Genomic DNA, 144,179 nt, shown 5'->3' on the forward strand with positions numbered 1-144,179 from the left:
AATAGAGCTACACATGACCTGATAATATCCATAAGTGGTAACTTAATCAGTGGCACGCCTAGGAATTCTTTTTCATTGTGGGGGGGGGGTCGGATTTGTCGGGTATAAATAACACTAAATTTTATATTGTGGGCAACCACAATCCATCTTTTGTGTGCAGGTTCGACACTAAGCTTAATTACCATTAATAGAATGTTTTACTAATATTCCCACTGATGGTTTCTACCGATGTAACTGCAAATAATTATAACCGCAAACCAGTAACTATATATTTTGATGGTTGAACCCTCCTATAAAGAGCCTCATCTTGCTTGTTTTTAAGACAACAATTAACAATTTTAGTTTTCGTAAAAGGAACATGTTATTTTTATATCATTTTATGTCATATCCGATTATCGCATTTATGTACTCACGAAATACATTAATCTGGAAGTGAATGCACGATTCGGAAAACTATCCAACTCATTGGAAATCCAAAACACACATTATACTCAATTAAAAAGAATAAAATGCTTGATTTTAGTAACTTTATATAAAATATTGAAGTATATAATCATTATATGGTTTAAATATATGGAATTAGATAAAATGTCAATAATTATGGCTTTCATCCCTAATTTTCTAACTAATTATAAAATTGTTGCCGTTTCTCTCTTACTCGTTGATTTTTCTTAATCAAGGGGGTCTATGTTACATCGAACGCTTCCAATCAAATTCCCTCTTTGTATTTGATCCGATATATATATGTGTATTGTGTGTGTGTGTGTGTGTGAGAGGAGAGAGAGAGAGAGAGGTGTTTGGTCTGTGGGTATTATGTTTGCTTTTCATTGATTTCCTTGTTCTTTAAAGCACCCACATCCATAATATATACCTTGTGGCTTCTGCTACTAGACCAAACTCACAATTTCAATTATTTTCTAAAATATATGTTAACTTGTCATATAATCCTCTCTTGTTCTCAAGTGAGTGTGAACTGAGTAAAACACAATTATTAGGATTTTTATTTAATAGGATTATAGGTTGTATTTAACCAACTATTGTTTTTTTTTTCCCCAGTTTTATTATGATAATTTCAATTAGAAAAGTTAATCTATTATGCATCTTTATGTTGAGAAGTGAAAAACTATTTGGTGATATGTTGAAATTAGTATAGTAAGGTAAATAATAGATTTAAGATTGAACGAATAATAAATTCAAAGCGGGTTAGCGACACAACTTGTTGCCCGTTTTTTTTTTTGTATTGAATATCGATGTAAACACTAATTTCAAGTTTATTTTATTTAAGTTGCAGTAATAACCTATACGCTTGGTCCAAAATACTCAGTTACATAAAAATTTAAAGTAATATTAAGAAGACAAAGACATAAGTATATTCTAATTGTATATCTCTCTCAATAGTTTATTAAATAAATAAAAAATCGTACGCATCAATTATTTCAACCTTTTTTAAATAGCCAATGTATTTGACCTAAATTGAATCGTTAACCGAACAACTTTACCCTACGAGTGTAAACAACCCGAGCCACTCACGAGTTACTCAAGATAGAATCGCTAAACACTCAAAAAAGAGTTGAGCTTAATCGAACTCAAGTCTATATTAAAATTCATTTGATAAATGAGCTCGAGTTTCACATGTTATGAGCTTGATCAATAGGCTCTTTAGCTTAAAGACAATATTAATTGTATAAATATAATAGTTTTAGTTAAGATATTAATAAATTGTCTCATTTATAACTTGTATAATCATGACAGACATTTTTTTTTCTTGGAACTACCCTCAATACTCGAGTTACGTTCTCAATTCATTTAATTTTAACCGGTAACTGCACATCAGTTACTTTTTTTACTAATAGTTAGTAATTGTAGCATTCGATGCCTCGCATCTTGTTGTCTAAATTAGTCTTAATTAACTCTATAGGAAAAAGAGGAGTTTTTTACCAAAATAGAGGAGGAGGGAAAAATATTTACCATAATAGGTGATTTGAAAAGTATTTACCAAAATAGATTTTTCTTTACTAACTTATCTTTTCTTACTCTTACTTTTTTTAATAAAATAATTTCTATTAAAAGTTCTACGTAAGAAACATAGATAAAAAATGAATTAAAATATTTTTTTCTCAGTGAGACATGTCCAAAAACAATCTCCAGAAAACATTTTTTTTGCTCAGTGAGACATGTCCAAAAGGACCAAAATAGCTATGGTTTGAAGTTCTGATTGGAGATTGTTTCAGTCACAAACAAACTGTTGCTTATATTCATATAATTTTTTTTATTTAAACCGATATAAATAAAAACTATTTTTTGGTTTATTATTGTGTTTTTTAATTGCTTTATTATTGCTATTTTTCAATATGTTTTCTCATATAGAAGTGTTTAAAAGTTGAGTTGGACTTAATATCAATATTGGTACCTATATTGTTTAGTCCGAATTCGTTAGTTTTGCTATCGATATCGGTACAATACTTGCACCCATAAAGCTTACGATATAAAAAATCATAAAACAAATGCCGACACCGGTTCCAATAAAATCAATATAGTATCGAAGTTCAGTCAAAATTGGTTCGGCTCGTAATAGTACCAATAAAGTATCGGCACTCGTATAACTCATGATATAAAAAATACTTTAGCTTGAACAAAATTTTGAATTCAACGAAGTTTAAACCTAAATGCAGAGAAAAAAAATAAGCACAACTACATATTCTTTATTTTTATTTTACATTAGCGAATGTAAATTATTTTTTTACGCATATTACTTATTGCATAATATTAAAATGAAATTATAAAAGCAAACAGACAATAATAATATAAAAATTTTATTATAAAACATATGTTTGATCATAAAACAACTCTAAAATTTATATTTTTTCTAACATAAAAACAGTTGTATTATAAAAGTTATAAACATGTTGTACCTGTGATATATATGAAAAAGAAAAAAAAAGCTAGTAGAAAAACAATAAAATAAAATACAATGAAAAGGCAAAAAATTACGAACATAAGAGTTTTATAGTTTTATGTTAATAGTTTTTGATAAAAATAAAAAAATATGAATATAAGAAACAGTTTCCATTTTTTTAATATATTTGTTTTAAACGAAATGAAAATATAAAATAAACGTTTATTATTTTTAATTTTTATCTAGGCATTTTACATAGTGGTTTTAATAGAAATTATTATATTAGTAGTAAATAAGATTGGTAGTGAGAAAATATAAGTTAATAAAGGAAAACCTATTTTGGTAAATGTTTTTCAAATAACCCATTTTGATAAATAATTCCCCCCCCCCCCCCCCAATTTTGGTAAAAAAACTCGGAAAAAGAACTTTGGATAGTAATTAACTGGTTTGCGCAAGACAGGAACTAACAGTTTAATCTTCCAATTATGTAACTACTCTCAACTTTATTATTATCATCATCGGCAATTAATGATTTTATGAAGTTTTGATTTTGGGATTTTTTTAACAGAGAAAATTGCAAATAAGCACTTTTTACATGTAACAATAATAATATAAAACTATGACAAACTATCAGATAATATATCAAACCAGAAAACAAACTTCATAGTTCATATAATCTATGAAATAAAACTTAAAAATAAAAACAAAAGGAAAACATAAGTTTGACCAACATACCTCTAGAGGGTCAAACAGTATTTTTTAAGCACTGTCTGCAATATGAACTAATTATGTTGTAATAAAAGATACTACAGTATATGAAAAAAATAGTCATATACTTACTGCATCAACATGTATTAAAAGATACTACAGTATATGAAAAAAAATAGTCATATACTTACTGCATCAACATGTAACCAAATACAGTATTTTGCCTTACCATCTACGTATACTGCAGGTCCAAGCTAAGAAAATTGTATATGTATCTATATGTATGTACGTATCTATGTATGTGCCTTACTTGTTTGGTTCGTGCATTACTTGATGGTGTTGTGCATTCTGAGGACTTGTTGGATAAAGAATGGCTGCCCATATGAAAGCCACAGCAAGGCCCACTATGCTGCTAAAAGGCTGGAAAGGGTCACCCCCACTTATCCATAAAGGATAAGTTGTGGTATTATAAATCAAAAACCCGCCTTCTTTTAAGATGAAACTAGAAGCCATAATCCCTGCACGCAGACCGACGGGAAGGGAGAGCTTGCCTTGGCATCGCTGCCTAACACCTGCCAGCCCCACTGATAATAGCCAAATTCCTGGCATTGCCTTTAGTGACCTAGCATCAAAAACATAGCAACCATCACAAAACTTATATATATATATATATATATATATAGGATTGGGATCATGTGAGAACTATTTTGAAATTGAGAACTTTGATGATCATTTTGGACCACAAAAAACCCAAAAATAGAAAAAATCATAAAACAAAAAAAGGCAAAAATAAAAAGAGTAAGAATACCAAAATTCTTATTTATCATCCCGGTTTCGTAAAATAAAATAAAATAAAAAAACGTCTCTGTTTAGCTACATTATACATATATGTATAATATGTACATATATGTATATACACGTTTTTTTATACACATCTGTACAATTTAAGGTAAATGATAATGCACATATGTGTATATTACGTAACTAGAGATTAAATGAAATTATACATATGTGTATAATACGAAGTTTTTTTTTTATAAAACCGGAATGAAATATAAGAATTTTGGTTTTTTTACTTTTTTAAATTTTTTGTTTTAAAATTTTTTTAAGTATCTTTTTAGAGGTTTTTTTAGTGGTCTAAAATGGTTCTCAAAGTTCTCAATTTGCAAATGGTTCTCTTAGGATCCTTACGCTATATATATTTATACTAGTTTTTATCCCCCGTATTACGGGGGTTGTTTTATATTATTTGTTTGTAATATTTATTTATTTTTTGAATTTTTATTATATGAAAGTTAATAATATACTTATGGTTTAATGATAAAGTGTTTCATAAATAAACGAGATGTTATAAGCCGGTTTACAAGTTATATGGGTTTGATGAGACCCAATACCCGTTTATTTTTTTTACTATAATATTAATTTTTAATTATAAATAATATATATATATATATTAAATAAACAATATATTAATTTTTAGTATATCCCCTACTTTATATGGTTACACATAAAAGGAATATCGGGTTAAATTTAAAAGAAATAAAATCAAATCAAACGTATGTTTGTTAATCTTGAGTGTAGGAGTATATGTATGCCATTTGTCTTTGCTAGTGTTTGGTTTTATATATACAAATCAAATGTATATTTTTTTTAAATAATCAGATTAATTTTTAGTATATCTTCTACTTTATAGGATTTTTATATCAAATATTTGGTGAGATTAGTTTTTTATTTAATGAGATGTTATAACCCATTTAAGAAATATCTGGGTTTGATAAGACCCATACCCTTTAATTCGGGTCAAATGCATGAGAAGCCTTCATTTAAAAATCAAGCAAATCTGGTGACTCCAAAAAAAGGGGGAGCGACCATATCGCGACACATAGGATTTTTATGTTTTCGTTTATATATATTATAGATATAAAAAACATAGCGAAAGGAGTACTTACCACTGAGATAACGAAAATGCAAGCCCAGAAAGGATTATTCCTTGATTGTATCCAAGATCAAGTGCAATTTCTTCAGACAACCATGACCTGAAGAGCAATTCTTCAACCAGAGCAACAGCAAGCGCTTGACCAACAAATCTAATCACTTTCCCAAACAGCTTGAGCAAGGTAACAGCATCTCTAGAAGATGGAATGCTGGGCCATGATACGCACACAAAACCAAGTAACACATTTGTAAATTGTATCAACAAAACAAGCATCACCCCTCCAATCAACCCGTATACAAAGTTTCGGATCTGCAAGTCAACATAATATTACCTCTTCCATCCAATTCAATTCAACTAATAATAATAATAATACCTGTCTTGCTGAAGTCAACTCAAGTCCATATCTCTCAAGTGGATCTTCATAGCCTCTAATCCTTTTACCCCATAACACAACCAGTATCATTATAGAACCATAAAGACCAATTATGCAAGTAAGTTCCGCATATCTTGAGGACTTATGTGCTGTCCAGTTCTGTACAAGTGTTGGAAGCAAAGGAACCACAACTGGCGTCCACAGTACAAGCACCATACATGCAAACCCTATAATCCTACGCAGAATAACAGGATGGTAAGCAGATTGATACCAATCACAAACAGATATATCTGTATCCTAAAATAAAATAATAAACGCATAAATGCACAATAGAGCAGCATGATTGCGTATGTACTCAGTGCTCCATATCTATAAAATTAAATCTGACTTAATATTAATTACTATTTGACATATGCATTCATTGCTATGTTCCAGCTGATTAGCTTAATACAAACTAATATCTTGATAAAGCTGGAGAAGCACCATACACTTAGTTATTAGAGACAACGTCATAAAGTGGTTTGTTATTAATTACCCTAGATTTGTGGTGGATGTTGGTATCCATAAGAATAACAAACTGGGATTGCCTGTGAAATACGCAGCAGGAATTGTGGTAGGCCTTAATTAAGGCAATGGCTGTATTATTTTAGTAACAACCAGTCAAGCGTAGGCGTAGCCACTAAAATCCACCCATATCAATTAAGCAACTGGTCTGGAGAGGGTGCGATGAGAGCAAACCTTTCCTCTATCCAAGGATATTGCTACCACCGAGACCACTAGCTCCAAAAAATCTGATTTTCTTTTTTAGACATACATAATGATATTGTTTTAGTATTAATGTTATTCCCTTCACTATGAACGAAGGTCTGCAAACGAAGGTTAGGGGTGAGGAGAGTATTGTGCTTGATATATATGCAATTATTCGAGCCACAAATGGAGAGGAGCCTACATCTCAAAAGTAGGTCATTCGGAAAGACGGTTACCCATCAAAGGCTTCCATTTATGGCCGTTTCTTTTTATCTTTTAACATAAAACCAATCACGTTCTAACAAATTGTTTCTAGACCAACCAATTCTACTTTTGTCTCAATTCTACCTTACCAAAGTACCCAAAGCATGGATGATTCAGTTCGAATTATAAAACACAAGTTTGCATGTACTGAGGTAAAATCCTAAATCTAAGGACGCACAGTATCATCTTGACTTACACCCATTGATGCACATTTTCGCTAGCATCTAAATAGAAAGTAATAGAATACCCATGTATATACCTCTGAAACAGGGGTCGGTCAGCAAGGCGAAGAAAGGAGATGAGCTTTCCAGTCAAACTCATCGCACCACGCATTCCACCCCAAAGTAAAGCAACTTTACCCACCAACTTCAAAATCCCACCTTTTTGCCCCAAATCTGCCAGCAATGCAACCAGCCTAGCCAGCCACACAAGGGAAATGTTAAGCAACATAGTACACACATACTAAAATATGTTTATGAGCAAAGTTACATATGCAAACCTCTCTTGATCCACTGCACCATCTTCCTTGGTAGGCACTACAGGAGCAGCAACTAGCATGGCTTTCTCAGCAAGACTTGTGACTATACTGTCACCACTTTTGGGCATTTCCTCCTCAACCTTTTCAGACTCCTCATGAGTCTCTTTTGACATAGAGGAACTTTCAAGTCCATCACTATATGAATTCTTCATGCAAAATATAAGCTTTGTTCAGCATCAATGAAATTAATTGCATACACAATCATTCAATCATTTGTTGAAATGCAATTTGATAAAAAAAATCAATAACCTGAATTGATGATTTTGTTCATATATAGCACAATCACAATGAAACAGTAAAGGAATCACTCCAATCAAACTAATATTGAGATTAAAAAAATATCCTAGGAGATTATAAAGGCCAAGATGGCAAGACAAGCATGCCATACATAGATTGTGATAGAAGGTAATTGTTTAAACTTTAAAGAATAGTTTCTGGTATCATAGATAATACATTTATACCACACATGATGCAATTAGGGAGATGCGATTTGTTAAAGAGTAAGCACCTATTTTGTTACATGTAAATGAGGTTTAAGTAGAGCATGTTACATAAATACTAGCAAGAATTCATAGTAAAGTTCTATTTTGTCCCCACACCTTCTAACTTGTTCAATTTCACAATTTTTGTTTGCATTCAACCCATTTACACTCATTTGCCCCAGTTCTGAATAATATGAATATGTAGCCAAGTTCACGTTAAACGAAAATGCACATATGCAATTTGGAAAAGAATGATCAGTTAAGTCACATTAAAGTTTAACAGAAAGTGAACCCTTACTTGTTGATGAACCAATAAAGCAGATGCTCCTAAGGCGGCAGTAATTGCTCCAGCCATGACAGTGTCACCACTAAGACTGCTTGACACAGTATCCTCTCCTTCATTGTACAAGTTGTCGTTCTGGTTTACTTCATTAACAGCCATCCTATCTGCTTGTAGATGATATCCTACCTGAGAATCACTAATTTGATTGGTTACGGCTTCAGTATTTTGTATAGAATATGTTGCATCTATAATGTCAATTTTTCTCAGAGAAGCTAGGATAGAGCCTACAACAATGCCAACTGGAATCACTTCTTTCATGTATCTAGTGCTTTGAACAGCTGAAAAGATGGTGTCTAGTATATGTTGATCCTGCAGATTACTAAGCCCAACCAATTTCTCACCATCCCATGATAGTACATGCCGTTTGTCATGTACTACAGCCAATGAAATGGCATTTGCAACATCCTCTAGTTCTTTTTTCAGCATGACTGTCATGTTTGTTGTTTGTATTCTTCGGAAAAATTCAACTTCTAAAGATTTTAATATGTTCTTTTTGACAAACTGAAAGACCTGTACAGATGCAACATCGCCAATTTCATGTTTTTCTTTAGTTGGGTCACAATCACCTTCAGCATTTAATATTACATAAGTTGGTTCGACGATGTCACTGTTACACTCAACCTCAACATCAGATGGGAAATCATCAGCATAATTTGTACCATCTGCTGATTGCTCTAAGAGCTTCCATTGACCTTCTTCTTGAACATAGTCAAGATATAAAGCATCTGACTTAAGCAACTTATCATTTTTCATCTTTGAATAAAGATGACTTTGGATGTACTGGTCGTAAAAGGAGTTCCTATATGGAATTTTGGTTATGGAGTTCGGGATGTCTTCAGGATTCTTATAAGCTTCATCTTTTTTCTCAATGGAAATTGACATGGTTTGGTGATGATTACCCACTTCTTTAAGCTCAGATGACATACTACTTTTTCCATCACCTCCTTTTTGTTCGCTCTTAGAGATTGTAGATGTGTTGTTATCATCGACTGCTTTGTTCCCTTCCAACTGAGTAATTACATCTTCAATTACACTAAAAATGTTGTTAACTGCTACTTGGGTAGAATCATCCATTCCTGTTAGTGCATCCAATGCGTGGGAAACACTAAAAGATGGAGAATTAGGTTGTGCACTTGATTCTCCCCTTTTCTGATTTTCACCTGCCATCTCATTAGGGGGATTTGATATATCAGTAGAACGTTCTGATGCGTCCTTAGAAGTTTTTTCAGTATTTGGGGGGTTTGATATACCACCTGCCATCTCATTAGAAGTTTTTTCAGTACTTGGGGGGTTTGATATATCAGTAGAACGTTCTGATGCGTCCTTGTGTTGATTATCCTTCTCCACATTTGTCCCACCTTCAAGGCCCAAGTTGGCATTATCACTGTTATGTTCCTCAGACCTTTCCATCTTTCTAGAAGCGTCAGAAAGCATAACACTTGAATCAGAGTCATGAGGTTCAACAACTTTTTCTTTGGAGAAATCATCACTTCCCAGTTGATCATGGTTGCTTGTGGCCCCGAGATTGGACATTTCACCACCTTGATGACTTGTTGATTGCAACCTACTACCGTCCACAAAAGTATGACCTTGGGCGGGTTCATTCTTGGTACAAGGATGATTATTAGAATTTTCTTCTGTCAAATTAGTATTAAGATCCGAAGTATTTTTCTCTTTTTCTACATTTACAAGTGTTTCTTCTACCTTTGTGTTTAATGCTGCTGGTGTACCATTTAAGTTTTTCTTTTGGTTTTCCAGGATTGTAGTAACGGTGCTGGTGAGCTTTCCACGAACATCTTCAGGCACAGCATCTTGCAAAGCACTCACTAGGGTCTCTCCTTGACTAACTGCAGTCAGTACCTAACCAAAAAGCTATATTAGTTTCACATCTATTTTATTAATATCCTCAAATGCATTACCTTAAGTTTCTGTTCTTCTGATAGAGCTTCGGGCATCATCACGTCAAGCATTTTCATCACGACTTCTGTAGCATGTAGCACCTTTCCTCTTTCACTATCCACATCTCCTTCCTTTAAATCTACAAGGTTTGTTTGCGTTATCGTTCCATTGGTTGCATCGTTGTTGTCTCTGGCTTTAGTTGTTTGTAACTCAAGAAAAGAACTTGAATTAACGTATTCATCACTTTTTTTCAGCATCTTATTCCTAGGATATGAGGTGCTGCCACCCGACTGGTAAAAGTTTAGGAGATTATTGTTTCTGCACCTTGCATGAGATATCTGTTTTAAAGGACTAATGGTTACATCACTGTCCTCCAAAAGAGGATGTCGACCCTTCAGAAGTCCTAGCTCGACAGCTGTAAGCCACTGCATGTAAGATTAAATATTACTCATAGTTGTACTAACCTAACAGAGTATATTTGAGTACTTCTCACGTTGGAGGCTAAAAGGAAGTACAATTGTCTATTAGTAATTACCTCAACAACAAGTTGTCGACACCATGATACATCAGTAATACGTTGGTCATCTGATTGGAAAGTGCAGATAAGCAGGCTTGTAAATGGATTTTCTGCTATTAAGTCGTGTGGGATGGAAAAAGGCACTGCATTGTTCTGTCACAAACCATTAGAGTATGAAGCTGTCAAATTCTATTACACACTTACCATAGAATGATAACAGCTCCATGGGTCGTTCAATAGTGATGTATATCTTTAAAAAAAATATCTTAAACCAAAGCATGACCAGTTTGGGTCTCACATGCTAAGATAGGAAACATTCCACACTTCCGAAACATAGTTGCAAAGGGTGCATGCCAAATTTACACACTAAGTTCAATAATACTACGACTAGGCTTTTTCCCTTGTACTTTCCAAATAAGTTTGGAAATCAACAGCAGCTTAAATGCATATATTAGGTAGAATCAATTTCTATGGTTTTCAAAAGCAACCATTAAAAAGACATAATATAAAGGATGAAACCATGACTGTGGTATAAGAGTCTTTCTCCTAGACAAAGCATACATATTGCCTCACTTACACAAATGTTTTGTGAACTTGTGAAACATTAGCATGCAGAAAAGAAACATGCACAAGCATAGTTATTAAATGCGATAGGCGCACTTAAGGCGCGCATGCATCTTCTGGGCGCTAGGCGCAAAAAAAACGTGTGCCGAGAAAAAAAAGGCGCACTTGAATAAAAAAAATTCTCAACACTTTATTCAATCAATCAATCAATCATACCCAGTGAAGTCCCACCAATAGCAAAGCTATAGGTAGGGTCTGGGAAGGGTGGGATGTAGGCACACCGTACCTCTATCCAAAGGGATAAAGAGGTGGCTTCCAGAGAGACCCTCAGCTCTAGAGTACATATGTATGAAGCAATACAAAGGAAATCAAAGTTCTAACAGCAATAATAATAATAATAGTAATGATAATAATAATAATAATAATAATAATAATAATATATGGAAAGAATATACTAATACTATATATATGGGAAGGATAATACTAATAATAATACTATATATGTGACCAAAATAAGGTAAATAGAAGCCCTAAGGAATTCATTTCTCTCTAAAAATTCTTAACTTTAATTCTACTTCTCCATGAATTCCTATCCTCAACCATGTCCTCGGAGAGGTTTAAGTCTATCAAATCATGCTTAATCCTTTCATCCCACGTCAATTTAGGTCGTCCTCTACCCCTCCTCCCTTCTATAGTAATGTTTTCTACGGATCTAACAGGATTCGTCGGCTGTCTTCTCTTCACATGTCCAAACCATCTCAATCTCACTCTCTTATCTTGTCTGCTATGTTCGCCACCCCTAATCTCTCTCGAAACACAACGTTTCTTATTCGGTCTAACCTTGTGTGCCCACACATCCAACGTAGCATTCTCATTTCTGCTACCTCCATCTTCCGCGCTTGTGCCTTCTTGATGGCCCAGCAATCCGTTCCATATAACATTGCAGGTCTAACCGCAACCCTATAAAATTTTCCCTTTAGTTTAGTTGGGAAGCTCTTGTCGCACAATATACCTGTGGCTGCTTTCCATCTACACCATCCTACCTGAACTCGATGGGTCACATCACTGTCTAATTCCCCATTACTCTGAACAAATGATCCTAGATACTTGAACTTCGTTACCTGCGGAACCACCTGCTCTTCAATGGTGATCTGTACATCCTCATTGTCATTCCCCCCGCCAAAATCACAATGGAGGTACTCCGTCTTAGAGCGACTAATCCTTAAACCTTTTGTCTCTAAGGTTGATTCAAATGCCAAAAACATTTCAAAAGCATGTATCTACACTTTATCATTAAAACTCGTGTCGTGTGTGTGTTGATAAGAATTTTTATTAACACTAACAGAAGTAGGTAACAAAACACACATATTAACCACTAACAGTTTATCAAGAGGTGCTTAACACTCAAATTAAAAGCATGCATCAACATCAGTTTATAAAAATTAAAAAGCATGTATCATTGTTACAACTTCAATCAGAACAATGAAAACAATTAATCAAGTTCTTAACTTTAACAAACAGGCTCATAATTAAATTCATAAGTTTAACAAGCAGGTTAAAAAACAAAGCATCTTCATCATACATCTCCGTAATCTTAACAGAATTAGCAACCTAATTGAAAACAAAAATTGAAAAAATAAATAGATATTCCTAACGTCTTTTCTTCCGGTAGCCTTTGTAATCGTGTTTTGTTATGTGATACCAATAACCAGATGTCATTCATTATAAAGAACTACGAGAGAGATTAGAGATAATTGCGACTTTAGTCAAAGAAGTCGATGTATGGTCAACTTGCACTAAAATTGCGCCTGGGCGCCAAAGCGCTGCGCTTTTCATGACTATGTGCACAAGTAAAATGGTTGAGCTAGACCCCAAAAGGCTATGATAACATATTTTATTACCTGAATAAAGAGAAGTGGAATCTTTACATTGCCAACCACATCTGTTGTACCGGAGCTGGCATAAAATTCTTCAATTGAATCAAATTCATATGAAACCATAGATATTGCTTCCTCAAAATCTTTAAGTGACTTAGCTTGTAAAGCCTTTTCGACATCAAACCCTTTAGATCGACCCAGAAATAGTTCCTGCAAGCAAAACATACGTTATTCAAAAGCAGACCGATGAAAATCTTTCGTAAAGCTTCAGAAAGTTAAAAGTCCTTTTGATCACCTAATAAACTATTTGACCAAAATAAATAAACTAATGCTAGGTCTTACGCTTCCATGGGCACATTCCTATACTTTACTTTGTGAAAAACAATTGTCTCTTATAATAACTTAGGCATGTGAGTAAGTTTGAAATTACTTTGTTGGACTGCAGCATATCAATTAAGCCGCTTGTAAGACCATGATCCACATAAGGATGACAAGAAGCCCGTTGTAAATCAAAAGGATTGTCTAGGCATATGGCGGCTGTAAGAGGTGTTTCCTCTCCAACTTGTGCTATATACTTTGTCAACATATTTGCACCATAACCAAAGCCAACAGCCATGAAAGTTGTCCACGGTCTGGCCCTGTTGATAAACTGTACAGCCGTGCGGATATCATCGCTGTCAGCAGCAGTGAATAGCCTGCATTGCATTGCATTGCGTATATAACAAACATATCAGCTTACGGCAATCAATGAATATAATAGAATAGGATGGATATGGATTACCGTGGCGTGGTGATGGGGGAACGTGCGCAGCCGCGTGGATTGATGACAATGGGGAAACATCCGCGAGCTAGGAATTGAGAAACGTAGGACCTGACATTGTGATCCATACTCCCATCTGTAGTCCCAGGGACAATAAGAACGGTGGTGTCGAGTGCGTGTTCGGAGGTCAGGTCCTCCAAATTGGCAGGCCAATCGAGGGACACTACTCCGCCATCGTCGGTGTCCACGCATATTCTCTGATATAATAACATTTGTGATTGATCTCCCTCATCATCATTATCTACATGTTGAATGATTCGTCCAGAGGTAACAGCCTCATCGTCTGCTGCATTTGAATTTGAATAATAATAATTCAAAAGAATAGAGGCGCATCGCAGCTTGAGAAAAGTGTTGAACGGCGTGGGAGAGGTAAACAGAGTCCATTCGCCTTCTTCGATTACTTGACGACTGGATTTGAAATGGAATTTGGCGAGAGCAGTGGCGATGGTGATACCTAGGGCTTCTTGAGAGAAGAAGCCATTGCGTATTGTGCTTCTTATTCTTCTTCTTGTTCTTTTTGGTTGTTGGAAACTGTAACTGATGTTTAATTGATGAGGTGGTAGGCGTAGTAGTTGCAGTTGTAGTTGTAGTTGTAGTTGTAGTTGTGTGCTTACCACTGAATTACTGCTGCTATACAGCCTCAGACTCATTGTGAGTGTTGAGTTTGAGTTTGAATTTGAATTTGAATTTGAGTTCTCATGTTCGTTCGTACCGTACCAGAGACACACGAAGAAGATGAAGAACCAACGCCACTAGCGCCGACTCAGATGAATGAGGTCAAAAGTCAAACCTACACACAAGAGGTGTCCAAAATATCCGAACTAGACCCGACCCGAACCTGAATAAGGTTATTAGGGTCAGGATAAATAGGGTCAAAAAATGTTAATTGGGTTGACTCGACAAACCCGAATTATTAATAGGCTCGGGTTCGGGTTTCTTTTTGAAAAAAAATCGGGTTTCAGATTAACCCGAACTAGTTTAAGACCAAATGCCCACCCACCAAGCATTCTAGTAGTCACACGAGTTTTGACTTCTGATAGACTCAACAACTTAATCACATATATATTTTACACTTCCTTATATGATAGGGATAATAACCTCGTAAAGTTCTAAATATTGTTATGATTAACCACAAAGCGACACATGTTTACAGTTATTTTACTTTGTTAGAATAAATAGATTTTATGCATAATGTGTTACATCAATTTATATTTTATTACTTAACTAGTTTCTTCTACCCGGCGCGTTAGCAAAACCCCAAAGTTGAAACACGAGCGTTGGTAAAACCCGAGCGTTACGACGATGAGTCAGCACGAATTCAATCAATATCGGCTGCATTCGTTACGATATAGACATCATTGGTAAAATTGTATCGTTAAAACCAAAAAAATTAATTCGTCAAATTAACATATAAGAAAACAAAATATTTAAGACGATGTTTATTTCGTTGGCAAACTCGGACGGTGGTAAAACACAAACGTTGTGGTCCCGAGCAATGAGGCAGTAACTTGAGACGAATTCGGTCGGTTTTAACTACGTACATTACGTTACCGGAACTAAAAAACTTAAAAATATAAAAAATTGAGCTGAACCAACTATCAATTTTATTATTTATTTATTTGGTGGGGGGGGGGGGGGGTTCCGGTAAACTTGAGCATTGGTAAAACCCGAATGTTGTCGGTCATGGGCTTTAAATAAGGTAGCAAGTTTGCGTGAACGCGGACGGTTTTTTCAGGTTTATTATGGTACCGGAACTGAAAAAAATGACGTTTGATCAGTTCTCATTACGTTTAATATGGTAACTAAATTAAAAAAAAATTCATCAAACAATACGATGCAGCCAAGTGCGACATCAAATTTCTTCTTGTTTATATTATAGTAATAACTAGGTTTTCACCCGGCGTTGGTAAACATCAACGTTGAAACCCGGGTGTTGGTAATTACGGGGTGTTACATCAGTGATTGACGCGAATTCAGTTAGTATCGTTTACGTTCGTTATGATATAGACACCATTAACATATAAAAAATATATTCGTCAAATTAACATATAAAAAAATTTATGCGGTGGTAAAACCCAAGTGTTGTCGGTCCTAGGCATTAAGGCGGTGACCAGACACAACTTCGGTTGGTTTCGGCTAGGCTACGTTTGTCATGGTACAAGAGCTAAAAAGAGAAAAACAAATATATAAAAACTGAGTGGACCAATGGGGTGGTGTCGGTCGGTAAACTCAAACGTTGGTAAAACCGATCGATGTTGGTCTCGAGTTTTAAGATGTTGAGTCTATGCGAATTCTGTCGCTTTCCATCATGTTTGTTACTGTACTAAAACAGTATAAAAAAACAAATGCTATGGACAAGTATGGTGCCGCCAAGTGGCCCAATACCGGCTTAGCGGCACCAAACTTGTGTTTTATATGTATTAGATAATAATAATATGTTATATTAGTGAAATTTAAAACCATAGCTGAGAATTACACTTGTCAATTTGTCATACCTTGTTCATAGTTTCATAGTATAGGAAAGTGATTATAATACAAGAGAAACTGATGTTTATATGATATAACAATAACTATTTGATAATCTTGCTCAAAAATCAGCTAGCGGTGGTGAGTGTGATGATTACGATTGTAACAAAGGGTGACAGCAACATAGCTGGAAAAACTTGCCGTGTTGTATTAAACGAGGCGTCTTCGATGCAACCCGAATAACTTAGCTAGTAAACCCAAACAAGACACATTTAACTAAACAAAACATGTTCTTAAACACTAACACAAACATGCATGTTTAATAAACACGTTACATAACATACCATTCTTAACACGATTAAATATAACTAAATAATTAACACGAGACAACGCATTTGACAGCAACACGAATGGCATGGCACATCTAACATGATTCGCTCAATATGATTAAATAATAACAAGGCACAACTACCAATATTAACAAAGGGTGACAATAACACAAAAGTCATAACTTATTTAGTTACTATAAAAGTATGTCGTTCCGACAAACGAGCCATAAATATGTCGTGCCGATCTAATGGGTTAAGCAAATTGAACCTATTTATACAAGTTTTTTTATCATGTCATTACCGTGTAGACTCGTTTACAATGGCGGACCTGCATAACAAATAGGTGGTTTCCCGGAACCACCCGAGTTTCGAAATTATAATGTATGATATATAGAAAATATTAGAGGGAACCACCGTATAAATTAGAAAGGAACCACTTTATTAACAATATGAACGTTGGTCTAGTTGGTAAGTTGTTGGTTTTGTAGACCGAAGGTCATGGGTTCAACTCTGCAAACCAACGATTGTTTTAAACTTCTTATATCAATTATACACTATAATTGTTCTTGATGTTGTTAATTGTTAAGTTGTTTATTATTAAATTTTAGTTTTAATTTGTTAGTTTGTAATTGTTGATAAAGGAACGGATATACATAAAAAAAATATAGAATCTGATTACATGCTTCGGTTAGACTTACTAAAACATTATTGAATGGTTCGTTAGCTTTTCGTGGTCATTGACGGTGTCTTTTTTATTATTTTATTGTGTTTTTATTATGTAATGAATTTTTCCCGAACCATCGAACCGACCCAGATTTTTTTTATACCTGACTCTATGAAATTGAAGCATCTAAAAATTTATAGATGCACCAAATTCCTGAATCCGCCACTGCTCGTTTACCACCCGTTTTATTGATAAGTCCATAAAATGCATGATTCGCAACTTGAAGGGACCAAAATTGCATATAACCGAGAAGTTAACAACGCAGCAAAGACTCAAAAAGTGAAGATAAAAAAATCGTGGCTGTAGTCGTCGAGTGTAATAACATTCGCCATTGATAATAATAATATTATTATTATTCAAAGGTTCAAGAAGCTCAACAATGGCGATGGCTTCTTTGTCCTTCAACTCATTACCAATACAACCGCCATCTCAACACGCTCGCAAGCTCATCGACGCGCCGCCACCAACGTCTGTTAACTACGGCAGCGGCACGTTAAAGCCTATTGTCATTTCCGGCGATCTTCCGACGTTTGTGTCTGCTCCTGGTCGTCGCATCGTTGCAGGTTAGTTATGTTTACTGTTAACTGATATCGGTTAATTGTTTTTGTTTGTTAGTTATAGGTTTTGAAATTTGAATTTTGAATTTTACTTTGTTAACGCATTACTCGATTTGTATATTAATTGTTTGTTTTGTTTACTGAGTTGTTTTAAATTATAGTTTCAGATTGTGAAACTGAATATTAAATCAATCTGAATTAGCATATCGGTTATTAGGCTGTGTGTTGTGGTTTAACTAGTTAAAGCGCCGCGTCAATGCCATGTTGGTTCAACTAATATTTAAAATCAAAGAAAAAAAAGTAAGTAAATGTGTGTGTGTCTGTGTTTGCATATTATTGGAGTTTGTAGTGGACCCCACACGCCAACATTGGAATGGCGCGGGAATTATAATTGGAGTGTTGTGGTTTGGCTTCCGGGTGAGGTGGACAGATGGTGCCTCCCCCTTGAGACCGAACGGTCATAATTGTAGCATATTGATTATGATTTATGAACTAACACACTTACACGCATAATTTGATGAAATCCCTAACTTAAGAACCTGGGAGTATCCAGACCTTTGAATTCATAACTATCATACCATCCATCTTTAGTCTTTACCGTTTTTTTGGAAGTAGATTCTAGTTATGAGACACCAGGATATTTTATAGCTTATCTTGAGTTTTCCTAGGAGCTTATAGGCTTATAGCATCTCATTCCAAATTAATAGCATATGTTCTTGGTTACATCAATTGTTTCATAATTTAATCCTTTTCAACAATGTGTTTTGGCTTCGGTGGATTTTAAATATATAACTTTTATGGATTTCGAATTATTGGCTTGGCATATATGGAACTTTAGGCTCATTTTCTTAAGTCAGCTTCGCAATCTTAGGGAACACTATATAAGCAACTCTATGTAATTGTAAACCTTTGGACTAAAGTAGTTATCTAATAAAATACTCTCTATTTTGGTTGTGTGCTCACATCGATCGAGTGAGCTGCATTATATGCATGTCAAATATATTGATTTCATATTCCTTAAATTAAAATTTACATGAAACAATTGTTTTAGTTGGGGATTTGCACGGGGACCTAGCTAAAGCGAGATGTGCACTCGAGTTGGCTGGTGTGTTAAGTTCAGATGGTCGGGACGTGTGGACCGGTCAGGAGACGGTATGCCTTTGGTTTGAGCAAATATAGAGTATCATAATTAATGCATTATTTACAAGTTTACCCTTTGACCAGGTCTTGGTTCAACTTGGAGATATACTAGACAGGGGTGAAGATGAAATTGCTATATTATCTTTGTTGAGGTCACTGCAAAATCAGGCTAAAGAACAGGGTGGAGCTGTTTTCCAGGTGAGGTTACAAAAACTATACTTTTTGATCTCACACTTGAAAGGTCAAATGTAGACATTGACTTACAGGTCAGTCAGGTTGCTTTTCATGTTATAGAAGTTATTGTGTGGTTAACAAGTGAATGCACTGTTTGATGATATTAGGTGAATGGGAATCATGAAACTATGAATGTTGAAGGGGATTTTAGATATGTTGATTCCGGGGCGTTTTATGAATGCTCAGATTTCCTAGAATATTTAAACGAGTGTGAGCACGCCTGGGAAGATGCGTTTGCAAGTTGGTTTGAAGTATCTGAAAGCTGGAAACAAGAGCGGAAAGTGTCGCATAGTTCATGGGGACCATGGAATCTAGTAAAGGTATGCAATTCATGGAATATATTGTTAGTTATATAACTATGTTTGTGATGATCATGATGGCAATTCGGTAATACTGTATATCCGTCTTCGTCTCTAATAAAAGGTGATGGGATTTGATTGATTCATTTAAATATTAGGACAGCGACAAAAGGGAGTAATTGCAAGATCAGTACTTTTAAGACCGGGCGGTCCATTGGCAGCTGAGCTGGCACGACATCCTGTTGTTCTTAAAGTTGATGATTGGGTCTTCTGTCATGGCGGACTTCTTCCTCACCATGGTAAATATTTTATATTTTCTGGGTATTAATTTCTTTGTAGAGATAAATACTGAATAATGTTGCAGTTACCTATGGCATAGAGAGGATAAACAATGAAGTATCTAAATGGATGACTAATGTTAATGAAGATGATAACGAGCCACAAATACCTTTTATAGCAACTCGAGGATATGATAGTGTTGTTTGGAATCGTTTATATTCTAGAGACACTTCTGAGTTAGAAGATTACAGTATTCAACAGGCAAGTAAAATTTGTATCTTTAATGTCTTTGTAACCGGTTTTGTATTCCAGGCCGAAACAGGCCGGGTTGACCCTTATTTGTGCTAGTTATGGTTACAAGAACGGCATTATTACAATAGTTATCTTAATCTTTGAATAAAAAGCTTTCGCAGTTGGTATTTTATACAAAATATGCTTTAAAGTGTCTTTCAACCCATTTGACACGTTCTGTGTTTAGGGGTGTGCATGGGTCGGTTGGGTCCGTTGTGGGCTCAAATCGAACCAAAAACCGAGGGTTTTTTTTAAAACGGTTTGGTTTTGGCTCTTTAGTTTTCAGTTTTCACAACGGAATGGCTTCAGTTTCAGTTTTGCCATTTGAGTTTCAGATTTTTGGGTCGAAAAGAAGGCCCAAAAATATGAGTTTGGGTCTAAAATTTGATGTTAATTAATGTTTAATTGATTATTAAACATTTGGGCCAAAATTTTTGGGTTACACCATTTATTATTATTTTATAAGTTACTTATCATAAAAAAATATTAGTTCTAATCTATAATTTAATAACAAAAGTCCTTTTTTCGGTTTTTTGCGAGTTCAGTTTGGTTAACAAAAGTTGGGCCAGTCTGATTTTTTCAGTTTTCAGCACTTGCAAAAACTGAAACCGAACCAGAAATTCTTTTATGCAAAAACATAAAACCAAACGGTCGTTTTGGGTTGGGTTTGGCTATTTTGGTTTGGTTATGTCGGTTATTTTGGTTACGGGTTGGTTATTTTGGTTTAGAGATAATTGATCAAAGTTGTGGTTGTTTCACAGATTCAGTCTGTTCTTGACAGCACACTTCAAGTAGTTGGTGCAAAGGCGATGGTGGTGGGACACACCCCACAAACTACAGGAGTCAATTGGTAAGCAGTCATCATGATATAGTTATTTGCTAATTTTAGTAAAATTGATAATAACTTATAAGAGATTTACTTTGTAAGCCATATTTCAACATTAATATAAAGGATATATTGTTTGGTATGCACCATAATGATACCCTAGGGCTTCTATTTTCCTTTTTTTGTCACACACCATAATGATATTTTCTTTACATATATTATTAGTATTATTATTATTATTTTTATTATTATTATTATTATTATTATTATTACTATTATTAATGTTTATATTACCGTTTAACTTTGATTTCTTTGTATTGCTTCATACATATGTACTTTAGAGCCGAGGGTCTCTCTGGAAGCCACCTCTTTATCCCTTTGGATAGAGGTACGGTGTGCCTACATCCCACCCTCCCCAGACCCTACTTATAGCTTTGCTGTTGGTGGGATTACACTAGGTATGATTGACTGATTGACATTGTTTGGTATGCAGTAAATATAACTGTAGCATTTGGCGCGTTGACGTGGGGGGATGTCTAGTGGAGTTCTTGATTCAAGACCTGAGGTAAACCTCATTTTGTTTTATATAATGTTGTAAAATATTTACAATGATATCATATACCAGGTATTAGAAATAAGAGGCGATAAAACAAGGGTAATTAGGAGTGAATCGGATGCATTCAGTGAACTTCAAGCTGCTGATTATATTTAAATAACCATATAAGGTATAGTTCAATTCATACCTTTGTACTCACAATAAACTGCAATAGTTCAATAGACATGTTTGACCCTTGGTTTAAAAAAGCGTTAGGCGAGGTGAGGCGTTTTGGTTCAAAAATCCGAAGCGCTAAGCGCTAGGCGCGAAGCGAGAGCTTCACGTATGTGAGGCGTTCTTATTTAAAAATACTAAAAATTAATTATACATGACATATTTTACTTGAAAATCAATCATAAAGATAAAACATATTTGTAAAACTAAACATATTTTACTAGAAGGTTGATATTTGGAGAAGATAAACTTTGAATATGAAAATTAAAGAGTGGTTTGAATTAAATAGAGTGATAAATATATATAATGCGGTTGGGTAATGTTTTATAGATGAGCCCCAACGTTATTATTTTAAGCAGATGGTCCAAACAGCTACATTTTCAATCTAATTTGGACTGAATCACATGAGGCGCTGCCTCAAGCGCCTCACGCCTCGCCAGCTAAATGCGCGCCTCATGTATTTTAGCGCCTCACCTAAAATAAGGCGTTTTCAAAAACGCCTCGGGCGCCTCACTCCTCAGGCGCGCCTTTTTAAACCAAGGACTTTGACCACTAGTCAAATTACTAAAATACCCTTAATTACATGCTGTGTATCTTACAATTGGCTTGATTGGTGACTTATGATCAGGGACTTATGTTGAAGATGAAGGCCCAATATGGTTTTCGCCGGCAAAGGGAGGGCCCATGGGTCGATGGGCTGCCAAATAATATGGCATAAACTTGGGCATATCTTGTACTATACCATTATTTGCATGTCTATATTGGGGATTTGGGTGGTGTATGTATATAAACAAGGTATTGTGGAATAAAACTTGTTTGGTTGATGTACAGGCCAACATACATGATGTAAAAGCTGTTAAGCATTGGATTATAGGGGACAAAACTTACATTTGCTTCTCTCTTTGATACATACATTTTTTTTCTTCAAATGATTCACTTGTCATTTGCATAATGTAGAAACACATGAAGTGTGAATCTGAATGATCCTTTTTAAAAGATGAAATATGACCTTAGTTGTCTTATTTATTACATAAATAGATCAAAATAGCACATCTAGTTAGGGATGGCGTTATCTCGGGTGTAGGATAGGTTTTGATAATCTATGTTTCATACCTGATTGTAAAAGTTTACATATATGGTCACATATTTGTCAAGTAATAGAGTTTCCTCGCATGTATCAACTATCAAGGGATCGTTGTTTATAAACTTACATGGTTAGGAATCAATTGCTGGGATACCCGTTACTCAAATGCGCTAACAAACTCACTCAAGAGGAAGACTTGAAAATATTGTATGAAATACTCAAGTAGAAATGTCACAAACTCCATAATTTTAATTTTTAACAATTAGAGTTTTATAGCAATTAGATATATCCATTTTCAAACTCATGACATTTATACCTTTCTATTGAAAGTCTGAAACTTGCATTAGGATGAGAGAGTTTGGAGTAAAAGAAGAAATAGACGGTGAAATCATCATATTACAAATTGTATTTGATAAAATGGTTAAATATTAAAGTTTAAGCATTTTGAACTTGAAATTTATATTAACACTTTAGCTTGGATAAATATGATATTATGTAAAGTATTATTTATATACAAGAAATTGCCCCTATATTAATTACAAAATCGTTAGATGCTGGTAAATGAATTTGGGACTGGTTTCAAGTAATCAAGCACGCAACATCTATTACCACCTTCATCTCAAAACGCAAAAACTTTTATCGTTAACACTTGTACCTAAAACATCGATTTTACTACTGTTCTCTATATGATCATACAACAAACTTAAAAGGCTTCAAACTACAACAACTGAAGCATGTTGGAGACTTTGCAAAAGCTTGGGCTTTCCAATACAGAAGACTTGGAGGTGGGCGAGAAGGAGGTTTTTCACATGATACTGCATGTTGGAGACTTTGGAAAGCGAGAATTGAGAAATGATGTATTTTTTGTTTAAAAACCGATGTAAATGTAAAAGTATAGCGTGATCGAACTGATATAATTTTAAGTTAACTCAGTGTGTTATTCGGTGGTCACTGCCTGCGGGTTGTGGAGGGAGTGCTGCGACGGTTGTCGCTTTGTTTATAGAAGTTTACAGTTAAAAGTAAAAAAGAAAAAGTAAAGTTGTGTATGGCTTCTAAGAGGGGTAACTTATTAAAACTTATACATAGTTATACACAACACAATCACATTGGCATCATCTATATACAGATCTTCACACCCACCATATATACCCAGTCTCGTAATCTCCGCACCTCACTTATAAATTCAAAGTGACAGCCACTGAATGCATGCTTCTCTCTTCTCAATAACAATCATAATCAGACCTGTTTCCACATTCAATCGTCTTTCAGCAATGGCGTCTTCATCTCTAGTGCTTCCATCACTCTCACTGACTCATCATCAACAGGTATCACTAAAAAGCTCGTCGTCCGTTTGTTTCGGCGGTTATAAAAATGGATTCAGACGGATTCACGTGGAGAAAGCTAGGGTTTCGATGATGAGTGTATCAGCTGGATCGGCTACTGCCATTGATGATGCGTTGTTTGTTGATTACAAGCCTACTACTGCCTTCCTGTTCCCCGGTCAGGTCAGGTTTATCAATTGAATGAAATTGATTAGTTGATTGATTGATTGGAAGTTAATTGCTGAATCGATCTGTGATATTTACTCTTCTGGATTGTTAATTGATCATTTGGAAGCGAATTGATTACTTGTTTTATATTGTACTAGTATTAATTCATATTAGGTTAGTTTTAGTTAGTGATCCCGTCTTAGTACGAGCTCATCGGCTCGAGTTCGGCACATTTAGCTTATAGAGAGCTTGAACTCGGTTCGTTTTGACTCGTGAGTAGTTTTCAAGCTCTAGCTCAGCTTGTTTATTTTTGATATATATTTTTTAATTATAAATTATATATAACATAATATATATTATTTAGTTATTTTTATCATAATTTTATATATAATAATTATTATTAAATAAATGTATATAATAAAGTAATTATTATATAGATTTTAGGCTCGTGTAGGCTCGCGGGTGAAGTGCTCAATAAGTGAAGCTCGTGCTTGGGATCGTTTATTGAACAAGCTTATTTTTATGCTCGACCTTGTTTAAGCTTGGCTCAGTTTGAGCTTTTTTGCGAGCCGGTCTAGAGTAACATTCTAGAGGCTTGGTTCGTTTACACCCCTATAGTTGAATGAAGTTGTTGAACGATCTGGGAAAATTGCTGTTTTGATTCGTGGTGAATGCTGTCAAGGGTTAGATACCGGATGAACTTGCGAATTTGATTCAATTTGTTTAGTTCATTGCTCAATTGGAAACAAATTGAAGAAAATTAGTTATTAGTTAACAAAATGATTTTGGCTCAAATTCATTTTTTTTGGGCCAAACTTTTCAAGCTCAAATGGCAAACCAAAAAAAACCGAAACCGAACCGAATACAAACCGAAGTCTGAAACAAAAAAAAAGAAGGAAAAACTGAAGCTAAACAGTTTTCAAAAATTCAAAACTGAAGTTTCGTTTTTTGGTTCAGTTTTAGCCCAAAGCTTAACCAATGCACACCCCTAGTGAAACTTACTGTTCTAATTGATTTGTTGTGAATGCTATTAAATAACAGATGAACTTCTGATATTGAATTAATGTGTGAATCTTTCTATCGAATCAGATGCTTTTGCTCAATTTCAAAATCATTTTGTTTCAGGGCGCACAAGCTGTTGGAATGGGGCAGGAGGCTCTCAAGGTACCAGCTGCTGCAGAGTTGTACAATAAGGCTAATGAAATTTTAGGGTGAGACTCAATAGTTTCTTCATTTATAATAATATAAATGCTTAGAGTTTAGATCAGCTTAAGTGCTATCATTTGATAACTCATGTTAATGAATGAATAAGTTAACATAAAGTTATACTTTCTTGAAGGTTTGACATCTTAGATGTATGCATTAACGGGCCAAAAGAGAAGTTGGATTCCACTGTTTTAAGTCAGGCAAGTTTCTCATTTTTTTCGTGTAGTTATTAAGCCAAACGTTCAATAAATCAAGAATCATAACAGCAAATCAATTAACTAATTAACCAAATAAAAGTTTACTTATTGGCTTATCGTTTTATAACTTTGCAGCCAGCTATATATGTTACTAGTTTAGCTGCAGTAGAGATACTACGTGCTCGTGAAGGTGGTCAACAGATCATTGACTCTGTTGATGTTACATGTGGATTAAGTTTAGGGGAATACACAGCTCTTGCATTTGCTGGAGCTTTTAGGTGAGTCAGTTAAACTGAATTCTGATATTATTGTTACTAAGCAATATCCTATTGACAAATGACAATGTTTATCTTTAGTTTTGAGGATGGTCTCAAGCTGGTCAAACTAAGAGGTCAAGCAATGCAAGTAAGGAAACAATAATAATACTTTATGTTAAACTGAATATTTTTTTTGAAAGATATTAATTTATGGCATTATAATTATTAGGAAGCTGCGGATGCTGCTAAAGGGGCCATGGTGAGTATTATTGGACTCGATTCCGATAAGGTTCAACAACTATGTGATGCAGCCAATGAAGAAGTCGAGGAAGCCGAGAAAGTTCAAATCGCGAACTTTTTATGCACCGTAATGCAATTCTCACAATTATTATTTTCATATTTTAATAATGTGAAGTTTTGTTTGTTGTTAATAATGTGGATTTTTGTTATACAGGGAAACTATGCAGTCTCTGGAGGTGTAAAGGGGATTGAAGCTGTGGAAGCAAAGGCTAAATCATTCAAGGCTCGAATGACGGTATTATCCTACCCCCCACCCCCTCTTTCCTTTCTCTTTTCTCAAAAAACCGTTATTTATGTATGCATAATAATATTCTGCAGGTGCGGCTTGCTGTCGCTGGGGCATTCCACACCCGATTCATGAATCCGGCTTTATCCCAGCTGGAATCCGCCTTGTCGGCAACCGAAATCAAAACTCCAAGAATACCGGTTATATCTAATGTCGACGCACAACCGCATGCTGACCCTGAAATAATCAAGAAAATCTTGGCTCGCCAGGTCAGCATCCAAAATTTTGAAGAATTATATCTTTTAGTTATAATTTTTACTAATTTTTGTTAACGATTGTTATGTTAGGTTACATCACCGGTTCAATGGGAGACAACAGTAAAAACTCTTTTATCACGGGGGCTTGAAAAGAGTTATGAACTCGGACCCGGAAAGGTAAAATATTGATTATTTTGAAGTTTCATTTTTTTGAATTTTTACCTAGTTTGCTTAAAAATGCACTAATTTGGATGTAAATTTAGGTTATTGCTGGAATTGTGAAGAGAATGGACAAAACATCGCCAATTGAGAACATTAGCGCGTGATTTGTTGCAGTTTTACAATAATTGATGAATCAATCCTATTCCTTGTGGTAAGAGCATAGAAAAGGATTATGGGGCTTATATAGAGCAAATTAATTTAGTTGAGTTTTTGTGTATGATCAGAACTTTGTTAGTAATTGTATTCAAAACACAAATTATATTGTATGCTCTTTGAGTGATGATTATTATGAGTTATTTAAATGGTCTTTTAACTTTTAAGCGTCAGCTTGGAAACCATGCAGCATTTTCATAGTATCATGCTGCAACATATAATCTAGTGATATTGCAGTGCGATGCATTTGGTAAAACACAAGTTTAGGTCTTTCAGACATTTTCATCGAACAGGATGTGTATCAGGAGTGTACAGGTCGTGTTGTGAGTTGGCGGGTTGGTTCTGACATGCTTCCAAAAGAGATTTGAGTTCGAAATAGAATCAGACACTTTTTAGTCTTAACACAATTATGACATGCCCATGCATGGGTTGAATCTAACAGGATTTGTTCAATCTAAAAATTATAAATTATTTTTAGTGTAATAATATTCTAAAATGGTAAATTTAAAACCACAGTTCATATGCATAAAACAAAATGTATGATAAATTGATAACCATCTATATATCTTTTAAATTTTGGTACAAAGTATTTGGTTAGTCTAACATAGCATATTTTAACAAAAGTTACAAACATAAAATGGAAATTTTGGTACAAAGTATTTGGTTAGTCTAACATAGCATATTTTAACAAAAGTTACAAACATAAAATGGTTAGCCCGTGAACATGACCCGTTAATGAAACAAGCTGACGATTTGCATCAGAAGTTAGCACTGACCTGTCTCAACTTTTGAATAAACAGCCTTTCGTGCAAAAAAACTGTCTGGAATAAAAACACCTACAACAAAAATAAACTTTTACTCAGATTCGTTTATTAATTCGAAGTTTTGAATAGCTGTAATGACCCAACATTACCCTAAGCGCTATTTCTTCACAGCAAGATGCACCAGCCGGGAATCGAACCCGCGTCTGTACCATGGCAGGGTACTATTCTACCACTGGACCACTGGTGCTTGATGAAATCTAACTCCAAACAATAATATAAAACAGAGTTGTCACACAACTGAATATGTGGGAAAATGTCAATTCCACATGCACAAAGACACCCAAACTGGCCTGTAGTGGTTATTTCAACTATCAAATACCAATAGCTGAGCAGAGTCGGATAATGGAAAATGATGGTCATGATTTAGTATGATGTCCTTATGGGTTTGTTAAGAGAAAATTACATGAGTAGACATGTTTGACCAAGAATTTATCAAAATAGACATGTCTATTTCCTACATCTCTCCAATCATTGATTTTTTGACCAATAAACAACTGACACGTCACCGAAGCAGGCTAAGGCGGCAACCCTTAGCCGCCACTTTATGGGCACGGAATTCTTGAAACCGGTAAAGTATTTATTGCTGATGGCTAAAACATGCTGGCTAGGAGAAAAAAAATTCAGTGCCCATAAAGTGGCGGCTAAACTTAGCCGGATTTGGTGACGTATCAGTTGTTTATTGGTCAAAAAACCTATGATTGAAGAGATGCAGGCTAAACTTAGCCGGATTTGGTGATGTAAATTCTTGATCAAGCATGTCTATTTCTGTAAATTTCCCGTTTGTTAATCATATTAAACAAGTTCACCGTTCGCAAGACATCTAGACTTATTAAAAATGACATTTTTTAACATTGCGACACCTCTACTACAAGTTTGTTTGTCTGTTGTCTCATTTTAGTTTTCATTTTGTTCTAAAGGGTTGGCACCTCTACTACGCTTTCCTGATGGTGTTATTGTTGTTCCAGATTTACGATGTATTCTTTCCATGTTTGATAAAAATGGGTTTGTAAGGTCTGCTAGTAAAGTGGATTGTGGACTTCGGGTTATTCGCAAAGGTAAGACAATATTGGATTATGTTGCTTAACCCTGTTCTCTTTAGTTAGCAACAATCTTTCTATAAATCTTGTACTTTTACGTCATAATAATATTTTCTATGTTTCCACCATAGCACTATTTTGATTGTCTATATCAGTGGAGCTCAGTGGCAATTAGACAGTTCATAGGTCTACCAACATATAACTTGTCAAAGAGATATTGTGGTTAAAGATGGTCGTATTTGAGCAAGGTCAAAACAGGTCAGGTGAAGTTATTCCATAACCACTTTTGCCTTCTTTATTTCTTACAAATATATGCCTTAATTATAATTTCAACCATAGGTGACCTATCGATAAGTAATAATTTCAAACATTTACTTAAAACCAGAATTCGTGTTATGTTAAATAACCAGTGAATAAAGTCATAAAAATTAGACTAGAACCAAAATTATAAGCTTAAAAGAAAATGTGAAGTTAATTTTTTAAAAATTTGTAGTTTTAAAGCATTAAACCTTTTAAATCATTTAACTCAAAAAAATAAATCAATGATGAAATAACAAACTTAAAATGATATAATTTACCTTTTGCAGTCATTTTTAACAAATAACTATGTTTGTATAGTTATTTGAATATAAGGATTGTAACGGGTTTAGGTATAACCAGGTATGGGTATAGGGTCTGACCGGTTTCAGGTATTTACATGTATAATCGGGTACGGTTTCAGGTACGAGTATCAAGCTAAAAATGCATACCATGTCTATACCTTGTGGAACTACTATCGAGCCGGGGGTCTCACCGGAAGCAGCCTCTCTATCCCTATGGGGTAGAGGTAAGGCTGCCTACATCTTACCCTCCTCAGACCCTACCATAGCTTTGCTATTGGTGGGATATACTGAGTACGATGATGATGATGTCTATACCTTGTGGGTTTCGGTATAGAATACCCGTTATAAAAAAAGCCGGTTCCGACTATTTTATCGGGTTCGATTCTGATTATAGGTTATTTTTTGCACATCTAAATGTAGCAGTGAAGTCCAAGCAGGTCTATGACATAAAATTTAATTTAAGAAAGATGCCAAGATTAAACGGACCAGGACCAATGTTATCTATCTCTAAGCTTAATGGTTCTCTTGTTGTGCTTGATCGGAATCCCTATTCGACGATTTATGATGTGTGGATGATGATAAAAAATGGTGGTTCAAAATCTTCGTTTACGAAGATATTCACTATTGATATTGATGTAACACCCGATACAGTAGGTTGTCAGATACTTGGATTTAGGAAGAATGGTGAGGTGAAGGTGGGACACATTCGTGGGGTTTATGAAGTAACTCAAACAACAACACTTGAGGTTTATGATACAGACTCTAAACAGTTGAATGAAATTGATAGGGATATATCTTGTAGCACGTGTTTTTCGATGGCATACTACACAGAGTCACTGCTCCTGCTTAATCACTCTGATTCAGTCATTGAGTCATAGACGATGGTGGACCTATATTGGCATGATAGATGTTGTGGTAATTGGTATTGTCATCTATATATGATGCCGATTTCTGCTGGTACTTGTAAGATGTTTATATTTTGTTGATGTTTAAAAGAATGTGTCTTGTAATCGCTTTAGTAGGACTGGGTTTGCTATTTAAAAGGGGGGTGTGACGCAGCTTGTTGCCTGTTTGCCTGCCACTTTATTGTAATCGCTTTGTAATAGCTATATATATATTATAATAAAAAAAATATAAAGCATGAACTTGGATTTTGTAATTAGTATCATCGGATAAACCAAGTGTGGTCATCACAAGATTCTTCATCTCCAAGAGGTCCACTTTAAACATCTTGTTAGATGATCCTTGGGAAGAACCTGACGATGATTCCATTATCCTAAATATAAGAAATTAACATAAATCGTAACATACAAAAATGCTTTATCAATAAAGAAAACACCTAAAAACCTCATTAGAGTCTCTATAGCAAGGAAAAATTTGTTATTCAAAAAGAACTAGCGTCATAATCACAACATTCAGTCTTAAACGTCTAATATAATTAACAATTATACTTATTGTAAGATTCATTATTTTCGTTTTCGCTGTACCCGACTGGTATTATATTTCGGGCCTTGGTATTATTCATGGAAGTTTATTCATTTATTTTATGTTAGTATATACGTTAAAAATCAAGTTATTTAAACTATAAGCAAATGTATGAATTGCAGTAGGTTTAGTTGGTTTGTGTTCAGTTCGTTTAACCCGGTTTGCAGCAGCTGGTTAGTTTCGCGGCTGGTTCAGCTCGTTTATGACTCGTTTAGCCCGTTTTAGTTCATTTTATCTTCAAATCTCTATTCAATTCGAGCTAGTATTCATATATAAAACTTCTGGAACAATCTTTCACCATTATCTAACAAAAACACGTTTATCACATCGTTTATCTTAAGAGAATTATAAATATAGGCCGGTTATGTGAACCTTACCTGTTTAGTTAAAACATGTTCATGGCTTGCATCTGAAGCTAACCCGGGTCTGTTTAAACTTATATAACAAATTCAAACCCACAAGGCCACGAATTTCATCCATGTTCTGTGAAAAACTTATACCCATAATGTAATCATTTTAAAAAATATGAAAACATGATATTTTTTATCTTGCTAAAAAAATCAACATGAAAAAATTAGCTCAGATTAACTTAATAATATTAGAAACATCAACATCACATTAAGCGCAATATCTTCACTGCAATAAATGCATCAGAAGTTAACACTGACCTGTCTCGACTTTTGAATAAACAGAAGCCTATTTTGTGCAAAAAAACTTTATGCAACGAAAACAGCTACAACATAAAGAAACTTTGCTCAGATTCTCTTATTAAGCCGAAGGATCGAATAGCTGTAATGACCAAACATTACAGTAAGGGCATTTTCTTCACGGCAAATGCACCAGCCGGGAATCGAACCCGGATCTGTACCGTGGCAGGGTACTATTCTACCACTAGCCACTGGTGCTTGACGAATGCTTATTCCAAACAATTGTATAAAACAGAATTGTCACACAAATGAATATGTGGGAAAATGTCAATTCCACAGGCACACAGACACCCAAACTGGCCTGTAGTAGTTATTTCAACTAACAAATACCAACAGCTGAGCAATGGTGGTCAGAGTCGGATGATGGAAAATGGCGGTCATGGTTGCGTATGATGTCATTATGGGTTTGTTAATCGTATTAAATATGTTCAGTGTTCGCAAGACATCTAGACTTTTTGTCTGTTGTGTTTTAACATTGTGACACATCTACTACAAGTTTGTTTGTCTGTTGTGTCATTTTAGTTTTTCATTTTGTTATTAAGGGTTGACACCTCTACTATTGTTGTTCCAGATGTACGATGAGTTCTTTCCATGTTTGATAAAATGGGTTGTAAGGTTTGCTGGTAGTGTGGATTGTGGACTTCTGGTTATTCGCAAAAGTAAGACAATATTGGAATAGGTTGCTTAACCCTGTTCTTTTTAGTTAGCAACAATCTTTCTATAAATCTTGTACTTTTACGTCATAATAATATTTTCCATGTTTCCACCATAGCACAATTTCGATTGTCTATATTAGCTGCGCTCAGTGGCAGTCAGCCACGGTTCATCTGTTCATAGGTCTACCAACATGTAACTTGTCAAAGAGATTGTGGTTGAAGATGGCCGTATGTGAGCAAGGTCGAAACACATCAGGTCAACTTGGTCCATAAGCGCTTTTGCCATCTTCTGAATATCTTAGAAATATATGCATTAATTATAATTTCAACCAAAACTCGTGTTACGTTAAATAACCAGTAGATAAAGTCATACAAAAATTAGACTCGACCCAAAATTATAAGCTTAAAAGGAAATGTGAAGTTAAGTTTGTCCAAAATTGTAGTTTTAAAGCATTAAACCTCCTAAACAATTTAACTCAAAAAATAAATACTGACGAAATAACACACTAAAAATGATCTGAACAGGGTTGTGGTTTCATACACACTCTTTAAAAAATCAAACAGCCTTGTTTATGTAGCATAAATAAAGACAAATTTTCCCTCATCATTTTCTTCTCGAAGGTGTGTGAAAACTATAACCCTATCTGAACAGGTTTTCAGTTACGTGAATCTGCATTTGTCTTTCACAAAAGTCGAAACTACAGATTTCACACCTCAGCTGGTATGCCAAAAAGCCGAAACAAACCGAATTATAAAAACTTATTTCACAACTATAACAAGTCTTTCCAATAACATTAGCAAGGCTTCAAAAACACCAGTGGAACCCAACAAATTACATACTAAAATAAACCCTACAAAAGTTACCAATAAATCTTTATGACATAACTCCATAAAAATCTGGATAAATAATTTTGAGCTCATCAAACAACACATACATCTAATCTCAAAACATATCCCATAAACAATTACCTACACGAAGAAACCAAAACCGCACCTTATACTTTGCATCAAATCATCACCGAGTGTTCGGTTTGAAGCTCAGAAAAAATATGACAGCTGGAAATATGCTGGACCCTGAGACTTGAAGAACTCGATCTGTGCTTTCTCCTATTGTGAGCTGTATCTCTCAAATACAACAATATAAAAATGTAAATGTCGATTATCGGGTCATCATGTTAACTTCTATCATTATCATGGTTTAATTCTTGAAAAAAAGATTTCCCAGCTTCATATGTTGACCAACAAATGGCAGCTGCTGGTGCATGAAACATCATTCTCGGCATCCATCCCCTAAATAGCCCTCTGTAACCGTCTTTTTTGACTATTGTTTTTAAAACATCCTTAATAGAACCATTTGCGTATCTATCGCATCCACACACGCCCTATAATTCAACAAATTGTAGTAGATTTAGTTGAGTTATGGATTAATAAGCATGTCTTAAAAAATGAACCTATATGCAAACTGCAATGAGTTGATTATGTTTATAAGTCAAAAAGACAAGATAAAAGAGTTCCAACATAATTGGGCAGACATGCAACTTCTAGAAGCTTTTGTATTTAGAAAATAAACTCTGAATGAGAAGAAAAGTCTTGTTTGAATAACAAAGCTTGGAGATTTTTAAAGCAAAATTATCAAAACACTCGCAAAATAATCAACAGAAATATAAAGACTTTACACTTGTCATTTTAGGCTCTAACTGAAAGGTACAACTGAAAGCTAATTTTGCCAAACATACTCATTAAGAAACACTAAAACAAAACAATTACAGCATAAACTAGCCTCACCAAATTTTGCCAAACATAATCATTAACAAACGCTAAAATAAAACAAATTCTTTTTCAATTTAAATTTTAGTGCTGTGTCCGCTTGTAAATTATGCGCTTTAATTAGTTGTACATCAGCTTTAGTTTTTTACTTTAATAATATTAAACATAGTAGCTAGGAAAAGGAACAAATGTATGCAATGCTTCTATTTGAAAAACAGCATTTACTTAAATTTTACACTATTTTCAACTTTTTATAACATAACTTAGTTTATACAATTTTTTTTTTGGTATCTTTTTAGCATTAAGTTATATAAACTTTTTTATAAGATTTGATTTGGTCATAAAAAAAATTTATTATATACAGGAAATGCAAAAAGTAGAGATAATGTGAAAATGTAAGGATTTGTTAGTGTGTTTGCAGGGATTGAGAGACAATGAGTTTTTTTTGCAAGACGTACCACATATTTAGGGAAGTGCATATTGTTCTAATTCACTTAGTTACACTATGTTATCAACATTATTATACTAGATTAAAAAAAGGAATATGATATAAGAGGCACGTAAAGCAAAGAATTTGATGATGATATAAGTAATTAGATAAAAAAAATTTCGTAACCCAAACCCAAATATATGCCCAATAATTGAGATTAATAAACACAAATATTGAGTTCCAAACTTCCAAAAGCCAAAAAAATAAATGACAGCACACTAACAATTTCATAATAATACCTGACACTGCAACTGGGTCTTGACAACATCAAGTGGAGTAGTAACAGCAGCCGCCAATGCCCCTGCAACAGCACCAGCAGTAGCATGAACCACCAACCGCTCATCATTCGCACTCTCCATTGAAATGCCCATCAATCCTCTCTTCGCTGCCTCATACGTCGCAAAATGCACCGCCGTAAAAGGCGCGTTCATCAAAATTGTAGTTTTATACGAAGCATAAAAAGCCCTAAATCCCTCCTCTCTCAACACCGTCCGTACACAATCAAACACACCTTTATATGGACTCCCACTACCCAATTGCAACCTATTTCAAAAAACAAAATAAATAAACCAGTAATATAAAATCCGTGAACTGTGAACATAATGATCACAAATAAGCATGTAAATGGACACGAACGAGGGCATGTTCGTGCTCTTTCATTTAGCTTTAACCGAACATGAACATATATTCAAACAACCTCTTTATTCCTCAAGTTCATTCATTAAGAAAATGGGCATGTTCATGTTTGTTTAAAACATATACGGGACCGTTCACGAACATAAACAAACAAACTTAAACTAAGCATAACTAAACAAACGTAAACGAACACAAATTAACATAATTGACCAATCATAAACTAACACAAACTCTAGTGGATGATCACCGCAAATTATTTTTTTCAATTAAAACTAACCAAATGTGTGACGTCTATATGCATATATAATATAAATGAGCCCTTCTTATACTTACAATTTTATAAATATAACCACTTAGGCATTTTTTTGAAATTTAATCAAAAACATAAACGAAATGTGTTCACATTCGTTCGTTTAATCAAATTGACCCAAAAAAAAACTTTTCTCATTAACGAACAACCCACCGAACAATTCAAGAACAACCCATAAACATTCAATTCATTTAAAACCCTAATCCCAAAATAATAATAATAATAATAATAATAATAACAATAATAATAATAATAATAGTAATAATAACAACCTCTGTTTAACCATATCCATGGGAGTAAACACGGCATCACTAGCCACCGTGGCCACCACACCTGCCGCCGCATGGGCCGTAGGGTTATTAGGGTTTCCTCTCGTAAACGTCTCCTTACACATCTCATACATCGAAAAATAAACAGCGTGGGCCGGGCCAGCACCAAGGCCCATGGCACCAATACCTCGGTAAAGTCCGGCGGGCCCATCGGACTTAATAATCGACTGCAAGGCCTGCCGGAGCCCCGCGGACTTAATCGGGCAGGACCCGAGAACCTGCATACGGGTCTTGATGGTGTCAATTGGAAACATGGCCATGTGCTCGACCATGCCGGCGATAGAACCGGCGATCATGAACTCCCAGAAGTGAAGGCCGTCGTGTGATGGTGTGACGATGAGTTCTGGGTGGTAGTCTGGTGGCAGTGGGATTGGGATTAGGTCTGATTGCTTGAATTTGGCTGCTGATGCTTCAGTTGCCATTGAAATGATGAATTTGGATTTGGGGATTTGGATGAATGAATGAATGAATGGAATTAGGGTTTTGACATTGTGTGTGTTTTTTGGTATTCAAGACAGAGTTTGATGAGTAGGTATTAGCGGGTTATGTAATGGTCCTTGTAATATTGGTAGGTTTAGGATTGGTCCTTTTGTATCTAATTTTTTTTTTTAATACGAAAAGTCACATGTTTAGCAGGTTACCGACGACACGATTTATAACTTGGATTTGGTGATTTAAGCGTGACGGTTATACATTTTATGTACCAATGATGAGAAATAATGTATTCTAGGCTCTTAATTTTAATTGTTTTTAAAAAGTATAAATTTTGCTTAACAGATCTTGTTGTTTCCATGCAGGCACCCTATATGCCAACGTATACCAGATTATATTAAAAAAGACGAAAAGGACACCCACAAGAAGCTGGAGTCTAACCGAGATTACAAGTACAAGGAAACGAACAGCAAAAAATGTGGGTGTTTATTTTGTGTGTCAACCATTGACTATTTTTAAAAATAAAATAACGGGTATTAGTAGTTGCAGTTTTATACCTCGTTGTAAAATTGTGTGTTTTTTAATATAATATGAATGTTTTTGCATTGTCGAGTTTTTGTTACCTTTAACAATTTTCAGAAGATGATAGACATTTATTCGTAAAAATTGGTCAAATGATAGTCGGTGCCGACAAGAGTGGCACCGCAAGGGAGATATGTTGTCCCATGTGGTCATGCTTGTCTAATTTAGCCTTACAAGGGATGCGAGATGAGTACCCGTTATGGTCTATCTATCTCATATGGTGAGTGGCGTTATGGGGAATTTTTATGTTGTTTACACTGAATGACACTTTGGCCGTTTCCAGATAATCCAAATTAGTTTTGATGTTTTCAAGGAAGGTATCCGGTTTCCCAAACGAAATTCAATAGTTTGAGCTATGAGGTGTAAATTATATCTTGCTATGAAAATAAGATTAACTGGTCACGACTTGATTCAACCAGACATTATGTTTTAAAGTATAGCCAAACTCACGCAAAGTAGCAATCCAATGGACATTAATTAGTGGGAATATGACCTAATCCATCGGAATAAACCTCTAAATTTGATACAATACTTATACACGACGTAATATAGAATGCAAGTAGAGATGATAATGGGTTGTGTTCGGGCTGAGTATTGATAAATTCAGTATCATACATGTTTTTAAAACTATGTCGCGTACTTGACCCATTACCCATCGGACTTGTCAGCTAATTACCTCTCGGTTAATACATACCAACACAAAACATGAATACCATTATACCAAAACTAAGGCAATGCTTTATAGAGGTGCACAAATCGGGTTTTTTCTAATACCCGGTTTCGGGTATGATCGGGTATTGAAAAATCGGGTATTGAGAGAAATCGGGTAGGGTTCGGGTAGGGTATTGAGGAGAAAAACTCAACCTTATGTACCCGGGTAGGGTATGATCGGGTTCGGGTATTGGAACCGGGTATGTGTTTGGGTACGACAAGATATTAATACCCGGTTTTGAATTTGTAATTTGTTTATTCATTTTCAAATTTGTTTAAAATTTAAGTTTGCTTTGTAATTTGTATTAATAATTAAACTATATTACAAAAACCATAAATCCACTTAAGTACAAATTATTTACTTAATAATATACATTTTAAAAAAACTTAAACATAAAAGTTGTGAAGTAAACATAAAAATATACTATAAAAACTCATGTATTCTTTCGGGTATTAGAAAATTGTTACCGGGTATCGGGTATAACCGGGTATGGGTATAAGGTATGACCGGTTCCGGGTATTTACGGGTATAAATCGGGTACGATTCCGGGTACGGGTATTGAGCTCAAAAAGCATACCCTATCCATACCCTACGGGTAGGGTCAGTTCAGGTTTCGGGTATAGAATACCCGGGTATAAAAAAACCGGTTCCGGGTATTTTTTCGGGTTTGGTTGCGGGTACGAGTTTTTTGTGCACCTCTAATGCTCGATGTCAAAGTCGGCCCATTGATGTTCCCTCATGTGCCAATATCTCATCACGGGCTCAAACATAAATCTCCTAATGATCTTATACATAGCCCAATAATAAATACGTCATTTTTTCTACAAAACCACTTATCATCAGTAGGCTTGTAAATGAAGGGACAGTGAACTATTTGTTTATCTTTGGCAAGAAATTCATTTATATAGTACACGAACGAACATGAACAAACTTTTTTGTTCACTTAGTTACACGAATGAACAACGGCACATGTCACGTTTACTCATTTATGTTTGTGAACGTTGCTATATATATTCACTTATTATTATGTTCGTTAGTTTAGGTGTGTTTAAATTAAATAGTTAATTTATATATTCATGTAAATTTTTTAGACCATCACATTTATATCTAGTTTGATTAATTTTTTAGGCCACACAGATTGATGTTTACCTTTAACTTTAACCAGTGCTCGCTTGGTTATGTCTATAATCAGTTATATTCTTTTGTTAGTGTTCGTCTATGTTCGCAAACAGTTTGTTTATGCTAATAACAAACAAACATAAACAAGCACACTCATTTTCTTAATGAATAAACACAGACAAAAAAACCTCGTTTAATAGTTTGTGTCGATCTTGTTCAATTAAAGATAAACGAACAAACATGAACATGTCCGATTCGTGTTCCTTTAGCTCATTACACCAAACATTCAGATCGGGCTTAACCCCATTGGTTTCGATGTTTTTATCATAAATAGCCCGACTAACATTCATCATAAATAACCCGACTAACATCCTTTGACTTCCGTTGACTCTGGCCAATGTTGACCAAACAAGTCAGCGCTTATTTTTTTATTATCCAGTTTCCAAATTTCATCCATTTTCCTTTTTTCTACCATCAAAGCCTCCAATAACTAAAACCTAAACTACATTACTGACTCTACTCTTTGAAATGTCGCTAATGAATGAATCGATATCTATCTGAGCAGACCCTCCTTCTGCGACCGCTTGTTGGCAAATCTTCCTGACCTCTGAAGAAACGTGGATCTACTCACTGGTAGCAGATCTACTTTCCTCGGGTGTGATTATACTATTTCACCGATGGTTCTTCTGGATCAGTGTTCTTCCACCTACAAAATGAACAGCGCCGTTACTTACCCCTCAGAAAGGGACAGAGGGGTCCTCTTTGGGGTAACCCTCCGGCGTGAGAATCAGTATATTTGTGGAGAAGATAATAATGTGTGTAAGAGAATCTCAAGAGTATTGCTTAATTGCTCAATACCCTTTGGTTGTGAGACTGTCTGTTTTGTATGTAACTGACTGTGAGTGAATGTGATTCAATATGATTGAATGTGTTATCACTGCTTGTAACTGTCAATGATTGAGTATGAATGTGTCATCAAAGTGGAGTTGATGCTGTATTTATAGTGCTAGGGTTACCACCGGTTGGGCTCAACCTCGTTGGCTTCCTCCAATCGCACTGCGCCACGTGTCCTCTGGGACACCTGGCGCTTTCTCGTTGGTTGTAATCACGTGGTAACACATGTGTCATGCTGAGTTGTCGACCTTTCATTTGGCGGCTATCAACATCAGCATATTCTTTATCCTTAAAAAGATGCCTTCTGGAAGGTTGTCTGATGTGCACAATCAAGGTTGCCCTAATCCTGATTTGGATAAGGACGAGGTTGATTATGTGCACGTATGATATGCGCTCACCCTGAGGATGCGCGGGGTCTTCTCTTTATTCTCACGCGCAGATATTTCATGCGCAGATGTGATATGCACGAGCATGTGATATGCGCCGCGCGCTGATGCGCTGCGCGCATATGTGATGCGCGAGCATATGTGTGCCTGGGCAGATGCGATATACACGGGCATGTGATATGCGCCGCGCGCTGATGCGCCGCGCGCATATGTGATGCGCGAGCATATGTGTGCCTGGGCATATGATGCCTGAGCATGTTTTGTATGCGCCATGCGCATAGGTTTTGGCTTTGTGCCTTCATAATGTCTTTATCTTGTGGGTTGACCCGCCTTGCTCGGTGTTGAGGCGGGTACATACCTCTTTAAGCCCCCCCAGTCTAATGTGTGTCTTATCTCGCGCGAGCGCGGTAAGATGGATATTAGACTTACTGATTTTTGTCTTTTAATGGGGTTTTGTCGTTTTCCTGGTTGCTTCCATCGTTGCGCGAAGTTCTATCCATTTGGTTGAAAACGAAGGGTCCAAACACGTGGTTAGCTGGTGGTGACGTGCGCCGTAAACGTGTCAGACGTTTCGTGTGCTCGAGGTGCTACAGTTGCCTTTCATGTCCCCTCACACAGCTGTCCTGAACACGTGTCGCGCTCGCATTGGTTAGCACCTGCGAGTGGGGGCGCGTCTCTGTTCCGTGGCAGGTCGGTTACAATTTTATGTCCCCTCAACAGTGTTAGGGACACGTGTCGCGCTTTCGTTGGCTTGCACCCGCGAGTGGGGGCGCGTGAAATCCGATCAGCTGCCACATTTCTCTCTCCTATAAAAGGAGGCCCTTAGGAAATTTTTTATCTTCATCTTCATTGTTGATAATTTTCGAGTTTCTGCCTTTCATATTCTGAATTGAGTGTTTTCATCTTTTCGATTTCTCGATTATCAGCTGCTGCAGTTGTATGTCTGATAGTTCAGACTCGTCTAGCCCCTCAATCACCTCTGTTGCCTCTCGAAGACGCCGTGTGAAATCTGTGGTGATGTCGACATTGAAGCAAAAGGGGAAAGGGAAGAGGGTTGTTGAGACCATATCGGAGGAAGTAGGGAGGACCAAGGCCACCAAAAGGTGGAATGAAATCCTCTGCAAATTGAAGCAGGCCGATCTCGACAACCTCATCGCCTCTCAGGGCTTTCCCACCCTGTTTGGCTGCATGTTGCCTAGGTCCGGCCAAACGGCGGCGGACCCGCCTGCCGGCTATATATCCCTATATAGCCACTTTTTCACCCACTGCAACCTTCGTCTCCCGATGACAAGGTTTGTGGGTGCACTGCTGAAGTTCTATGGGATTCATATATCCCAAGTCCATCCGTTTGGACTCGTGCGCGTGACTCACTTTGAGTTCATGTGCAAATCCCAGCGCGAGGAACCCACTCCTCGGCGCTTTCAATATTTTTACAAGCCCAAGATCCAGGACAATTGGATCTCTTTCATTCCTCGCAGTCAGAAGGTGAAGTGCTCCACTGTTTCATTCAAGAGCCTTCATGACTGGTCTGAGAGGTTCTTTTACATTAGGGCTGGTGTGATACCCATCCGTATGACCATGCGCTCTATCTCTTCTGCGCCTGCGGATGAGGGTGTCCTCAAGAACCCAACTGGCGCCTGGGTTAAGAAACTGACCGCCGAACCATCCCCCCGCGAAGAAAATTTGCGAGGAGGCGCTGGTGGGGGTCGGCATGAGTAAGCTTTGGGCCGACAGCGCGCTTGAGCCCGTTATCCAAGTCGACGGGTTGTGTAAGTTTATTTCATTGCTTTATTTATTTTTTCTGCGCGAACATAATTCTTTTGCTGATATCACTTGATTTGTTTTTGCGCAGTCACCAAGGATTATGTCCTTGCCGCTTATGATGAACAAGTGGAGGGTGGCTCCGTCGCGCTTGGCGCTGGGGAAGTTGATTTCCCAGATCGCTTCGATGACATGTTCATCCCAGTGGATCTGGAATTTGACTTTGACAGTGACGCGCCTGGTAAGCCTTCGCACTTATGCTCATTCTTTAGAATACCCAAGTTTATTAACAGTTCTGTTGGTTGTTTTTGTAGATGCGCTTGAAAACTACGAGCTAGAGCTCGCGGAAGAGGAGGAGGAGGAAGAGGAGGCGCCCCTACTAAAGCGCAAAGCTAAGGGGAAATCTGGCGCAGGGGCCAGTAAGAAACAGAAGAAAGATGACACCCCTGTCGCTCATCCCCATGCTCAAACGAAGGGACCTAAGGAAACCCAGGTGTTTACCACAAAGGTTTCTTTAGCTTCTCTGCCTGTGAGAGTGGGCAGACCTCCTGTCCACTTGAGGTATGGTGGCGTCGCCTCCTCCTTTCGCGCGGCTGAAGAGAGAAGCAGTGCCGCGCCTGCAACAGGTATACTTTATTTATCTTCATCTGGCTGAATTGTTATTAAACCTTTCCTCCTTTGAATGTTTACAGAACCGGCGACGGTAGCAGATGAGCCACAGGCGCCACAAGGTGCTGAGGCTGCGCCGGGGGCTGCTTCGGAGTCCCCTGTTCTACCCTCTGAAAAGGGTAGAATGAATTTTATGGCGATGTTCGCCGCGCGAACAGAATTGCGCCAAGGTATGTTTTGCACACTTGTCTTCTTTATTTTTCTTTTGGATTCAGTCATAAACCATTTTTCCTTGTTGATTTGTTCATAGGAGTTGTAGCTGGCGTACAAGTTGCTGGCGACACTCCTGGCGCCGTTGGCGGCGCCGCTGGTTCTGGTCCTGCTCCTGCTAGTGCTGATTCTCCCCTTATTGGGGTTACAAAGGAGCAGGAAGCCGTATTGCGCGCCGAAATGGCGGCGTCGAGACCTCCCTCGCCTCCTCCTACGCGCAGCCCTCTCCGGGAGGCTGGTTTGGAGCCCCCCAGGTCGGTGGAGAAGAGGCCTATTCAAGAAGATGAGGAGGATGAGGGGGCTCAAGCTGAGGACTCCTTGGGAGACCGCGCCAGCCCTGCGATGCCACAAGCCTTCGCAGCGCATACTTCTGGTGGGGCTGGCGCTGACTTTTCTGCTTCATCCCCGCAGGTATGTTTTAATTTGTTGCTCCGCTGCGCGTACCTCCATATAAGTATGTTTTATGACTTAGAACATTTCTTGTGTTTTGTAGGAAGGTGACCACGTTTATCGCCCGAGATGGAATATTAATGAAGAAAGTTCCTTCCAATCCATGGGCGTATGCGAGGACTTCTGGGCTCATGCCGTGCCTCCTACTGAAAGGAGGTATCAGGAGGAGCGCACTCGCGCTGACTTGCTCAACGATCACATTTTCGCTGGGTCAGCTTTCTTTGCTGCCTCCCAAGAGCTTCATCGCGATTATATTAAAGTACGCGATGCTCTTGTGGCAGCCCAGCAAGAGGCTAAGGTGGCTGCCTGGAACCTTTCTGATGCTCGCGCACGAGCTGAGAAACTCCAGGCGGAGCTCAGCGAAAATAGAGCAAGTGCCAACACCGCCTATATTAAGCGCGGGCATGAGCTCCAAGCTGCGCGGGAGAAGCAGCAGTTGGCGGAGGCCGAAGTTGCCAAGTACGCGCGTAGAGTGCGTGTCTTGGAACAGCAGGCTGAGGCGCGTGACCAAGCTATCGTCCAGAGTATCACTGAAAAATCTTCACTGGAGAGCGAGGTTGCGCGCCTGAAGAGGGAGTTGGCGGCCGCGCAGGCCGATAGAGATGAGGCCTTGGCGACGGCGGCGTCCAGCCAGGAAGCACTTGGTGCTGCGCAGGCGGAGAAAGAAAAAATCTTGGCGGCAGCAGCGTCTGATAAGGAGGAGCTACAAAAGACTAAGGAAACTGTTGAGTTATTAAACTCCCAGGTTCCTGTCCTCGAGACGTCTGTTGCTGGCCTCGCGCAGGATCGCCAATGGCTGGTGTCACAGGGCATAACTCGCTGCGCTTTGGCGATGAAATATTCCGCCGAGTTTCAGGCCCTTGTGATGGACTGCAATGCCGCCGCGCGCTTGGTGGGCCGAGCTGAAGGGTTTACGGATGGGTATGACTATGGCATGTTGAAGAAGAACCCATCCGAGTACCCTTACAAGAGCGACGCGGCCTGCGCGGACATGGCCGCGGTGGGGGAAAAGTACATGAATACTCCCATCCCCATCCTTATGCAGGTACCTTGACCTTAATGAGTTTTACTTGACTAATTTTTCCAAGTGTTTTGTACTCAATACTTTTCTAATGATTTTGCAGATAGCTGCGCTTGCTGACCAGCCCGACCTCGGCGCGCTAAAGAAGTTGCTCGATGAATGCGAGAGGGCTGGTGGCGATGATGGTGGCGCGGGGGATGTTGCCCCTGCCAGCGGCTCTGGCGCTGCGAATAAATCTGCTCCTGACACCGTCGTGATAGAAGACTCCAATGAGGAGGAAGAACTTGACTATGGTCAGTTCGGAGATGAGGAGCAGGCCGCGTCAGATGCTGCGGGAGATGATGAAGGTGATGAAGTGGCTGACGTCGACGTGGAGACTTGAGAAGCCCTTCATCAAATTTTACATATTTAATTTTTTATACTTGTAATTTGTAACTCATCATACTTGTAAATTTCAATCCAATGGAATGAAACTTGTTTTCTCTTTTTCACATCTTGCGCATTTCCATTCATCTCTTCATGTTTGCTTGTATAGATATAAGATATGCTTGCACGTTAAAATAAGAACAAGGTTGTAAGGAAATTATTCACTTAACCTCTGTTCTATTTTGTTTGTGGTTTCGCAGTATCTTGTTTATGCTGACATGCGCGCTAACTTTTCATTATTTCTTTTTTGCGCGTCGTTGTCGCGCGGTATTTATATGGAAGTATGAGTTTAGCCATTACATGTCAGCGTGTGTTACTCAGATATCCACTATGATTCCGCGCGCGACCTCGACCTGAGACCTTAACATGATATGGCATGTACTTTGCCTTAGTTGTGTTTAAGGATTTTTATGATCAGGCTGCGCGGGATGTAAGATGGATGTTTGTGAGTGTTTTGAGCTAAGGCTCTTTGTTTTGGGCTAAGGCCCTGACGTTTTTAGAGTTAAGACTCATTAACGTGTTTGAGCTAAGGCTCGTGCATGTATGTTTTACTTCGCTTTATTTTGCTTTGAAGTCAATATAGTGTTGTCATATTGTTCCAAATTAATAAAGGAAGTGTGAAACATGTATGCAAAGGTAATAGAACAAATATTGAAAGATAGCGCGACAAATATTGAAAGATTGCGCGAATCATCATTCATGATGGCTTAAAAGCCTTGATTACATATTTGAACTTTTTACATGAAGCATTTTCTAAGTTGTGCCGCGTTCCACGCACGCGGTATCTTTTTTCCATTCAAATCTTTTAAAGTGTACGCGCCTTTCCCCAAATCTTCTGAAATTTGATAAGGTCCCTCCCAATTGGGGGACATTTTTCCTGGAGGTATTGCGCGACTAGCTTCATTGTTTCGAAGGACAAAATCATTTTTCTTGAAGTGGCACTCTTTAACGCGCTGATTATAATATTTTTCCAGCTTTTTCTTGTATCTGGCTTCATTGATGATAGCCGCTTCTCTGCGCCCTTCAAGCAAGTTAAGGTCCAATCTTCTTCCGCGCTCGTTATCAGTTTTGCTCATCATGAGTACCCTTTGGGATGGGCATCCAATTTCTGCTGGGATCATAGCCTCTGTCCCATAGGTTAGGCTGAACGGGGATTCGCCATTGCTAGTTTTGCTTAATGTCCTGTGCGCCCACAGGACATTAGGTAACTCTTCGACCCAAGAATGGGATTCTCCCTCCAACCTTTTCTTCAGCCCATTTAGCAAACTTTGATTCGCGCGCTCCACTTGGCCATTCCCCTGAGGGTGGTAGACCGACGTGAAGATTTGGTTGATGTGCAATTCTTTGAGCCAGCTTGATATCTTCCTGTCAGTGAATTGTTTGCCATTGTCGCTCACAATTTCCATAGGAAGGCCAAAACGGCAAATGATGTGGCTCCAGATAAATTGCTTCATCGCCTCAGCTGTGATTTTTGCTAGTGGCTTGGCCTCAACCCATTTTGTGAAATAGTCTATCGCCACTACCAAAAATTTCACTCGCCCTTGCGCTTGCGGCAGGGGCCCCACAATATCAATGGCCCATTTGTGGAAAGGCCATGCGGAGGTCACTGGAATCAAGTTGTTCTTTGGACGCATGGTGTTTGGCGCGTAGCTCTGACATGCCTTGCATTTTTGGATTTCTTTTATCGCATCCAAGTACATGCCTGGCCAATAGTAGCCTGAGCTCATTGCCTTGGCAACCACCATGCGCGGACCAGCGTGTATTCCACAGATTCCTTCATGAATCTCCCTAATCACATAGCTTGCTTCTTCAGCATCCAGGCATTTCATGAGCGGTCCAAGATAAGAGCGCCGATATAATGTACCATCAAGTAGTTCATAGTTCTGCGCCTTGTGTCTTATCTTTCTCGCCTGTGCGCGATCATCCGGTAACGTCCCCTCCTTCAGGAATTCCATTATTGGAGTTATCCAGGATGAAGGGGTTGTATGAATTACAAGGACCGATTGCGTTTGCACTGACGGGTTGCTCATCACTTCCACCCTGACATCTTTGCCAAAGTGATCAAAATTAGTTGATGCCATCTTACTCAACGCGTCAGCGGACTTGTTTTCGCTGCGCGAGATGTGTATGATTCTGAAGAAGTCAAACTGCTCAACGAACTTTTTTGCCTGCTCTAGATATAGAGGCATTGTGTTCTCCTTGGCGTCATATAGGCCGTTGACCTGAGCAGCTACCAAGTAAGAATCAACATGGGCCTCTAGCCTTTTAACTCCAAACTTGCGCGCAATGCGCAGACCAGCCAGCAGGGCTTCATACTCAGCCTCATTGTTGGTACTCTTGAAGTCCAACCTAATAGCATAAGTATATTCATGATTATCAGGGTCCACCAGTTTGAGGCCTGCGCCGGACCCTTCGCTGTTGGAGGCTCCATCAGTGAATAGCCTCCAAACATCTTCTTCATCATTTGCTCGCGGAGGGTCTACCTCGCGCTGAGCTTCTTCAATCTTTCCCTCTGGGATTTCCGTGATGAAATCCGCCAAAACTTGACCCTTTATCGCTGGACGGGGCTTATAAGTGATCGTGTGTTCACCTAATTCCAGCGCCCACTTTGTCAGCCTTCCGGAGAGCGCGGGGCGTCGCAAGACTTGCTGGATGTTGTAACCAGTCAGAACTTCAATAGGATGACCATTGAAGTATCTATGGAGCTTGCGCGACGCGTGTGTTAGTGACAAAACTAACTTTTCCATGATGGAATAGCGCGTCTCAGGGTCTGTGAGCACCCGACTCACATAGTATATTGGCGTTTGGATCCCCTTGCGATCCACCAATAATACTGCGCCGATCGCGCGGTCTCCAGCTGACAGGTACAATGTAAGGGTTTCGCCAGGAAGTGGAGCTGTGAGCGCTGGCAACTTTATGAGACATTCTTTTATCTCAGTGAAAGCTTGCTCAGCCTCAGGCGTCCACTTGAATTGGCTCTTCTTCAAACAGTTCCTCAAGGTGTTAACGAATGGAGTAGATTTGCTGGCGTGGTTCGCTAGGAACCTGTTGATTGACACCAATCTACCATTCAGCTTCTGAACCTCTTTCATGGTGGATGGTGAAGGCATGTCAAGGATGGCTTCCACCTTTTCAGGGTTCACCTTGAAACCATCCTTAGTGACCATTACACCAAGAAATTTCCCCTCTTCTGCGCCGAAAGTACATTTGCTCGGGTTGAGCTTCATGTTAACTTCCGTTAGGCGCTGAAGAGTTTCCTCGATGTCTTTGAGCATTTGTCTCTCCTCCCTGATCTTGATCACCAAATCATCAACGTAGACTTCTAGATTTCTTCCGATTTGTTCACTGAAAACCGAATCCATAAGTCTCTGATAGGTTGCGCCCGCATTCTTTAAACCAAAGGGCATTTTTGTGTAACAAAAAACACCCTTGTCGGTTCTGAAGGCAGTCTTGTCTTCATCCTGTGGTGCCATTTGAATCTGGTGATAGCCTTTGTAGGCATCCAGGAAACATTTGAGCTTGAATGGCGCCACGGAGTCCACCTTTGCGTCGATGTTTGGGAGGGGGTAACAGTCTTTCGGACATGCTTTGTTGAGGTCCTTGAAGTCAATACACATTCTCCATGACCCGTTGCTTTTCTTTACCATCACAGGATTGGCTACCCATGTCTGGTATCGGATCGGGCGGATGATGTTTGCGCGCAACAGGTCCTCCACTTGCTCATTCATGGCCTCCGCCTTTTCATCCCCCATGATTCTCTTTTTCTGAGCAATTGGCTCCACCGACTTGAACGTGTTAAGAGAATGTTGCGCCAAGTCTCGCGGGACCCCCGTCATATCGGAGTGTTGCCACGCGAAAACCGACGTGTATTTTGTGAGCAACTTTTTCATTCTCAATCTCGTTTCGTCTGAAATGGTAGCGCCAATTGTGACCGTTTGCTCTGTGAATTTTGGGTTTAAAATCCACTTCTCTGGCGCATTGTCAGCCATTGGAAGTTTCATTCTCCCTTCCCGCGGCGTGCTTGTCACTGCGCACAAATGATCGCGGTAAACAAATGTTACGCCTGTTGGTGTAGGGAACCCCAATGCGCCGTGCGCTGGCGACGGTACAGCATTAAATTGGGCAATCGTTCCCCTACCCAGGATCATATTGTGGCATGACGTGGTGGGCAAGACCAAGAAGTTGACAACTTCGGCTCGCTTGTGCTCATCATCCCCCATAGTTAGTTCAAACTGAATCTGGCCTAGGGGATGTATGATTTCATTTGAGACACCACAGATTGGTGCGTTCACAATTTCGAGCCGCACTTGGTCTGCCGGGTCTAACTTTCTGAAACACTGCTCATACATAATGTCAGATTCGCTTCCAGTGTCCACCAGGACCTTTGACACTTCGTAATGAGCAATGTGTGTGGTGATGACGAGAGGACTGCTTATTGAAGGGCCTCCCCTGATTCTTGGGAAGATGACTTGCTGCTCGCGCCAATCTCCGTGGATTTGCGCGCTTCTCTTTTTTGACGTCTGCCCTTGTCGTCCCCCCTCAGCCACACAGATTCTTTTGTATTTCTTGCTGGCAGAGGCTCCTTCCGGTTGCTCATCTTCTATTCTTTGGTTTTTTACCAAGTGAGCCAGCCTGCCTGACTTTACATCCTTCTCGATCGCATCCTTTAAATGATGGCATGCGTCGGTGTTGTGGCCCGGGGACCTGTGAAATTCACAATATTTGCCACTGTTTTGCGGTCCCTTGTAGTGTAGTTGCTTGGGGGGCTTGAATTGGACATTCTCAGTACTTAACACCTGTGAAGGTGTTTTAGTGAGGGGCGTCCATATTCTTGGCAGAGGTCTGCTAGGATCTCTGCCGCCCTCCCTCTTGTCACCCTCCCCGCGATTACGAACTTCTTTTTGGGGCTGGGGTGAGGTTGGTTGCGCTTGTTTTTCCGCGGAAGAAAAACTTGTTGGCTGCAACCTGGACCATACAGAGTTCTGTTTGGCCCTCTTCTCTTTGCTGCGCGGTGATTCTGCCTGATGCGCTCTTTCTCTTGCCCTATCTTGGGCAATCTGTTTCTCATTTCTCGCGAAAACTCGCGATGCCTCCATTAACTTGGCCCACGTGGTGGGCATACCATCTTTGCTTACGAGAGCCCGGCGGAGTTGATCACTACGCGCGCCTTGTATAAAGGCCACGCGCAGGAGCTGCTCAGTTATACCCCCGATTGCCAGGGATTCCTGATTGAAACGAGTGATGTAATCTTCAATCGTTTCATCATTCCTGCGTATGCAGTGCATGATGTCATCAGGATCGCGCGTGTGCCTGCGCTGCTGTACGAAGTGGGCTTGGAACTTTTCTAATAGTTCCTCGAACCCATCAATTTGCCCTGTCGGCAAGCTCTCGAACCATACCCGCGCTGCGCCCGTGAGGCAGCGAGCAAACATATGACACCATGTTGGCATCGTCCAGCTCTCTAGGTTTCCCGTGTTATAGAAACCTTGCAAAAAGTCATCTGGATCTGTTGTGCCATCATATTTGCCCAGACCACTTGGCATCTTTGTCTTGTGCTGGATGGGAGCCTGCGCGATGCGCGCAGTAAACTTTGAGTGTTTTACCAGGATGGCTGGTCTGTAGGGCGTGGTTACGTCCACTTGCCCTCTGACCGGTGGGCTGTACGGCATGTGCAGATCCAGATCTGCTCTGGCTCCAGGCGCCATGTTCACAGGCGCGCGGAGCTGTGAGCCTCCTGCATGAGTATCCCGTGTCTTCCTCATGCTATGCACTTCTTCATCACTGAACTCAGTGTGTTCAGTGTGAACAGAATGTCCTTCTTCCGGCGCGCGCGGCCTTTTTGTAGTCTGCTTATCAAAAGCTTGCCTTTGTGTTTGGTCGGCTAGCTTTTTCTGCATGACCATTTCATTGTATTTTTCCATCAGACGCCGCTGCTCGTTTATGAGCCATTCATTCGAATCATTTGCTTCATCTTCTGGACCCATTGGTCCTTTCAGCTTCGCGCCGGCCATATTTTGTAACGTGAGATCGTCTGGAGGAGTTTCAGTCTGGCCGTGAGGGGTTGTGACGAAGGGACGGTTGCTGGTGGTACGCGTAGAATCACGCGGAACCCTCAGAACCTGCTGTCCGTCGTTAACACCCTCACGTTCAATATCCTCCAGAGCTTGATCAACGTTACGAACTCCAGAAACCATGGTGATTGATTTTTTTTTTTTATAGATCTGATGAGATCTGATTGCCGTTTGTAACAGTGGATGGCGCCAATGAAGAAACGTGGATCTACTCACTGGTAGCAGATCTACTTTCCTCGGGTGTGATTATACTATTTCACCGATGGTTCTTCTGGATCAGTGTTCTTCCACCTACAAAATGAACAGCGCCGTTACTTACCCCTCAGAAAGGGACAGAGGGGTCCTCTTTGGGGTAACCCTCCGGCGTGAGAATCAGTATATTTGTGGAGAAGATAATAATGTGTGTCAGAGAATCTCAAGAGTATTGCTTAATTGCTCAATACCCTTTGGTTGTGAGACTGTCTGTTTTGTATGTAACTGACTGTGAGTGAATGTGATTCAATATGATTGAATGTGTTATCACTGCTTGTAACTGTCAATGATTGAGTATGAATGTGTCATCAAAGTGGAGTTGATGCTGTATTTATAGTGCTAGGGTTACCACCGGTTGGGCTCAACCTCGTTGGCTTCCTCCAATCGCACTGCGCCACGTGTCCTCTGGGACACCTGGCGCTTTCTCGTTGGTTGTAATCACGTGGTAACACATGTGTCATGCTGAGTTGTCGACCTTTCATTTGGCGGCTATCAACATCAGCATATTCTTTCTCCTTAAAAAGATGCCTTCTTGAAGGTTGTCTGATGTGCACAATCAAGGTTGCCCTAATCCTGATTTGGATAAGGACGAGGTTGATTATGTGCACGTATGATATGCGCTCACCCTGAGGATGCGCGGGGTCTTCTCTTTATTCTCACGCGCAGATATTTCATGCGCAGATGTGATATGCACGAGCATGTGATATGCGCCGCGCGCTGATGCGCTGCGCGCATATGTGATGCGCGAGCATATGTGTGCCTGGGCAGATGCGATATACACGGGCATGTGATATGCGCCGCGCGCTGATGCGCCGCGCGCATATGTGATGCGCGAGCATATGTGTGCCTGGGCATATGATGCCTGAGCATGTTTTGTATGCGCCATGCGCATAGGTTTTGGCTTTGTGCCTTCATAATGTCTTTATCTTGTGGGTTGACCCGCCTTGCTCGGTGTTGAGGCGGGTACATACCTCTTCAACCTCCTTTGCGCGTTTCCTCATCTCTTTTCCTTCTTCGCTTTCTGGATCCATGAAACTCCTCACGAGTTTTGAAATATCTTCTCGAGTGACAAAAATATCCTCTCCAGCCGACACCCTCCTTCCCATTTTCCAATCTTCCACTATCATCTTACTATTCGGAACTTGATCAAAAAATATTGGAAAAGTGAGCATTGGCAACCCAGAGAAAGCACCTTCCTTCGTCGAGTTCCACCCGCAATGTGACCAAAATGCCCCTATGGAATCATGACACAACACTCTTAATTGGTCGCACCAAGGTATCACAAGCCCTTTCTCGTCATTTTCACAATTATGTTTAACCTTTTCCCCACGCGCAATCCACAAGTATCGTACACCACTATCGAGTATACCAGCAATGATTTCATCCAATTGGGCATCTGTGACCGAAAGAAAACTCCCTTGTGAAATATATAAAACGGAAGCCGTGGGCTGACGGTCTAACCATTTAATGTATTCAAGGGTATTTTGGTCATTTTTCATGCCGTTTAAACTAAAGTAAGGAATTGAGGGTCCAATGGTGTAAACAGGTATAGAAAGCTCGGATTTTAAAGCGTCGATGGCTTGGGGTTCGAGCTCGTAAATCGATAAGAAAAGAAGAAATTGAGCTTTTGTCGCCGTTGAAACGGCTTGTAAAGCTGCCTGCCTAACTTCTTTCCCCTTGCCATTGAAGATAGTCACAAGATCAGCAACCCGAATTGGATGAACTCCGGGTATGTAGTCTACTATTTCCTCGACGTTTCCTGTAGAATTTAAATTTAACTTTTATTGAAATCGAGTAAAATTCAAGTGTAAATGTAAATCTATGATAATTATTCAAGTGATATTTCCCTTACCAACAAAAATGAAAGTTCATATTGTCATCATTGATTATTATCATAAGTTGTGATTCGTTATATTAAATTCCAGTTTACCTTAACAACCTAAGGAATTTAAATTAAAATGTTTTGAGTCTAGTTTAAATGTATCAACTAATTCATCGAGCTTCAAAATTATTCAAGCTCGAGTCAGTTATTATTGTATGAGTCGTGTTCAGATTGACTGGTTAATCCCGACACGAATCAGAAAAATTGATACTACTTGAAAATCACATCACACATGACATAAAGTAGATATAAGTTTTCACATGTAGACACAAAAGCGTTTAATCAGGAATTTAACTTTATTGTATATTAATCATTATCATTACAAATTTATTGCAAAAGGACAACTATTTATAAAAAAATAATTACAGATTTTAACTTCATTTTATATTAATAACTTAGGGGCTGTTTGTTTACATCTGAATGAAACTATTCAAATGTAAAAATCTGATTCATTCAGACTTCAGACTGTTTGTTTTCAAACAGAAAAACATCTGTTTGGTTAAAATTATATCTTAATCATTGAGACTTTTTGTTGTTGCTGCTGAATATGACAAATGCTCGTTCAGATATGAATGAACCAAACAGCCCCATACTTTCTCTTTTTTATTACTTTAACTTATTAACCAACTTTATTTTTAGAAAAGTAATTGTCTTATGTCCAAGGCTTGATGCAAAACTACTATCGAGCTGGGGGTCTCACCGGAAGCAGCCTTTCTATCCCTATGGGGTAGAGGTAAGGCTGTCTACATTTTACCCTCCTCAGACCCTACCATAGCTTTGCTATTGATGGGATATACTGAGTAAGATGATGATGATTTTTAAAAAAGTAATTACAAAAATAAAGTAATCATTAATATCAAACCACCCAAACACGACCCGTTTAATTATACATGGCCCGACAAACTCACCCGAGAAGTTATCTCCGGCATGGCAGTTCTCAACAAGGAGGTGATAATAATAACACATCGAAAACACCGTGGCCGACATCGTAAACAAACTCGCCACGGGAACATTCATCCGACTACCCATATTCACAACCCACGTAAGATAAGTATCATAAACAATCACATTAACCGGTACTTCCAATCTCCTAATCACTTCCTCCACGGGTTGTTCCATTTTAGTTAACGTAGCATGAAAAAACCCTGGGAAATTAGCCGCGCGGTTCAGCTCGGATGGAATAACATTGGGGATAGTAGCGAACCGGATGTTGTTTGGTTTCGGTTCGGTTTCTATGAACCCGAGCCATTCCTCGGTTACTATGAAGGTGATGAGGAGGTTTGAAGGGTGGTGTTGAGCTATGAGTTTGCATAGGTTCATCATGGGGTTGATGTGGCCTCTGCCCGGATATGGTATTGCCACTACATGGTGGATGGTGGATGAGTTTGATGGTTTAGTCATTGGAGAGTTGGTTCAAGTTCAAGAGAGTGAAATGGAATTTGGATAATATAGGACGTGCCACCACCACATATTTATATACATATTAATTTGAAGTACGTCCTGTTTGCGGTGCACGCATATAATGTATAATATGTGAATCTTCGGTTGGGTAAAAGTGAAATTGCATTAATTTTGACGTTATTTTACTAATCCCGTGAAAATAACGTTAAAAGTGGCGGAATGTTAATCAGGCATCATGTGGTGGCATTGATAGCCGAAAGACAAGGGAACATGCACCAATCGGGGTGTCCCGATGGTTGAGTGTTATGTGCCTTATGTCCAAGGCTTGATGGCTTGATGCAAAACTACTATCGAGCCGGGGGTCTCACCGGAAACAGTCTCTTTATTCCTGTGGGGTAGAGGTAAGGTTGTCTACATCTTACCCTCTTTAAATCCTACCATAGCTGTGCTATTTGTGAGATTTACTGAGTACAATAATAATGATAATAATTAATTTGAAAGTGGCAGGTACCACATAAAGTGCTAGTGTTCTACTGCTACATGTTTTAAAGCCCAACGCACATATTTGTGTAGCGTTTAAATGTTGCCACATGACACTTATGTCACTTTCTGCTGTTTCTTATAATAATGAGTAACAAACCCACTACGGCTCATCTTTGTTTTTAATTTCAAGTTTTCAACATTCATATTGCACTTGTGTATTTTTTTGTTAAATAATTTGTACATGATACTCGTGTCTATATGGAATTTTGACACATGACTTCTTGTTAACTTCCCGATTGAACCATTCCACATTAGAGATATTCAAGATGCATGTAGTAGATGTACTATTGGTGTGACTTAATATGAGTGTGTTGAAACTTAGTCAACTAATCAATGTAGTTAATGTTTAGGGTGAGTGTAGTGGGACGACAAAATGAAAGTTTTGGGGCTACAACACCGTTACATATGAGCAAAATGTGGTGGGGCAAAAAGTTATTGTCGCCCATATGCATCTTTGTTATATTATTATTATAATTTGTGTGTGTGTGTATAGCTACAACACTATTACACATCTAAAACAAAAACTTATCATTTGCTGACTGGACGTCACATGACACAAATCGTCCCATTTTGTAGCCCTTTCACTGCACATAGCTTTATATAACTTATTTAATACTTATATAAGGAATAGATGTTCACAAACATTTGAACGGGGTGTTATATATGTGCGATGATTTGTATTCGTTTTATTGTGATTGATTTTGTGTAAGTGTATAGATCAAGTTTTAGATTGATCATTTTATCAAGATAAGATATGTCTATGTATTTTTATTTATCAAGATAACATTGTGATTGCTTGATTATTGTCTTAGTAAATGATTCAACTTTTCTATTTTTATTTTCGTTTGCTTGTTACTTTTAGATTTAATTCATTACATGAATTCAGCTTAACTTTAGTTTAATTCAATATTAGAAAACCACCATTTTGTATTTGCATCTTATAACTGAAAAATACTTATAATAGTTTTTTTTAATAGCGTTTGGATCCACTACCAATATTCGAGTGAGCCTTCTTGAGACGGGATGTCAACCGTCAATACTAATTTTGACGCTCCAAGCCTAACTCTTCCAAGAACACCATCAAAAAGGAAACCCATCACTGTGAGAAAACTCCCTTAATTCAGGCTTCAAACCGAAGACATCAAAGATTCCAAGTTTTATCATCATCATATGTCATTAAACCAGAAGACCAATTACAACAAAAAGAAAAATAATACTTATAATAGTAATCACATGATACTCGTGGATATTATATTAACATTAACATATGAAGAGGTAGGTCCCAGCAGAGCCCAGTTGGACACGCAAGACTCACCTTGAACAGGGACGTCTGCGCAGCGACCAACTGCTTCCGCAGGACCCACCATGCTCAGAGAAGACCTTACGCGCAGTACGCCAGCTGTACCCGCAGGGAAAGCCTCCCAATGGTGAAGTACCCCGCTTGTTCCCGCAGTTGCGGATACAAGCCATCAGGGAAGGCTACCCGCACTGATAGCAAGGCTACACGCACAAGGCACTAACTCTTGCTACTTCAGTAGTCACCTGAAGGAATGAGCAAGGCGGGAATACTCCCGCCCAAATGAGCCAGTCCGTATGCTTCTGGAAGATCTTTTGTACTATACCTACCAAGGTATGGGCAAAACAAACGATCTGACCAGAACAGCCCATGAACCAATCACAGGGTGACAGCTCACCGACAACAGTACGAGGAGGAGCACCCTCTAGTACTGTTTGTCACTATTAGCCGCTGCTTACTCACCAACCCTTACTATGGGACGTGCGCAGCCTACAGTTGGTGGAACAGTGCATAGCCGGCAGTAAAGGAACAGTATACAGCCGACCTTGTCACTGTCGGCCGCAGCCTATCCACCAACCAGCATGGCTTGTGCGTAGCCCACTGTTGGTAGAACATGAATACTATTCAGCCGGCTGTACCTTCTAGGAAACCTACCTTCGGCTATAAATACTCTAACACCTTGGAATGGTAAGGACATCATCTGATATCTCATTATCTTATCTTCTCTAGCAATCTCTTAATATACACTTATATTCAGAGCAATCTAGTCTGATTCTCACGCCGGAGGGTGGTCACAAGGAGGAACCCCCCCTTCTCAGTGACGAGCTTACGGTGTCTGTTTTGCAGGTCACCTGAAGAACAACTTTCTTTGCTGGACCTCATCCTCGTGGGAAACATTACTTAACCCCCAGATTATCCGTAATCTGCCCAGGGTCGATTAGTGTTTCTTCATTACCATGTGAAAACGATATCAAGATCTATAAACGATAACTTAAAATAAAGTTGGTATTTGCTTGATATTGTTTTTGACAATAAATTATTGTATTCTTTTGCTACCTACTCGGTACTCATGTCCTTAAGCATCCCGATGCACGTCTCTGACTCATGTGGATATAAAAAGAAAATTACCTAAATAGCCCTTTTGATGAGAGAGAAATTATAAAATAGTCCGTGAGATTTCGTTTTTCTAAAATAGCCCTCGAATTTCAACTTCCACGTGAGATTAGGTGTAAAGCCCCGATACCGGTGCCCTACATTTGGTGTTGGATCTACTCATAAACGCAATTCTAAACATCAGAGTTAATTAAAACATTCGAGGAACATTAACATTCATAAAACATTACATAAAAATCCATGACTTGTCTTAAAATAAACATTCTTGTCTTTCAAAATATCATAACATTAAACATAAACGTCTTAAGTCTTCAGATGCCAGACTCTTATTCTTCTGCCATATGCCCTCGCTCAAGCCAGCTGTCTCGTTCTACTCACATGCGTGCATACTAAAAGTCAGCTACGCTGAGTGAGTTCTAGTTAATCAGGCAGTATACAATACTTTCACTTACTTATACATACGCATCCAAAGATACATATTATATCCTTAACCTGTACGTCTTTCTTTAGTACATATATAAATATATACATTCTTTCTTTCATTCTTCCTTTTTATTCTTTCTTGCATACTTTGCATCTATCGATACATTACATACTTATACGTTTTAAAGAGTGTTAAGCCCTACTGCCTCGAGTATTATTAGGGCTCGGTCCCTTTTTCTGCCTTGAGTATTATTAGGGTTCGGTCCCTTTTTCTGCCTTGAGTATTATTAGGGCTCAGTCTCTTTCTGCCTTGAGTATTATTAGGGCTCAGTCCCTTTCTGCCTTGAGTGTTATTAGGGCTCAGTCCCTTTCTGTCTTGAGTGTTATTAGGGCTCCGTCCCTTTCTGCCTTGAGTGTTATTAGGGCTCAGTCCCTTTCTGTCTTGAGTGTTATTAGGGCTCCGTCCCTTTCTGTCTTGAGTGTTATTAGGGCTCAGTCCCTTTCTGCCTTGAGTTTTATTAGGGCTTAGTCTCTTTCTTCTATACCTGGCTATCTCTTACGTTCATTCATAACATACGTACATATCATTCCTACATTATACACAACATTATATCCATAATCATAACTTGCCAATACGTGCAATATCCGAATATCGTTCACGCACCGACAAGCAATCATTCACATAATACATATATGGCATACACTTATCTCTTAGGATAAGGGTATTAACTAATCACATTGAGTATGCACACAACCCCGAAAACATAACAAGGAATGGGGCTAGAACTCACCTGGATGCGGTTACGTTCACCGTTAACAGTAATTCCTTTATTGAGCTGTGCACGGCTAACAGTATAACAATTACACGTATCAATTATCTATCACTACCATATCATCTTTCTAGTTTAATTATTACCCACAACGAACGGGGGTCCGGGGGGCAGCCCCCCTGGCAGCGGGGTCTAGGGGCGGCAGCCCCTGGCTGGGGTCGAGCTGCCAGGTCAGCTTGGAAAAATTTTATTTCCATTAACTGTCGTAACACATTTTCCATTAGGATTTTAATTTATTATTTAATTCGCTAACTCAAAAGTTCAAGGGCTTATTTGTAATTAATTCATTCTTTTCTAAGTTCAGGGACCATTTTGTCCTTTTGCTAAACTTCTAGTTCGTTACATTGCTCTTAACGAATTGGCTTATCTTTGCGAACTGGTCCAAGTAGCGAATTGAACCCTTTAACGAACTGGACCTTATAACGAATCAGTTCATGTAGCGAATCAGTCCATGTAACGAATTGGACTTTCTAATTCGTTATCTCAGTTAACGAATGGTCATAGCGAAGTGGAAGTTAGTTCGTTATATTATCCTTAACGAATTTGAACACGAACTAAGTCTAGTTCATTATCCTTTCCTTAGCGAATCGTCATAACGAATTACCTCTAATTCGTTAACTCCCCGTTAACGAATTAGGGTTAGGTCAGAGAATGTCAGAAACATTCTCTGACGCCTAACCTCGTACCAAACTTTTCCGGCGCCGCCATAGCCGGAAAACCGCGTTTCGCCGGAAAAACGAGATCTCACTCGTTTTTTCACCGTTTTCATCCTTTTTCGTCCCGTTTGATCCAGATCTGAGCTAGGGTGATCCCAAAGCTCATCTTAGGTTCGGTTTATACCTTATTTCACCCGGATCTCGTGACTTGAACGGTTTAACGGTTTCGGCTCATCGTTTCGCGACTAGATCTAGCGGGTTTAAGCTCATACAACATCATACTATTATTACCTTGGGTCGGTGTTCGGTTTCCTTCTTGATTTCGGCTAAGATAAGGAGAGAACTAGAGAGAGAGCTTAAGTGTGTGTTTTGGTGGTGTATGAAATATGTGTAAATGAGGAATTAAATGGGAATTTATGACTTATATAATTATGGATCATGGGCTTAAGCCCATGGTCTTTCCTTCTTTCTTTTATAACCCAAGTTCATAACCCATATCCATTTAACCCAACACTAGCCCGACTCATAATAACTCGTATTTTCATTTATTAACCGAAACTAGAAAACGGGATGTTACATTAGGATATTCCCCGTGAGTTTTCGTGGACCAATCAAAATCTGCCATGTGTCAAACATCCCCACCTACCACGCAAGTTTTCATCCCAAATCCGTCTTAAACGTTACTTTTCGCATCAAATCTAACCTTATGAAAACCAACTTTAACGTGATATTTCAAGTTGTTTTCGTCTCCAATGTGAGTTTTCAAAATTATGTTTTTTAAGTTTTTTTGAAATTCATCTCCAAAGATGAATTTCAAATTGATTTCGTCTTTTTTAAAAAAATCATACTCTTCATCTTCTTCATCAAACTCCCACCATTTCCTCCGCCACCTAATGTTACCGAACACCACCACCGCAACCACCCACCACCACCATGAAATTTGAGGAGAGAAGAAATTATGGCCAAGATGGAACTGATTAGCAGCCGTGTTAGCCGAAACAAAGTGGCGGTAGCCGGGAAGAGACCGCGCATGTTGACTGACAAGAGAGTAGTGCAGTGGCCACATCTAACGGTAATGGTTGTGTACAAACTGGTACAAGGAACACTCACCTATAATTAACACCATCAAAGTAACAAAAAATTATATTAATATCATTAAGATTTAATGTAACAATATTAATCTTAATAACAATGAAGTACATCTGTTGCAAAAAAAAAATATTCCGGTGATTATTCCGGTCACCGTCACCTCCACCGTCACCACGAACATCCACGATATTGTTGTTAATGGCAGCGGTGTTGGCGGTGATAGCGGCGGTGGAACATGGTTCGGCTCAAGTTTCATGGTGGTGGTGGGTGGTTGTGGTGGTGGTGGTTGTGGTGTCCGGTAGGATGAAAAAGATGAAGAAGATGATGAAGAAGATAATGAATATGATTTCTTTAAAGACGAAATTCAAATGAAATTCATCTTCGGAGATGAATTTCGAAAAAACTCAAAAATCATCTTTTTTGAAAACTCACGTTGGAGACGAAAACAGCTTGAAACATCACGTTAAAGTTGGTTTTCATAAGGTTAGATTTGATGCGAAAAGTAACGTTTAAGACGGATTTGGGATCAAAACTTGCGTGATAGGTGGGGATGTTTGACACATGACATATTTTGATTGGTCCACGAAAACTCACGGGGAATATCCTAATCTCACGTGGAAGTTGGATTTCGAGGGCTATTTTGGGAAAACGAAATATCACGGGCTATTTTGTAATTTCTCTCTTATAAAAAGGGCTAGTTAGGTAATTTTCTCGGATATAAAATGTAATATTTGTTTGATATTCTTTTTTTTCTTTTTGTAATAATAAAAGTTTATTGGTAAATGAAAGTTTCTCATGCATTCAGTTTGAATTTACGGATACGGGTCTTATCAAACTCAGATAGCCCTTAAACGGATTATAACATCTCATTAAATTAAAAAATTAATCTCACAAAATATTTAATATTAATATGAAAATCCTATAAAATAGAGACATACTAAAAATTAATATATGATTTTTTAAAAAAATAAATATTATTTATAATTAAGAAACAATTTTATAGTATAAAATTTATTGTTTTCTACTTTCCTACCTCTTTTGTACCCTTCATACATGTACACACATCTGTGATCAATGCATACCTTTTAAAAATATTTAAAAAGCATTTATGAGGTTTTTTGTAGCTGGTTTTGGTGATGAGTAGGCCGTAAAACCTTAACATGAGTGAGCATAGATGACATACCTACGTTTTTATTGTCAAGATTTTGCCAAAGATAACAATCATTCATAATAAATAATTCACTTCCTAATCTATCTATAATATATATAAACGAAACTTCTGAATCCTACGTGTCGCGCTCTGGTTGCACCCCACCCTTATGGAGTCACCAGATTGCTACATTTGTTAATCGTCACCCGGTTTTAACCCAGATAGCCTTACTGGTCATTATACCCCTTGATTTGTTAACAAACCTAAAATCAGTTGTTCTCATCTGCATCGTGGACTCCCTCTCCATCCTTTACATGTTGCCTAAACCTATGACATCAAGAATGCATCTCCTCTCTCCATCTCATAGATCGATCTTGGTCTCTGTATTATCAACTTCTCCGGTCACCATTCTATTTTTATAGTTGTGTTTAAACTATGGATAAATCATCGATTGAGGTAAATAAAACATCATTATGTTCATACAGATTCAAAGTCCTAAGCATCCTATTCCATATTGTAATCATAATAGGCGAATTTTGAAACAAGATCACGGATGGATTCTAGGGTTTGGTTAATGATATAAATTAACGTAATCAAATTAAACGAACTTTATAATAAGACTTCACAATTTGGTTCAATTTCTTGAAATTGGTGTATAAGGTTTAATTTCTTGAACAAAGGTATTAGCTATGCAAATTGATGATTAATTTCTGCATGACTTATATGTTCGCATCATACCTCCTATCAATTCCGAATTTAGATTGATGACTGACTGGAATCGACTTATTTAATATGAATTATGGTTTAGGTTATAGACTCTTTCTTATTGATTTCAGCTTTTAATGGCTTTGATATGATCTTGAGGTTTTGAGTTATGCTGAGTTTTTTGGGTGATTAATCTGGGTACGAGGATGTGTTTACGTAGTCAAATAAGATATTATTTTCTAAGATTTTAAGTTGGCCAAATCTGAATGTGTGTAGGTTTAGCAAATTATTGTTTGGTGAAGATACGTCTAGAAGTGGCAAAGGTGTTTGCACAACTTTGGCCATCACAAATCTTTGTGGTAGTTACTTAATTACACTTTTTGGTAATCATATGTTTTGGTGATTTGACTTTAGTTATTTTTTTCCCCAAAATTAGTATTATTGACATAAGTTCTCATTCCAAATATTGAGTTTTCCTTGTATTAGAATTATGTTAATCGCCATTATGAGTCATGCATTTGATATGTTTATAAACTCTATAATTGTTGTTTGACGGATTGCTGTATATGGATTCTATTTTGTATCGTTTTGAATTTAATGCTTATTTATCTATTACTTTTTTTTAATATATACTTGATTGTTTTCCCTCATTATGTAGATAGTTGCTTTGGTTTTCTATTACTAAAGTTTGGGTTCTGCAGGTTTTGTTTAACAGTAGGCTTTATAAGAAACATGTTGACATTCACGTATACTTTAATTGGCGCTTATTCGATTTTGTTTGTTCATCTACATTTATATTCGTCCGTTTCTAGTCTTTTATGTTCATGAAGTGTTTGTTTATACTAATAAAAAACGGACATAAACAAACATGTTCATTTTCTTACTAACAAGCATGGACAAGAAACTTCGGTTTATTTGTTTGTGCCAATCATTTATTTAGTTAAAGATAAACTAAGGAGCACAAAGATATCCCTTTCGTATTCGTTTGGTTCATTCACAAATCATTTGACCAAACCAAAAATGCACTCATCTTTGCAAATCCAACATATTGGGCTTAACTTAGACATATTCCGGTTTATCTAATATTCAACCTACACCAAACATTCATATTGGGCCTGACCCAATAGGCTTCATCCAAAATAACCGGACCAACATCCTTTGACTTTCGTTGACTCTCAAGTCAAGATTGACCAAAAAAGTGAACACTGACTTTTCACCCCGGTTCACGAAGTTCATCCATTTTCCATCATCAAAGCCTTCAATAACTAAAACCTAAACTAAATTACACTAATACATATTTTATCAATTACTGTCTCGACTCTTTGAAATGTCGTTGACAAACGAATCGATATCTATGTGAGCTAACCGACCTTCTCTGACCGCTTGGTGGCAAATCTTCCCAACTTCTTTCGCACGTCTCCTCTTCTCTTTTCCTTCTTCGCTTTGTTGATCCATGTCCCGTGCTATCAGTTCATTTAGAAACTTATTGATCAAACTAAAAGTGGCACTCATCTTTGCAAGTCCAAACCAGATTGGGCTTAACTTAGACAACTTCCGGTCAAACTAATATTTAGCCTACACCAAACATTCAGATTGGGCTTAACCCCATAGATATCATCATAAATAACCTGCCTAGCATCCTTTGACTTCCGTTGATTCTGGCCAATGTTGACCAAAAAGTCAGCGCTTACTTTATTACTCGGTTTCCAAACTACATTACACAAATACATATTTTATCAATTAATGACTCTAATCTTTGAACTGTCGCTAATGAACGGATCGATATCTATCTTAGCAGACCCTCCCTCTGTGACCGCTTGTCAGCAAATCTTCCCAATGTCTCTTGCACGTTTCCACATCTTTTTTCCCTTTTCGCTTTCCCGATCCATAAAACTCCTAACAAGTTTTGAATTTTTTTCTTGGGTGACCAAAATACCCTCTTGGGTCGACACTCTCCTTCCCATTTTTCAATCTTCCACTATCATCTTACTATTTGGAACTTGATAAAAAAATATTGGAAACATGAGCATCGACAAGCACCTTCTCTTGTCGACTTCCACCCGCAATGTGACCAAAATGCCCCTATGAAATCATGGCACAACACTCTTAATTGGTCACATCAAGGTATCACAATCCCATTTTCGTCATTTTCACAGTTATATTTAGAGGGTGTTTGGCTGAGCTTATTTTTTTTGCTTTTTGCTTTTTGAAGGGGTAAAATGTCCAAAATGCCCCTCCAAAAGCACCTAAAAGCTAAGCAAAAAAAATAAGCTCAGCCAAACACCCCCTTAACCTTTTCCTCACACACAATTCACATGTATCGTACACCACTATCAAGAATACCAACAATGATTTAATCCAACTGGGCATATGTGACCGAAAGAAAACTCCCTTGTGAAATATATATAACCAAAGTCGTGGGTTGACGGTCTAATCATTTAAAGTGTTCATGAGTATTTTGGTCACTTTTCATGTCGTTTAAACTAAAGCAAGGAATTGTGGGTCCAATGGTGTAAACAGGGCGGATTGGAAAAGCTCGGATTTTAAAGAGTCGGTGGCTTAGGGTTTGAGCTCACAAATCGATACGAAAAGAAGAAATTGAGCTTTGGTCGCCATTAAAATGGCTTGTAACATTCCTGGCCTAACTTCTTAATTTTACCTTGCCATTGAAGCATCTCACTAGATCAGCAACCCGAATCAGAGGAACTCCGGGTGTGTAATCTACTATTTCCTCCACATTTCCAATGGAATTTCAATTTAACTTTTAGTAAAGACGAGTGAAAATCAAGTCTAAATGTAATCTATGATAATCATGCAAGTGGAATTCCCTTACTAACAAAAATGAAAGTTCGCATTGTCGTCATTGATTATCATAAGTTGTGATTTGTCTATTAAAATCCAGTTTACCTTAAAAACACAAGGAATTTTAATTCAAATGTTTTGAGTCTAGTTTATATGTATCAACTAATTTATCGAGCTTCATATCTATTCAAGCTCGAGTAAATTAGCATTGTATGAGTCATGTTCAAAGTTGCCTAATCGATCCCGACACCAATAAAAAAAGTTGATATGAATCCGAACACGATACTACTTGAAATTATCGTGTCACGCATGACATAAAGTAGATACAAGTCTGCACACGTAGACAGAAATTCTTTAATCTGGAATTTAACTTTGTTGCAAATTAATTATCACTATGATTACAAATTTATTGCAAAAGGATAGCTATTTATAAAAATAACTACAAATTTTACTTCATTGAATATTGATAACTCATTTCACTTTTTTTTAAATTTTGGTATAACATGTGCAATTAATTTAACTATAAAACAGCTTTAGTTTTAGAAAAGCAATTACAAAATTAAAGGGATCATAAATATCTACCTACCCGAAAATGACCCTTAATTATACATGCCCCGACAAACTCACTTTAGAAGCTATATCCGACGTAGTAATTTTCAACAAGAAGCCGATAATAATAACACATCCAAAACACGATCGCCGACACCATAAAAAAACTCGTCACATGAACATTCATCCGACATTCAGAAACCACAAAAGATAAGTAGTGGTGGGCCCAAAAATTTTTCCCACGGGGTCAGAAATTTTTTGGGTCATACTCAGTTGATTATCGGTCTTTGAATTTTTTTTTGAACCGGTTCGGTCATTCAGGTCAAGAATCGATGTAGCTTTTATTCATGTGATTTATTCATGTAGCTTTGAAATTTTGGTATAACATGTGATTTATTCATGTAGCTTTTATTCTATAGATATTTTATCAATTACTGATTCGACTTGTTGAAATGTTGCTAATGAACGAACTGGTTGAAATTGTCGCTAATGAAAGAATCGATGTCTATCTTAGCAGACCCTCCTTCTTCGACCGCTTCTTGGCAAATCTTCCTAACTTCTTTTGCGCGTTTCCTCATCTATTTTCCTTCTTTGCTTTTTGGATCCATAAAACTCCTCACAAGTTTTGAAATTTCTTTTCGAGTGACAAAAATACCCTCTTCGGCCAACACCCTCATTCCCGTTTTCCAATCTTCCACTATCATCTTACTATTTGGAACTTGATCAAAAAATATTGGAAAAGTAAGCATTGGAACCCCGGAAAATGCACCTTCCTTAGTCGAGTTTCACACACAATGTGACCAAAATGCCCCTATGGAATCATGACACAACACTCTTAATTGGTCACACCAAGGTATCACAAGCCCTTTCTCGTCATTTTCACAATTATGTTTAACCTTTTCCCCACGCGTAATCCACATGTATCGTACACCACTATCGAGTATACCAGCAATAGTTTCATCCAACTGGGCATCTGTGACAGAAAGAAAACTCCCTTGTGAAATATATAAAACCGAACCCACTGGTTGACGGTCTAGCCATTTGATGTATTCAGGGGTATTTTGGTCGTTTTGCATATCCTTTAAACTAAATTAAGGAATTGTGGGTCCAATTGTGTAAATGGGCACGGTAAGCTCAGATTTAAAGAATTGATGGCTTGGGGTTCGAGTTCATAAATCGATCCGAAAAGTAGAAATTGATCTTTGGTCCCCATTGAAATGGCTTCTAACATTGCATGCCTAACTTCTTTCCCTTTGCCATTGAAACATGTCAAAAGATCAGCAACCCGAGTTGGAGAAACTCCGGGTATGCAGTCTACTATTTCCTCCATGTTTTCTGTAGATTCAACTTAACTTTTAATGAAATTGAATTAAAATCAAGTATTATTGTATATCTATGATAATTATGCAAGTGAAATTTTCGTTATAAGTTACAATACAAATAGGGTGCTGCAAAACGTAACCCTCTTTATCTCTGTTTTTTTTTACTAAACGTGCCCCCTCTTCAAGCTTCAAGTTAATACTATTAAAACCTTTTTTGTTTCTTTTTTTTTTGGGCCATTTTGTTATCTTTTATTTTTATTGTTTTTAAAACACATTTTTAAAGATTTTTTTATTAACTTTTTGTTATATTTCCAAAACATTTTTTTAAAAAAACATAAACATTTTTTACTTAATTAAAATAAATATTTTTTTATTATTTAAAAACATATTTTTTTCTTTTTTTCTATAATTGCTTTTTAAGAGAGTATTATTTTTAATAGTTTTTAGAGATAGTTTGCACTTTTTAAGAAAAAATGTATTTATGTAATAAGTTGTAAAAATTTTGTGACTTGAGAATGAATACCCTAAGGTTATATGATAATTAGTATTTTAAAATAGACATAATGTTTAGATTTGAAAAGGTAGTTCAATCGGAAAAAAAAAAATCACAAATGTGATAATTTGTATTCTTAAGTCATAACACAAAAACAAATTTATATTTCAAACAGTAAAATATTGAATGGAAACTATAAAATGGAAAAAAAATGTTGGAGATAAGTGATATATCAAATAAAATTATCAAAGAAATTGAAAGTTTAAAGGAGAGAGTATGACAAGTAGAGAAGTGGGGTACGCTTAGCCTGACCTTAAAATTAAATTTCACATCGTCACCATTGATTATTATCATGAGTTGTGATTTATAATATTAAAATCCAGTTTTCCTTAACAACTTAAGGAATTTAAATTCAAATGTTTTTAGTCTAGTTTAAAGGTATCAACTAATTCATCAAGCTTCAAATTTATTCAAGGTCGAGTCGATTAGTATTATATGAGTCATGTTAAGGAATGACAGGTCGGTCCCGACACAAATAAGAAAATTTGATCGAACCCAAACATGATACTACTTGAAATTATCACGTGACATAAACTAGATACAAATTTCACATGTAAACATACACACATTTAATCTGGAATTTAACTATTGCATACACGATGATTACAAATTTATTGCAAACAGATAGTTATTTGTAAAAAGTAACTATAAATTTTAACTTCATTTCTCTCTTTTTTTTTCCTTCATTTTTTGGTATAAAATATCCAATTAATTTAACTTATTAAACAATTTTATTTTTAGAAAGCAATTACAAAATTAAAGGGATCATTAACATAGGGTCATGTTATTATACGAAGGAAACAAAAATGAAAAAGATGAGATGAATTTGTGTTAAAAAAAACTTTCAATAAAAATAACAAAAAATCAATAAAAAAATCATAACTCAAATTAAAAAAAAAGTAAAAAAACAAGAATATTTCCCATGTCTTCGTCGTTCTAAAAAAACACAATGTTAAAAAAAAAGATAACCGCATCTTTTTTATTTATCATTGTATTTTTTGTTTATTTTCGTCATTGATAGTGTCTTTTTATCTTGAAATAAAAAAAAATAAAAAGACAAAAATGTTTCCCCCGTCTTCATCGTTCTAAAAAAACAATGTTGAATGAACACGGTATCTTTTTTTATTTGTCATTGTGTTTTTTAATTATTTTCGTCATTAATTGTGTCTTTTTTTAATATTGTGTCTTTTTTACTTGATATTGTTTATATTATTCAACATCGTGTTATAATTTTTTAGTATTGTGTTATATTTTGCAATATATTGCGTCTTTTTATCTATCATTGTGTTTTTGTTTATTTTTATCATTGTGTCTTTTTTTTGTTTTTTTAACTCGAAAAAAAGGAAACATTTTAGTTTTTTTTTAATTTTTAAAATTTTTATCTATATTTGAGTTATTTTTTTTCAACTTTTAATATTTTTCACAGGCTTTTGTGTAATCACGAATCTTTTTCACACTTCCCATTTTTTTCTATTTTTCATTTTAACTTTTTCCCATTATTATTTTGCATTTTAACTTTTCCTCATTAATATATATAGTAATATCTGCCTACCCTAACACGACCGATTTAGTTATGCATGTTCCCAACAACCTCACCTGAGAAGTTATCTCCGGCATGACAATTTCAACAAGGAGATGATGATAATAAAACATCAAAAACACGGTCGCAGACATCGAAAAGAAACTCGCCACGGGAACGTTCATTCGACGACCTACATTCACAACCCACATAAGATTAGTATCATATACAATTGATAAATTGGTAAGCTAAGTGCTTCTTTTGTGAGTGTAGATATAAACAGATGAAAGTAAAAACAAAGGAAATGTGAGCCAAAAGTTTTTGCTCTTTTCTGAATGCATTAAAACACTTAAAGTAACTTACATTAAATAGGAAACAAATAAACATAAACGTGGACAACACCCACATCCTTGAAAACAGCAACTACTCCAAAGAAAAAGTAAACCACTACTCAACTACATACTTATTCTTAGGAACGGAAAAATAAAAGCAAAATATAAAAATAAATGCTGACTCATTTCCAACTAGACATCCACATGGACTGTGATATTAACCATTCAACACCCCCTCTCAATATCATAACTATCATCCCCATGCTTTTACTATGATGCATCAGCTTTACACCACTTAGACTTTTGGTTAAAGCATCTGCTACTTGCTCTTCTGATCCCACAGCTTCCAAATCAATTTCATTATTTAACACCTTTTCTCTAATGAAGTGGTAATGAATCTCAATGTGTTTAGTTCTCGCATGGAACACTGGATTTCGAGCTGATTTAATTGCCGAGATATTATCGCACTATAGCAGAACTGGGTAATTCACCTTCTGGTTCAGACTTCTCAAAAGTTCAACAAGCCACACACATTCCTGGGCTGCCATGGCTGCAGCCCGGTACTCGGCTTCAGTTGTAGACAAGGACACGGTCGGTTGGCGTTTACTACACCATGAAACAGAGCTCGACCCATATAGGAAAACATACCCGGTTATAGACCTCCTTTCATCCAAATCGTTAGAACCGTAGTCGGCATCACAATATCCATGCAACTTGGCCTCAAATTCTTTTCTGAAATGAACTCCTTTTCCCATAGTAGCTTTTAGATAATTCATAACTCCTTTCATAGCTATCATATGAGGCTTTCTTGGATCTTGCATAAATCGACTAAGGACACCGACAACAAAATCAATGTCGGGCCTGGTCAAGGTAAGGTAAATTAAGCTACCTACCATCTTCCGATAATCTGTTGGGTCATCGAGTTTCCTTCCTTCAGTGGCATATAACCGTGTGCACCTATCCATTGGAGTTTTTGCATGCTTACATGACTGCATGTTAAATTTGTGCAGCATGTCAGAGGTATACTTTTTCTGGTGTAGTACCATGCCACTTTCTGTATATTGCAGCTCCATACCCAAGAAGTGTTGCAATCTGCCCAAATCCTTCATCTTAAACCGAGTGCACAAGTTTGTTTTAAGCAGATCAATCTCTTCTTGAACATCACCTGTCAATATTAAATCATCCACATACACAAGAATACATACCACTTTGTCTTCAATTTTCTTGACAAATAGGCTATGAGCAGCAGAGGTTAAGTGATACCCATTTAGCTCTAAAAACTCAGCTATCTTGCCAAACCAAGATCTCGGTGACTGTTTTAACCCGTATATTGCCTTTTTCAGTTTACACACGTACTCCGGATGTTCATGATTCTCAAACCCCATTGGTTGCTCCATGTGAATAACGTGATCGAGTTCCCCATATAGGAACGCGTTATTAACATCCATTTGCCACATTTTCCAGCCTTTGCACGCGGCTAAGGCTAACAATACACGAATCGTTGTGATCTTCGCTACCGGGCTAAACGTGTCTTCATAATCTAATCCATATTTTTGAGAGAAACCTCGTGCCACTAACCGAGCTTTGAACCTCTCAACAGTTCCATCGGCCTTTTGTTTCACTTTGTAAACCCATTTGCAAGAGATCGGGTCCACGTCACCCGGTTTTGGGACAAGTTCCCAGGTTTGATTTTGAACCAGGGCATCCATTTCGGCCTTCATTGCATCTATCCACTCCTCTTTTTCACTTGCTTGTTGATAGGTTTCTGGTTCACAAAGTACTTCTTTGACTATTGCAACATTTGCATACTTTGGATTGGACCGCCTTTCTCGTTGTGACCGCTGTAGGGGTATGGTACTAAACCCGGTTTTACGACCCTAAATTTATTATGTTTGGCTTATTTTATTATATGGACTAATACAATGTTATTGGGCTGAGGGGGTTTTGTGGAGGTAACCCTAACTGGGCTAGGCCCGTTAGGGTACCATGATGGTGGCCATGAGGCTCTCTAAGGAGGTCTCCACCTCCTTACTAATGGGGTCATGCTCAATAAGAGCCACCACCATAACCATTTTTGTGTCTGTATACAAGAGATCCTTGAGATTTCTTAGCAGTCATCTCCACACCCCCAAAAGGCCATTGCATATCTCAAGCAACCGGAGAGGAAGATCAAGACATGGTTCGTTCATCTCGACATCCGTGGAAACATCGTCATGGATCAGGTCAGATTCATTTCATGTTTTGACATTGGCGCCATCCATGGGACGGCAACGAACTACCCTTCGATTTTCGTCTCGGTTCTCAGATCTCTCCCAAGAAAAACCCAGATCTGGAAGTTTACAGAAAGAGGCTTCAAGACTTGTTCTATTAAAGCTCAAAAAGATCCATAGATCTAAAAGAGGCTTCCAGATCTGTACAAAAATGAAGCTGAAAAGGATTTGTATATCCAAAAAAGAAACTACCTGATTCGGATGATCAAGCCTCCGGATCTGTGATGGTTTTAAATTCTCTCCGCTCCGAGCTTCAGACCTATCTTGATCTGATTTACAGATCTAGATCTGGATTACAGACCTGGATTTTAGGTTTAAAATTACAGTCTAGATTACGGAGACTTTCGCCGCCATGCACGCGCGCCCGCGAATTCTCACTCCGCGGAAACCACCATGTGGGTTTTGCGCAAAAGACCGCCACCATGTGGGTTTTGCGCAGAAGACTGCCACCATGCATGCTCGCCAGCGGGTCACCATTCCGCCGACATGCGTGAGCGCCCGTGGAAACCACCGCGGAAACCACCATGTGGGTTTTGCGCAAAAGACTCGCCGCCATGCATGCCCACGCAACTCTCCGCCATGCATGCGCGCCCGTGAGTCACCACTCCGCCGCCGTGCATGCGCACTGCCAAGGATCAAGCTTCGCCACCATGCATGCACGCCCGCGAGTCACGACTCCGCCACCATGCATGTGCAAGCCTGATTTTGATTTTTGCATACATGTTTCACACTTCCTTTTATTAATTTGAGCAATATGACAACATTATATTGACATCAAACTAAAAATAAAACGAAGTAACACATACATGCGCGAGCTTCAAGCTCAGACGCATTGACGAGTTTTAACTCTAAAACGTCAGGGCCTTAGCCCAATAATATGAGCCTTAGCTCAAATTACTCATAGCATCCATCCCACGTATTGCGCAGCTGGACCATAACATACCTAAGCACAACTAAGGCAAAGCACATGCCAAAACATAGTTGTTGAGGTTTCAGGTCGGGGCCGCGCATGGGATTATAATGGATATAGGCAGAGTAACACATACTGACACGTAAAGGCTAAAAAACTCATTCATAATTCCCTATAATAAATGCACGATAACGTCGCGCAAAAGAGGAATAACGAAATGCCAATGCGCGTGTCAGCATATTCAAAATATCGCAAAATAGCTTGAAATATGACAACTATTAAGAGGTACTTAATAATTTCCTTACAACCTTGTTCAAATTTCAATGTGTAAGCATACCTTATATTCAACAAGCACACGCGCGCGCCATCGCGTATGCGCCACCATGGTTCGATGTACCGCCATCACGCATGCGCCACCGCGATTCAATACATCGCCATGAAGCAGCAGCGCGTCACCACGGATCACGATTGTAACACCCCGACCGATGACGGATTATACATCGGGGCGCCACGTATTGTTTCATTACTCGTGACACTATTTGGGTGTCAATATTTAATAAATACATTTTCATTGCGCACGCGCAGAACAAGAATCGTAAAGTAACATAAATCATATCATAACTTAAAATATTCAAATAACATAATTTGTCTTGTTACATTTTAATCTAAGTCCAAAGAAAAAGAAAACATCCTACGTGTCCTTGAGATTCCCAAAAGCAGCTACAGCAAACCTGAACATGTGTTAAAATAAAACGTCAACACTTGCGTGTCGGTGAGAAATCAAGTTTAATAGATATAAATAGATAATAACAAACACTGCGCGCAACATGTGCTTAACTGGGGTTTAACATAGGGTGTAATCAGATTGTGATCAAGCCTTAGATCATAGCTCATAGTTCAATCCGTGCTCCCAATTGAGCACAAAAACGATAAATCATACGTGTATGTGTAACAAAACAAGAAAACCGTAAACGATAGGTATCCCGTGTTCATCTAATGGATCCATGAAAACTTCGGAATAGGCCGTCAAAGCGGTTAATGAGTCACACATACAAATAAACAGCCAAGTAAACGTCCACAACACATGGGGTTTTGCGCACATAAATTTCATAAACAAGTTTAAGACTCAAGTTATACGAACACATGAACATCCCAAAACGTAAAAAAATAAAAGGGGATTAAGTACGAGATTACTCACCTGAAAAAGGTGTGTTGAAAGATAATGCAAGAACCAACTTTTAAACAAGCACAAGTTAACCTATAAATAAGAGGTTATTGGTTTAACGATTGGTTTTTATGCCTTAAATATATGCAGTAAGTATCGATTAGTTAAACAAAACAAAATATATATATATTTATAATTACCGAGATCTGGGCAGAACAGAAAAGAAGATAGAGGCAAAGAGAGTGGTGGCGGCTGAGGAACTAGGGCAGAGAGCAAAGGGAGAGAGATTTGGGGAGTGTTGTAGTGTGTGTAGTGTAAATAAACAAGAATTAGCTTAATTTATAGGAAAACCCAAGGGAACACAATCCCTTAAAAGGAGGAAAAGATCTTATCAAATCAAGCAAAAGATATTAAAAAGTACAAGAGACCAAAAGCAAAAGATATTAAAAGATATGCCGGCAGCTGCAGGGGATGGGGGAAAAGCTGACAGGTTACAGGTCAAAGCATGGGAGGAGTCAGATAAAGCACTGTTCAAGACATGCAAAAGAAGATTTCAAAAGATTATGTCAGTCACTTTTCCTGTCAACCAATAGGATTGGTGCGCATGCTGCGCCGAAAGTGGCTTTTCGGACAGATGTTGGAACTGACCTAAAGTGCTCAAACAAAAGATAAGATTTCAAAAGCATACAGGCTGGCCTAAACTGAAGAAAAGACTTAAGGTCTAGCGCGAGAAGACTCGAGCGCGCGCGCGAGGGCGAAGGCAGACAGAACAAACCTTAGCGCGCCGCGGGAAGAACTTAAATCCTTAGCGCGTCGCGGGAAGAACTACAAATCCTTAGCGCGTCGCGGGAAGAACTACCATTCTTAGCGCGCTGCGAGAAGAACTACCATTCTTAGCGCGCTGCGAGAAGAACTACAATTCTTAGCGCGCTGCGAGAAGAACTACAATTCTTAGCGCGCTGCGAGAAGAACTAAAATTCTTAGCGCGCTGCGAGAAGAATTCGTCTCGCGTCTCGCAGGAACAGCCGGTCTTCACGCAGGCTTCCTTGTAAGGAGTCTGGCGCGTGGAGCTGCGCAGACATCCTTAGGCGGGAAGAACCAAAGGACAAGCAAAGAGAAAAGGGGGGTTCAAGGCTTAAGGGTTAAGCAAAGAGGCGGGACGGCGACAAGAGAGAGAAAGAGGCGGAAAGAAATATTATTATTAGTAAGTAATATAAAAATATATATATATGTATATATATAATTTATTTAATGCTAAATTTACAAAGATTAATAATCAAATTTTAAATCATAAAAAGAATCGGATTCGAAAACGGGTACCTGGGTCGGGTCGGATTGGGCAGATGTCACAGTCTCCCATACTTTAAGAAATTTCGTCCCGAAATTTATCTCGAAGTAGGTTGCGCAGAGAATAGGTGCGGGTACTTGGTCTTCATTTGATCTTCCCTTTCCCAAGTGAACTCGGCTCCGCGCTTGGACTGCCAACGAACTTTAACAATAGGGATGCGACTGCGCTTGGTTTGCTTTACCTCGCGATCCATAATCTCCACAGGCTTCTCAACGAAATGCATAGACTCATCAACTTGAACTTCATCAAGTGGTATGTGGAGGTTCTCGTCAGCTAAACATTTCTTGAGATTGGATACATGGAAAGTTGGATGCACATTGCTGAGCGCGGGCGGTAGGTCAAGCTTGTAGGCAACTTTTCCTACCCTCGCAAGAATCTTGAATGGACCAACATAACGAGGTGCAAGCTTACCTTTCTTCCCAAAGCGGACAACACCCTTCCAGGGCGACACTTTGAGGAGAACAAGATCACCAACTAGAAATTCGAGAGGCTTCCGCCTGCGATCTGCGTAACTCTTCTGTCGGCTTCTGGCAGTCAGCAGATGATCACGGATCTTGGCGATTTTATCGGTTGTCTCTTGAACTAGTTCGGGTCCTGTGATTTGAACTTCACCCACTTCGTTCCAACAAATCGGTGAACGGCACTTTCGACCGTAAAGTGCTTCAAATGGGGCCATACCGATGCTGGAATGATAGCTGTTATTATAAGAGAACTCGATCAGAGGTAGGTGCGAATCCCAATTACCTCCAAAATCAAGAACACAAGATCGAAGCATATCCTCAAGGGTTTGGATGGTTCGCTCAGACTGTCCGTCAGTCTGAGGATGATATGCAGTACTCATGTCCAAACGAGTTCCTAACGCAGATTGGAGAGATTTCCAAAAGCGGGATATAAAACGGCCATCGCGATCGGATATGATGCTCAATGGAGTACCATGACGGCAGACAATTTCCTTGACATAAAGATGCGCAAGTTGTTCAACACGGTAGGTTTCACGAATGGGCAGAAAGTGGGCAGACTTGGTCAATCGATCCACTATTACCCAAATGCTATCATGTTTGCTTGCGGTCAAGGGTAACTTGGTGATAAAGTCCATTGCTATACTTTCCCATTTCCACGTAGGAATTTCAGGTTGTGCGAGCAAACCAGATGGGCGTTGGTGTTCAACTTTTACCTTAGAACAAGTTAGGCATTTAGCTACGAACACAGCAATATCCTTTTTCATACCAGGCCACCAATAAGAAAGGCGCAAATCTTTGTACATTTTGTCAGCACCAGGATGAACAGAATACCGGGTTTTGTGCGCTTCACTCAGTATGACAGAGCGAAGGTTCTCATCATTGGGGATCCAGATGCGATTGAGATAACAAAGAATTCCATTCAGGTTAGGGACTAGATGTACTTCTGCACCACACGCTAACTCGGCGCGTAGGTTGCCTTTGCTGATCGATGCGCGCTGCGCGTCGCGAATGCGCGATTCAAGATCGTTTTGGATCAGCGCGAAGCGAAGCTGCGTGCGCGGCAAGATACAGTTAAGTTGGCTGGGTTTACGGCTGAGCGCATCGGCTACCACATTAGCCTTTCCAGGGTGATATCGGATCTCACAATCGTAATCGCTGATGAGTTCGTTCCATCGGCGTTGTCTCATGTTAAGTTCCTTTTGATCAAAAATGTGCTGGAGGCTTTTATGGTCGGTGTAAATGATGCACTTAGTCCCATAGAGGTAGTGTCTCCAGATTTTTAAGGCAAATACAACTGCACCAAGTTCGAGGTCGTGAGTCGTATAATTCTTTTCATGAATTTTGAGTTGCCTTGACGCGTAAGCGATAACCTTGCCTCGTTGCATAAGTACACAACCGAGACCTTGGTTTGAGGCATCACAATAAACGACAAAGTCGTCAGTACCCTCAGGTAACGTTAGAACAGGAGCTTCGCACAACAATTGCTTGAGCGTTTGAAAAGCTTCTTCTTGCTTCGAGCCCCAAATATACGGTTTGCCTTTGTGCGTTAAAGCTGTTAAAGGCAAGGCGATTTTTGAGAAGTTCGAAATGAATCGCCGGTAGTAACCAGCTAAGCCCAAAAAGGAACGGATTTCGGTAGGAGTGGACGGTGTAATCCAGTTCTTGATTGCTTCAATTTTGGATGGGTCGACATGAATACCCATCTTGTTTACAACATGACCAAGAAACTGTACTTCATCCGACCAGAACTCACACTTGGAGAGTTTGGCATAGAGTTGTTCGGTTCGAAGCTTTTGCAACACCAACTGAAGATGTTGTTCATGCTCGGCCTTGGTTTTGGAATACACCAGAACGTCATCGATAAACACGATCACGAATCGGTCCAAGAAAGATCTACACACCCGGTTCATTAGATCCATGAAGACAGCGGGTGCGTTGGTTAAACCGAAGGGCATGACCAAGAATTCAAAATGACCATAGCGGGTTCGAAAAGCAGTCTTGGGAATATCCTCTTCGCGGATACGCAACTGGTGATAGCCAGAACGGAGATCGATTTTGGAGAAACAAGAGGCACCTTGGAGTTGGTCAAAGAGGTCGTCAATACGCGGTAAGGGATACCGGTTCTTAATGGTGAGCTTGTTCAGCTCGCGGTAATCGATACACATGCGAAACGAATCGTCTTTCTTTTTAACGAACAACACCGGAGCACCCCATGGCGAAGAGCTAGGGCGAATGAATCCTTTATCGGTCAACTCTTGAAGTTGACTTGCTAATTCTTGCATTTCAGCGGGTGCAAGTCGATAAGGAGATTTGGCTACGGGGGATGCACCAGGGACAAGATCAACACGAAACTCGACTTCCCGAGCGGGAGGTAAACCAGAAAGATCATCGGGGAAGACTTCAGGAAAGTCACGCACGATGGGGATTTCAGAAAGTTTCTTCTTTCCTTCATCGGGTTTGACCACATGAGCTAAGAACGCGACACAATTCTTCCGCAAATGTCTTCGGGCTTCAGAGCATGACATAAGTCTAAGACCGTTAGATGGTTTCTCGCCGTAGATATGAAGATTTTCACCATTTTCCCGAGGAATGCGAATCAACTTCTTGGCGCAGATTACTTCGGCGCGATTTTGCGAGAGCCAGTCCATTCCAATAATCACATCAAAACTTCCAAGAGGCATGGGAATGAGGTTGATTAGAAAATCATGTTCATTAAGGTTAAGCGTGCAATCTTTGATCACGGAGTTTATTAAAATAGTTTCACCATTAGCCAATTCAACTGAAAAGTTTTCGTTTAAGTTCACTCGTGGTCGCGCGAGTTTTTGTTCAAATGCGCGAGAAATAAAACTTCTATCGGCGCCAGTATCAAAAAGTATAGATGCATATTGTCCGTTAAGCAAAAATGTACCATTAACCACGTCATTATTCGCTTGCGCTTGGTGCGCGGTTATATTAAAAGCTCGGCCGCGCGTCACTTGGTTTGAAATTTGGTTAACCGGATTAGCTTGCGTAATTTGTACTTGTAGTCTCGGGCACGCGTTCCGGAAATGACTGGGGTCACCGCAGTTATAGCACGACCTGGGTCGTGGATTAGGGTATGTTGGTTGTGGGTTTAGCGGGTAAGTTGGTGGTGTTTGCGCGATTGGGTTGGCGGGAAGGACTCTACAGTTCTCAGTAGTGTGACCAGTACGGCCACATCGGTTACATTGTCGACACGGGACTTGAGTTGGATGGTGAAGTCTACAGGTTGGGCAAAAGGGTTGGTTTCCTGTGTAAGGTTTCTTAGTTGACGGGGTAGGGAGTGCGGGATTGGTTAAGGCATAGTTATGGACTACAGGGGGTGTTGGGTAAGTTGTCAATGGGTTAGGAGCGTGTACTAGAGGTTGGTAGGCGGGTTGCTGGACAACGAGCGGGTTGGTAAGCGCGTAGGTTTGATGATTGGATCTGCGCCTACGCTTGAGGTTGTTACGGTTTTAGGGTTCTGGCTTGGTTTCTGTTGGTTCTGGGACAGTCTTGGTGAGTTTGGTCTTTTCGGCTCCCCGCAGGAACAGGGTTCCTACCCTGACATGGTTGTCGCTGAGCACAGCGGCCAACTCGATGGCGTCAGAGAGGGTTGCTGGGTTCCTGGCCCATACAGAATCTTGAATTTCCATGGGGAGACCCCCAAGAAACTTCTCGATGGCTCGGCGGGAAGGGGTAACTAGGTGCGGGACAAGCAAACTTAGTTCGTGGAAGCGCGTCGCGTACTCGCGCGCTTCGCCACTGTACTGTTTTAAGTTCCAAAATTCCTCCTCAAGGCGCTTTATTTCGTTGGGAGGGCAGAATTCTCTAGTCAAAAGTTCCTTGAATTCCTCCCAGAGCATGCTAGAAGCAGCCTCTGCGCCACGCGCGTGAGCTACTCCGTTCCACCAAGTAAGCGCCCTTGATTCTAGGACACTTGAGGCGTATAAGGTTCGTCGGTCTGGAGGGCATTGGGTATGGAGGAAGGTGTTCTCAATTTTCTCGAGCCATTGGAGCATTACGGTGGCTCCTTCAAGCCCTGTGAATTTCGGAGGGTTACCCGCATTAAAGGATTTGATATTGTATCCGGAAGGGTTAGGATTATTTTGGTTTAAGGCTTGGGCTATTGCGGCGGCCATTTCCTGGGAACGTTGCTGCCTACGTCTGCGCGAAGCTTCTCTCCTCTGATGACGGCGAGATAGCGGAGGCATTCTATAAAAGTTTTAATTTTTGTTAATATTTTGGGTATGGGAAATCGTTTTAGCGCAAAGTATATCGTCATAAAGCTTGTTTCGCGGAGTTAAATGCTATCAAATTTTGAAGTAAAATATGAATTTGAATGCAAACTTAATACAGGTAATGAATTTGAATTGAAAATCGACAATTCATGCATCACCATGACTTTCCGAATTCTCAATTTAAAATATCGAGTAAATGAATATTGGAGATTGACAATTCATGTATCACAATGACTTTTCAAATCTTCAATTTAAAATATCGAGTAAATGAACATTGGAGATTGACAATTCATGTATCACCATGACTTTTCAAATCTTCAATTTAGAACATAAAGTTAATGGTAATTGAAAATCAACCATTCATGTACCACCATGACTTCTCGGATTTTCAATCCCCACAACAAACGAATATGTAAGTAAAGAAATAAATTGTAATTTAACAATAGAAATCGAAAGATCGCGGATAAAACACGAAATCATGCTGCGTATACGCAAGCATATTTTATAAATATCGAGTAATTAACAATTAGCGCGCAAACATGAGATATTTCTCATGCGCGAGAAGGGACTCTTAGGTATTCTAGGTCGTTACGTCTAACCACCTATCCTAAAGTCACGGAGCTCTGATACCAATCTGTAACACCCCGACCGATGGCGGATTATACATCGGGGCGCCACGTATTGTTTCATTACTCGTGACACTATTTGGGTGTCAATATTTAATAAATACATTTTCATTGCGCACGCGCAGAACAAGAATCGTAAAGTAACATAAATCATATCATAACTTAAAATATTCAAATAACATAATTTGTCTTGTTACATTTTAATCTAAGTCCAAAGAAAAAGAAAACATCCTACGTGTCCTTGAGATTCCCAAAAGCAGCTACAGCAAACCTGAACATGTGTTAAAATAAAACGTCAACACTTGCGTGTCGGTGAGAAATCAAGTTTAATAGATTTAAATAGATAATAACAAACACTGCGCGCAACATGTGCTTAACTGGGGTTTAACATAGGGTGTAATCAGATTGTGATCAAGCCTTAGATCATAGCTCATAGTTCAATCCGTGCTCCCAATTGAGCACAAAAACGATAAATCATACGTGCATGTGTAACAAAACAAGAAAACCGTAAACGATAGGTCTCCCGTGTTCATCTAATGGATCCATGAAAACTTCGGAATAGGCCGTCAAAGCGGTTAATGAGTCACACATACAAATAAACAGCCAAGTAAACGTCCACAACACATGGGGTTTTGCGCACATAAATTTCATAAACAAGTTTAAGACTCAAGTTATACGAACACATGAACATCCCAAAACGTAAAAAAATAAAAGGGGATTAAGTACGAGATTACTCACCTGAAAAAGGTGTGTTGAAAGATAATGCAAGAACCAACTTTTAAACAAGCACAAGTTAACCTATAAATAAGAGGTTATTGGTTTAACGATTGGTTTTTATGCCTTAAATATATGCAGTAAGTATCGATTAGTTAAACAAAACAAAATATATATATATTTATAATTACCGAGATCTGGGCAGAACAGAAAAGAAGATAGAGGCAAAGAGAGTGGTGGCGGCTGAGGAACTAGGGCAGAGAGCAAAGGGAGAGAGATTTGGGGAGTGTTGTAGTGTGTGTAGTATAAATAAACAAGAATTAGCTTAATTTATAGGAAAACCCAAGGGAACACAATCCCTTAAAAGGAGGAAAAGATCTTATCAAATCAAGCAAAAGATATTAAAAAGTACAAGAGACCAAAAGCAAAAGATATTAAAAGATATGCCGGCAGCTGCAGGGGATGGGGGAAAAGCTGACAGGTTACAGGTCAAAGCATGGGAGGAGTCAGATAAAGCACTGTTCAAGACATGCAAAAGAAGATTTCAAAAGATTATGTCAGTCACTTTTCCTGTCAACCAATAGGATTGGTGCGCATGCTGCGCCGAAAGTGGCTTTTCGGACAGATGTTGGAACTGACCTAAAGTGCTCAAACAAAAGATAAGATTTCAAAAGCATACAGGCTGGCCTAAACTGAAGAAAAGACTTAAGGTCTAGCGCGAGAAGACTCGAGCGCTGCGCGCGAGGGCGAAGGCAGACAGAACAAACCTTAGCGCGCCGCGGGAAGAACTTAAATCCTTAGCGCGTCGCGGGAAGAACTACAAATCCTTAGCGCGTCGCGGGAAGAACTACCATTCTTAGCGCGCTGCGAGAAGAACTACCATTCTTAGCGCGCTGCGAGAAGAACTACAATTCTTAGCGCGCTGCGAGAAGAACTACAATTCTTAGCGCGCTGCGAGAAGAACTAAAATTCTTAGCGCGCTGCGAGAAGAATTCGTCTCGCGTCTCGCAGGAACAGCCGGTCTTCACGCAGGCTTCCTTGTAAGGAGTCTGGCGCGTGGAGCTGCGCAGACATCCTTAGGCGGGAAGAACCAAAGGACAAGCAAAGAGAAAAGGGGGGTTCAAGGCTTAAGGGTTAAGCAAAGAGGCGGGACGGCGACAAGAGAGAGAAAGAGGCGGAAAGAAATATTATTATTAGTAAGTAATATAAATATATATATATATATATATATATATATAATTTATTTAATGCTAAATTTACAAAGATTAATAATCAAATTTTAAATCATAAAAAGAATCGGATTCGAAAACGGGTACCTGGGTCGGGTCGGATTGGGCAGATGTCACAACGATGCGTCGTCACGGGTCAATAATCCGCCACCAAACATGCGCACAGTCGCGGATTAACATTCCGTCGACATTCATTCGCGCCACGACAAGTGAACCTCGCCACCGCGTAAGTTCATTGCGCCACCACGCTTACACGCCACCGCGGATAACCATCTGGCCGCCATGGTGCATCCCACCATGCATGAGTGCCACCGCTATGAAGCAGCAGCGCGCCATCACACATGCGCGCTGGCGCCGAGCACCGCACCACCGCGATCCAACACCAACCAACCACGTGCATTGACGATTCGTTTTAACCAAAGTGATGGAATTGCGCGCAACGCGCGTGCAAGAAAAGAAAAAGAAAAAACAAGCCCTATTGAAAAAGCAAACTAGTCTAATATCTATCTTATCTCGCTCGCGCGTGACAAGACACATTAGACTGGGGGGGCTTGAAGGGGGTATGCACCCGCCTTAACATCGAGCGGGGCGGGTCAACCCACAAAATATAGACGAGGCTTAAAATCAGGATGTCATGAAGACACAAAGCCAAAACCTATGCGCGTGGCACATATCACATATGCTCACGCATCACATATGCTCACGCATATCACATGTGCTCGCATATCACATGTGCTCGCGCATCACATATGCTCACGCATCACATATGCTCACGCATATCACATCTGCGCATGGCGCATATCACATATGCTCACGCATCACGTATGCTCACGCATATCATATGCTCACGCATCACATGTGCTCACACATATCACATATGTTCACGCATCACATATGCTCACGCATATCACATGTGCTCGCGCATCACATATGCTCACGCATCACGTATGCTCACGCATATCACATCTGCACATGGCGCATATCACATATGCTCACGCATATCACATCTGCGCGTGAGAATAAAGGAGACCTTGCGCAGGCCGCGCGTAAGCGACACAACAAATGAGGAACAGTCTAATCCAAATCAGGATAAGGACAACCATGATTGTACTCATCAGACGAGACAATAGTCTAATCCAAATCAACAAATGAGTCACTCTCCACTCATCAAACAACCTTCCAGAAGGTATCTTTTAAGGAATAAAGACTGTGCTGGTGTTGACAGCTGTCAATGAAGGGTGGACAACTCAGCAAAGCCCATGTGCCACCACGTGATGGCACATGGGTCAGGTGAAATACCTTGGTCAGAGAATAATCAATGAAAAGCAACAGGTGTCCTCAGTACACGTGACGCGAAGCAATAGGAGGAGGCCAAAAAAGGCCATAATTGGGTCTGAGCCCAATCATTGGAAATCCTAATACTATAAATACCACACCACCTCAACAGTTGATCGCCACCGTGCATGCGCATCGCTAAGCAACTCCCGCCATGCATGCGCGCTCAATCCTGCGCCACGCACGCGCGCTCAACTCCCGTCATGCATGCGCGCTCAATCCTGCGCCACGCACGCGCGCTCAACTCCCACCATGCATGCGCGCTCAATCCTGCGCCACGCAAGCGCGCTCAACTCCCACCATGCATGCGCGCTCAACTACCACCATGCATGCGCGCTCAATCCTGCGCCACGCACGCGCGCTCAACTCCCGCCATGCATGCGCGCTCAATCCTTCGCCACGCACGCGCGCTCAACTCCCGCCATGCATGCGCGCTCAATCCTTCGCCATGCATGCGCGCTCAACTCTCCGTCATGCATGCGCGCACCGCAGACAAACACTCCGTTAGGCGAACACCGATCACCGCGGATCATTATGAACGCCGCGGGTCACCTATGAACATTCGCAGGTCACTAATGCAAGTCAGTGGATAAAAACGACGCGGCACGTGAATGTTACAGGTTTTCCAACAAAAAGGAATTAATTTTCAAAATCTCAAAAGGGCCCCTAAACTTTTGCCATTATATTAATTATGATAACAAAGTAAGGGTTTAGATATTGACATTCTACCACCCTCGGGTTACTACAAGTATGACAAGGAAACCTCCCTCAATCAGGAAAGATGCTCGTGTCAGAGACGTGGAATACTGGTAGCCAAATCCCAGAACGCTAACAATAGCACATGCTTGGTTACAAATTCCCTAAAACACATAGCTATGCACCAAATACTAGGTTGGGCTCACCTCATAATTCGCCTATGGAAGACGTCCTAATTATAGGTGGGGAATCCTTACAAACCCATACGGCTATAGCGCCAAACTTAAAGGTTGGGAATCCTCATAAACCCAAACGGCCACGCGCCAACGTAGGTTGGGCACACCTCATAATTTGCCCGAGGATGGGAACCATGCAATACATCCACTTTTAGTTGATATGTTTTTGCAGGTTCGGCTACGAGTCGCACAAGCACCTATGACATTATTATTATTATCTGGCCGTTTGTGCCTCCATTATTATTTTGAAGACAAGCCGGGATAGTCATCCTGCGCAGAAGAGGCCCTTGTGGGCCAGTCATTATCATCATATTATAGCTCGTAAGTCGCCTCGCGCGCAAGCTTAATTATTCTTATAGCTCGTAAGTCGCCTCGCGCGCAAGCTTTATTATTTTTACAACTTGTAAGCCGCAACTCGCGCATGCTTCATTATTTTTGTAGCTCATAAGCCGCAACTCGCGCATGCTTCATTATTTTTATAGCTCGTAAGTCGCCTTGCGCGCAAGCTTTATTATTTTTATAGCTCGTAAGTCGCCTCGCGCGCAAGCTTTATTATTTTTATAGCTCGTAAGCTGCCTCGCGCGCAAGTTACATTACATTATTATCGAGACGCGCACTCTATCTTTTATCAGGCCCCGCGCCACTATTGTTATGATGCGTGCTATATCTTATTCATGCTAGTGCACCATCATTATCATAAGGACCACAACATGTCACCATCATGGAGAAAACCTCCCAAAACTCAAAGACAATAAAGACAAGGCCGAAGAAAAGGGAAAAAACCGCCTCATGTCCTAACACACCTTATAAAGTCCAGCGCTCCACCTAAACGCTTGCACGCCTAGGAGCAACACTGGACTTGGGGGGCTTGTAGGGGTATGGTACTAAACCCGGTTTTACGACCCTAAATTTATTATGTTTGGCTTATTTTATTATATGGACTAATACAATGTTATTGGGCTAAGGGGGTTTTGTGGAGGTAACCCTAACTGGGCTAGGCCCATTAGGGTACCATGATGGTGGCCATGAGGCTATCTATATAAGGAGGTCTCCACCTCCTTATTAATGGGGTCATGCTCAATAAGAGCCACCACCATAACCATTTATGTGTCTGTAAACAAGAGATCCTTGAGATTTCTTAGCAGTCACCTCCACACCCCCAAAAGGCCATTGCAGATCTCAAGCAACCGGAGAGGAAGATCAAGACGTGGTTCGTTCATCTCGACATCCGTGGAAACATCATCATGGATCAGGTCAGATTCATTTCATGTTTTGACAACCGCCTTAACTCAGTTTCTGGTACTGACCCTTATGGCTCATTATGGACAGATTCTTGCTGATCTTCTTCGATGTTGCTGGAACTTTCAATGACTTTTTCCACCATTTTCCACTTTACCAAAGAAGACTCCAAGTCTTCAACCAGCTGTTTTGTATCTTCCTTAACCGAGTGATCAGATCCCCACCACGAGGACGTCTCATCAAAAACGACATTCCTCGAGATGTGAACCTTTCCGGTACTAGGATTGAAACACCTCCACTGTAACATCCCGAAATTTCCAAGTAATATTAATTATGTTACTTAATAATAGAGAGAAAGTTTACCCGGGTTATCTGGAAATAAATAATAGAATAGGAGTTGGTATGGGTCGGGCTAGTGTTGGGTAATGGATGTGGGTTGTGGACATGGATTAATTAGGATGGGTTAAATGAGAATGGGCCTTAGGTCCATGGGATCTCAGGGATATAAATACCCTAACACCCCAAAATATCTTCATTCTATCTTTATCCAAGCACACTCCACACACACATACACTAACTTCGCCGGAACCGGGCCGAGCCAAGGGAAGAATCGGACTGATCCGAGAGTGAGAGAGGGCGACTAGTTGCGTTAACAAGTTAAAGGAGATCCAAACAAGCCCAAAAAGGTATGATTCTTGATCTTTGAAGTTTAAAGATCCAAGCTTTTTAGTGTATAAACGACCAAAAATGGTCGGGTAGCGTAGTGGGTGATATTGAACCATAGCAAGGGTGTTAAAATCGCTCGAAATGCCGATCAGAAACTAAAACAGCGGCTGCCTGGGCAACTTCGCCTTCATCTGGGCAACTTCGCCTTCAACGCGACGAACTTCGCCTGCAAGCTAAGTTCGCCTGATGAACTTCGCCTGCAAGCTAAGTTCGCCTGATGGCAACTTCGCTGTAAAGTTAAGTTCGCCTGATAATAACTTCGCCTGAATCCAAGTTCGCCTAAGGTTTAACTTCGCCTGAAGCTAAGTTCGCCTAAGGTTTAACTTCGCCTAAAGTTAAGTTCGCTTAGAAAATAAATTAAAAACCTAATGGAAAATGTGTTAAGACAGTTAATGTAAATAAAATTTTTCCAAGCTGACCTGGCAGCTCGACCCCAGCCAGGGGCTCTGCCCCTTGGACCCTGCTAGGGGCTGCCGCCCCTAGACCCCGCTGCCAGGGGCGCTGCCCCCCGGACCCCCGTTCGTTGTGGGTAGTAGTTAAGACTGGAAAGATGATATGAATAGTGATAGTTGTTTGATACGTGTACTTGTTATACAGTCAGCCGTGCACAGCTGAAGAAAGGGATTACGATTAACGGTGAACGTAACCGTGTTCAGGTGAGTTTCTAGCCCCATTCCTTTTTATGTTTTCGGGGCTGTGTGCATACTCGATGTGTTGTTAATACATTTATCCTAAGTGATAAATGTATGTCATATGTGATATGTGTGATAGATATGAATGATTGTTTGTCGGTACGCGAACGATCTTCGGATATTGCGCGTACTGTCAGGTTAAAAATAAAGGTACGAATATTATATATCAAAGATGTATGAATATTTCAAATGAATACTTGTCGGGGCGTGAACGATCTTCGGATATTGCACGTAACGACAAGGGGTATGGTTGTTAAATGAATGAGGTAAGGAATGCCTAGAGTGTTCTTATGTTATAATGTAAGTATGTGTATATAGGTACACGAATGGCATGTGAGTTCTACGTTCGACATAGTAAGTTAGGATGGTAAATCCCTCTAGCTTCTGTCGGACATAGACTCGGCTGGTGATGGCGTAGTTAAGGACTGCGAGCCTTATACGTGAAGTAGATGATATATGTAAACGTAGATAAGGACCGCGAACCTTATACGTAATGTAGATAGGCGTCAGCATAGGAAAGGACTGTGAACCTTATACGTGCTGTATTTGTAGCATAGGGGAGGACTGCGAACCTCGTACGTGCTATGAATTATGTTGCAGCATAGGAAAGGACTGTGAACCTTATACGTGCTGTATTTGTAGCATAGGGGAGGACTGCGAACCTCGTACGTGCTATGAATTAGGTTGCAGCATAGGAAAGGACTGTGAACCTTATACGTGCTGTATTTGTAGCATAGGGGAGGACTGCGAACCTCGTACGTGCTATGAACTAGGTTGCAACATAGGGAAGGACTGCGAACCTTGTACATGTTGTGGATGTATTTCAGCATAGGAAAGGACTGTGAACCTTATACGTGCTGATTTTGTAGCATAGGGGAGGACTGCGAACCTCGTACGTGCTATGAATTAGGTTGCAACATAGGGAAGGACTGCGAACCTTGTACGTGTTGTGGATGTATTTCAGCATAGGAAAGGACTGTGAACCTTATACGTGCTGATTTTGTAGCATAGGGGAGGACTGCGAACCTCGTACGTGCTATGAATTAGGTTGCAACATAGGGAAGGACTGCGAACCTTGTACGTGTTGTGGATGTACTATGGTATAGGGAAGGACCGCGATCCTTGTACGTACCATAAATGGTGAACATAGGTAAGGACTGCGAACCTTGTACGTGTTCACGACCTTGAGTACAGGTATAGACGATGAACTATGAACGTACTCTCGGTAGACGGAGGTTAGTGATTGTAGATATGTATGTATGTATGGTAGCAACTATGTATGTAGAACGGAAGGGTAATTAGTGAAGTATGGATATGTATCTACGGATATGTGTGTATGTGTATGTATTGTATGGCGTTCGATTAACTAGAACTCACTCAGCGTAGCTGACTTTTAGTATGCACGCAGGTGAGCTGATTATAAAGTTAGCATGAGGATGACACAAGGCATGGATTGAACGGCTGGCATCTGAAGAAAGAAGTAAAGATGTTTTAAGTATAAAGTTTTGTGTTATGGTATCAAAGAAAAGATTTAATGTTTTGTAACAAATGATTGATGTTTTATATTCCGCGAAAAGTTTTGATAAACTCTGATTTGAAGAACTGTGTTTATGAGTAAATCCGATGCTAAAGTAGGGTCACCGGGTTCGGGGCCTTACATCCACCCTTTCCTTTCCGGGTCGTATCCTATGAATACGAACCGTAGTGCCTTTTTCTCTAATTTGTGTCGGAGATGATTAGGCACAAAGACATAACATACACACCCAAACACTCGATAATAATGAACAGTAGGTTTAGTTTGAAATAACCTTTCAAATGGCGATGCATATTGTAGGTTTTGTAGAGACGTTCTGTTAATAAGATAACCTGCTGTTCGCATTGCCTCCGCCCAAAACCGTTCAGGAAGATTCTTATCATGAAGTAAACATCTCATGACTTCTGCTAAATGGCGATTTTTACGTTCGGACACACCGTTTTGCTGGGGTGTGTTCGAATACGTAAGTTGCCGCCTGATCCGTTTCTGTTTCAGGTACTGATCAAACTCGATGGACATGTACTCACCACCGTTGTCTGATCTCAAACACCCCACTTGTGACCCGTTTCTCTTTCAGCTTCTGCTTCAAATTCTTTAAATATTGCAGGTACTTCAGACTTCTCTTTCATAAAATAGAGCCGCGTGTAGCGGGAGTAATCATCGATGAAGGTCACTGCATACCGTGACCCATTTATCGATGCTTGTTTAGCTGGCCCCCACACGTCTGAATGCACCAGAGAAAGTGGTGCAACTGCTCGATAATTCGAAGAATGAAATGACTCTTGCTTTGCTTTTCCATATTGGCAGCCAGCAGACACGAGATCTTTGTTGACCTTGAGCTTCGGTAGGCCATTGACTAATTCCTTGTCCATCATTAGTTCTAGTTTATCGAAACCCACATGACCTAACCGACAGTGCCACAAATCGATATTCTGTGTACCCTTAGTTTTCTCAACATATGCATGCTCAGCGGACAGAACATACACCGTTTCCTTCATATGGCCTTTGAGAGTCAGTACAGAAGGTGTTTCAAATTCTTTAAACACCTGTACTTCCTTTAGACCAAATAGAACGTACTTGCCTTCAGAGTTCAGTTGGGGAACCGACAATAGATTTTTCTTCACCCCTGGGACATAATAGACATCTGACAACTTCAGTTCACGTCTTTGATCATCAGTTGGAAAGACAACATTACCTATTTGAGAAATAGAGTGCCTTGAGTTATCAGCCAGAACAACGACCCCCTTTCCGTCGTATTTCATTGAATTGTGAAGTTGATCTTTGTCACCGGTGAGATGGTTGGAACATCCCGAATCAACAATCCATTGATCAAGCTTATTTGGACTTCGACTGTTAATTGATGTTGTAAGGGCAAAGATTTCTTGAACATCAGCCTCTATGGCTTGAGACTCTAATTCTCCCTTTACCTCAATAACAGCCGAGTTTGCTTGAACCTCCCAATCTTCATGACGGCGGTATTCCCTTGGTCTTCCTCTGTTTGCCCGCAATCTCTGGCCACATCGAAAAGGAAACCGTTTCCCATAAACTTTGGTCTTCCTCTCGCTATTACTTTCACCCTTTTCCACTCCGTAACTGGGCTTCTCCTTTGGTGTTGTGGTTAGTGGGTCGAGCAGTCTTGTTGGGCTTAAAATTTTATATCGACCTCTACCTTTTGTTCGATCTGCATATAGGACTTCTGCTTCAACCTTTGGTACAACTTTCATTGACATATCTCCCATTTGCTTTGCCAAGTTTTCTTGGCTCGCCAAGAGATTTTCGAACTCTCCCAACGAGGGTTGAGTTGGCCATCCCTGAACGGCCGCCACAAAGCTGTGGAACTCTGGTTTGAGTCCATGAATTATGATTCTCTTCTGTCTTATATCACCGATTCTAGCCTCTGGATCAAGTTCTCCGATCTCTTTGCATAGAGTTTTAACTCTATGGAAATATTGCGGAATGGTGAGTTCTCGTTGTGACACGGAAAGCAATTCATTTTCTAGTAATTGCAATTTAGTGTCATTCTTCTTTGAAAACAGAATCTTGAGATCATCCCAAGCTTCCTTTGGTGACTTTGCATCTCGTATGTGGCTCAGCACTTCTTCCTCCACCGTCGTCTTCAGCACAAACAAGGCTTTCCCAGCCTAAATTCTCCATTTACGAAGAGCACCTTGTTCGTTTTCCCTCGGTGGTTCAACATCCGTTCCGTCAACAACATCCCACAGGTCCTGACTCTGCAAGTACGAGCTCATGCAGGTAGCCCACGAATTATAATTCTGATTGTTGAGTTTCTTCACTCCACCGATAAACTGTAACTCAGACATTATGGGTATTGGCTCTGATACCAATTGATAATTTGGTAAGCTAAGTGCTTTTTTTGTGAGTGTAGATATAAACAGATGAAAGTAAAAACAAAGTAAATGTGAGCCAAAAGTTTTTGCTCTTTTCTGAATGCATTAAAACACTTAAAGTAACTTACATTAAATAGGAAACAAATAAACATAAACGTGGACAACACCCACATCCTTGAAAACAGCAACTACTCCAAAGAAAAAGTAAACCACTACTCAACTACATACTTATTCTTAGGAACGGAAAAATAAAAGCAAAACATAAAAATAAATGCTGACTCATTTCCAACTAGACATCCACATGGACTGTGATATTAACCATTCAACAACAATCACATTAACCGGAACTTTCATCCTCCTAATCACTTCCTCCACGAGTTCTTCCATATTTGTCAATGTAGCATGAAAGAACTCAGTGATAATAGACGCCCGGATCAACTCGGATGGAATAACATTGGGTATAGTGGCAAACTGGATGTTGTTTGGTTTCGGTTTGGTTTCTATGAACCCGAGCCATTCCTCGGTTACTATAAAGGTAATGAGGAGGTTTGAAGGGTGGTGTTGAGCTATGAGCTTGCATAGGTTCATCATGGGGTTGACGTGGCCTCTGCCGGGAAATGGTATTGCCACCACATGGTGGATGATGGTAGAATTTGCTGGTAATTCAGGCATTTGAGAGTTAGTTGAAGAGAGTGAGATGGAATCTGAATAATATAGGACATGTACCAGAAGTCCACAACCACATATTGATGCAAATCATAATCTACTATATATTTATTGCCACGTGATGATAAAATTATTATATAACTAGATTTTCATCCCGGCAAAACCCATACGTTGAAACTCGGGCGTTGGTAAAACCCAAACGTTACGACGATGAGTCGACATGAATTCGCTCAGTACTGGCTGCATTCGTAACAATATAGACACCATTGGTAAAATTTGAGGGTTAAAACCCAAAACATTAATTCGTCAAATTAACATATAAAAGCATTAACATATAAAAAAACAAAATATTTAAGACGATGTTTAATTGGTTGGCAAACCCGGGTGGTGGTAAAACCAAAGCGTTGTCGGTTCCGAGCATTGAGGCGGTAACTTGACACGAATTTGGTCGGTTTTGATTACGTACCTTACGATACCAGAACTAAAAACGAAAAAAATAAAAAACTTGAGGTGGACCAACGGCCAATTTGAGGGGGGGGGGGGGGGTTCGGTAGCGTTGTTGGTCATGGGCTTTAAATAAAGCCACGAGTCTGCGCGAACTCGGTCGGTTTCTTTCAGTTTTGTTATGGTACTGGAAATAAAAAAAATTGATGTTTGATTAGTTTCCACTACGTTTATTGTGGTAACTAAACTAAAAAAAGTACAAAATTCACCGACTAATACGGTGCCGCCAAGTGACCCAATAAGCCACTTGCGACACCGTACTTGTAAATTATATATAGTTATAATTATAATTATTAATTTATTATGATGTCATTCTTATACTATAAAAGGACACTATACTGTCGGTTGTTGGTGTGATAAACATGATGAAAATATTATGAGAAAATCCACAAATTGTCCATTGACCCGCTTCACTTGAAGTTAAAGAAATGTCCATAGCATTTAAAAGTTCCAAGAGTGTCTATGTTCAATAATCAATAAGTTCGACTCCTAGCTTATTCTGTCAACCAACCATTTTATCAACCAACAATCAACCACCACTTATCCATTTTAACACGGGTAATATAAGGACGGTGGCGACGCTAAGATGTTCTTATCGGAACTGACGGTCTGCCACCATGGAAAACGGAAGCAGGTACTAGGAAGTGGGCATCGGTGGCTGTAGAATGTTATTGGTATGGTGAAGAAAACCCTAGAGATGGATAATGGTGGAGTAGAGTTAAGAGACAGAAAGAGAGAATATCCTTTTTTTAAAAGAGGGAATATACTTTTATTTCTAAATAGATACAGTAATAAACTGTAAAAATTATAACCGGAAATTCAATTATTTTTCAAATTCTTTCTGACTTATAAATGATTTTTACGCATGATTACCCACTCCTTTCAAATAACTAAAAACTAGTAATTTACCCGCGCTTTGCATGACTTTCAGGTATTGAGGTGTTAACTCAACATGAATTCAGTCATTTTTTGTTACATTCACTACACCATCAGAACATAAACAAAAACAAAAAAATATAAAAATCGAAGAGGACTAATGGGGTGATATCAGTCGGTAAAACTCGGGCGTTGGTAAAACACAAGCGGTGTCGGTCCCATGCGTTGAGGCGGTAAGTCTATGCATATTTGGTGTGTTTTCGTCATGTTCATTACGCTTTCGGTTACATTTGTTACGGTGACGGAACAAAAACAAACAAAAACCCAAACAATATAAATATTGATGCATGCCAATAAGGTGGTGTCAATCGGTAAAATCGAATATTGGTAAAACTCGAGCAATGTCGGTCTCGTTCATTGATGCGGGTGAATCTACATGAAGTTTTGAATTTCCATGATCTTCATTACGGTACCTTAACTAAAACAAAAAAATTTGTTCGGTTACGTTGGTTAAGGTATCATAAGTAAAACAAAAAATATAGATAAATTGAGGTGGGCCAATGGGGAGGCGTTGATCAAACTCAAACGTTGAGGCGGTTAGTCTACGCGAATTCAATCGGTCCCATCACATTCATTATGGTGCCGAACCTAAAACAAAGGAGTTCGGTCTGTTAGCGTTACGTTTTGAGTGGTTCCGTCACATTCATTATGTTACCGACCTAAAACAAAAGAGTTCTGTCAATTAACATAACGTTTGTTATGATACCAAAACTAAAAAATAAAAAACCATAAAAAACCAAAAAAACAAAATGGCTAGCTGCGGCGCCAACCATCACATTTACTTATATTAGATAATTATATTAGTTTAATTATATTTAATTAGCTTTTATCCCGTACATATTACGAGGGTTGTGTTAGCTTTCAAATTACTAAATGATTTTTTTTGCAATTTTCCAAATTATTATATCTTTTTGCAATTTAAAAATTAGTTTTCTTAATTATAAAAAATATTTTGCGATGTCAAATTATAAAAAAATAAAATAAAACTACATGATATGCTATTTAGGTAAAATATATGGGACTGGAACAAAAAGAAAACTTTAGTGACCTGATTGAAACAAAATATTTTATGAGTAATCTAATTAGAACAATTTCAAAATTTAATTACCATTTTATAGAGTTGTCCCTGTGGTAAATTAGGTTCCTTTGAAGGTCAGTTGCTTCATTTGACGTATTACACACAATCATCTTCCTTTTTTGAGAAAATCTAAGGCGTAGAGGTGTCATAACGCATGATGCAAATTGCCATTTTTGCGAATCTTTGACGTGATGGATCATTTATTTTTCCCTTGCTATTTCTCTACATCCTTATAGAATTTATTTCCTTTTTAGATGGGCTTAATGAATTATTCTCCGATCAACAAAATCAATCTACAAGCATTGTTCAAGGTTTCTTTTGGTGGATTTGAAAGACGAGAAATACCAATGCATAGATCCAATACCTGTCATATTCAAAAAACTACAGAACGTATTAAAATCACTTATTTAATTAAATTAAATATAAAGATAATAAAAGATCCGTGTCATTCTCCTTTTGTCTTTGGCAGCTAAGGCTATATGCCTATAAATACACTATTTTTCTTATTTTCTATTATTTGTCATGTTTGTGTCACCTTAGTATCAATTTAGTTTTTTTCTACTTATTTCAACCTCACCCTTAGCCACTGTTTTGGGTCACTTCCCTAATTCCCTCATTCATCACCCTTTTATTTTATTCAATATAAAAATAATTAAAAAGAAAAAAAAAACATTTTATTGGTTTAGAGACAAATGACTGGACTAACCATGGCTATTTGTCTCAGGTCACTAGCGAAATGAGATTGAGGAGGGTGTTATCAGCAACGTGGCATGCCAGCTCGGATTAGTGGGTGACCCACACTGACCCATCATCGCCTTTAGAATAAAACAAAATATAAATTATTAAAGAAAAAAAAGGAAAAAGGTTATGTAGGTTGACAAGTGACCAGTGGCATATATATAAGCATAAGCCCACGCCGCCGTACGTAACCACTGTGGCACTGCAACTAACAACCATAATCATCCACCAATACCCACACTCCGATCCACCAAAAATGAACCGACGAAACCACATTCCGCCACTACTCCCAACTCCACCACCTCAATTCATGATCAGAAACCAAAACACCACCATCACCACCACCGTCGCCGTCGCCGCCGCCGCCTTACACCGCCACCAAACCCACCTCCTATTCACCGAAAACCAACGTCTGACGGCGGTCAACGCGTCTCTCTCGCAGTCACTCGCCGACGCGAAACAGGAGGTCTGCTACCTTCGGGCGGTGGCCGGAAAAGTGAAGGCGGAGAGGGAGGCGGCGGTGCGTGAGGTGGAAGATCGGGCGGAGAAGATTGCGGCGGAGGTGAAGGTGGTCGGTGAGTGGAATGATGAGCTGGCGAAAACGTTGGGTGAGGTAAGGAGGTTGGTGGCGGAGAACAAGGAGCTTGAGGAGAAGCTGAAGAAGGTTAAGGATGACGTGGCGGAGGTTGAGGCGTCTGATGAGTGGAAGCAGTTGCCGGTGGTCAAACAGGAGATTGAAATGATGAAGAAAGAGATTGAAAGAGGAAGGTAATAATAATAAATATTATTATTATTATTTGTGTAAATAGTTTGAAACCCTAATCCCAATTATTTCGATTATATTTGGGGTGCAACAAGTTAATAATCGAGGCGTTTTAAGGACTGTAAATGAACTGAACCGAACCAACACGAATGTGGCAAACACGAACATATAATCAAACAATTATATTGTTCATGTCCTTTCGTTTAATAAGAAAATGGGCATGCTCGTGTTCGTTCGTTTGAATTACTGAACACAATCGAACAAGTGTAACTCTAATACCTCACAATTCATTCGAAAATACATATAAGTTACTGGATTAGGATTTGTGGTTAGATATTTTGTTTTAGTCTGATAGACCATATTCCCGTCAAGAATACAAACTCTAGTATGATCACAATGATTTAGTTTTTTCAATATAAAATTTAACCAAATGTGTGTGTGTATATATATATATATAATTTAAATGAGCCACTTTATGTTAAAGGGTTGTGTTCCTTACAGAACTCCGAAAAACTATTTATATAAATATAACTACTTATGTACTTTATAAAATTCAAGTGAACAAACAGAAATGGATGAACATAATACGTGTTCATGTTTGATTATTTATCAAAATAAACAAACATAAAAGAGTTTCCCGCCGAAGAGTTCAATGAACGCTCGGTTCGTTTACAGGCCTAGGCGTTTTGGTTTTATGTCAATATCAGTTAGTTGTTTAAATGTTAAATTATGTATTTCTGAACTCTGATTAAGAAGGTAGAACATGAACGGTCAACGGGGGATCTTGTTGATATCTAAACTTAAATACGTTATATCGCGTACTATATAACATTAAGACATATATTGCTTTATTAGTTAAGTACTTAACGTAGGTTAACGGCTGTTAATTAATATATAACCGATGTTACAGTTACTAGTTATGGGTTTGTTATCGTTAAACAGTTAGACATAACTACCATCGCGTGCATATTTAAACCCTTGATTGTATCTGTATTTACTTTCCAAGTTATTTGATAATTCGTTTAACCATTTCTGCTGTTCACAATTTACTTTATATTCAACACCGTCAAGTTATTAGGTAATTCGTTTCTCGATATCCATCAGATCTAATAAGCCGTATGGATTAGACAAATAATTATTATGTGATTGTGATTATGCTTGCAGGGCCGTAATTGAGCATGAGAGAAGAGTTTATGACTGTAGCGTCAACCAAGGTCAAGTAATGGCGAACTATAAGATCTTAATGGCTGCTGAAATTGTGAAGCACCAGGTGGAACTTAGTGATGCAGGGAAGAGAGCCAGGGCTGCAGCTGCATTAGAAGCCGCGGAAGTTCGTGACCCTAGGAAGAGAGCCAGGGCTGCAGCTTCATTAGAAGCCGCTTTGATTCCCTGTAATGTTCTACTCTACATCTATTTTATTCCTTTATTTCTAGTATTTGATTCGAGTCAATAAGCAAAAAGGTTAAGAGTTGAGTTCTTTAAACAGGTACTTCAAAATCGACATAATGCAGTATACATCGCGTACAAGGTTGAAGGTTGAGTTGTTTATCCGATATCATGATGGAAGCATAGTTTTTGGTTAGTGATTACATATTACAAAAGAATACCATAGTACACATGGTATATAACAGTTTACAAAAGAATACCGCAAACTTTTGGGTTTTGGAATCAAGTGTTATGAACTATCTTGGTAATATTAGTTTCACATATGTTTTATAAACTTTATGTGAATACATATGAACTTATCCCTTTTATTAGCGTATTTAATATACGCGCGTGTTACTGTGTTTAGTATTTTAGAAATCTTATTGCTCATGTTTCCTTAGCATAACATGCATTAATATCCCGTCTGCTAAGTTTAGACGATGTTTTGGCGTTTATATAATAAACGAGCGACTTTAAACACCTTTTCTTGCTCGTTTAATCAAAAGAACGAACAAGAACAGTTTTTAGGTTTTAGGCCCGTTAGCTTATCATTATTATTTTATGGATATGATGCAGTCTGTTCTTATAAAGTATTTAGGCTCATTAGCTTATCAAATTAGCCCGTTAGGTATTTTGTTTATAAACTTGATGTTTATTCTTCAAAAGTTTGAAGTAGTTATTAGAGGTCCAAATCATAACCGGTTACTTAACCAAAACCAGTTATTAACCAATAACCGCTATGCTTGAAACTGGTTATACATATTTGAACTAGAACGGTTACAAGGTGGTTAACCGGAACTGGTTGATTTTAATAGGTTAGTAACTGGTTACTAACGTTAACATTAGACTTTAAACATTATGACCGTTTTCTAATGGCTATATAGCCGTTAGAAATCGGTTATTGACCATTATAACCGACCTAAGTTAGTACACACCGTTTTTTTTCTGTCTGTCTTTTTTACTTTTTTGTTTATATATGTTTGTTTGTTATTTGTTTTTTTAGTTTAATAAAGTGTGTTTATTAAACATTTTAGTATTTAATTAACTTTATTTGATTTTTGTAAATAACGGTTATTGGTTAACTGATTTTTGTAAATAACCTGATTGGTTTTCATGATTATAGATTTCGAGTATAAAAACAGGTTACAAATCGTAATCTATTGTTGGCAATATCTGGCTTTGATCGTTTGATCACAAACTAGGGCAATATATGGCTTTGATTGTTTGACCACAAACTAGGTTCGATTTGTAACCAATATTATTGTAACCGATTAACCGGTATTAATTTGCACAACTAGACAAGTAGTAATTACCATTTGTAGGTGATTGCCAATTGAATAATAAGTAACACTTACAGAATAAAATTCTTGGATTCCCAGCGACCTTCAAGCGAGAGTGAGCCACGAGGTTTTTATCATTCATGCTAGGTCCATACATCAAGTTTATAACATTTTATCCCACATTGAAGCAAATGCTACACTTATGAAAACTACTAGAAAAACAGTGCATAAACATACCAGTAATCTTACAAAAACTTTCTTATGCCAACATGGTCATCCAAGAAGCTGCCATTGATGAGATGATTTCTGACAGTGTTGACTTTGACTTCACATCATCTTCTTCCTTGTAGCATACATGATCGAACGGTTTTACTGGCTCATCTGGAGCAGTAATTGGGTGGGATAAACCGAGGCAAACTTGCGGCAAGTTAGAACCTTTATAAGCTTTACATATGTAGCTTATGAAATTTGCATAATCCTACAAGTACAAACATGAATGTCATTAATCTACTTGCAAATAATGCTTACAATTTTAAAGATAATATTCAGTCTAGGACTGTGCAAAAAGCTCGTGGCTCACTCTCGCTTGAAGGTCGCTGGGAAAAAAGCGCGAAACCAGTTAGTATATATTAAATTTCTTTTGTAAAAAGATGATACAGACTTAAAGATGTATTTATTAAATTTCTATTTAAAAACCGAGCCGAGCTCTAGCTCAAATTTTAAGCTCAACGAGCCAGGCCCAAGCTTGGTGTGACTCGACTCGGCTCGGTTCGTGAACAACCTTACAAAACACTCACATCATAAAGTGGTTGACCGTCAACAACGACCCATGGCACATAAGCATGAGGAGGTTGAAGAGCCTTTGTTTCATCTGCATATTGAACCTCAAGCTGCATAATAAATGCACAATACAATCAAATCCCATGTGAAGAAGCAAGACCTTATTAACAAGAAAACGAACCTCGTGTCCAAGACCGCTACTATAACAATCAGCGACGGGTTTTGGATCCAATTTCAGGGTCTCAAAACATGATTCCCACTCAGTGTACTTTCCTTCATGATTTAATCTTTCCACACAATAGACGAAAGGAAAGTTGTCGGTCTGCATTAAACATTTGTGTTAGAAGGAGCATACTTCTAAAACCGCCATGTCTTCGAGATTTCGGATGCCTCATGCGAGTACTAAAAAATGGGCCTTATCGTGATAAAAAAAAAAGTTATTATAGCCAGGAGGGGCAATGTTGGCGCTCAATCGGTGCACTTTTATGGAGGCCTTAAAAGTTATAAGTCCACTGCCATGATAAACTCATTCTAATACCATGATTTTACTAATTGTTATGTTTATTGCTATAACTTTAATTGTCATTGAAAAAAACTAGTTTACATTATTTAGTTTGTTAAGGCCTAAGGGGCATACTTTTTCCGGCTTGGTAGGGATACGTGAATTCTCAGGGCCACCGTTGATTATAGTAATAAACAAAACAAGGCTAAACAATAAATATAGCATAGTTAACTTGGCTATTATGTGTAACGAACTAATGGGTAACGTGGGTTAGAGGTGCACAACTCGGTTCAAAACTCAAAACCGGTTTGTGTTTTACCACAAATTTGTTTGGCGACGACCGAAAGCATCATCTTTGCCACAAAAATGCTGAAAATAAATTCATCAACAAACAATTTGTTGAATCTTACCACATCAGGCCATGCATGAATTGCACAAGCTTCTACAGTATTAAGCAAACATTCCCATTCACCATGCTGCAACATTAAATTTAAAAAAGAAAAAAGAAAAATTCTTTACACAAATCAAGCAGTATTTGTTGTATAAATGAACCAGGGGCTCAAACAAAGCCGAGCCAATCACAGAGTAATTTAAATTTAATCAATAAAAAAGTTCGACACGAGCCAAGCCTTATCAAGCCAAGCTTGAGTCTCAAATGAAGCTGGATTGGTTATCGAGCCCGAGCTTGGGCCTTGTTCATTCCATTTGCCTTCGACACATTTGAATCCCTAGCTCCCGAGGCGGTTCGCTTCTTGGAGCGGGCGTAAAAGGTGGTCACAGTGACTCGCAGAGCCCGAGGAACCAGGGATTTATATTTAGTAGAATAGGCTTTGCGATTCAAAGGGGATAGCGGCGCAGCTTGTTGCTCGCTTACCTATTATCCCATTATCCAGATGTAGCTTGGTTTGTGTTATATAAAATAATATACAACCATTTAATTAAGCCTTGTATGGAAAAACCGTTTAGGCTCGTTGGGCCTTTACAAGCCCTTTACGTGTATTTTAAAACTTTAGCTCTTTTGGACAACCATGTTATGTTTCACACTACACAACCGAGCTTGATTCAAACTTTAGCTCGTTTAAGGTACCGCATTACTCGAACTTAGGGTCGTTAAGGTTTCTCAAAATTTATAAAAATAATTAAAAATGTTAATAATCAATAAGTTAATTAATAAATAATATGTGAGTGACCATCAAACTTTAGAAAAAAAAGTTCGAGCTGTTCGTTGCACCACAAAACAGTATGTTAATGATAGAATAAACCACAAACCTGACAAACAATTGTCCCATCAGAGCTAATCTTAGCATTTCCATAAGGACTAAGCTTGAGATCAACGATCAAAATTAAACCGTTATCAAATATCTTGTATAGATAGTTGATTATAAAATCTTCACTAGAAGGACACAAAGTTTCAAAGTACACTGTTAATTTCACTTTTTCTTCATTAGCGACGACGCTTTGCGACGACAATGCAAGTAAAGAGACTATTAGAAGAAGAGAATCCATTAAGGTAGCCCACGGTGAATTGTAAGTTTGGGTGTTTATTTCTAGTGGTTTTGTGAAATACGTGCTATGCAATTCACTCACTCCAACGTCAAAAATGAATAATGACAAGCGGTGAGCTTATCTTTACTAGCTAGTGTCTCTCTAAAAGGTTTATGTTACGTGTCTGTAAGTTATTCAAGATCTGCTGAACGGATGAGTTTAAATGAGCTTCAACTCGAGCTCAAGCTCATATTAAAGCTCAAACTTTACATAGGAGATTTATGTGAGTTTAAATTCTAACATAAGCTTAAACACACTTATATTTCCTTTTGTACGTCACACTACAAATGTTCACTTTCAAAATTTATTAGTCAGTTTATAAGTTTACCTTTAAACACACAACTAACATTAATAAATAATATTGATGGATTTAATTTTCAATAGCATTATTGTCATTTGATAAGCAAAAAGGGTAATCATTTAATTCACCTTAAATTTTGTGTTTATTTTTTAAATCATGACACTTGAGAGAGACAGAGGGAGTATTATATATTTAGAAACAAGTTGACAAGTTGCATTTCTTAGACTTTTACCACTAAACTTTGGCATGCATAATACATTTAACTCGCCCTGTGAAAATGTTCAGGTAGAATTACATTACTTGTTTACTCTGGTTGCTGAATTTATAAGAAATTCCTTTCATCTCTCTTTGCTCACTAGAGAAAACTGTTATTAAGATTATGGTATAATGGATAAGGCTTTCGACTAGTAAAATCTTCCTCTCAAGTTGCTGATGTTGAATCCATGCGCTCAAGATATACATATGACAACGCTGTTATTATCAGATGATCGAAAGAGGTCACACGCTAAGCAATTATTTTTAGTACGCACTTAAACTCGAATATAATGTATACAACTCGATAATAATCTCAACATAATACTATTAAGTAAACCGATAATATAAAGTGGGATTTTCAGGACAAACAGATTATATATTAGAAAAATAATATTGATCAGGATCAAAGGTTGAGACCAAACTGGACCTAGGGTTTAGAGAAAAAAGAGTATCAAAATGAACTGCAACCAGCAGTTGATGGCGACACACAAAGGCAGTAGAAAGGCCGGTACAAGTAATGGCAGCAACACAATGTTTGTTGGTAGTGCTCGCGGCTTGTCAATTTAAAACTCATTTTAAAGTATGAAGTTCTATAACAATAACAAAAATAGACACAATATACAATTTGAATAAAGCACCAAATTGACCTTTTAATTTTCAGCAAACCGAAGTGAGTTCTTAAATAAATCAACCCATTCTTGATGAATGATTAAACATCGACTATAGCTTTTGAGGCTGAAAACAAAATACTCATTTACATAACTGACTTCTGTAAAACGATTTTAGTTTGAGCAACACAATGCTTTAATAGAGGTAGTAATCGTGTCAAGTCAACCTCAAACACACTTAAAAGCATCTAGCGCGAACTCAGCCCATTTAAACAAAATTAAACTAATTTTAAACATGACAAATTCACTTGCATATTCTACAATAACATATATACAATATTTTATTAAATGAATTGAGCACAAACATTGCCGTGTTTGCCAACCCAGAAACCTAATTATTTTCTTAACAAAATGATAAATGAATTCTTGATAAACAGAAGACTTTATGTTTGTTAAACCCAGGTTCTACTTAATCATACATGATATACACGATGCAAGTCTGTTTACATTTCTAGGTTTAAGTGGTCAGCGTGAGGTCAAAAAGAAACGATTAGGCATGTTAGTCGTGCCATTCAACAATCGTCATTGCTCCAATTTCTCCCAGCTTCACCACAAAACTAACAAAAAAACAACATAAAAATCTATGTACTTAAATATTAGAGAAAAGTATGGATCAACCTACAGTTAGCTCCCAAATCTAGTTAACCAATGTTTAAGAGAATGATCCGATTTGACTCGTATAATTTAAGGATTGCAACACGACCCCATTAATTGATAAACACGTCACATATTGTCATGCTCAGGACAACCCTGTTTGACCTTTCTCGACTACCTTTTGATGCTACTTAACCCGCTCATCTAATCTTGTACCAATCCTTAATACCTAGAATCTAATCAAGATACTAAAAGTAGGCACGTACGAATGAAGTTAACAAATGTCAGCCACAAAGGCCCAAAAAACAATTTTACAACAACCGATTCAGGAAACTGGTCTTTTGACAGATATAAGGTCTAAGGTTTATATCTACTACTTGTATTTGGTTATTCAAAGCAACAACACTCACCTGAAAATCTCAACCAACCTACCTTAAAGAAGCATTTGGAGTACATATATCATCCACTTGGTCTCTATAAAAACATGACACAATTCAGATCAACAATAATAATCTCAACTCAACATGCTCCAAAAGATAAGATAAAGAAAGGAGAAAAGGTGGAATTAACCTACCTCTTAATCTCCTCCTTGTAATGAAATGGACTACAATAAAGCCTTCTCGTTTCGTTCACAGTTTTACTCTAAATAATTGTGCTTGCTTAGTATGGACGAGAGCGGTTTCCTCCATGATGATTCCTATCTGGCCCACCATCTCTGTTGTTGTCTCTACGCCTATCACCACCACCACCACCATAGCCGCCGCCACCTCTTCCACCGCCGCCGCCACTGTTCCCACAAACAAGCAATATTAATAGTCATTTCAACCCTTTTTCTTGTACCCCCAATTTGCATTTTAAATGCATAAAAACTCCTTAAATCCGACACGCTAATTATTCGTACAATGTTTAAAAAAAAGGTATGATAAAAGATGCTCCGGAACAAACCAATAAATTTCAACCAGTGCTAAAATATCTTTTCCAAATCATGCCAGCTTTGCCCAACCCACCCATTTTGTCACAGCTAAATTTCTATGAATGAAATAATGATTAGCAAATAACAATTAGATATTCATAATATCACAGACTATTGAACATAACAAAATAATAACGAAAACACAATTGTTTGTGCCAATCAAATATAACGAGAACATGTCCTCAAAAAGGGAGTTTGGAATTAGCATATAGAACAGAACACTAGAAACATTCATGTTAAGGGTAGATGAAAAATGTTAATTTTTACAATTCATCAGCGTGTAATCAAGACTGCGCTTACGGACAGTATAATAATACACTACAACAGCAAACACGTATCCTTTAAGCAATTCTGATCAAACTTAGCAAAAGAACACATGAAATACAGTAAGAAGAAAAGATGGAAAAAAAAATTCTAGAACATTTCAATTCAACTGATTGAAACTTATTTAACCAAAACAGAAAACTGAACATAATAAAATAACTTAAACATTGACCCTTTAAATAGAAAAGACAAGAAACCCTAAAACCAATCAAATAGAAAACCAAATAAAGACATATATCTAAATCAATAAATCCTAACATAAGACTCACTAATTACCAAAACTGACCCATACTTATAAAGACTAAATAACACTTAAATTTCTAACCCAAATCAGACTTGAACCCTTGCACACCAAAATTAATCAAGTCTTAAAACTATCAACTTGCAAGAAACAGAAGCCTTATAAACCTGATAGCTTGCTGAAGCTTATAAACCGTTATTTTCTTATGATTTATCCTATGCATATCATGAATATGCATGACATATACAATTACAAATGATGCAGGATTTATGTCTCAAGAAGAATGCCATCAAAAAGCAATGAATAAACACACGAAATTAAACAAAGCAATGTTCGCCTCTTCTCCAATTTCAAAATAAAAACATCATAACCACAACTCACAAACTTTGACCTGCAATAATTGACCCTACTTTCAGAATGAAAGCCCAAACATACTATGACTAAAAACCCTCATTAATTAAACAACTAGATAAACCTATCTACCAATATCAATAAGCATAACCCATTTAAATTCAAACACCAATCTAACAACTCAATAGTTGGAAAAAAAACAGCTTTATCTTCAGCATCTTGGTTTTACCCGTAACTGGTTAGGATTAATGCTTCAAGGTCCAGGTCATATACATGAAGAATATCTTAAATACAGAATTAATGCTTAAATGTCCAGGTCATATACATGAAGATTATCATAAAGTATTATCTTTGATTGAATATAAAACAGTAATGGAAGCATGGAAAGAAGAACTCTAATCAAAAGCTATTACCTATACACTGAATTTTCCCCATTCCCAATATCATGAGTACATTAATAATATATTTGGTGAAAATGTGAAATAATATGTATAATTGTATAAAAAGGTAAATAACAACATACCCTTGACCATATGCAGAAGGGGGCCTTGGAGCAGATTTCTCAGCCATTCCAACACTAATTTTGTGACCTCTCAAATCATAACCTGATAAGCAATAAAACAATTAAATTTAACCAAATAATACAATAACATAAAATTAAAAGAAAAGTGAGAAAAAAAGCCGCACCGTTGTAAAATCCGCCAGCCGAGTGTGCAGCAGAAGGATCCTCATAAACCAAAGCAGCATCTCCTTTGTTCTTCCCTTGTTCATCAGTGTAAATCTTAATGTTATAAGGCCACTGATCCTTATAACCTCGCTTCTGCTTAATTCTCCCAACCTATAAACAAGATGTGCATGCAACTGTTACACCGTAAAACCGATCCGTAACCGAAAAAATCAAAATAACTGAACCCAAATATAAATCAACAATTTGGTTTTTATGAACTTGTAAAAACCAAAGCTTCAGTTCGGTTTTGGTTTTGCACGTAACAAAAACCAAAATAACTAAACCCAAACAAAAACTGACAGTTTGGTTTTATGTTTTCGTAAACACAAAAACTGGTTTGGTTTGGTTTGGTTTCGGTTTGAGTCTAACTATAACTAGAAAGACCGAACCAAAATAATGAAACCCTAACAAAAGTCAATGGTTTGGTTTTGTTTTTTGTTCTCATAAAACCAAACTTTCTGTTCGTTTTCGGTTTTGCGTGTAATTAAAACATGAAATAACTAAACCAAACCTAATTTATATAACTTCCTCTTTTTATATCAAATGAAGAAGTAACTTATAACAATTTAAGAAACAATGTACCACAAATAGTTTAGCCCAAATGTATAATAAGCAATTAATCATTAACTAACAAAAAAATAGACCCAAATTCATTATTATTGACCAATTTATTTCGGCCCAAAATTTTCAAGCTCAAATGGTAAAATATCATCATCATCATCATCATCGTACTCAGTATATCCCACCAATAGCAAAGCTATGGTAGGGTCTGAGGAGGGTAAGATGTAGGCAGCCTTACCTCTACCCCATAGGGATAGAGAGGCTGCTTCCGGTGAGACCCCCGGCTCGATAGTAGTTTTGCATTCAAATGGTAAAATATAAAAAACCAAAACCAAACCAAACCAAACCAAACCAAACCAAAAACTAAAAAAGAAAAAGGGGACGATTTTCGAGAACTAAAACAAAATATATCGGTTTTTATTAGGTGTGAGTCCAAAACCAACCTACACACACCTAACTGTCATTAATAAAACTGAAAAACAGAGAATATTGCTAAATAATGTAATAGATATAAAAGTGATGTTTACTTGTCCAATGCCTCCAAAAAGCTCTCTCAATTCATCAATAGTAACATCCGGAGGCAGATTTGAAATGTAGATACGTGCATTATCACACGATTCATCACAATTCTCATCACACTGCTTGACCTTTGCAGGTGCTTCATCAGTAGGACCACCACCACCACCATAACTGCCTTGATTCTGTTGACCACCACCATAACTGCCTTGGTTCTGTTGACCACCACCATATCCACCAGTTGACCCACCACGATCGCCAGCATAACCACCAGCACCTCCTCCATAGGAAGGTGGATATGAAGTCGGTCCACCATTGTAGCTTGCAGGAGGGGGAACAGCATCAGTTCCATAACCAGTATTACCCACATATGAGCTCGGTGGTTGAGGGTAACTACTATCAGGTCCGCCATATCCAGCTGCAGCACCCTGACCATAACCGCCGCTGCTCTCTCTACCCTGGTTGCCGCCATAAGAACCGCCACCACTTCCTCTGCTTCCTCCGCCACTTCCACCATCATAGTTACCCCTAGATCCTCTATCACCACCAAATCCCCCTCCATCACCACCACCACCTCCTCCTCCACTGCCGCCCCTATTGTAACTACCGCCATCACTGCGTCCACCACCACCTCTACGGTCACCACCAGCACCACCAGTGCCAGCAGGAGAAGGAGTGCCACACTTGTTGCATTCAGTTCTCCAAGAGAAATTCGAGTTGCCACAGCTGCAAATACAAGATAAAGACAAAACTTTAAAATTATAATAATTGATAAAGTAAGTTCTTTCTGAACATTGAGACTTGTAATAAACATAAAAGTATAGAACTTGAAATAAAACAAGTAATCTTCTATATCATATATGATAAAAGTAACTAAATTGGTAAAAAAAAAAAAGAAGAAAGAATTCAGCAACAATATATGAATAAAGCATACACTTTTTTGTTGACATTGAAACACATTATCACATCATTACAAAAGAATCATTCATTAGCATGTCTTGTTGAATTTACCTATTATAGAACATTAAAACATGCCAAAAAAAAATATAGGATCACCATATTGAAAGATACTAAGAACATGTTTGGGATTGACTTTGAAAACAAAGTGTTGGCTTTTACAAAAAGCCATTTTAAAAATCCAGGATTTGTGGCTTTTAAAAACAGCTTTTTAACCTTAGCAAAAAAGAAATGAAAAGGTCTTTTGTAATTGTCAAAACACTCTTTTAACTTATCGTTTTCAAACTCAATCCCAAGCATGCCCTCGAAATGGCAAATAAAAAGATAATCTAAGTGTATTTGCCAGTATAACAAGAACTAGTAGAATAACAATACTTCCTCCGTAAAAACAGTCTATTTCTAAAATAACACACTTATACAAGACTCAAAATAGCTTTCAAGTTTAACAAATAAACCTAATGAATTGTCAATTAAATGAATCAAGTACAAATTTTAATAAACAAATTAGTAGATACAATTGTGCAAAAAAAGCTCAAAGGATAATCAAATTACCCCGGATTAGGACACGGCCAGTCTCCTTCTCTACCACCTCTCCCACCACCACCACCTCCTCCGCCTCTACCGCCTCCACGTCCTCGGTCACCTCCACCATATCCACCTCCACCTGAAATTAACCACAACAAAAACACAAAATTCAATTAAACGTTTCAAAAACACAATCACAATCGAAACTCGAACCAATTTATCGACCTCGATTCTGCGAATTACCGTATCCTCCACCACCGCCGCCACTTCCTTCTCTACCACCACCTCGACTCCCATACCCTCCGCCACCACCACCGCCTCGGCCGCCACCGCCACCGCCGTATCCACCACCTCCGCCACGGTTTCCGCCGTAAGATCCACCTCCACCACCAGCGTAACCGCCGCCGCCGCCGCCGCCGCCAATGGCTCCGTAACCTCCGCCACCGCTGCCTCCGTATCCGCCGTAACCTCCACCGCCCGCCGGTGGAGCAGATCCGTCTCCGTCGTGACCGTAACCTGACATCTGGTTGTTAGGGTTTGGTGTTTAGAGATAGAATAGAATAGAAATAGAGTGAAATGAAAGTGGAAAGAGTCAGGGAAATTTTAGCATATTTATAGTGGCCGACGACACCTTATAACTTTTTAACTTTCCAGTACACAAGTAACACATCAAGGTTTTATGGGAAATTTCTAAACATAGGGGTGTTCATGGTTTTGATTGAAACCGTGAAACTTTTCAAACCGTTCGGTTTGGTTTCATAGTTAGTTTTTTTTATTATCGGTTGATCAGTTTTGAAAAATTCAAACCGTATCGAACGGTTTGATATACGGTTTACAACGAAAACCAACCGTGTATAATCAAATCGGACTGTAATGTTTAAATATTTATATTTTATATGTATATATATGTTCAATTTATTATATATAATAAATTAGCCTGTTGGTGCCGCAAGTGACCTCATTGGTCCACTTGGCGGCACCCAATCGGCTACTTTTTGTTTTATTTTAAAATTTGATTTTTAAACATTTATTCGTGTTGAAAAGCCCCGTAACTCCTTGGACTATCAATGCTCGGGTTTTACCAACGACCGTGTTTTACTAATTTTTTTTGTTTTAGTTCCGGTAGCGTATCAAACGTAACCGAATCCGTCTAAATTTGTGTCGACTCAATGTCCATGACCGACAACGCTCAGGTTTATCAACGTCAAAGTTTAACGAAAGCCAATTGAATGTCAAATTTGTTTTTGTTTTATTTGTCTTTGTTTTGTTATAGTTCATGTATCGTAATGAACGTGACGGAAACCGGCCGAATTCGCGAAAACCGATAATCGAAAACCGACCGATAATCGATTTTGTTTTTTCTTTAGTTCTGGTACCATAATGAACGTGACGGAAGTCGACAAAATTTGTATAAGCTCACCGTCTCAACACCCGGGAACAACATTAGTCGGGTTTTACAAATGCTTGAGTTTTACGGACCAAGAACACCCTATTGGTGCATCTTAATTTTTATAACTTTTTTGTTTTAATTCTAGTACATAAGCACAAGTAACTAAAACCGACCGAATTCACGTCGACTTACCGCCTCAACACTTAGGACCGACAACACGTTGGTGTTACCACAGTCCAAGTTTTACTAACCTGCTGCGCCGGGCAAAACACTAGTTACTATGCATAATTAATTTAAGTATATACGGTATGTATTACAAAATTGAACAACAATGGTTAAGAAAAAGATGGGCAGAACCCAAAAATCCATACAGGTTTTTTACTTGGTAATTTGTGGCTTAAACTCATGTTTTGCTTATTTTTTACTGATGTGTTTATGCTTGTTAAATTATACAAATGTATGACAACTTTAATAAAAATATATCATGCATTAATTTGGACATCTTGTATAAAAATCCAACAAGCCCAAACTATGAAACCAAACTATTACTTAAGGTTTGGTTTAGGAGTTCCACGATTCGGTTTTGGTTTACAAAAATCAAAAACCGTTACCAACGGTTGGTTCACGGTTAGACCAAAAACCACGAAAACCGGACCATGAACACCCATATCCCAAAATATGTATTTTAAAATAACCAATTTTAAGTTTTAGATACATTTCCGTTTTATATATTAATAATTTTGGAATCTTTTGTGCATTATAGGTTGTAAATCTTATATCATCTTTTGTACACCACTATCATTCTTTCTTTTGTTTTTAAATATATAAACGCGGAAGTAAATTCTATGACAAATATTCAGTCAGTGTGGTGAAAAGGATGGTGGATGTGAAACCATAGGTCTTGGGTTTGATTTTTAGAGTGGCTGGTTATTGTGCTTTATTTCTTAAATAAATATGAACTAGTTTACTACCCGGCGTGTTTCGTCGAGGCAATTCGAATCTATTTATGTACTTGTCACGTTGCAGTAGTGCACTAATATGGATTCAATAGTTGGCATGGGTTATATATATATAAGTTGAGGTAAACCAAAGGGGTGACATCGGTTGGTAAACTCGGGCATTGAGGCGGTAAGTCTACGCAAATTTTCCGTCACGTTTGTTATGCACCTGTATAAGAAAAACAAATTAGCCTTCAGTCGGTTTCCGTTACATTTGTTACGCGGTAGCTGAACATAAAAAAAATAAAAATAAAAACAAAACTTGTGGACCAATACGGTGCCGTCAAGTGGTCTAATAGGGGCCTTGGCGGCACCAAAGTTCTTAATTGTTATAGTATAATAATGTTCAAATAACTTTGTTTGTACATATATATACTCGTAAGTAAATTTTTAAACAAAGAATTCAACTGGTGTACGTTGTATAATCATTGTTGGATGTGAAGTTATAGGTCTCTTCAACGCTTAAATTGGTCGGTTTTATGCTTTATTGTTAAAGTAGTAGAGACGAGTTAACTGGTAACAAAATGGTCATATTGACTATCTAAGCTTGCAAACTACTTGGTCCAATTAATCTTTTGTAAAACTAATCGGGACGATGCATTTTTGAGCCAACTACTTGTGTCGGTTAGTATGTAAATTACTCGTCCTTCCAAACATTTAAGATCTACTTGTTGCGATGAAAGCATTAGTGCAGTAGTCGTGGACGTTATTACCAAGGCATGTGTCTTCTTTGCTCATGGCGACTAAGCAAGTATGAAACGTGCTCATTTCGGTTAGTTTATGGCCACGTGACGTATTTTTAGTGGTTCTATAAACTACTCATTTCGTCACACAAACTATTGGCCATGGCTAATTTTTAATGCCTATTTTTGGAATTTAACGAGAAATGTATCTAAAACTTGAAATTGGTTTTTTTAAAATACCTATTTTGAGATTTTTTCCAGGTTTTATTTATAAAAATAAAATTGTTTTAAAAAAAATAATAATTACATGTATGTTTCCAGTTTACCTATATTGCATGTTTGCGTCCTAATTTTATAAAATGATAAGCAAGGCTGTCTTCGAGAATTATATACCTCGGCTGAGCTGATATAAAAAGCTCGTAGACTCTAACGAGTAACGAAATATTATAAGCAAAAAAAATTTAGGCCTTATATAAATGGGTTTTTTGTTTGGTTTAAACAATTAAATTTTTAAATGAGCTTACTTGGTTATGATTTAGGTTGTGTAAAAAAACTTTGTGTGTAAAAATAAACTAAAAATGTCTCAAGTGAGACTAGAACTTGCAACCTTTTGGGAGTAGAAATCATACATTTACCACTAGACCAACTTAATTGTCGTATAATTAGAGTAAAACATTAAATATACATATTTCTTTTTCATAAAAATATACATGTATATAAAACTTTGTGCCCTCGAAAATTAAGTGCCTCTGCCAGTCACTCACATCACCCTATGCCCGAGCCGCCGCTGATGATAAGTATGATCTCAATAATGTTACTCGCAACAAACAAACTGTTTGGATGATATTTGTTAGTTGTCATTTTAGAAAACGAGTAGCAAACATGTAACATGAGTAAACCTTAGAGACCCGCTATGGTAGTATGATGAACTTAGGCAACCGTGGAATCCTTGATTGTGACCCCCATTCAAAGGATCTCGTCATTGGCCACCGATATTGCGTTGATATTGAGTGCAAAAATCGGTGTAGGGTTGTTGTTGGTCGGATTTTCTAGCCGCCTATTTTAGGGTGTGATGGTAGTAGCGGTTGGGAAGTAGCATGAAGGGAGCTAGCCACAATGGTATCATTAGTGTCTTGATGTGTTTTTCTTGTTTCTTATGGTATTAACCTAGACTGAGCCTCATAGAATTTCAGAAGAGGGCACACTTGTTGAATCGTCCTGCCTACACCTTTGTAAGATTCGTTGACTCTGACAATTAGTTGGAGAACCAACCATAAGTTGGTAACTGGAGTTCTAATGTGTTTCCAGTTAGCAGTGATGTTAGAAAAAAAATATTCGAACTTAGTGGTTATAAACTTGTGTTCCATGTAGACAACCCTAAAACTTGGATTACATTGAAAAATGACTCGCAAACTATACCCTTTATTGGCAACATTGTTGTTAACTACCACAGGGCTCAAGGGATAGTATCATGTGTGTATTTAGTTGGTAAGCAGTAAGCACTTAGAGTCAACGCCACCCTATTGAGTGAACAAACCTATTTACTGTGAAATAATGAACTTTAAATACTTTTGTGTTAGTCAACGTTTCACCAGCATATAACTAGCACATAACTGGCTGTTTCTTAAAGTATTTTCAGGTAATTATGCATAGAGGTACAAGAATAGCATACTCTTGGAGTTTGAAGTTCATAGATGACGTTACAAAACAACGATGTGTAAATTAATATTTTAATCATTTTCTTTGTTGTTGCGTAACATGAATTCTAATATATTTACAAAGCCGGTATCAACTATTGGTGGCATATCTATGCTCCGAAGCCAGGTGTGACAATTTTACTGGTTTGTCTTCATATGTTTTGCAATTCTACATTGTAAGTTTGTAACCAATTATGTATGCATTGAGATCATTGAAGAAAACTCAACTCGGACACTAAACAGGCTGCTCTATCATTTTAGGTATAAAAAACAAACAACATAAGTTCTAGAAAAATATATATTTTCATGTTGTTTCTGTAACACACACTTGCTGTTTAATGTTCAAACATTTTTCATTGTTTTAGAAAAAAAAAACTCATGTCATTTAGATAAATAACTTTCTAGCACACTTGGTGTTTTAAAAAAAATATATATATTTTCACATAACACAAGAGGTACTGCTTGATATCTATATCTTTGTGCCAACAAGATTGGCACAATTGTAATCAACACAATCAACCACCTTCTTCATCAACCCATACTTCCTAGAAATAGGAAAGCCAAAGCATGTCAGCTGGTAATAGACTAAAAGAAATTTACAAATTTAAGGAACACTAACCAAAACATACCTACCCAACTACTGCCAAAATATCAAGGTTGAAAGCATTGGGCCCGCTCGAGAGCAAAGTCACAATAAATGAACTCAACAACAAGACTACCACAGACAACAAGATAGCAAACTGTAATTAAAAGTTAACTTTACTGTCATGTTGCGAATTGTCTATGCCGATTTATTTTAAACATTGTATACTTATTTCAATATGACGACAATCCAACTTCACGTGCATAGCCGTATCAAAGATATCTATGCTCATTGTACACGATACAATGTGCATTGCTCAAAGTGTCCTAGACCCCTAAACCAATAATACAATAACACTGTTTACTTCGTCAGTGAACCGAAATTTAAGTATCAACATATATAGGCAAATATTACTTATATATATATTTAGCCAACAGTAACAATTTTCCTATGACTCCACAAGGTGTTGCGCAAACATGTCCATTATGGATGAAAAAGAGACAACTAATTAATGTCGTGTTACAAGGACTAGGGTGAAAAATGAACGAAAAGATAAAAGACGTCCGCCATAAAATATGCATGGCATGGGATTATGCAACAACTTATCATACATTGTAGGTTCGGCATGCATGGGATTAAAAAAACTAGTTATAAATTGTTTATAAAATTTTTCTTAGTAACAAATCTATATTAGGAGATGCCTCAATTTTTATGGGAAAAAAAAAATAAGATAGCTACCTAACATCATACAAAAAAAATTGTTCAAAACTTGATTGCATTTTTCCTTTCACAAGGATTTATGTATATAAGTTATTTATATCATAATATAAGATCTAAAATGTTAGGTTGATTTTGTATTGATTTGTCCAAACAAGAGCCGCAAGCTCCTTAGTCCATGGAGGCCTGTTATACACTTGTATGTATTATTATTATTATTATTATTATTATTATAATGCATGTTGATCAATGCACTCTACAGCGAAAGATAGAAGAACAACAGAATTACCCCTTATACTACTAATATTTTGATTTTGTGTCCTATTTTGTCTTTGAAAGAAACACAAGAGATGTTTATAAACAATTATAATCTATCGAACAATTTACTGTTTGAAAAAAAAAACCAGGTTTAACATTTCGATCCACTAATCGATTCTGTAAATACTAAATCAAAAAAATGAAGTTTCACTATGTGTGTGCAGTATTCATGAATGAGCTTATCATTTTAGAAATACAAATTGCATTCTAATAATCCATACTATAACTCATTGACCGATAATAATTCATACAGACAATGTTTAATGTTATCAATAACACTGCAAACTTCCACTTTTATTGCCAATGACAATCCCACTTTAGCGAAAAAACTAATTTGTCTAATCCAGACACTTCCAATGTCGTTTCAAAATAATCTACAACATTTTGATTAACATTAAAACCGGTCAATTGTTCATCAAGTACATACATAATTAGTTTTCCATTAGAGTGCGATTGTCATTGTCAACAAAAGTTAAAGTTAGAAATATCATTTCTCAGTTTCTCACACTACCAGTATAAACTAATATCGACTAATAAGTTACAATATAAACTTTTAAACTCCACTTTGTCTTTTCAAAACATAATACAACCCAAAGATTAAAAAAAACTAAATAAAAAACAATTTTCAAATCGAACCACACTAAACAGTTAGACATGTGCGATTGACTAGTCTGGTTTAATTGACTAAACCGGATAGTAAACACCCGTAAAATTATAACTCAAAACAAATATAGCAAATACATAACTACAAAAAAGAGTACCAAAGTTGTAAATCCTCCAAACTACCCAAAATATCATCATACATTAATACCCACTCTATAACTACCACTCAAACAAAGCATTGACATTGAAGCTCCACAAAACTTGAACCAACCATGGAAGCTCGTATCTTCCTTATCTGCATAATCTGCTTATTAACACTCAACACGTGTTCATCATCAACTGATTCTGTTGAGATCGTTCCTGTGCAAGATTTGCAGAACGTTCAAGTAACTGAAGCCGAGAAGGTTCAAGTTACAGTCTACTACGAATCACTCTGTCCGTACTGCGAGAATTTTATTGTTAATTATCTGATCGACGTGTTTACCGAAGGTATTGATGCGATAGCCGATGTGAAACTGTATCCGTACGGTAACGCTAAGGTCAACTCCAACGGCAACATCACCTGCCAGGTTATTATTATTATTATTATTATTATTATTATTATTAGAATTGTGTAATTAGGATGTAATTTTAGGTTTTAAGCAGGGCTGTTTACGAGCCGAGCCAGGGCAAGCTTGGACTCTCGATTCGATTTTGAAACCGAGCTGAAAATTTGAACTCGGATCAGTTATAAAACAGAAATTTTATAAATAAACTTTAACCGAATACAAAATAAGCTCTTAATGAATTCAACCAAATACAAAGTACATAACGAGTTCAACCGAATACAAAATAAGTTTAACATAATACTTAACAAGTTCAAATCAAATTTAACAAATACATAATTACATAACATATGTATTAGATATTATTAATAGATAAAAAAGTTTTACATATACATAATAATATATATAGGTTATATGTAGAATACTAATATAGTAATATATAGAAAATAAAATAAAAGTAAAATAATTTGATCCAAACCGAGCGAGCCAGCCATGGCTCGTTTACAAATCGAGTCGGCTCGACTCAGTTACGATCCTAGTCGATCCGAGTGAGCTTTTTCCGAGCGAGCTTCGAGCTTTTTGGACAGCGCTGGTTTTAAGTAGGAATATAATAAGATCTGACTTGTTGCTTGTTCTTTGTGGATAATTGCAGCATGGTGAAAATGAATGTTTGCTTAATACCGTGGAAGCCTGCGCGATTAATACTTGGCCTGATGTGGTAAGATTTGACCTCTTTTGTGTCTGTAATATTTCGAATTTTAGGATGAACATGATTTTGGTGATGATTGAATGACTGGATTTGTTATAGTTTGGATTGGAAATCCAAACATACTTGAATATATTGATTTTTGTTGTAGTAAGCTTAGCTTGTTTTGATCTAATCGTGATTGTTAGGATCAGTGTTGTAGAACTCGCTAGTCGCTAGCCGGGCGGTGGGTACCGAGTACTGATTATTGATTAATCGGATTGAAATTTCTATATGTAATATTTTCAAATACATATATATTTTGAAAAATTACATATAATTGTTCACATAAATACTTCTAAAACATAACAAATTAATGAGAAAAGCAAGGTCTAATTGCCTTTCAAAAAATAATTTAAAATTAAAATTAAGAAATTGGTCCGATTTGGGCCGACTTTTGACCGATTTGACGATTACCAACTAATGCTACCATTAGCAAAAAATCAATCAGTAACCCACCGATTAGCGACTAGTCGCCGAGTAATTCCAATTTTTACTACACTGATTAGGATTGTAAATCGGGACTAGATATCTTTATCGAGATAATTAATATCTGCTTCTATGTTAAATCAGTGAGTACATCTGTGCAGTTCAATTTCTGACTGACTTTTCTTGCTTGTAGTTGAACTTTATTTGCAGTGTACTAATAATTAATCCAAGTGTATGTAAATGACAATTTGACACTGTGATGATCTATATGTTTTAACTTGTATAAGTGTTACACAATATGTTTAAATCATTTCAAGTGACTATTTGACATTCATGAATCTTATTTTCCTCAAACATGTAATCTGTATGCAGCATGATCACTTCCCTTTCATCTTCTGTGTGGAAAGATACCTCTACTATGACAAGTTTGATAAGTGGGAATCATGCTTTGAAGAACTAAGTTTGGACCCAACACCCGTGAAGGAGTGTTACACTAGCGGGTTAGGAAACAAGGTGAACACTTCTCACATGTTTAATTAATTATTTGAGCAAAGTTAAAATCCACATATTAATTTGAATTCACATCATGCAGCTTGAACTACAATACGCAGACGTGACAAATTCTCTTCAGCCACCAAAGAAATATGTCCCGTGGGTTGTTGTCAATGGAAAACCGCTTTATGATGTTAGTTTCTTCAACTCTACTCTTAAACCATCAATACTTTAATTTATAGCCGTAATATATTACTCATGAACGGGTCAATTTGGAAAGTGTTTTATATCCTAACCGTTGAAACATTAATGTATTTGCTAAGAGCCTAAGACCACCCAAATAGGGCTTGCAAGCGAACTGAATGAACAAGAATGGAACATGAACTGTTCACTGAATGTTTGGTTCGTTTACATGCCCGCACCCAACTATTAAAATTACTTTACAATTCATCCAAATACGTATCCAGTTTTGTGTCGTTCAAAGAAAAAAATCTATCCAGTTTCGGTAATACCAAATTTAACAAAAATCATATGAACGATAAAGCCTCATTCAATCCTTTTGGCGTTTGATAATTTTTTAATTCACATATTACAAAAAGTAACCACGAGTATCTTTGTTTGTTTGAAAAACTTTGGTCGTATTCAGTATTCATCACCTAGCTTGTTTTTGACTGGATTTGATCTACACAAAACCACATATATATTTTGGTATCACGTAAACTAGTTTCAATATTTACGTCATTTTTATGAAAAAAGTTGAATAGTTGGGTGGCCTACTTGTCAACATTCCTGAATAGACGATGTTGTTTTGAATCATAATTGTTACGTTAATTATTTATAAAGAAAACTTACACAAAAGTGTTCGATGGTCAACCCGCATCATACTAGAGCTACTCATTTCATCATAAACTCATTTTGATATATTGTTTCAGGACTACATTTACATTATAACCAACATATGTGGAATGTACACGGGGCCAACTTTGCCTAAAGCTTGTTTGAGGTGTCTCGCATCAGCTAAAAACCCGATTGTTGCCCCTCATGAAAGGGTCATCCCTCTTCATCCAGTTACTTATCCAGATGACTCATCAAGTCCTTTGTTGTCAAAGTTAAGATCAAATCTTATGTCCTTAATGTTTAACAGAAACAGGGCAGCATAAAAGAAGGTAACACAATCCACTGCAAGCAAATGAAAAAAAACTTAAAAACCCCAATGTAAATTTGTGTAATAGTTTTTATAAAGTGCTATCTGCACGTTAAAAAATGATGTCTGGACGTTGTTTCTCTTATCAGAGTAACAAAGTTCAAACGATGTTTCTTGACGGGCGAATTATGTGATTGAAGTTTAAACAGGGGTGGGTATGTTGCTATTTGAATATTGAATGTTGTACTTTATGTAGATGACAAAAGCATATTATGGTGTATATTGCTTTACTTAATTAGTTACAACTATTGGGCATGTATTGAAAAGCTAAATAATCAGCATAATCTTTTATTATGTTTGTAAAGCCTCTTGTATCTTCAGAATATTCTATTACGGTTGGTTTGTAGAATATTGGATCTTTATGGATAACATATGGGTTCCACAAAAAGGTGGTGGATCTTTATGATTTTGTGATAATGTGGTTTTCTTAATTCACTCCTTGTGGTTTTCTTAATTCAGATCCTTTTTAAGTGACATATTGGTTAACGTTGCCTACAATATGATGACGTGTTTGTGGAAATCGCGAAATGAAGCTTGTGCTTGTGGAAACCGCCGAACGAGCCTGTGTTTGACCGAAAGTCGGTTTCTACTTTTAAGAAAGACCATATATAAGAACAGCCGAGCAGGTTGTGGGAATATAAGAACAACCTAGCATTACATAACATTTTTCCATCATAAGATCAAATCTCATACAATAATGCTTATATTGTTATATTTAGTAGATAAACAAATTTGACAATAAAGATAGCATCCTCTAATTATGCTAACTAAACCAAGTATATTCAATACAATATACACCACGAGGTGCAGGTGCTGGTTATTAATTTACTCATTTTTTTGCATACTCAACATGACAAATTTTATATTCACAGTTTCCAAAAAACCACTCACATGGTCAGATAGACGATTCCACACTTTTCGTACCTCACCAAACTCATCCCCCACACAAATGTCAATGGCTGTAATGAACAGAACCGGACGATGTCTTTGTTCATGTTTGCCTGTTAAATTTTTATCAAGCAAACGAAAGATTCACTAACAAGAACGAAATTATTTGTTCGCGTGTTTATATTAAGGAAATAAACTTGATCGCGAGCGGTTGAAGAGCACAAGTATACAAATACAAATGAACATAAACAATGTTTTATTTGATTTTTCTAACCGAAAATGATAAGTTTCAATGAGTCGGTATGACCACCAAGTTTGTGCTGGTGTTTTCTAGCACTCATATTCATATGTTATTACATAAACATTTATCATATAACACTCATATACATTTTTATAGTATACAATTTTGATTAAATCTATACAACAAGATTAGAAAAATTATTAAAATATATTAAAAAAGAAACTTTTAATGAATAAACATAAACAAACAAACATTAACGAATATAATTGGATGTTAACGAACACCTTATCTAACATGTTCAGAAATATAATTGAACGAAAATGACCTTTGTGTTTATTCATTTAGCTAATCGAATAAATAAACAAACTTTTTATTACATAGTTCAATTTATTTATAAGATTATGGTGCCAATTACGAGGATAAGCTCACTGTATATTAATATACTCTGATCTGTTCCTTACTCAACAACAGGACAAATTTTACATTCAACCCTTCTACAAAAATAATGAAAAGGACGATTTCACCCTTTTGGTAGGTAGCTCCCTAAAACCCCAAAACGAGATAAATACATAATGGCACCAATGTAAATAACTCCAATACGAATACTAATTATAAGTTCTTAACCACATCATCTCTATAAACAAAACAAACAAACTCACAGTTTTCAACTCTTCAAATCACAGTGTGGGGTAGGTAGGTAGTAAGATCATCATTCATCAACAATGGAGATTCATCATCGCAATAATCGCCGATCAAATCTTATTCTTCCACTTCTTCTAATCATAGCTGCCACCGTGCTGCCGTCGCCGGTGGCCGCCGGAGAGAAAGTTGAACTGTCGTTATATTACGAAGCTCTGTGTCCGTACTGCGAGAATTTTATACTCAACTATTTGTATAAGATATTCGATAACGGACTGATTTCAATCGTTGATCTCAAGCTCAGTCCCTACGGAAACGCTAAGCTTCGGTCCAATGGGACTATCGTCTGTCAGGTTCATTTAATTGATTCAAATTATTAGGTTTTACCTTTCGTTAATTGTTTGCATGATCTGGATTTAATCATTTGATAGATTAGGAAAAAGTTGTAGTGGAATTGTAAAATGATGGTATAAATAGGCTAAGCCAAGCCCGAGCTCGTGTAAACTCGAGCTAGGCTTATTTTAGTTTTAGAGGGCTCAGGTCGTTTAAAGCTGTATTTATAAAGCTTTAGCTCGGCTCGTTTGTTATTTATTATTTATAGCATTTTAGTAGTTTGAAAATTGTTTCGAAAAAAGACCGTATTTTTAGTTTATTTAGTTTTAAAAAATGGAAAATATAGTTTATAGGATAGTTAGTAATTTTTTTTTAGTCCGAGCTTTTCATTTTGATATGTTGCTAATTTACTAAATTAGGAATTAGGCAAAAAAATCTTTTAAAAAAATAGATAAAATTAATAGTTACTAAATTTATATGTATTTTAATAAATGAATAATAACAAATTTTAAAAATTTTGTGAGGATTAAATTTGGAGTGACAAGTGACAAAACATGTAGATTTTTATTAGAGAATATAGATATAGATATATTTTTTAGCTTTTATATATATTATGATACATATTATTTAATTATTTTTATCACATGTTTACTTTTAGTAATAGTTAGTGTATAAGTATGGTAAATTAAAATTATATAAATAAGAATGTGGTTTAGGTTCCTGGGCCGAAACTTAGAACTGCGGTGTGTGATTTTTTTAAATAATTAAAGTTAGCAGGTTATGCTCCGTCATTTATCCTTATTGATACATGAAACTTAGAAGTGCGGTGTGTGATTTTTTTATTTTTTTTAAATAATTCAAAATTAGTAGGTTATGCTCCGTCATTTCTCCTTATTGATACATGAAAGATAGAACCGTCTTATAGCCATGCCATATAAAGTAGTTAAAAGAGTCGTATTCATGTTTGATACTTGTGTAAAGTGTGTCGTCTCTAACCTATTAAACACGTTAAGACACGAACAGACAGCCCTACGAGTCGCCTCGAGTTCGTGCTAATTTATTTAATGAGCCTTAATAAAAGCTCAAGCTCGTTTAGGCTCACGAATTGGCTCGAGCTTGTGCTAGTTTATTAACTGAGCCTTAATAAAAGCTCGGGTCAAGCTCGTTTAAGCTCGGCTCGATTCAAGTTTTAACACGTCGATCTCAAGTAACTCACGAGCGGGTCGGGTCGTTTACACCCCTAAGCAGTGTTGTAGAACTCGCTAGGAGCTACACGAGCGATGGGGTTGGGTCTAGCGATTAATCTGGATTAATAGGGATTAATCAAATTGGAATTTATGTGTAATTTTCTAGATGTACATACACATACCAAATTTATATATAAAGTTTTCAATTTTGACTGATTTTAACCAAATAGCGATTACTTTGTAACTAGTTGATGGGGTAACGACTAGCGATTAATTGGAACCTAGTAGAGATTTTTACAACCATCTAATTGTATAGAAACTAAGTTTGCCGATTGCATTGCATGATGATCAAATATGGTTACAGGCTTACCGCTAAATACTTAAAGTCTTAAACACCACAAACAAGCTAAGATGATTTCATGTTGTTTTTGTTGCAGCATGGTGAATGGGAATGTGTGCTAAATAATGTAGAGGCCTGTGCAATCCATGCTTGGCCTGTAGTGGTAAGATTCAACAAAGTGTTTTTGACTATAGTCAAGCATCTTAATTGTTCTTCAGTGACCATTTTCCTGTTATCTTAATGCAGAGTGACCACTTCCCTTTTATCTATTGTGTGGAAAGTTTAATTAATGAAGAGAAATATGATGAATGGGGAACTTGTTTTGAGAAACTCAATTTGGACCCGAAACCTGTTACTGATTGCATTACTAGTGGGTACAGTTACGAGGTTAGTTACTTGATTACATGTTTATCCACACATCATTTGTTGAATTACTAATTTGTGATTTATTAATCATACATGTATTATGCAGCTTGCGCTGCAATATGCGGATGAAATAAACGCTCTTGAACCTCCTCATACTTATGTGCCATGGGTCGTTGTGGACGGTCAACCACTTTATGATGTGAGTATTTTGTTTTATTGTTAATAATGTAAGCTTGTAAGTTGTAACATAAATTGACATTTGACAAAATATTGTTTTGTGAGTTGCAGGATTACCCATATTTCATAAGCTTCATATGTAAAGCTTATAAAGGATCAAACGTGCCCCAAGCTTGCCTCGGTTTATCCCTCCCGACCACCACTCCAAACTACAGTGCGAAACGTTTTAATAATGTATGCTATAAAGAAGACGTAAATTCAAAGTCAAAGTCAAGACTTTCGGAAACCATCTCAGCAACCGATGCTTCTTACGTTAACTTGGCTGAATCCATGTAAGGTTAATGTGGTGTGTTTTTACAACTCTTTCTAGTAGCTACTTTTTATTGGGGTTGTGGACTTTTAAGTGGTGTATTGGTAACTTATAAACATGTATAATTATGATACCGATCTAGACAAAGTTTGTTGCATGCATGCGGTTAGTGTCTTTGTTCATATAACTGTTTTGAGGGCTGCTTTATACTCTTCACTGTTATGTGAATAATACCTTATTATCATCACAAATCCTGATTTCATAAGAGTAAACTCTTTAAAATAAAAGTTGGTATTTGATTACACTGCTTATATATATAGAAAATAGAATAGTAAGCAGTTGAGAATTTATGTGGGGGTCTGGGATCAAATTCCAGCATCACCCAAGTAAGCATCACCCAATTTACTTGGGGCCATGTGATTTACCTTCTCATGTCGGTGTTGGACCAGTCGGTGGGGGACGCCCAATAATGGCGTACATCCAATAGTACTCGTAAGTTTAAAACAAACTCTTGAGAAATCTAAGTTGGGCCTTGAAAAATACCCATAATATGCACTATTAACAAAGCTTGTGAAAGCTTCCATGGCTAGAAAAAAGATAAACATGGAAAGCAGATCACCTTGATGGACCCCGCATTGTGGGTGAGACCCGATTACAAGAACCGGAGTCCCAAAGTGGTAGAAAGATTAATTGACACAACACAGGAGATTTCAGTTGAGAGAATTGAAGGCATTTTCAAAGTTGATATCGAATAGCAGAGTACTCAACTTTGATTTCTTTAGCCATGATATTGTCTCGTTGATAAAAAGAGGTCTGTACACATCGATATAACCAACCCAATGACATGTTTGAGTCTATTAACAACATGTTGGAGATAACCTTACCGATACATCCAATTAGGTTTATAAACTGGAATTTACTTAGAGAGGTTGAGTCAAGAACTTTGGGAATTAGCCATAAGGGCACTAAACAAAATCTCGTTCAAGAAACTCCCAATATTAATGCTTGATGAAGGTAAAGTAAAAACTGTCTGTCCCGAAGCTTTCTCAATAAGTCCTTAGCAGCCGGTTCTTGGGGCGCATATACATGGATGAAGGGCATGAAACAAATCTGAATAAGCCTTAACCATCCCACTAACTAGTAAGAAACTCTTGTTCACAAAGCTATCAGGATGCCACAAAACAAGCCAGACCCTTAGATGGCCTGGTGGAATTAAACACGAAATCATATTCGATCGAAAAGCTTCCCCAAAATCTTTTGGAAAGGAATTTTTTGAACCATCAGCATTATTATACATAGTTTCTTGAAAACAAACAAAATTAATACCATGTGTTCTTTATTGCCATAAGAATTATTATCTAATGGATATGGGTCAGAAAGCCTTGGTCTGTTTCATGACCTGAGCTCACCAATAAAATAGGCCCTACATCTTTTTTCTCCATGAAGTTGCAACCACACTCCCTTAAGATCCACCACTCCAGTATCTACTATCTAGTGCTCACTTTGTAGGACTCGAACACACACCACTCTAATAAGGGATATACATGTGATGTTACTAGGCAAGAGGATATCAACATTTAGTACACTAGATAGGTATAAGTCTCAAACCGGGTTTAAGGCCCAAACAGGTTCAAGTTTTACATAAGTTTCATATAGATACACAATTAGATGCCAAATCACAAAGAAATTACAATAATAATACAAACAACAGTAGCACATAAGCACGTAAACCGAACGAACAACTTCACTGATAAAGAAAATAGACTAAATCATCACCCTTAATAAGATAGTTAGAAGGAGATATCCAAACCATGAAACTTTTCTTCAGTGATTTCATCCAAAATACGCCTCATTTCATCGGTTAGATGATTGGTCCAGTCACCAACCTTACCTTTCCTAAAGAAAGAATCATTAGATACACCCTCAATATAATTCCCATGCTTATTAACGTTACTTAACTTTTCAAAACTACATAGTTTAACAATTCCTTGAGCCGCACCTTCGGCCTCTTCCTCCTCTGTGAAGGGGTAGCCCAAGAACTTCGCAAGTCGCTTCACATTGTTCACTGTATCTTTTGTCATCTCCTCATACGTTAAGAATAAAACATTTTGGGGGTGTGCTAAATTGGCCTTACGATACCCTTTCACATGGTCCCAGTAGGGTCCGTATGGCACGATACCTTTAGAAAACCGCTTAAATGACTCTTCAAATGTCAGTAAACCCCTTGATTTGTCTCTTAACTTATTTGCAAAATGAAACAAAGAGACCAAAACATCTTTAGGGTCTCTGCATATGTAGACGACTAACCGACAACCCTGATCAAGAATGGACTGAGGCAGTAAAGTGTAGGCCATATGGGTAGCGAAGAGACGTGGCGCATCTGCATCTGCGTGCGCGTAAGTAGGTGTGTTTCTAAAAACTTCGGTTTCAACAAAGGGTACACAGTTATGGGGGTTAAAGACATGTAACGGGTGAGTTGAAAGGGAGTTGTTTTTATATCGGTTTCTGTTTACCAAAGCAAATGCTAGCGCCTTGAGCCATTTGGTGCCAGATTTAGGCGATGAAGCCAAGTAGATATCGGTTGGAAGAGCTTTGAAAGAGTCTTGTAAGGCCATCACAGATTCACTGAGACCACATTACCAGATAGATGCCAAAAGCCTTGATACATGTATAGGTTTTCAGTTATCCAAGCTTTCTCCTTTGGAAGAGCTAAAATTCTTTCTTTGTATCTATCATAAATGAGAGCCATATTCTTCCAATCTTCATCTTCATCTTCATCTTCATCACTGCGTTTACCTATCAAACAAGGAACAGGAGAAGCATGAGAAGCTGAAGGGCTAGACATTTGAAGGTCTCTTGTATGAAATCAAGGATTTCCACCCTTATTCTATACTATATATATATAATATGTAAGAGCAAATTAAGACGATGTAGATTTAAGTAATTTATAAAATAATCAACACATGGTACTATTACAAACTAAATTGGGTTTGCCCCCTCATCCATAGCATTCAACTTGTCAAATTTAATTAAAACTTTTATTTCTTTCATATCTTTTAATATATTGTATTTAAATAATAGCCGAACTTACCATTTGGACGTGCTTATTTTTGTCGACGTTTTGATATAAAAAATTTTCAATATCAATGTGTAGATTATTATGTACAATTCATTGAAGGATTAATGTACAACCCTTTAAAGCTAAATAACTAGATAATTTTAAAAGAAGAATTGAAACAGTTTGTTTTATCTAATGCAAATACAGTTTCTTCCGCTCCTTTTTTTTAATTTCCCATACTTCAACCAAATCCTTTTCACTATTTATTAGTTAACTAGTATTAACACCACCCGCGTTGCGGCAGGGTGTAAAACCGTGTATTTACATATCACTCAACTCGAAAGCATTAAGTTACCACCATCACCACCACTGCGTTCGGTCACCTTCCCATCACCAACGGCGAGTAACTTTCATTGACCATTAAGAAAACCGAACAAAAAGTAGACGTAAAAAATGTTGAAGCACAGACGCTCATTTGCGGCGTGAAATTAGACTGAAGCATAATATACAGAAAAAAAAATAACCAAGTCAACTTAACATCTACGCGTTGTGATGGGACCGTTAAACGGGAAAAATGGACATAAAAACGATGAACCACACACACGTGTTGCAACGTGTTAACTCGTTAAATTTAGATCAAAATATTAACAAAAAAATTGTAAAAGATGAAAAGCATATGAGACCAAAGTTGAAAGTGAAAATGTTAGGGATTAAATCTAAAAAATATTGTGACATATTTTTAAACTATGAAAATTATTGGTGCTAAAAATATAAAACTAAAAAATAAAAATAAAAACATCACAACAAAGAGGGTACAATAATATAAGCATGAAGAACAAATTTTGAAACACAATACTCCCACTTTTATTATTATATAAATTATTTAAAATTTTTTATTGCAAGTAAATTTAATATATATTTATATTATAATATATATATATATATATATATATATATATAATACATGCATAAAAACTTAGGAATATTCTAGCATAAAAATATTTATTAAATGGAATGATTTAAAAATATTTTCTAAATTAGGTGTTTTACGTTATTAATAGGGTTAAGTTATTGTTATTACTACTATTTTATTATTAACTAATCTATTATAAATTTTCTTCTTATTTTTATATTCCATCGTCCAATTACAAATGTTTTATTATTTTTCTTCAATAAATTCATTACAATTTTTGGTTATTTTTTAATTAAGTTATTATAATTTTTTAAAACAAAATAATGCGAAATACAACCGTAAATAAACCTGAAATGTGAAATAAGAAGTAAACAAACATCAAAACCATGATCTCAAGATCAAATTCAATAAAAAATAAAGTCAATTCGCTAATCGTCTCAATATATGTGTAGGCGCATTCGAGCTTGCATCTTCGGAGAGGTAATCGTGTATCTTAAAGGGCATATTCAAAAAATCAATGCCCTTAACCTTGCAACTTGAAGGCACCCCATCAGCTAATCATTGACTCCCACTACCACCTTGGACACCATTGCCTTCATTGGTTTCTACTCGTTAGCATCGACTCCTACGAGTCTCACTTTATAGATCAAATAGAAACTTTGCCCTGCCACAATCTTTAGCTAGGGCTGCCATTTTTATCCGCAACCCTAAAACCGGCCAGAAAATTTATTAACACGAACCTAAAAATACACATATTTACAAAACCTGAACCCGAATCTAACAAACCCGAACCCAATCCGAACTAATTTGAGTTGAGTACCAAGTACTTTTTAGTGGATTTTGGGTAAACCCGAATAACCAGTTTCACCTTGCTCTCCATAATAAATGTTATCTCATATTCATATTCTACATTGTCTATATTAAGACGCATGTATCAGTTATATTTGACAACTTTATTTATTTTTTTAAGTTCTTCTATATTTTTTAAGTAATTATGTTTTTTTTAAATTGAATATATCGTTGCGACGTGTTTATTTTTCTTAATGTTTTGAAGTAAATTTTATTTAATATCGAGATTTAGATCATAAGGTACAAGTTAGCGAAGCATTAATGTACAAGTCAATAAATCATTATTTAAAATTTAATATATTTTCATTTTTAATGAAGTTACAATAATGGTACTTCAATTTTACATAACTTTTGTTATTTCTATTAATATTTATATATTTTCCTCTTAATCTTTATCCATAAATTAATTGGTAAGTTTATTTATATATTTTTTCCTTTTATATGGTTGAATATATTATGTTTAAAAGAAATCTGAACATACCGTTGCGATGTAATTATTTTTGTCGACGTTTTGATATAAATTATAATCAGTATCTATATGTAAATTATAAGGTATATGTTTCTTCATATATGTTTTATAGAAATATGATTAAAATAACTCAAACTCTTCATATATGTTTTATGATTAAAATAACTCAAATTATATAAATATAAATATCCTAATAATCAAGACAAACTCGAGTTGAAGCTTTCAACTATAATTTCGAGTTGAGCTAAGTCATCTCTGTACAAGTTTGAGTCGAGCTAGCCTTGGCTCAGCTCGGCTGGCTAACAACCTTTAAGTGTTGTTCCTTGCTGTATCGTGCAGACACTCAACTAGTTATCAATAAAACTATGCTTTTAAAAAAAAAAATCTAATATGAAAACGTTATTTTCAAAATTCATTAAAATGAGGTATAAATGCATGGGAATAGAGAGGCCGATCATAAAGATTTAGGAAGAGAAGTAAATGAAGTAACCCAGTCTAGAGCTATTATTGCTTTAATAAATATACTTAATGTTATTATATTATTTAATTAACACTCAATTACTCATTTTATGAATTTTTTATTATTGTAGATTATATATTTTTCCAATTTAATACTATGAGTAAATTTCAACTTGCCTATTAATGAATATGATCATAAACAAACTTTAAATATATTTTCATTTTTAATGATAGTTACAATAATGTTACTTTAATTTTACATAACTTTTGTTATTTTTATTAATATTTATATATTTTCCTCTTAATCTTTATCCATAAATTTGGTAAGTTTATTTATATATATTTTCCTTTTATATGGTTGAATATATTATGTTTAAAAGAAATCTGAACATACCGTTGCGATGTAATTATTTTTGTCGACGTTTTGATGTAAATTATAATCAGTATCTAGATGTAAATTATAAGGTATATGTTTCTTCATATATGTTTTATGATTAAAATAACCCAAATTATATAAATATAAATATAAATATCATAATAATCAAGACAAACTTGAGTTGAAGCTTTCAACTATAATTTCGAGTTAAGCTGAGTCAGATCTGTACAAAGTTTGAGTCGAGCTAGCATTGGCTGGCTAACAACCTTTAAGTGTTGTTCCCCGTTGCATGGCGTGGACACTCAACTAGTTATCAATAAAACTCCGCTGTTAAAAATAAAAAAAATAATTTTCAAATATGAAAACGTTCTTTTCAAAATTCATTAAAATGAGGTATAAATGCATGGGAAATAGAGAGGTCGATCAGAAAGATTTAGGAAAAGAAGTAGATGAAGTAACCCAGTCTAGAACTATCATTGCTTTAATAAAATATATTTAATGTTATTATATTATTTAAGTAACACTCAATTACTCATTTTATGAATTTTTTATCATTATAGATTATATATATTTGTTCAAATTTAATATTATGAGTAAACTTTAACTTCCCTAATGAATATGATCATAAACAAACTTTAAATACGCATGCAATTTAAGTACTTGAACTTCAAAATATTTCGATGAATTATTTAATCAAATGGAAATTATCATATACTCCGTATTAACTAAATATTAATGTCTACTAAATTAAGCTCCATACCCACTTCAATGCGATTAATATAAAGTGAAATAAATTATTTTATTAACGTATCTCAGTCTTAAAAATATTAAGTTTAATAAAATATTGGCATGACCAAGAATTTAATGAAATTTATAGCTCCTCCATCCATCTTTGAAACACAGTAAATTATATTTTGACTATTTTTCTTTTTTAATAAAGAGTGAGTATATTGTTTGAAAAATTGTTTTTGCAATTCATCTTTTATTTATAAAGCAATATTTTTTAGGCGTAACCGTGAAAAATATAATATAAAATGATAAACAAAAAAATACAATGATTTTTTTCACTTACCATTGTAATTTTTTTGTTTTTTTATGAGAACGAGAAAGACGTTAGAAACATTTTTGTGTTTTAACTTGTATCGTTTTTTATTAAATTTTGAGTTATGATTTTTTATTTATTTAATTTTCTTTTTTTAAGGAGTTTTTTTGTGTGACTACAAATCTTTCTCATTTTTCTCATTTTGTTTCTCTTTATATATTAACTTCACCCATTTAATATACATACGAACATGAACAAAAAATTTGTGTTCGTTTAATTAAACGAACGAATGTGAACACATGTTTCGTTCGTTCATTTATGTCCATGTATTTATGTTAGTTTACATATTAAGAGAATATAATTAAATATTATCGTGACAATCAACTTAATATTTGTGTTTGTTCATTGGAGTGTGTTTATTTGTGTTCATTTACATTTGTTCATCTATATTCATTTATGTTTGTTTATTTTTGCTCGTGAACTGTTTGTCTAATATTTAAATGCATGAACATGAACATGTTCATTTTTTAAATAAACAAACACGAACACAAAATTTGTGTTCAATTAACTGTTCGTGTTCATTTAGAGTTAAACGAACGAACACTAACATGCCCTTGTTCATGTTCGTTCGGTTCGTTTAGAGGTTGTGCGTGAATGTCACCCCCCCATAAATCGAGGAATTCCCCACAGTTTGTCCCGGATTTGTTTTGGTGTGAGATGGCCGTTGAAGAACAATCAAATGATCGTTACAACTTAAAACAAAAACAAACAAACTATACATATATATAACTCAAATCAACCTACATTTTCACCTATTTCTACTTTCTTAAACTCCTCTCTACTCTTCAAATTCAAGAAATTTTTCACCCTAAAACATATTTTCACACAATGGATCCGTTTCAAACTTTGCCGGCTGTGTCATGTTAGGAAGAAAATATTGAAATGAGTAGGTGTAACTTTGAAGGAAATATTCTTACACTTATACGACCTCGAACAATTCTTCAATCGGATCCCATCGAGCACTTGAAGCACTTGCATCAATTGAGCCAGTTAAATAACTAAGTTATATGTTATTTTAATTAGTTGTTGCATTGTAATAAAATAAATTTCTAAGTTTTTGTAGGTTTAATATAAATATAAACATGTTTAGTAGTTTTGTTTTTTAAAAATAAATCAAAACAGAGAAAATTGAGAAAACAACACCCAGGTGTATGGGGAAAAGTGGAAACAAACCGGAAAAAAGTTGTTGGTCCTAGTCAGCGTTAAATATCACTTAACAAAGTTTTATTCAACAAAAATATAGTTAATTTATGCAAAATTTGAAATCAGTTTGTGAGAGCTCGACTTACAAAATTATGTCAAATCTACGGGTTTTCTTTGAATTAAAAATCGGTCATTCTTTAAAAATTTGATTTGAAAATATTTGTGTAATTTTGAGGTGTAAGCTTTCTTTGTTGTTTGTTTGCTAGCTTCTTGCTAGTTTGTGGTCTATGAAATTTGTTGTTAAAAAAAGGCAATTCTAACAACACCGCCGGTGTGGTTAGAAAACCGCATAAGACGCGACGGTAAGGAGTAAACGCGGCGGTGTGGTCAATCAATCAAATCAACTATCATCCCACCATTTCAAATCAACATATTATTATCATTAATATTAATATTACTAATATTAACTTAAGTTGATAAGTATAAGAATTTGATTTATATATAAATTTGTTTTAATTATTTGATCATGATTATTATGATAAAAAATGATATATATTTTGTCACACCCTAAAAATCCACTAACGGAGTTTTACCGTCAGAGGGTGTGAACTAACAGGATCGGAATCATTAGTTATAATCAAACCATAAAAACGTTTAAATGAAATTAAGTGCGGAAACGTAAAAACCAAAAAACAAAAGTTGCGTCACGCAGGACGACTTAAAAACCCAAGTAATAATAGTTAAAAACATGTTTGCATATCAGAATGTTCAAAAACCATGCATGATCCTATACCGCGCGCCCGCCTCGGCTACCTGAGAATAACATACTAAAAGTGTCAACACGAGGTTGGTGAGTTCACAAGTTTATATAAAATAAAGCGTTTAGCGTTTGCGTTCAGCGTTTTGCGTTTAACGTTTTGCGTTCAGCGTTTTGCGTTACCAGATAGTGTTAAATCAATTATATATCGATAGGTAGCTAGCCTATACAACAAGTATTACTAAGTGTTCGACACCGAAGCTGACTGTTTATCAAGTGCCTTGTCACCAGGTCATCCAGACCATGGTACGTGTTAGCCAAAATTACACCCGCTCGACCTCCATTCGAGTTTAGCGTTGGGTGGGGTTTGTCAAACCCAGTAGTACTACTCAACAGTGACTCGCTATTATCCAAATATTAACCGGTTCGATGTGTAGGACTTCAATTGTTTCGTTTGCCACTTAGCCTTTACAAGTGATATATAATTTACTAACAAAATATGAAATGCGTTTTTCGGAGTATGTTATCTCCCCCAAGTGAAAAGTGTTTAAAACAGTTTAAAGGGGTAAGTGAAACTCACTGTTTGCGAAGAATTCCCAAAATAAATCACCAAAGGATGCGCGTCACAGAAAAACTCTCTCTAGCGTTCTAAAACAACAAAGAGATTTTTTTTCTAAGTGTCGGAACTATTATCGAGTCTCTAGACTCGGCACATAATACCTATGCACACAATATGTTTCGTGTTTCGTTTGTGAATCGTGTGTGACTTTAACAAGTACATTTGTGATACATTACATGTGTGAGCAATTATTTACGTGTCATGTATTAATAATGTACATCACTAGCAATTACTCCCCGTGAGGGCAATTTGGTCACACATAACAATTAACTAGCAATTATTCCCCGCAAGGGCAATTTGGTCACTTAACTAGCAATTATTCCCCGCAAGGGCAATTTGGTCAAAACACGACAATTAATTAGCAATCATTCCCCTCAAGGGCAATTTGGTCAAAACACGACAAGTAGCTAGCAATTACCATGTTTCATGCAACTTTTACAAAATTCAGCAACTAGTTTCTTAACGACAGAATTCTACTTGTAAAACTAGTCTATTCCACCGATCATAGCATCTCAATTAATTTACCAAAAATCATCACAAAAGCATGTATGTGTTAGGTTTCCAGAACATATTTTGTTGTATTTTTATTCCATATATATTTTTCACAATGATCAATTTACCACAGCAAACTCATAACAGTCAAATTTATGCGCAACAGAATGTTATTTGAAATTCCCGTTAAACGAAAAATCCAACAAATGCAAGACCACTTGGGTTAGGTTTCTAACTCAACAAGTCAACTTCCAGAAGTGGAACCAACCCAATTGGTCTCGTAGTTCATGAGATATAAAATTTACAAAACAACCTAACAGCAGGTCTAACAACTCAGCTTTGCACAACGTTTTTGTAAAATCATAAAGGTTAACTTTTACACGTCCAAAAATTGCAAATTTATATTCTTTAGAAACTAGACTCAACCTAGTTTACTGTAGTATCAATAATCTCAACCAATTTTCACATTTACACCCCGTTACAGTCAATTGAACATCAACAACACAATCTGTCCAGAAACTGTTTGCAACAAAACTCAACATATTAACCATCTATAGACCACAATTCATGCATATAACATTCTAGACACCATAACCATTATCCATGCATATCAATCACACCATACATACATGGTTAGGGTTTTATTTGATCTCTAATCAAAGACACAACAATTAACATGTAATAATATCAATTCTAGTTATCAAATCATCGTCAATACATCATCAAATCAAACAAATCATATGAACACATTATATGGAGATTTTCGGAACCTAGGGTTTGTAATTAACCCATTAAAAATCGAAATCAAGTATAAAGGATGCATAGGATAGTCGTTTATACCTTCCTAGCACCTTAATCTTCAATCAAACTTGAACAATCTTGATTGTATGTGTGTGTATGAAGGCCGATCGCAAGGGGGGGGGGGGGGTTTAGAGGCTGCCGTCGGGTTTGGGAGAGAAAGAGAGAAGAGAGTTTAGGGTTTTATAATATTATTAATAATAATCATGTTACATCTAGGTCCCTCCACTTCCAAATGTTACTTTTCTAGCTTAATTAACTAGTTCTAGCACATTGAGTTAACGTTTATAACAATGTTATCACATAACACATAAGTCTAACACATAATTATCACATAATTATTGTTTTGACGTTTTTCGTTTATTCACTAATCGTTTGCGTCAACTCGTTTGCGTTTCGGTGCAATTCCCGAAAGACTACACATGTAGTAAGTGTCAAGCGTCATTTAAACCCTAGTTTAAATGTAATGAGGTATGCGTTATAGATTCAATGATCTTTAAGTTTGAATTAACGGAGTTGAGTTAACGGAGTTAACCTGAAATTGACGAATGTCACATATTTAAATAAATATACAATAAGTGATTTTAGTCTATAATATTAGGTGTTGGCTATTTGTTTAAAAAATATTAAATGAAATATACATCTTCATTTTGTTTTGATTTTTGGTGTTTTGGAATCAAAGCTCTCGTCGTTTTCTTTTTTGTTTATGTAGTTAAACTAATATTATGATCATGTTTATCTTACTACTTGGTTGGATTTACCTTTCAATATTAGAAAGCATAAAAAACATAAAACCATGTGATACAAAATATAAAAGTTCATAACAAGTTTCCGTTCATACAAAATTTGAACTTGTTATAAAAGTTCATAATAAGTTCATAAAAACTTCATAACATACAAAATATTAAAGTTTGATAGAATATTAAAAAGTAGTGTAAACCAATATTTACACTACCGTGTCCCCGTCTTCGTCCCCGTCGGTTGAGGCGCCGGCGCCGGCCCTTGATGTGCTAGCATCGTGATCAAAGCGTGGGGGAGGTAATGTGTAATCCTCACCGCGCTGTCGGCTGCCCTCTCTCTCCATCATCCAATCTATTTGACGTTGCATCCGTAGCACCGCGGCCTCGACTCTCCGTAAGCATGCATCCGTGGCATGGTCTAAACGCACAGCGCGATAGGTGCGCGTTGCGTGCTGCGGCACCCGTGGCTGACATTAAAATGAGAATTAAACGTTAATATTTAGACATAAACAAATAAATGTAAACGAGTTATAAAAGTAACCTGAACCTGCTCCGTTCCATCCGCCGCCTCATCCTCCCCCTCCCTTCTGTCCTCGTGGTTGTCGTCGACGTGCGCCTCCGGGGCAATCAATGGTGGAGGCTCGACTAATGGCACCGGTATGTACGGTGGCATACCGAAGTCCGTGACGAGACGGTCTCTTCTTGTCCCGTCGGGGTCCCTAAACTTGAGAACAATACGCATGCCCTGGGCGCTAGCACGGGTGAGCTCGCGGGGGGATACTGTCGGGATCGTAAGGGTAGGTAGCTGTGTTTCAAGTCCCAAATAACGATGCGCGTCATGTAGGGGCCACCAAGCAACGATCCTCTTCCCTGCCTGCGCGGGTATGTGGCGATGTAGTAGGCGAAGCCATGGGCGAGGTTGCAATCCACCCCCACCACCTCATAAACCATATATTACCAAAAACAACATCGTATGACACCTCTCTCCCAAACTCATTCAACAAGTTTCACCAAAACAAATACCAAACGTTTTCAAATAAACTAGGTGTGAATGTTACAAGAAAACAGGTGCGAAGACCACTAATGGTGGACGTGTGGATGCTATTTTGGACAACTGTGTCATCGTGTTCGATTGTTCTTCATATTTAATGATATTCGATTAGTACATAAAATTACATATTTTTATGTTAACTTAATCGCACAGTGCGTATAATATGTGGCTGTGATACATCGATTTAAATATTCAATCAAGCGGTTAAATCAACTATATCACATTCGACTCGCCAACTTGACATGATTCTAAGGTAGTCGTTTATACGATTTTCATACAAGGCCCTCCATCCGTAAGCCTCTTCTTTTGCAAATCTCGCCCAAGTAGTAACCGGCAAAGGCACCGGGAAATCCCCTTCAAGTTGTATATATAGCCAATGAGTATCTGTAACATTAGCAATGGCCAGTACCGGATGACCACGAAACAGATCTGGTCCCTCTCTCATTGGGAAAAATGTCTGGCTGCTATGCGGCTCCATGAGAATCAGAACGCAATTAAATTCTTGAGCAACGACGTATCCATGGGCGAGTAACTGAAACCAACGGTTGCGGGGCGCATCTTGAACCGTTTCTAAAAAATCCACCCGACTACGGGTCATCTAAAAAAAGGTGCTCCGTATTTAATCTTTCCCTCCACCAATCTGGGTTCCTATCCATCTCATTCTTCATGGCAACCCTAACCTCCCTCCAACAATTTTGACCCATTCCTAAACCCTCCGCAATTGCCCAAAAACCGCAGTTACCGTCAGGCTTTAAGTCTATGATCCTTGAGATGTAAGGGTAACTCCTGCTTGGAACAAGGCCCTTATACCGATTTACCGCTGCAACATCTTCAGGATAAACAGCTAAAGGAAAACCTATGGCAGCTCCAGTCTCCTTTTTATTAGACGACCGTTTTGAAGGTTTAGGAGTGGGCATCTTAAGCTGTGAATGGGACTGCGACCGCGAACGCTCCAAGAATGAGGGGGTTTGGTCAGTGTTCTGTGAGGACGAAGTAGGGTACGAGGAAGGGATATACGAGCTGTGCCTGGCGGCCTTGACCTTTTTTGTTTGCTAGTTTAGGTTTGGGCGCCCGCGAGGGTCCTCCCGTTTCTCTGGCTCTTTTTTATTTGAGTTGCCGGGAAGAACGGACCAAATCTTCGATAAAAGACTTCTTTTCTTTTTTCGATCTTTACGTATCAAAACCGTCTGTTTAAGTTCTTCCATTTCTGCCTCGAAGTCTTCTTCTTCTACCTGTGGGACTACTGGATCGAAGTCAAGCTTCCTCTAGAACGGGTCTATCGATTTTAGTGGAATAGGTACCAAAGCATCAAGGTGACGCTCCACCTCACAAGCACACGGCAACCCCATAGACGTTCGCAACTGGTGTCGGCACATATGTCCCGACTCGATCATCTTGTCAAGCTTTCCGTACTCCTTTTCTAATAGTGTAAGAGCCTTGATCGACACTTTATAATGTAGCATGTAAAAAACCTGAAGGTTATGGTCTCTCTTCAACGTAATCCGGGATTTTTCAAATGTTGCTCCGATTTCAATCTTCTGGGCTTCTATAAGCTCAAGGGTATAAGCCGCAAGTGCGTGGAGGGTGTTGTTGGCCCCGTTAAGGTGCCTTTTCAAGTTCGCGTGCTGACCCTCGACTCGGTTTGTTGTACTCTCGCCGAAGTTTAACCGATCGGCCATCCAGCAAGATACAAACTTTTCCTTGTCTCGTGAGAGCCAGCTATCATGGACATACTCCCATACCTCTGAAAACGAAACAAAACTAAACTTATCAAATGTACTACTAGATTAACACTTATTGTATATTAATAATCAGAACGACTTACTTTCTTTCCCAATTTTGAATAACATTCCTTGCAACTTTAAGCAGTTATATTCGTATTCATCGAACGTGGGAAACTCACACAAGACCGTCCATAATAGAGCGAAATCTTCTCTTGCCTCGCTGTCATAGATACCCTTCCACTTTTTCTTTATATTCTCACGTATGTGCCACCGGCACAGGTTTCTGGTAGAATTCGGGAATACTTGTTTACAAGAATTCATCAGGGCCGAGTCTCTGTCGGTGACTATGACGTGCAGCTCGATAGAATCCTCGAGCATACCTTTCAGGTGCTCGAGGGCCCATGTGAAATCCGTCTGGCGTTCCCTAAGTAGCACCGCTTGCGCGATACAGAACGACTTCGACGTCGACGTCACGCCAATAAACTGAACAAACGGCAACTTGTACATGTTTGTGTTTTAAGTGGTGTCAATCAGCAGCAAATGGGGGAACGCACGCCACATTTTATGCGACGTGTCATGACAAAAGAATACGTCCTCTACGCGTTTTGTGGCAGGGTTCTCCCGTGTGTGATAAACGAACCCGTTATTAATCAGAAAGCTTTCAAATACCTGCAGCCGGTTTTATTTGACGTTAATATATTTTTTTGAACATCCATTGCAACAAATCAAATTCAAAAACGTGAACCTGCATTGGGGTATCGCCAACTGTATTTTCTCTTCTCCAGCTCTCTATAAGATTGTGTATGTTCTTGTCAATAACGCAGGCTTCGAGAAACTGTCTTCGTAACAGTGGACCTATTTTTGATGTCTTCAAGCCATCCGCGTGTAACCTCGCAACCATATCAACCATCTCGTCGGTCATTCTCCTTAGATACGCGTGACCCTCCTTAAAGACGAACGGGTCGTGGTTGTGCGTCTCGTTTACGACCTCAAGCTTCCAAAATTACCAACACGGTTGTGCCTTCCTTTTAGCTTAAACGGACAGCCCTTCTTTATACTGCCTGTACGCCTGATTGTGGCGGTGAGTTTTGGTTCGCCGTCGCGATTGCATCCAAGATCCACGGACCTTGGCCTAGACCGCTGGACAACAACACACCCATGCTCCCGACCTCTTTTCTTCGCCCACTCCTCCAGCTCCTCACGGGAAGAAAATAACTGAAACAGTATTAACGTCAAATTTAAAACAAGTTCAAGCCAACTACAAATTACAAAATATTTTTATTAAACAAAACAAATCGGCTCGTACGATATCCGTTTTATATGACACCCTAGCCTCGCGAATGTAATTATCACCAACGTCGTCAGAATTATGTCTGCCGTAATCTTCATCAACATTCTCGTGGGGGGTTTTAAGAATATGGTCTGGTTCTGGTTGTGACCGATACGCATCACCTACTGTTAATGGGTACGCACGTTGACTACATGAATACGGCTCCTCGGTATTAAAATGGTACGAAGGCTGGGCAACGTAATGCGGGTCTCCTGATAAATGGTATGACGGCTGACCGTAATCATGTTCAGGATGTGACAAGTACGAACTGCTGCTAGGCGCCAAATACCAATCCGGTTGATCGTGCACAAAATATTCCTAACAAAATATATTGTTAACAAATCTAATTTCAGAAATTAATGACGACGGGTAACCCAAATAAACATGTGACGATACCTGGTTCAAATTTGGTAACGCCGCCCCCGTCATAATCTACAAACTCCGGCGGCGCAAGATTCAAATCCGGAATACTTGCCTCGTCGTTTGTCCTCGGCGGGCTCGGAAAATAACCGTCAAACATCCAAGACATTTTCTTGAGTTGGGAATTTGGACACTTTATATGTAATGTAGCAAGTAATTTATGTTTTGCATGCTAGCTAATGTATACTTTGTATGTTTAACTTTGTATGTAATGTAGCTAATGTATACCACCACAAGTCTAGGAATCAACCTAAATAATTGATGGTTGTAAACGCAACATTAAGGTCTAAACGCGGCGTGTTTTAGGACAACGACAGACTTCACCAATCAAATCATCCGTCGACATCGACGTCGTCAAATCAATCACGTCGAATAAACCGCCACGGTAAGGGCTAAACGCAGTGTCTGGTGGGGTGTGAGGTGTGGTTAGGAGGACCAAAAAAAATGAGAATGCTCTCGGACGCCAATTTGCAACCACATTTTAAGTTGTGCCATACTGCCATCAACCCTTTTATTTGGAAACGTTTCGGTACATGCAAGGTACTATTGTGCAGAGATATCAAAACAACAACAAAGGACAATGACATAATCAAACATGACAGGTTATCATTATTACAACCTTTTTCATAACTGTCAAATTATGTAGAACGTATAATCATATTTAATTAATAGATTATTTTTTAACTAAATTGTGAAACACATTGCTAAGTCATGGAAACACCTACAAACATACTTGGTCAGATGTTAAAATCAGATTTTTACTGATTCTTTAAAAAGACTAATTTCCTCTACTTCTATAAAAAAAACTTTGCATTTTCTCTAAAAACAGTTCATTTTAAAACCTGGTTGGGAATTATACCTCTTCTCCACTAGGCCAAGATAAAGGTTGTGTAATTAAGTTTAAACATTAATTATATTGTTTTCATAAAAATATATATAAATATTTTTAAAACAAATTTGGGTCCAACGGGGTGGGTGGGTGGGGGGGGGGGGGGGGGCGTTGACCACCTTCCTTGAAAGCCGACCCTGGGTATCACAAACACGCCCTTATGCGGTTAGTTTAAGGTTAATCTTCAATGATGACTTTGAGATGGCATCCTGATTTCGAAACTTATTTTAATTTTTATAAAATTTGGGTCCAACGGGGTGGGTGGGGGGGGGGGGGGGCGTTGACCACCTTCCTTGAAAGCCGACCCTGGGTATCACAAACACGCCCTTATGCGGTTAGTTTAAGGTTAATCTTCAATGATGACTTTGAGATGGCATCCTGATTTCGAAACTTATTTTAATTTTTATAACTTGATAAGAACGTGGATGGGCTATTGGAGCAGAGGATGTTGATATGAAAATCATTTTCCCCACAAAAAGATATAAATGGGAGGTCATATCATCGATGATCGAGGAAATTTTCAATTATTTAAAAATAAAAATGAAATCATCCGATTCCAGCGACTACACATGTACGCTTGACGCTTTTGATAGCCCACTCCCCGACCTTAACGAAGACTCAACACTTACAAGACCGACATGAAAAGGAAATAAAAGGCCCAGTATGTTAGGATTAAACGCACACACGCGAAAGCAATAATCGAACACGAGGATTAACGTGTTCGGTCTAAACTGACCTACGTCCACGTGTGGCAACTAGGTATATCTTTATTGAGTGACAATGATTACAAGTACATAATATGGTTTATATAGAAATTGAACTAGGGTTTGTAAATTATTGAACAAGAAATCCAAACCGGGCCGGGCTTCGGTCTGGCTACCCTACACCAGTCTGCCATTTGGACTTCAAATAATAAACCGGGCCACACAAGGCCTACGAACCCAACAATCTCCCACTCGGAGGCCTTGAGTACTCTCGTCTGCACTCCTGATGTGCTCCCACTATCACGATGTCCTTTGACTGATTTAACCTTCCTAACTCGTTCATCCCGAATCTTCACTCTGGCTCCAGGTTTGTTACTTGCAAAACGAACCTTATTCGGCCCATGAGATTCTGTGAACCGGACTTTGTCTTTCACCAAAACCGAATTCACTCCTTTCGGTGACATATCGACCATATACAACGAACACATTTTCTTGCCACGAGCAACCACGAGATTCCCTTTGACTACTTTCCACTGCCCATTCCCGAACTTAACATCGTGCCCTGGTCATCCAACTGCCCAACTGAAATCAGACGTTTCTTTAAACTTGGAATAACCCTCATGTCTTCTAAATTCCAAGACGTACCTGCTGAAGTTATCAAATCAACATCTCCCATACCCGTAACCTCCAGAATATCATCGTTCGCAAGTCGAACCTTTCCAAAATCCCCAACCTTAAGATTTAATCGTTTCACTACAATGAGTGGCATGAAACGATGCACCAGAATCCATCACCCAAGCATCAACGTTACCCTCAACACTAAGAACTAAAACTCATCACTAGTGACCCCGTCATCTGTGTCATCTTCTGTAACGTTCACCTCTTTCTTACCATTCGGACAATGTTCCTGAAGTGTCCCTTCTCTTTACAACCCCAGCATTCAATATCTTTGCGAGTCCTAGACTGACTCCTCTTCCTACTCCCACTGCCTCGATGTTTTCCCCTACCTCCACCTTCTGTGACTAATATATCACTTGATGATTCATCTGAATTTTTGCGTCTTGAATCTTCTTCAAGAATCAAATCCCTAATCCCATCAAAAGTAATTTTTGTAGACGAACAACAAACTGCAGTCACTGTTTGCGACCAACTGCCAGGAAAAGAGGATAGCAATAAAAGACATTGAACTTCATCATCAAACTTAATGCCGACTGACACTAAGCAGGAGAGGTTCGAATTAAGATTATTGATATGCGTTATAACTGACCCACCCTCTTTCATTCTTGTTGTCACTATCTCTCGGATAAGATAGACCTTATTCGCTGCCGAAGGCTTCTCATACATGTTGGATAGTGTCTCCATCATATCACGGGCTTAGGTTTCTTTCATGACGTTAAACGCCGCATCTTCCGACAACGACAGTGTAATACAAGCCCTAGCTTTCTTGGCTAACTTCTTCCACTTTGCTTCTGACAACTTTTCTGGTTTTTCATCCTCAAACATTGCATCCAAGTCTTTCTGACAAAGTAGCGCTTCAATCTGCATCTTCCACCAACCAAATTTCTGTACATCAAACTTCTGTATCGAAACCTTTTTTTCTTCTACCATGACAATGACTAAAACGAAAATCTGGATAAAAAAAGCAGAGATAGACACATCAATGGCACGAGCATGAACTTAACGGTTGTTCTACTGAACTCTAATCAACCTATTTAAACCTGCAGCGGAATAACGAACTGCAGATCAATAAAATGTTATTATATCAATAAAATATCAAAAGTCCTCCATTTAACAATAATAACTATTAACTTTTTTTTCATGATTATTATGAATAAGTGACATCAACAAATTTTTTTTTTCTCATTATATAGAAACATAGATATTATATCAACATAGCAGGTAGGCGGGTAACAAGCTGCGCCGCCACCCCTTTCTGAATTGCAAAAGTGTTTTTACGTCTATATATGAAAAGTGTGATTTGCGTAAGTATAACGAACATAAAACTTTTTTTTATATTATTGTTAAATGGAGTTCTTTCGAATTTTGGCGACTCAAATGAGTTCTCAAAGTGTCTTTATGTGTGTGTACTAGCTTTTCACGACTCTAGTAACATAATGAAAGATGTTGTCGAATATCCCCTGTCCGTTCCACATGACATATCTGCCTTGTCGCCGGTCAATCGCCGCTTCTCCTTTCCGAAGGTAATGATTTCACAGATTTATAGGATGAAAGTAAAGCGAGAGAGATGTTTCGATAAAGGGGGGTTAACAGCTAGCAGTAAAACTATATTTTTCATAAAAGAGTTGAGACAATTGAGCAACATAATGACCTGAATTAGAATATTTAGTATGCAATAAAACATTAGCAAACCATAAGGACATTACCAAGCTATAGGACAATGTATATGATGAAAAATATATACGAAAAATTCCCAATCCAGATAAGTATTCAGATTTCGCTTGCCCTTCGAGTTGCAGAATCTTTTCACCTTCCGCCTTCTCAGTTGCAGCAGCTCGCATTCTAGCAGATCGACGTTATTAAAGTTAGCATATTATTATCAAACATATCGTTATATCAGTAATTAGTATATCAGAGAATAAAAGTTAAAAGTACTTGCATATATTGATCTCATTCAAGATTGTTTCACATGTTGATGGGGTTCTAGCTATATCGACAAATCAATGTTTGCACAACCTGATGAAAACCATAACTGGACATCACCTGAAACATAAGAAAACATAACTGGTTATAGTTTTGCTATATTCCAAGGATGAAATGCATTCATTCAAAATGAGTAAAGGAAAAGTAATACAAGGAATTACCTTCCAGTTCCGATTCTCACGCATCAACAGCCTTTAGTGAATCAGACAAGTTGGCTCCCTCCATCTATCAGTAATTTTATAGAGTGTGTGATCGAGTTAGATGCTATAAACAATATCTATATGATTAAGGGTCCGTTTTGTTCACGAAATTTCAATGGATTGCAACTGAATTTAATTTCACATAGAAACGTGTGTCCGGTTGGTTAACAAAGAAACTGGAATCGCCTCACCCAATCGATTTTAAGAATTCTTCATCTAAGTGAAGGAATGTTTAACTTTCCGGTTAATGTTTTAACATTACCAAAATACCATTCACCATTGTCATTCACAAGACTTAA

The 144,179-nt window shown here is 37.7% G+C and overlaps 10 protein-coding genes, 1 non-coding gene and 3 pseudogenes across 18 annotated transcripts; 5 read left to right on the forward strand and 9 right to left on the reverse strand.

Annotated features, from left to right (window-relative positions):
• Window positions 1-3,779: 3,779 nt before the first annotated feature.
• LOC143587900 (uncharacterized) lies at window positions 3,780-14,546 on the reverse strand. 3 transcript variants are annotated; one of them, XM_077069059.1, is made up of 12 exons: window positions 13,926-14,336; window positions 13,575-13,839; window positions 13,169-13,354; window positions 10,722-10,856; window positions 10,549-10,611; window positions 10,207-10,476; window positions 8,243-10,147; window positions 7,424-7,608; window positions 7,184-7,339; window positions 5,914-6,148; window positions 5,554-5,849; window positions 3,780-4,226 (listed from the first exon to the last, which is right to left on the reverse strand). In XM_077069059.1, the coding sequence occupies exons 1-12, from the start codon at window positions 14,174-14,176 to the stop codon at window positions 3,911-3,913; spliced, it is 4,263 nt and encodes a 1,420-aa protein (XP_076925174.1). In that variant the 5' UTR covers window positions 14,177-14,336; the 3' UTR covers window positions 3,780-3,910. The 3 variants fall into 3 exon arrangements, with proteins under 3 accessions (XP_076925174.1, XP_076925175.1, XP_076925176.1); XM_077069060.1 differs by having other exon boundaries at window positions 8,243-9,447; window positions 9,541-10,147; window positions 10,207-10,611; XM_077069061.1 differs by having other exon boundaries at window positions 10,207-10,611; window positions 13,926-14,546.
• Window positions 14,547-17,704: 3,158 nt separating this feature from the next.
• LOC143587906 (shewanella-like protein phosphatase 1) lies at window positions 17,705-21,824 on the forward strand (annotated as a pseudogene). Its single transcript, XR_013144997.1, has 9 exons — window positions 17,705-18,046; window positions 19,092-19,192; window positions 19,265-19,378; window positions 19,522-19,734; window positions 19,877-20,012; window positions 20,078-20,253; window positions 21,045-21,133; window positions 21,603-21,674; window positions 21,735-21,824. The product of XR_013144997.1 is annotated as a shewanella-like protein phosphatase 1 (transcript).
• A 2,287-nt stretch (window positions 21,825-24,111) lies between these two features.
• LOC143587907 (uncharacterized) lies at window positions 24,112-27,400 on the forward strand. The gene is made up of 10 exons (XM_077069067.1): window positions 24,112-24,467; window positions 25,578-25,663; window positions 25,792-25,862; window positions 25,995-26,133; window positions 26,212-26,260; window positions 26,342-26,479; window positions 26,567-26,647; window positions 26,731-26,907; window positions 26,986-27,072; window positions 27,159-27,400. The coding sequence occupies exons 1-10, from the start codon at window positions 24,165-24,167 to the stop codon at window positions 27,219-27,221; spliced, it is 1,194 nt and encodes a 397-aa protein (XP_076925182.1). The 5' UTR covers window positions 24,112-24,164; the 3' UTR covers window positions 27,222-27,400.
• An 810-nt stretch (window positions 27,401-28,210) lies between these two features.
• Window positions 28,211-28,281, reverse strand: TRNAG-GCC (transfer RNA glycine (anticodon GCC)). Its single transcript has one exon. It is a non-coding gene; the product is annotated as a tRNA-Gly (tRNA).
• Window positions 28,282-33,212: 4,931 nt separating this feature from the next.
• Window positions 33,213-36,639, reverse strand: LOC143587901 (uncharacterized). The gene is made up of 3 exons (XM_077069062.1): window positions 36,057-36,639; window positions 35,078-35,381; window positions 33,213-33,963 (listed from the first exon to the last, which is right to left on the reverse strand). The coding sequence occupies exons 1-3, from the start codon at window positions 36,533-36,535 to the stop codon at window positions 33,757-33,759; spliced, it is 990 nt and encodes a 329-aa protein (XP_076925177.1). The 5' UTR covers window positions 36,536-36,639; the 3' UTR covers window positions 33,213-33,756.
• Window positions 36,640-39,269: 2,630 nt separating this feature from the next.
• Window positions 39,270-54,423, reverse strand: LOC143587903 (UDP-glycosyltransferase 87A1-like). 2 transcript variants are annotated; one of them, XM_077069063.1, is made up of 3 exons: window positions 53,889-54,423; window positions 52,079-52,857; window positions 39,270-39,563 (listed from the first exon to the last, which is right to left on the reverse strand). In XM_077069063.1, the coding sequence occupies exons 1-3, from the start codon at window positions 54,379-54,381 to the stop codon at window positions 39,456-39,458; spliced, it is 1,380 nt and encodes a 459-aa protein (XP_076925178.1). In that variant the 5' UTR covers window positions 54,382-54,423; the 3' UTR covers window positions 39,270-39,455. The 2 variants fall into 2 exon arrangements, with proteins under 2 accessions (XP_076925178.1, XP_076925179.1); XM_077069064.1 differs by having other exon boundaries at window positions 39,270-39,554; window positions 52,070-52,857.
• Window positions 54,424-63,923: 9,500 nt separating this feature from the next.
• Window positions 63,924-65,042, reverse strand: LOC143587913 (UDP-glycosyltransferase 87A1 pseudogene; annotated as a pseudogene).
• A 30,167-nt stretch (window positions 65,043-95,209) lies between these two features.
• On the forward strand, window positions 95,210-97,169 carry LOC143587915 (uncharacterized). The gene is made up of 2 exons (XM_077069071.1): window positions 95,210-95,721; window positions 96,881-97,169. The coding sequence occupies exons 1-2, from the start codon at window positions 95,210-95,212 to the stop codon at window positions 97,167-97,169; spliced, it is 801 nt and encodes a 266-aa protein (XP_076925186.1).
• A 1,382-nt stretch (window positions 97,170-98,551) lies between these two features.
• LOC143587908 (gamma-interferon-responsive lysosomal thiol protein-like) lies at window positions 98,552-101,257 on the reverse strand. The gene is made up of 5 exons (XM_077069068.1): window positions 100,973-101,257; window positions 100,114-100,179; window positions 99,383-99,523; window positions 99,219-99,311; window positions 98,552-98,899 (listed from the first exon to the last, which is right to left on the reverse strand). The coding sequence occupies exons 1-5, from the start codon at window positions 101,207-101,209 to the stop codon at window positions 98,681-98,683; spliced, it is 756 nt and encodes a 251-aa protein (XP_076925183.1). The 5' UTR covers window positions 101,210-101,257; the 3' UTR covers window positions 98,552-98,680.
• A 1,507-nt stretch (window positions 101,258-102,764) lies between these two features.
• On the reverse strand, window positions 102,765-108,862 carry LOC143587904 (transcription initiation factor TFIID subunit 15b-like). Of its 4 annotated transcripts, XR_013144996.1 has the most exons (8): window positions 108,467-108,862; window positions 108,269-108,380; window positions 106,771-107,485; window positions 105,643-105,793; window positions 105,479-105,560; window positions 103,641-103,853; window positions 103,477-103,540; window positions 102,765-103,029 (listed from the first exon to the last, which is right to left on the reverse strand). XR_013144996.1 is itself a non-coding variant. In XM_077069065.1 (6 exons), exons 1-6 carry the CDS (start codon window positions 108,762-108,764, stop codon window positions 103,727-103,729), a joined length of 1,485 nt encoding a protein of 494 aa, XP_076925180.1. In that variant the 5' UTR covers window positions 108,765-108,862; the 3' UTR covers window positions 103,361-103,726. The 4 variants fall into 4 exon arrangements, 1 of the variants encoding a protein (XP_076925180.1); XR_013144995.1 differs by having other exon boundaries at window positions 103,477-103,853; XR_013144994.1 differs by lacking the exon at window positions 102,765-103,029 and having other exon boundaries at window positions 103,361-103,540.
• Window positions 108,863-115,437: 6,575 nt separating this feature from the next.
• On the forward strand, window positions 115,438-118,939 carry LOC143587905 (gamma-interferon-responsive lysosomal thiol protein-like). Its single transcript, XM_077069066.1, has 5 exons — window positions 115,438-115,799; window positions 116,428-116,493; window positions 117,322-117,462; window positions 117,542-117,634; window positions 118,374-118,939. The coding sequence occupies exons 1-5, from the start codon at window positions 115,503-115,505 to the stop codon at window positions 118,599-118,601; spliced, it is 825 nt and encodes a 274-aa protein (XP_076925181.1). The 5' UTR covers window positions 115,438-115,502; the 3' UTR covers window positions 118,602-118,939.
• A 1,533-nt stretch (window positions 118,940-120,472) lies between these two features.
• On the forward strand, window positions 120,473-123,295 carry LOC143587909 (gamma-interferon-responsive lysosomal thiol protein-like). The gene is made up of 5 exons (XM_077069069.1): window positions 120,473-120,766; window positions 122,371-122,436; window positions 122,520-122,660; window positions 122,746-122,838; window positions 122,928-123,295. The coding sequence occupies exons 1-5, from the start codon at window positions 120,497-120,499 to the stop codon at window positions 123,150-123,152; spliced, it is 795 nt and encodes a 264-aa protein (XP_076925184.1). The 5' UTR covers window positions 120,473-120,496; the 3' UTR covers window positions 123,153-123,295.
• Window positions 123,296-124,784: 1,489 nt separating this feature from the next.
• On the reverse strand, window positions 124,785-125,875 carry LOC143587910 (flavonol 4'-sulfotransferase pseudogene; annotated as a pseudogene).
• Window positions 125,876-137,217: 11,342 nt separating this feature from the next.
• LOC143587916 (protein FAR1-RELATED SEQUENCE 5-like) lies at window positions 137,218-138,183 on the reverse strand. Its single transcript, XM_077069072.1, has 2 exons — window positions 137,778-138,183; window positions 137,218-137,696 (listed from the first exon to the last, which is right to left on the reverse strand). The coding sequence occupies exons 1-2, from the start codon at window positions 138,181-138,183 to the stop codon at window positions 137,218-137,220; spliced, it is 885 nt and encodes a 294-aa protein (XP_076925187.1).
• Between the last annotated feature and the right edge of the window lie 5,996 nt (window positions 138,184-144,179).

Source organism: Bidens hawaiensis, unplaced genomic scaffold (genome assembly GCF_021521415.1).
Source record: "Bidens hawaiensis isolate Kalapana, Puna unplaced genomic scaffold, B.hawaiensis_p1.1 tig00035917_1, whole genome shotgun sequence".
Lineage (NCBI taxonomy): Eukaryota > Viridiplantae > Streptophyta > Magnoliopsida > Asterales > Asteraceae > Bidens > Bidens hawaiensis.

Bases quoted from the DNA above. Each gene is read 5' to 3' on its own strand.
- LOC143587900 (XM_077069061.1), bottom strand. From the start codon at position 14,176: ATGTTATTATATCAGAGAATATGCGTGGACACCGACGATGGCGGAGTA. The intron at 13,355-13,574 runs GTAATTTCAAAC...TTTTGCTTGCAG, and splicing joins ATATGCTGCAGTCCAACAAA to GAACTATTTCTGGGTCGATC. The intron at 6,149-7,183 runs GTATATACATGG...TATTCTGCGTAG, and splicing joins GACCGACCCCTGTTTCAGAG to GATTATAGGGTTTGCATGTA.
- LOC143587907 (XM_077069067.1), top strand. From the start codon at position 24,165: ATGCATGCTTCTCTCTTCTCAATAACAATCATAATCAGACCTGTTTCC. The intron at 24,468-25,577 runs GTCAGGTTTATC...ATTTTGTTTCAG, and splicing joins CCTTCCTGTTCCCCGGTCAG to GGCGCACAAGCTGTTGGAAT. The intron at 26,261-26,341 runs GTAAGGAAACAA...TATAATTATTAG, and splicing joins TAAGAGGTCAAGCAATGCAA to GAAGCTGCGGATGCTGCTAA.
- LOC143587901 (XM_077069062.1), bottom strand. From the start codon at position 36,535: ATGGCAACTGAAGCATCAGCAGCCAAATTCAAGCAATCAGACCTAATC. The intron at 35,382-36,056 runs GTTGTTATTATT...TTTTTGAAATAG, and splicing joins ATGGATATGGTTAAACAGAG to GTTGCAATTGGGTAGTGGGA. The intron at 33,964-35,077 runs GTATTATTATGA...GTTGAATTATAG, and splicing joins AGACCCAGTTGCAGTGTCAG to GGCGTGTGTGGATGCGATAG.
- LOC143587903 (XM_077069063.1), bottom strand. From the start codon at position 54,381: ATGACTAAACCATCAAACTCATCCACCATCCACCATGTAGTGGCAATA. The intron at 52,858-53,888 runs GTGAGTTTGTCG...TAAATTCTACAG, and splicing joins TGCCGGAGATAACTTCTCGG to GAAACGTCGAGGAAATAGTA. The intron at 39,564-52,078 runs GTTGAAGAGGTA...GTTTCTTCAGAG, and splicing joins TGAGGAAACGCGCAAAGGAG to GTCAGGAAGATTTGCCAACA.
- LOC143587915 (XM_077069071.1), top strand. From the start codon at position 95,210: ATGAACCGACGAAACCACATTCCGCCACTACTCCCAACTCCACCACCT. The intron at 95,722-96,880 runs GTAATAATAATA...TTATGCTTGCAG, and splicing joins AAAGAGATTGAAAGAGGAAG to GGCCGTAATTGAGCATGAGA.
- LOC143587908 (XM_077069068.1), bottom strand. From the start codon at position 101,209: ATGGATTCTCTTCTTCTAATAGTCTCTTTACTTGCATTGTCGTCGCAA. The intron at 100,180-100,972 runs GTTTGTGGTTTA...TTAATGTTGCAG, and splicing joins ATGGGACAATTGTTTGTCAG to CATGGTGAATGGGAATGTTT. The intron at 99,524-100,113 runs GTAAGATTCAAC...TGTTTAATGCAG, and splicing joins TTCATGCATGGCCTGATGTG to ACCGACAACTTTCCTTTCGT.
- LOC143587904 (XM_077069065.1), bottom strand. From the start codon at position 108,764: ATGTCAGGTTACGGTCACGACGGAGACGGATCTGCTCCACCGGCGGGC. The intron at 108,381-108,466 runs GTCGATAAATTG...GGTTAATTTCAG, and splicing joins CGGTAATTCGCAGAATCGAG to GTGGAGGTGGATATGGTGGA. The intron at 107,486-108,268 runs GTAATTTGATTA...TTGTATTTGCAG, and splicing joins TGGCCGTGTCCTAATCCGGG to CTGTGGCAACTCGAATTTCT.
- LOC143587905 (XM_077069066.1), top strand. From the start codon at position 115,503: ATGGAAGCTCGTATCTTCCTTATCTGCATAATCTGCTTATTAACACTC. The intron at 116,494-117,321 runs GTAAGATTTGAC...ATCTGTATGCAG, and splicing joins TTAATACTTGGCCTGATGTG to CATGATCACTTCCCTTTCAT. The intron at 117,635-118,373 runs GTTAGTTTCTTC...ATATTGTTTCAG, and splicing joins ATGGAAAACCGCTTTATGAT to GACTACATTTACATTATAAC.
- LOC143587909 (XM_077069069.1), top strand. From the start codon at position 120,497: ATGGAGATTCATCATCGCAATAATCGCCGATCAAATCTTATTCTTCCA. The intron at 122,437-122,519 runs GTAAGATTCAAC...ATCTTAATGCAG, and splicing joins TCCATGCTTGGCCTGTAGTG to AGTGACCACTTCCCTTTTAT. The intron at 122,839-122,927 runs GTGAGTATTTTG...TGTGAGTTGCAG, and splicing joins ACGGTCAACCACTTTATGAT to GATTACCCATATTTCATAAG.
- LOC143587916 (XM_077069072.1), bottom strand. From the start codon at position 138,183: ATGTACAAGTTGCCGTTTGTTCAGTTTATTGGCGTGACGTCGACGTCG. The intron at 137,697-137,777 runs GTAAGTCGTTCT...TTTCGTTTTCAG, and splicing joins ATTCAAAATTGGGAAAGAAA to AGGTATGGGAGTATGTCCAT.